This window comes from Megalops cyprinoides, chromosome 10 (genome assembly GCF_013368585.1).
Source record: "Megalops cyprinoides isolate fMegCyp1 chromosome 10, fMegCyp1.pri, whole genome shotgun sequence".
Taxonomy (NCBI): Eukaryota; Metazoa; Chordata; class Actinopteri; order Elopiformes; family Megalopidae; genus Megalops; species Megalops cyprinoides.
Genome location: NC_050592.1, coordinates 31081864 through 31224201, shown reverse-complemented (window position 1 = coordinate 31224201; position 142338 = coordinate 31081864). Strand labels below are relative to the sequence as shown.

At 43.9% G+C, this 142338-nt stretch overlaps 8 protein-coding genes across 11 annotated transcripts in view; 4 read left to right on the top strand and 4 right to left on the bottom strand.

The window, feature by feature from the left end:
- The window catches only part of LOC118784643 (antizyme inhibitor 1-like), an 11777-nt gene extending 11488 nt beyond the window's left edge, over positions 1-289 (bottom strand). The window contains exon 1 of the mRNA XM_036538991.1: positions 1-289. This exon is cut by the window's left edge and continues 9 nt beyond it. The gene's annotated coding sequence lies outside the window, so the exon portion shown is untranslated.
- Positions 290-13206: 12917 nt separating this feature from the next.
- LOC118784640 (V-type proton ATPase subunit C 1-A) lies at positions 13207-27341 on the top strand. Its single transcript, XM_036538982.1, has 13 exons — positions 13207-13364; positions 15819-16002; positions 16456-16523; positions 17903-17988; positions 19320-19414; positions 19544-19635; positions 20628-20726; positions 21214-21282; positions 23990-24082; positions 24478-24571; positions 25245-25342; positions 25746-25872; positions 26652-27341. The coding sequence occupies exons 2-13, from the start codon at positions 15868-15870 to the stop codon at positions 26745-26747; spliced, it is 1152 nt and encodes a 383-aa protein (XP_036394875.1). The 5' UTR covers positions 13207-13364; positions 15819-15867; the 3' UTR covers positions 26748-27341.
- Positions 27342-29833: 2492 nt separating this feature from the next.
- Positions 29834-32906, top strand: LOC118785117 (brain and acute leukemia cytoplasmic protein-like). Its single transcript, XM_036539655.1, has 3 exons — positions 29834-30254; positions 30860-31011; positions 31778-32906. Exons 1-3 carry the CDS (start codon positions 30059-30061, stop codon positions 31883-31885), a joined length of 456 nt encoding a protein of 151 aa, XP_036395548.1. The 5' UTR covers positions 29834-30058; the 3' UTR covers positions 31886-32906.
- Positions 32907-35590: 2684 nt separating this feature from the next.
- Positions 35591-91212, top strand: LOC118784312 (protein spire homolog 1-like). 2 transcript variants are annotated; one of them, XM_036538499.1, is made up of 16 exons: positions 35591-36046; positions 43619-43650; positions 64737-64979; positions 69013-69138; positions 74052-74126; positions 74231-74395; positions 76111-76197; positions 76467-76596; positions 82261-82436; positions 82613-82703; positions 82941-83083; positions 87546-87683; positions 88220-88290; positions 88594-88621; positions 88742-88878; positions 89398-91212. In XM_036538499.1, the coding sequence occupies exons 1-16, from the start codon at positions 35704-35706 to the stop codon at positions 89645-89647; spliced, it is 2235 nt and encodes a 744-aa protein (XP_036394392.1). In that variant the 5' UTR covers positions 35591-35703; the 3' UTR covers positions 89648-91212. The 2 variants fall into 2 exon arrangements, with proteins under 2 accessions (XP_036394392.1, XP_036394391.1); XM_036538498.1 differs by lacking the exons at positions 87546-87683; positions 88220-88290; positions 88594-88621; positions 88742-88878; positions 89398-91212 and adding exons at positions 78620-78661; positions 80563-80610; positions 84297-84770.
- A 91-nt stretch (positions 91213-91303) lies between these two features.
- si:dkey-29h14.10 lies at positions 91304-96865 on the bottom strand. 2 transcript variants are annotated; one of them, XM_036539108.1, is made up of 5 exons: positions 96720-96865; positions 96220-96483; positions 95953-96006; positions 95062-95208; positions 91304-94587 (listed from the first exon to the last, which is right to left on the bottom strand). In XM_036539108.1, the coding sequence occupies exons 1-5, from the start codon at positions 96766-96768 to the stop codon at positions 94397-94399; spliced, it is 705 nt and encodes a 234-aa protein (XP_036395001.1). In that variant the 5' UTR covers positions 96769-96865; the 3' UTR covers positions 91304-94396. The 2 variants fall into 2 exon arrangements, with proteins under 2 accessions (XP_036395001.1, XP_036395002.1); XM_036539109.1 differs by lacking the exon at positions 96720-96865 and having other exon boundaries at positions 96220-96558.
- A 2103-nt stretch (positions 96866-98968) lies between these two features.
- prelid3a (PRELI domain containing 3A) lies at positions 98969-110340 on the top strand. 2 transcript variants are annotated; one of them, XM_036539886.1, is made up of 7 exons: positions 98969-99143; positions 100314-100482; positions 100848-100937; positions 102160-102230; positions 103098-103200; positions 105552-105629; positions 107020-107090. In XM_036539886.1, the coding sequence occupies exons 1-6, from the start codon at positions 99112-99114 to the stop codon at positions 105621-105623; spliced, it is 537 nt and encodes a 178-aa protein (XP_036395779.1). In that variant the 5' UTR covers positions 98969-99111; the 3' UTR covers positions 105624-105629; positions 107020-107090. The 2 variants fall into 2 exon arrangements, with proteins under 2 accessions (XP_036395779.1, XP_036395780.1); XM_036539887.1 differs by lacking the exon at positions 105552-105629 and having other exon boundaries at positions 107020-110340.
- A 1521-nt stretch (positions 110341-111861) lies between these two features.
- fbxo32 (F-box protein 32) lies at positions 111862-119181 on the bottom strand. The gene is made up of 9 exons (XM_036538826.1): positions 118949-119181; positions 117797-117906; positions 117635-117684; positions 117435-117527; positions 115019-115112; positions 114249-114433; positions 113842-114024; positions 113219-113362; positions 111862-112762 (listed from the first exon to the last, which is right to left on the bottom strand). Exons 1-9 carry the CDS (start codon positions 119059-119061, stop codon positions 112673-112675), a joined length of 1062 nt encoding a protein of 353 aa, XP_036394719.1. The 5' UTR covers positions 119062-119181; the 3' UTR covers positions 111862-112672.
- A 7263-nt stretch (positions 119182-126444) lies between these two features.
- On the bottom strand, positions 126445-130540 carry LOC118783944 (kelch-like protein 38). The gene is made up of 4 exons (XM_036537877.1): positions 130131-130540; positions 127309-128659; positions 127113-127218; positions 126445-126945 (listed from the first exon to the last, which is right to left on the bottom strand). The coding sequence occupies exons 2-4, from the start codon at positions 128656-128658 to the stop codon at positions 126656-126658; spliced, it is 1746 nt and encodes a 581-aa protein (XP_036393770.1). The 5' UTR covers position 128659; positions 130131-130540; the 3' UTR covers positions 126445-126655.
- Between the last annotated feature and the right edge of the window lie 11798 nt (positions 130541-142338).

Genomic DNA, 142338 nt, shown 5'->3' with positions numbered 1-142338 from the left:
CGGCCCAATTTTTTGGGATAATCGTCTTCTCTTTTTCGGCGGAATTTTTAAAGAGTGATGGGGGTACTAATAGAAGAAAGAAAAAAGGCGTTATTTGCCATAAGCCTGGAGTTGACGAAGGAGCTGTAAATGGAGTGCCGCTGATCTCTCCTTCAGTGTAAAAGCAACGCGAAAGCGAATGACCAGCCGGGGCAGTATATGCACTGAAGCAATAGCAGATACAGAGACTGTGCGCTGAGGTAACGTTTGCTGGTTAGACTGCTTCAGGAGGTAGGCAACAGAATGGGGCGGGATTTTCCATTTCCAACGCTGTCACTATTTTTTGTACGAATATAACGTTACCTGATACAGTATGTTATTTCAGGGAAAATTAACCGTGTAGTGACTACGCGAGCAGATCATTAACCGCGGACAAAGTGTTTAATTAGCGTGCCTGCAATGTTCCTCCTGTTGGAAAATTAAATGCGATTTCCTCAACACCGGCAGCCTAGGAAGGAGAATAGGAATGATAAATAATTAATTCGCAAGCAACTTAGTTTGTTGGGGTTTTTGTTTGTTTAATAAACAAACAAAATCGAAACAAAATATTAATCGAAAATTATCCGATGAAGTGTACATTTAAAAATAATAATACTTATGTACATGACCTTGATTTTCAAACTGACTCATACTTGACTCATTTTCAAACTTGACTCACAGTCATGATGGCTTTCAAAGGCGTCTATAATAAATAGGTTGCTGTATCCAGAGTTGTGACATAAACCAAAGGATTAAGTAAACATTTCTGATGCAAATAGCAGAATCCACCGTTTCTGTATATTCCAGCTAAAATGCTTGTGTGTCCTTTGAGGTAATTTGATTTTCTCCCCACCATACCCTGCGCATGGAACAAGGCACCAGAGTTGCCCTAAATAATGGGGTCCTACCAACTAAGTAAACAAGTAGTAACAATACCTGAGTTGTAGCTTCAAACCTCTTTTTTGCATGGTAAAGTGTGAAGGAGAGAAGTTGTCCAGCTCTTGTGAGTGCTTTTCTATCAGCTCCAAGAATGATCCTTTTCCTGCATTGCACAGTATTCTAATTCACGTCGGTTGCTCGATAACATATCAAAGGCATTTCCCTCTGCGAGTCTGGAAGCTGCAAGAGTTGATGCTCACAGGTTTATGTGCTCCACTGTTCTCAGCAGAAGATGCAAAGAGTGTTATCCAGGTTCACTTTGAATGTCATCTTTCTCCCACTGTTGGTGAAGCACTTGCCATGCTCAAGCTTGCTTGCAAAGAGTCAAACCTCCTAGTGAAAGACAGCGAGGGATTGGTCTCCTGAATTGGCCAAGATCCAGGGCTTGTGTTCGGATGGTCAGATGTTAACACTTGCCAAGACCAACAGCCGAGCAGCATCTAAGGAGCAACCCTTGAGAAAAACTGCTACCGTAAGAAATGTCTATGATCGGACACATAGCAAAAACAAACAAGCAAAAAACATTTATAAGCAGAGAAAGGGATTCTTACATACATCAACTTTGCTGTCTCTAAAATAATGCACATCATTCTCATTTACCTCTGTGCATGCTTTGCTGGTCACATTACAGCAATATCCTCAACAAAAAGTCAAAGATACCAAAGTTCCAAATCATTCTGAACTGTAGTGGATCTTGCACATGCAGCTCTGTAGAACTTTAACAGCTCCAGCCTCAAGACGGTCCTCCCTGTCTGTCCCTGGGATTTTGAAATCACAATAACACCACTACTGCATGTCAGCCTATTGTTTGTATTTTGTACTGGGAGCTCTGCCTCAATGTTGAGGTGGTTACACACAAATGTTGTATGAAAGAGAGCCTTCACCACCTCTCCTTAGAGACTAAACGTTGATTGTGTGGTTGTTTGTTGATCATTCACATGTGTGTAATTGGCTTGGAGAACCAGCCTATTGGCTAACAAGTCACACCTGAGTAATTGAAAGTAGATTAAATACAGGTGTGGCTGCAGGGCAGGACAAAGGCTTGTTTTGTCTCTGCTTTTGGTTGGTGTAGTCTGGGTTCTTCATCTTTGTTGGGTTTTTACAATATATTATTCTTCCTTTTCACCTTTTTAAAGGAAGCTTCTCTACAGGTTGTCATAAGAAGGGGCCTCAGATTCATACTGAATGCAAAGTACAATTTCAAACAGTTTTTGGTCCCCTTAATACATCATGTGCATCCAAGACTAAAGCTGTAAACATGTAACTGCACAGTTTGCTAAAAATGTAACCTGTATACCTATGGGGAGGGGCAAGGGGGTGGGTGGGTTGACTGTTTTCAAGAGGAGAAGATCCATCTCAATGAACTTTTCAACAGCTTATGGTATTTCCAGCTAATTACTGACTTACAATGATGTATGGGGCTGGCATCATTTTCCACGATTCATATCTTGCAACACTATGCTAAAATTTGTGTTGCCTAAGATGTAATAAGGATATTTCTCCCCATGCAAATGTAATTTTACAATAAATGTATTGGCATGTGAGTGTAGAGAGAATTGCTTCATGGTAACTTGTTTCAGGTTTTCCTTATTTGGACAAAAGTGCCTGATTATTAAATTAGTGGTTTTGTTTTCTGAGCAGTATCAGTAAATGTCTGTAGAGCATCTGTTCCTTTACACATTATTAAAGGTATATGTGTACACACACTGTTTGGTCATTTTTAATGAAATGTACTGAGCCACCCTGATTGAATGTCTCAGAGTTGAGGTTGTCAGTTACAGTTACTGAAATATGATGCAACCAATATAATCTTTTAACTGATGTCAACATTTAAAACAGTGGAATACGTTAGTGTAACGTTTTTTATTTTTTTATTTTTTATTGTGCGCAATTTATCAGTTGATTTGTCTCATTGGCCCAAAGGTGTAAATGCGTTGTGCTTCTTGAAGAGTAATAATAACAATAACAATAATAATAAAATTCATCCTTTTTCATCAGTTTTAGTTCTGTTTCATCTTTCTGATGAAATGTAGTGATTCCCACAATGGCATTATTAAAAATATAGCACTAACAATTCTGATAAATTAATAAATGTAAATGCAGTGTTTTCTGATGCATAACAAACTCATAAGGAGCGCTGTCTTGGACTTTGGCCTTTGATGTTTGACCTGCTCCATCTCATGTCCCAGGATTTGCCTGTTCCAAACAGAATTTGTGGCGAATGTGTGGGCAAAGGCCAAGTGAGCCGTGCGCGAGCGCAAACATTTGTCTGACTTTTTGTTTGTGATTGTTTTTGTTTGAGACAGTACCTAAAAATAAAAAGTGCAGGCCTAATCGCAATGTCAGATGAGCCAAGGGCACAGGCTTGGGAACATGACACAATAGCCTTGTTTGTTTTAATCGCATAAGCGTTGCTTAGTCCATTGTTGTGACTGGTGAGCGAAAGTTTCTCCTTAATACCATACAAAAGCTGTTCCGAGTTTTGTGCCTGTTGGACTCCCCCCCCCACCCGCCGCCCTCAGACACCCCCCACAAACCAGACTATAAATGAAACTGCGCAGAGTCTAATCACACATAGCATCTAAAGTGGTTTCCAGTAAAGAGCGACGTTTCATTGCCATTGTTTAAGATCATAATGGCCACTGCCACTGAGTGTGCTCACTGGCAAGACGTGTGTGCCGCCCACCCTGAGTGAAAACACTCCAACAACTGCATTGTGCACCAGGAATTCTCATCCGCAAACAGGGGCCAGATTACATCAAAACACCGACCCACCCGATGGTTATGGATTATAAACCCAGGACGAACAAGACGCCCACTGATAAGAATATCGCAGTCTCTGGCAGAAGCTGGACAATACAGAAAGCTTGTCCCACCAATCATGCAGTTATACTGTCACTGACAGTGACTGCTTTGCATGGATTTTATTCCAGAAAGCACCCATCTCATATTGTACTGAGAAATATATTGTTCATCCTAGAAATCTATTGCAAATATTATGAAAATGTATTAATACAAGTCAGAAATATATTGCAATATACTGAAATGCAAACAATTTACACATTTTAAATATATTTTTGAGCTGAAATATATTCTTTAAAATATATTCTCTCTCTCTCTCTCCCTCTCTCATATACGATACATGTATATGTATATGTATATATAGTAAACCTTTACTATGAATCAATTAGTGTCTTTGGGAAAACAGCAGTTTGTGCTCTTGGTTAACATATATGCCCATTGAAACATCAAATATAATATTAAAAAACAATGAGTGATATTAGTTTGTGATTAAAGATGGCGTGGTATAATGACCTTTTAACAAAGCAGTGAGCACTGAAATCATGCACCTTGTTGGTATTCACAGGTGACCATAATATTGTTCTTTTCCAGTTCTGTAGCTTTTTTTCAAGGAGTCAGTCAAAGCTTATTACCTAGCATAGCTGTAAATCTGTGGAGAGAGTCCAGTCATAACAATGGAGGGTACAACTATGTGGCACCAATAACCTGGCACCTCCGCAGACTGGGATCCAAAGGTTTTACTTTAGCTGTTTATCAACACCAACAGCCAATACACTAGCAGAATGAACCAATAAACCATGACTAAAGAGGATATTACAGGTCAGAGGAACAGAATTGCCCTCCTTGCTCTTTAATTTTTCCCTTTTTTTGATGATCCTCTGGAACACAAAGTACAAACTGTGACAAGCGAAAGGGAGAGGCTCAGAGGACCTATTGCACAACAACAAGGGGTGCTATCATTCAATCCTAACTACCTTACTTTAATATATATTCTTTTTTCTTTTTGCCTCAAAATATGTATACCGGGTAGACCATTTTGGGGAATAAAAAACTGTGGAATTGTACTCTTGACACTTGAAGTCAGTATCTGGATAAAATTTGAGATAATGCTAAAATGTTAGATGAAGATTGTACTTTCTCCATCTCAGTTTGTGCAGCACGTGCGTGTGTGTGTGTTTGTGCGTGTGTGAGTGCATGTGTATGCGACTGGCCAGCCATCTTAACAATACCGTGCTCTGATATGAAGCAATTAATTTCAAACAATAGGCATTGAAATACTGAAAACTGGAGTTAATCTCAACAAAGCTGGCAGTGTGGAGAGCTGGAACTGTTCTCAGTGTGCAATCAGGCACACAGCCTGCTGTTCTATCCAATAAGAAACAGACTTTTAATCTTTTTGCACAGAAACAGTGCATGTCAGAGCCATATGAAGCATGCATGTTTGCCACTGTGCATGCTACAGTTGTCTGTCTTTCTTTGTGTTCTGTTGACCCCCTGTTCATCTTGCTCTCCCCTGCACCGCAGTGCAGAAGCACTCAGCAATATATACAAGTCAGATGAAACCGCATCCTCTATGTGGTTGCCATGGCGATGCTAGAGATTTTCAGGAGTAGTGCGCTGTGGCACATATGAAAGGGAAAAATTGGTTCAGAGACCTGAAGAAATGGCGCCGTAAATTGCTTCCTTTTGGCGGTAAATAACAGGCTTTGTGCGGTTCTGTCTTTACCACCTTAACAGCCATGACCGCATGCCATTCACTAATCAAACTACTGGGGAGCTGTGGTCACTGAATGTGACCACAGCTCATGGTCAACATATTAATCTATTAGTATTTCAGCGGTGAAACTTTAGCACAGCTCAGAAAATATGATAAGCACAAAATCAAAGCACAATGTGTGCAACTTTGTGCTCTTAGAAAAGATTGTAACAGTGAATGACTCGAAATAACACTGACAATTTTTGAGTGTTTTTTTCTATAGTGCACATTAATTCTGTTTTTCTTATATTCAAGAAGTGTGATCCCTGATTGTAATTTGTATTTTGCATATTATTTACAGAATCAAACTACCAACACCTGAACCTTTGAAATTAGCTTGTTTCAGTTTACTATCAATTCTACTCCTGCTGTGTCTTGATCTAAGAATGTGGTTTACAAAATTTACAAAGAGACAAACCATCCCAAGGCCCCAAGGCTGTTCATATCACTGCAAGTTGAAAATGGACAGATGATAAAAATGACTGATGTTTACATGGGGAAACGGGCCTCGGGCTTCTTTTGAACTGTAGATCACAGTAACTTTCTGTGACACGCACTTGATTGCTAACAAAGCGCATCTTGTACCATTTATGTATTTACTATTTTTGTTTTGCCTTAATTGTGCATGAAAAGCCATCTCTCTGGAGAATGCCATCCTCTCATTGTCAGTATGTCATTCACTCAGTGTGTACTTTGATGATGCGACTTTCACATGATCTGTTGTGATTTATGTCTCTCTTTTTTTTTGGATTGGACAAGTTTATGAGACATCCAGTTCAGCTCACCATTGAATAGAAACTGTGTAGTTTTTTTTTAACCCTTCGCCCCAAAAGCTGAATGAATCAATTGCCCCCTCCCACAACAGTGCAGTGAAGGGCATCTCTTCCCTCCCCCTCTCAGTCTCTCTCTTTCTGTCTCTCCCCTTAGCTACTTCTTCCAACAGATAAGGGACGTGCCCTGCTCACAGCAGTGATCCGCACACGGTTTTCACACTTGAAAGCGAACTGGCTTTGCTTCACTAGATGAGGTAAAAAAAGAGATACAAGTAGCTCTCTGGTCTAAATCCTCTGTTTACCCAGACAGATATGTCACCTCACCCAAAAGATTCTGCCCAGTATGAAGAGATAGAAAACAAGGGCAAAGCACCGCCTGTATACATCAGCCAGATCGCGCTGCATGCTCAGGCTGCATGGAGCCCTGTTCTTTCTGGAGTGTGACGGCTCTGTTTTGTTTTTTGTTTTTTTCAGCTATGACTGCACATGCTCGAGGATCTTTTTCAGTGTTAATCGACTATGTGGGTGAACTTGAGATGACACTAATATGGATGGTGTTCCTATTATGATATGCAAGGACAGTCATTTCTGATTCCGGGTATGCCAGGGCTCACTTGTGAATGAAGAGGGTATGGTACAGTTAGAGACTGATTGTGTGTGTGTGTGTGCGTGTTGCGTTGCAGTGGATGGTCTGCTCTTGCTGCAAGGGGAAAGGGGGGTCAAGCTGGGAGAACTCTCTGGAAGCTACAGTTAAACCATCTATTTCCCTGTGTTTGGTGACTTAAAAGCTATCTTTCGCCATTTGGACATTATCATCGGGTGATCTTGGCATCATTATTTAATGTATTTCTGAATGGAGCTTGTAGTAACCTCAATTAATTTACTTTGCAACTTTTGTTTATTTAATATGAAGTGTTTGAACATGGACCCCAAAGAAAGTGTGTGCCAAATGCACATAAAGACAATTTTTCTAACAAGGGTGATTTACAAATGTTCAGAATGTCTGGCTGTCCTGGGGTTTTATTTTTTTAATATAACTAGCCTGTGTGCCTTTTAAATGTGATTAGCAGAGTTGACAAAGAGAGCCCAGCCAAGGGCAGCTATGTGTTACTGAGTGTAGTAGGCAGGGATAGATGAGCACAGCAAGGCTTCTTTGGCTAGGTCACATAACAAGCAAAATATGATTCTGTTGCGGTGTTTATGCTGGCTGGGATCCAGGTATGCCACAAGGTGGTCTGGTTCTTTTGGTGTTTTTACATTGCATGTGTCAGGCCTACCATGACCAGGCAGGAAATGATCATTGTATTTTTACCAGGGCTGGGGTCTCGGTGAGGGGGATTCTGGGTAGCGGGAATCATGTGGGGCCTTCACTCGTCTGTAACTTGACAAATGACTTTCTTCTTTGTACACGCGCTGTTCCCGGAAAGGCTGATGAACTTCCACCAGCCGGAGTCAATAAATTCTGACAGACGTTTGAGTGACAGGAACATTACCTCAGCCTGCCTCTGAAACAATGGCGCTTATCTCCTCCCTTCTCCTCCTTTATCTGTCCACTTCCACCTCTCCGCTTGTGCTCCACCCAGACCAGCTCTGGATAATAGTTTTTTGCCGCTGCACAATCACTTAACGTGCATTGTTCCGTAGTGGCTTTGACTCATGCATCATTATCGGCAGAGACGCAACCCGCGTTCTGCAGAAATTCATCTCTCTATCCAAACTATCAGTCGCTGAATGCATAGAACCCCTGGTCATATTTTTAGGCCAATTTCCCAGAACATGAGGTACAACTGAGTACGGGCCTGTTGCAAACATGAACCAGAAGACATTTCGTCTCCCAGACACCAAAGCTAATCCACGTGTTAGGGTATATCAAATTGCACATGAATATCTGAACAGTTTTACTGTGTATGCGCATCTTACTGGGAATTGACAACAGGGTCATTAAATTAAAATGCAGTTCACGTCTGTGCAGTCAGCCATGGGGGGTAGACATTCAGCGTGAGCCACGTACAGGTGAATCATTGTGTTCAGGGCAAACGGAACAGTAGGGACTAATCCTCAGCATACACGTGAGCTTCTTGTCATAAGGATCGCAGACTAACAATAAACAGCCAGGCTCATCCACTGCTTACTATATCTGACTGTAAAGCCAAGCATGCCCATAATGACTGACTTTAAGAGGCTGGAATGCTGCTATGCTGGGTATTTTCACAGCGAGTTACTGATTACACAACAAAGTTAGAGTGTCCTGGCAAAACTGGAATCTACAAGCGCCAGCTGACATTGACAACAGGTTTTAACTGGAGGCCACCCAGCACCATCTGATATGTAAGGTCAGGTCCTCTCCCCGGGCCACTTGGAAATGCAACACTTCATTAACATGACTGATTGGCTGATTGGGCTCTGCTGCATGCAAAGTAGCGGCAGGGAAGCTGATAATTGGCTGAGGGAGTGTTGATGGAGGAGAGACCTGTGGAGCTGGAGTGTGTGTTCTGAGAGGTGGCAGCGTTCATTCGGGCACTTGCAGTACACTGGACATTCAGAACACTGTGTGTGATGTTGACATAGAAATGCAGTGGGTGCTGGGATTGCCCTCTGGTGTAGATAGTGTGGAGACACTCAGGCTGAAAAGAACACGCATCATACAGCCCAGGATTGGGAAGCCTTCCCCCCATTTTGAAATACTGGGACAGTTTGTTACATTTTAGACTCTCAAGACAAAGCCTGAGGCCACCCCCTCACACTCCCCTTAAATAGTAACTATTGTAAGTGCATGCTATGAGTAAAGTCCGACTGTAATACTGTCTAAGAGGATGGGGTAGTATTCCTCTGCCCTATAGTATTTGTCTTATTGGTGTGCTTTGCTCCTTGGTCTGTCCCTTTTGGTTATTTTGGGAAGCAGGTAATTTGCAAAGTGTGAAGGGTTTCTGCACAGAAAATGGGTTTTCTGTTCTGTGATTGGTGTTAGCTGCTGTTGGACATAGCTTGGATGAAGGCAAGTCAGACTAGGCATTTTGAGCTCTAAGAGGGCCAAAATTTTATTTAGACCTATTTAATAAAACTGATCAATTTTGCCAGGAATGTGCAGGACTCCAGCTCCCCCCAATCCTAGAACTGTAGCTCACTACAATGGATCATGGTTTAAAGCTAATGAAGTTCACGCACAAGAGGACTTCACTGAGTACCTCCATATAGCTATGCCTAAAATAAATGTTACATCAAAAAATGGCAGCAAACTCATAAATCTCCATTGTAATCTTTCAGCTGAATCTGTCAGCTACATGCAACTAAATGTTTTTCTTTGTTTGTTTTGTCTGTGCCCAGAAATGCTGAGTGTGACCAAAAAGCAAGGGAAACGTTGTATTGCTGAAGATGCGCCTCTAGAATTTTCAACTTGAATTACAGGAAAGTGGCGATCGACATTCAGATTCCATCTGATTATACATAAATGCTTGCCTAAACAATGTCGCTTGCTCCTGACCAACCCCCCCGCCGCATCGCCCAACACCCATCCGCAGCTGAGTGACGGATTTGGGAGCGTGTGCCCAGACTTGCCTCGGCTGCTTGGCCTGGGTCCAGAGGTGGGTAGCCCACCCTGTCGTTTGATCTGTGGGGTCGGCTCCAGCCTGTCCCGCCATTGTATCCTCAAACAATGCGCCCCAGACCTAGTGAACTCTATAAACATACCCCCTTTGTAGGATTTTCCTCGAATTCTGACTGGGAGACACCCACAGTCAGGAAGCAGGACTCCTTTCCAAATTTAGAAGGCCGGTGACTCCCTTAAATCCGCTGCTGACCGGGCAGTCATGGCCTGGGGCAGCCTGGGCACCCCTTCACTGGGGGCAGCGATATTTGGAGTGATAGTCAGGGGCATGGACTTGTTCCCATTTCCCTGTGGGACTATGAGACCTAGAGTTAGTCCAGTGAAACCACCACTATGAAAATGCATTCACAACAGACCTAAAATAAAGCCATGACAAATGTGCCTGAAAAACTCTTTTAATGGTAATGACATGTAAAAGAGAAACACTTGTTTATCCAGAAGCATTGCAGATTAAAAAGGTGCACAAGTGTAGCTGTGTAGGAGAGAACACCTGATTAGCATTAGCCTTATAGTGAATCTGACGGTGCGGTCACATTGTGATTCTTAGGTTTGAAAATGCAGGCTGCTACTGCCACTTATGAAGGAGAAGCACCAGCCAAAACTCAAGCTCATTCTAGAATGTACTTCAAAACTGATTGTGGTTATTGGATATTTTGTGTTGTTTTTGCCTTTAATGTCCTGCACTTTGCGTTTTGAAACTGGAAGGTATCTTTCATGCAAATGTTTGGTAAAAATTAATAATGAAATGTTCTTTATTAAGAAGTAGTCAGATACCTGTTACTGTGATGAAAGACATCAATAATTTGTTCACATATCTGTATCGTTGTGTGCATCAGCTTATTCTTAGACATTAAGCATCTAATATTAAAATTTCAGCTATGAGTCTCTGCCTCCAGAGCAATTATAATGCTTTCTTCAAAAACATTCATTACACGCTCACACACACACATACACCCTATATATACATATATACACTATATGAACTATATGTATTTGGCCACATCTGTTTTTCAGGGTTTGGACTAGGCCCCTTATCTCCAGTGAATCTTAATGCTTCAGCATACCAAAACATTTTGAATGCTATGCTTCCAACTTTGTGGCAACAGTTTGGGGAAGGCCTTTTTCTATTCCAACATGACTGTGCCCCAGTGCACAAAGCAAGGACTATAAAGACATGGTTTGATGAGTTTGGTGTGGAAGAACTTGACTGGCCCACACAGAGCCCTGACCTCAACCCCATCAAGCACCTTTGGGATGAACTGGAATGGAGATTGCGAGCCAGGCCTTCTCGTCCAACATCAGTGCCTGACCTCATAAATGCTCTATAGAATGAATGGGCACAAATTCCCACAGAAACACTCCAAAATCTTGTGGAAAGCCTTCCAAGAAGAATGGAAGCTGTTATAGCTGCAAAAGGGGGACCAACTCCATATTAAAGTATATGTATTTGAATACAATGTCATTACAATGTAATGGTCAGGCGTCCGAATACTTTTGTCCATATAGTGTATATATATGTGAACATACACACAATGTAAATTTTCAAAATGAAAGGAATAGAATGCCAAGAAAGAAAATAAGTCAAAAGAGCTAGTCTGAGCCTGGTTCCTACTTCCTTTGCTTGGAATAAGATTTTCATCCCTGATTAATTGTGTAAAGAGGCCAAACACGTTTTTCCAAATTCAGTGTTTCACTGTCCCATCCAGGAATATGCAGCAGAGTACAGAAAGCCTTTTGTTTCCCACTCATAGTGTAACACAATGCTCTCAACAACTTGTTCTTTTTTGTACATCTACCTTTTCCTTATATTCAAAACACTGTCTAAAATGGAAATGCCTGCAACCTGCGGACAGCATCTGTGCAAAAATGTCCTTATAATCCCTTTGGGTTTTTTCATCTTGCTGGAGTCAAATGTAGCAAATGCATAAAATAAATCCTTTGAGACACAGAACAGACTTCCACATCTCCATTGAAAACCTTCATTTTCTTTGACACTATTTAAAAAAACCCTGCTGACACATTACAGAAGAAACCATCTGATGCAGGTCATGTCTTAATTATTATGAGATACTTACAAACAGCAGTGCTATTAAGTAAATACGTAAAGTGTGCATAATAAAATAAATACTACATTACTCTTTCTGTAATATTAATTATAACGATGTTACTAATCTCAATATATAACTGTTAGGGCAATGTACAAAGCTTCCATTTCACATTTATACACCAGTAAACCTTGATATTTACTGAAGTTCAAAGATACAGCAGCAGTGTCACATCTGAGAATTAAATCTACAGCCTTCAATATGTCTGTACCATATACAAACAAGGTTTGAGCATAACAGGGATTATTTGGATGGTGAGGTATTAGAATTTTTACCTGTGTTTATTCCTTTGCGAAGTAGATGACTATACAGCTACAAAATTGTTGGAACCCATTTTCTTTAGATAATATTGTTTTTTTTTCCTTTTCATTGAGATGGTTTATTATAAAGGACAATATAACATGTAAAAATATAACATATCCATATATCTGTTCACTCACATCAAGATTTCATTTTCTATAGCAACAACATATTTGTAAAGTGAATTCATTTTGTTCACAATTTGTTGGGTTTGGACTGTTTTCATTGAAAGGTCATTAAGATATTGATCAAAACAACCCAACATAACTTATTTAACAAATTTTTAAAAAGTCAGTTTCAATATAAACAGTAAGAAAGTAACAATGTGTGTGGAAAGACATTGTTTAAATAACATTTCACCATACAATTTAGCATTCAGCAGGATTCCAGGCAGTGAAAACGGTAAGAAAACAACAGTTCAACATAAAGGGGATCACATTCAATTTCTGTCTGATTACTTCATTATTATTTCATGTCTTGCATATTTCCATATTTCCAAACTGATTTTTGAACGTGCTACATCTACTAAAGAATATATTTCAACTCAGTGGCCCATCCTAACATCTCTATAGCCCTACTGTATGTAGCAAAAATTCTAATCTGATACATGCATTAGTAGTGGTTGATTTATTAACCTCGAATGACTCCTTTTTCAACATAAACTTTTAATTCGAAAGTAAAAAACAGCATTTTTCCTCCTTTAGCAGAGAGTGATAGAATAACTAGGTTTATAAAAGGTACGGGCATATTGACCTCACACAAAAGCAAATACCTGCCTGAATTTGTACGTCAGATTCAGCACGTTCTCCCAACCGGTAGGGGGCGCTGATAAAAAACTTCGACTCGGCAATGCATACCATCCCCCAACAGTCGAGGCCTCTGCGGAACTAGGTGTGCGCATGAGCACTGTACCTCTCACATATGATCAGCTGACTGCGCGTGAGATGCTGCCTGGCAAGACCGAAGTGACAAAAAATTGATTGGCAGTTATGATTTTTAAACTGTAGGTTGTCACTAATACGCGCATATCGTCCCGTATCGAAGCTCAGCGTTTCGTTTTAACACAGGTAAGGTGGCTGGCTAGGTATTTGCACCTTGTTTTCGGGACATTTCACTTGTCAGTAGGGCCAACTGTCTTGTTATTGCTGTTACTGCGGGAACATGGGGATCAGGCTTGCTGTTTTCAGGCTTGCTTGCTAGCTACATGCCAGGAGAGATCAGTAATACGTGCATTTAAAAGTAATTCAGTTGAATGACGAGTTTACCCACGAAGTCATCTCTGTACCTTATTTTTCATGTTTGAAGTAACGTTGGCCAAGATATTGATGGCTGTTGCTAGCTAGCTAACTGGACAGCTAGCTAGCTTGAAATCAATGATTCTGTATCTTTCATGGTAACTAACTACCTAGCCGTCCAGCCATGTACGGTTTTAATTACGAAAAAATGTCAGTGTCGCGTCGTCGCTGGCAGGATGCTAATCATTGCAACATACGTGAGATACCAATAGATTGTAGATTTATTGACTTAATACGTTAGATTGCCATCTAAAGGTACTGCAGGTATCAAAATCAATTGGCTAGTAGTAGCCAGTTGTAGCAAACAGTTCAACATCTGGATACTATCTTATGACTTGGCGTCACAATATAATTTGGGGAAGTGAAACTAATGGAACCTTGGAGGGATGAATTCCAGAACTACATTCATTCTCAGATTGTCATGACTTAACTTCCTCTCACACAAGTCATTGCAGTCTGAATTGAACGTTGCAACAACAATCCAGTAATTCAGTAGATTTAGAACAAGTATTTCAGAATCTTTCTTGTAGTGACATTAAATTTGCAGAAATGTACAGTGTTACAGATGCATGTGGTAATTTTTGATTGATATAGTTCTGCATTTTGTTTGAAGTTCTGCCACAGCGTAATTAGGAATGGGACCACCTTGTTACATTCTAACACCAGTGGTGCACAAAGAGGCATAAACTGAAGGACCAAACAAAATACATTTGAGTTTTCACTGTTTTTAAGACCATTCTGGGACTAAATTAATGTAATACACAACTGGCTCATTTGTAGTTTGTGATGTAGATTTTAGTTTATTCATAGTTTCATTGCAGCAGAATGAAAAATGGTTGCTCTTCATGTTTAATGAACAACCTTTATTATTTTATGCATCTCCTAGTTTTTAGGACCCCCTTGAAATATATCCTAGAACCCTACTTGCAATTGCTATGATGAGCAGATCCCTCTCAGATAATGGGTATTCAAAGTCCTGGGGGGGCTATCTGGCCTACCATAGTAGTTTTGTTTTCTCTTACTGATAACTGAATTGATCAAAGGATTTTCAGTACATTGTTTCAGCAAGTTTAGTCCAGTTAGCATGTGATTAATTAACAGTGAGTGTTCTCGTATTACCATACAGTGTGTAGGCACTGGACTGTATGTAGATGGTGATGAGATCACTTAAACCTCTCATGATTGATCAAAAGGAAAATGGCTACATGGTGGATGCAGGTCTCATGGACATGAGGTGGTCCTTCCTTTTTTGTGATGTTTGTCTCGTCATGCACACCACACTCATCTGTAATTGCCCCCGGTGTGTCACATGGCCTTGCTTGGACCAAACACAGGACAGTGTGTGCTGTTTGCAGAGAGAAAAGCAACCCAACCATATTTAGAAAGGTAGAAAGTCTGGTGTCCCCACATACTGGTGAGTTTAAGTGGCGTCACAAAAGTTTAATGTTTAATGTTTTTGGGTGATGACATATATGTCACTTTTTCTACTTTGAGAAGATTTAGGTGCCTTTTATCATTTGTAATTGGAGATGCAGTAATGGCTGTTTGCCTCGCACATCAGCGTCAGTTAGAGCACCACCCTGTTGGTCTTCCCTCTCCACACTACCCATTCTCAGTGAAGTCACTGATGTTGCATGGTCCTCTGATTCCTCTGGATCAGGGGCCTGAGCCCACTTCACTTCAGCAGTAATTTGAAAAGTGAACATTACCACGAAAAAATAGTGTCGTGTCGTCGCTGGCAGGATGCTAATCATTGCAACATACGCAAGATACCAATATGGCTTGCTGTCAGTAGATTTATTGACTGAATATGTTAGATTGCCATCTAAAGGTACTGCAGGTATCAACATCAAATGGCTAGTAGTAGCCAGTTGTAGCAGTAATTTGAAAAGTGAACATTACCACATAACTATGACATTACATGTCATAGTTAATGAGTCCCAACATGGCAAAGGCCTCATCGGCCGTGTGTCTGCAGAGCCACAGGCAGGGGTTGGTGCGTGGGTGAGCGGGGGCAGTTTGACAGATCAGCTGAGGGGGCTGGGCTCATTTGTGCAGCACGCGTTTGTGGTTATGAGCGCAGCGCTGCAGACAGATGTGGATGTACAGCGGTGACACACAGACTGTCTTCTTGACCAGTTGTCACAGACTTCAGATGGTGTGAAATTTGTACCATACGGAGCCAAGTGCTGCCCATTTCATGCCGCTGTGTGTCGTGTCTTCCAGTGCCCCCTCTCCGCTCGCTCCTGCCCTTGCCCGCTAACCGCCCGCAGCCATGACTGAGTTTTGGTTGATCTCTGCACCGGGGGAGAAGACCTGCCAGCAGACCTGGGACAAGATGATGGTCGCCACCACCCGCAGCAACAACAACCTCTCCACCAACCACAAGTTCAACATCCCTGACCTCAAGGTGAGCCCCCCACTCGTGGAGGTCACGTGAGCTATTTCCAACTGTCCCCATACTCACTGTCACACAACCAATCAGAGGACACCCTGGGGTCATGTGACCCAGCCACTGCAGTCTCCCCCCCAAAGTCACATGACTCCCCCTCCTATCTCTCCGGATCACGTGACACACACGGCCCTATGCAGGTTAAAATAACCTGCCTAACCACCCCAACACCTTCCCCCTCCCCCTTGGTTGCCACGTGGAGCATCAGCGTCCCCTGGAACCGTTCGTAACGCATGAAGGGGTCACGACAAAGGCGGCGCCGGCCGAGCACGCCGGCCCTGCATGTCACCACCGGCTCATTAGCTCTCAGATGTCGCTAATCAAACACATCTCCCCCCGGGGGTTTGGCCGGCTTAATTACGTGCCTCTGATCAAAGCGTGGCTGCTGTTTCTCTTTTTCTCCCGGCACAGGTGGGAACGTTAGATGTCCTGGTGGGCCTGTCTGATGAGCTGGCCAAACTGGACTCCTTTGTGGAGAGGTAAGCCGTCTGACTGCATGGCTGGATAAATTCCCACAACTTGATAGTCCCTGGATCGTGATGATACTAGTTGAGAGGTTAGAATTGCTGTGCCATTGTTTTGTATGAAATCTGAATACGTTTTTAGGCATCTCTGGCATTTAATTTATCATGAAATTGTTATAGTATTGTTATAGTATAGTTTAGTATAATAGCGCTATAGCAGTGTAGACATACATACTAAACAATGCAATAATACTGTAGTAATATAGTTATAAAAGGTAAAAAAACAAAACAGCATGAAGAGCATTTAGCATATTATGTTAATATTTTATTTTTTACAAAAAAAAGTTAGTTAGAGCTGTATAATCCCACAGTGTTATTGAAGCAGACTCCTGCTTCTTTTGCGCTGGTGGAAGGCAGGCTTTTTTCAGGTCAGCGCGTGTGTTGTTTGGTTTGGAGGACTCCGAATCTCGTGTGCCTTTTCGGGGCTGGGACGGGCCGGTTCTCGGAGCCCCGTCAAGCCGGGCCGCTTTAATCCTTCCCCTTCCCTCGCCGCGGTGAGGAATTTCGGAGAGCGGCGCGGCTCTGCTGCCCACGGGCCGAGGCTGGCAATTTGCAGTTTGGCGACGACCCGTCGGTCCCCCTTCCTCGCGGCCTTCAGACCGGCGGTCGGTATCCTCTCAGAGGCGTAAAGACGCTATTTATAAACGCCAGCGAGCCCGCCAGCCATAAATCACCCATAAAGACCCTCGTCTCCTTTGTGGCGGCGTTCCCCCGGTCACTCGAGAGACGCTTGCCTCAGTATCTCGGCATCCCGTGCGTTCTTTTTTCTCCTCCTCTAACCCGACAGTCTGTTTAAAAACAGACGGGAGGGCGGGCGTGAGCATTTGATCGGGCCCCTCTCTGGACCCTCTGAGCGCGCCCGCTGCAGAATTCCTGCGCTGTGGGTCTGGATGCTGTCGCCAGGGCTTGATGTGGGCTGGGGCAGAGGTGCTTGGTTTGAGGGGGTGGGGCGTTGAGGCGGAGGGGTCCGAACAAACAATCCCGGAGATCAAAGCGCATCTGAGGGAGAGAGAAAGGGCCATTGAGAATGAAAAGAAAACTTTACTCACAGGCCTGATCCCTATGCTCTGTTTAAGAGAGGAATAAATACCAGGTATAAAGTCATTGGTAATTCTATAGTGGCTGCAACTGGCGAGTCTTTCAGTGCTTATTCCTGAGGAATTAATGTCAGAACAACGTAGGCTTAAATGAACATTCAGTTGTGTATGTAAGTAATAAACTGACTGAGCAGAGTTTGTAGTTTAAGGGGCTGTTTGCTTTTGATGGTGGTTAAGGTGGAAAGGTGTCGGGGTTGTCCGGCCACATCATCGTTACTGTCACTGTCCTCTTTACAGCGTGGTGAAGAAGGTGGCCCAGTACATGGCGGACGTGTTGGAGGACACCCGGGACAAAGTGCAGGAGAACCTGCTGGCCAATGGAGGTGAGGCGGGCAACATGTCCAATCGATAGGGCTGTGTATGTCTGTGTGTGTGTGTTTGGGTAGGTGGGTGGTTGGGGGGGAAGCAGAGTAAACCACTGAACCAGAGAGAGTCTGACTCTTGAAGGTTAATTGCAAGGAACCAACAATTGTACATCTGCCGGGGTTTACTGTCAGCATGAAGCTAGAGACTAAAGCAGTGCCATCATCAGACGCACACCGCAATGGGGAAAGTCACACGAACATCAAAGTCCTGCTTCTAAATGAACAGAAACGCCTTTCTGCTGCCCCCTTGGGGAGACCTCCTTTGATGACCATCTTAGACCCACTCTTTGCCACATTCACATGGCATACGTTTTGCGCACTGAAGTTTGTTTTCAGTGAGAGAAGAGTAGAGCGGCTCAGAGGAGATGTTGACTTTTCCGGATCTGCCACGTTGCCGTTTATAGCCAATCAGAGAAAAGTGGGAAAGCTGATTAACTCCCAGGAAATGGATGCCAGACCATTTAATACAATTACTGTCTCTCATTTAACCAGACAGCATTTCTGATTTCCATTCTTTGTCTTCCAACAGTAACAAAACTATTAAACACATATATTGTTACGAAACGTGGAAAAGGGTAGAGGTCATGTTTCTGCATGTGCTAATCTGATCGTTAGAGACATAGGCCTGCTTATCTTGTGACTATTACTTGTGCTGCTATTCATAGCTATTAAGCTTACCCATTTACTCCCCACCCTTGCTGGCATCATCTGTCCTCAACATTTTTGTAATGGGTGATCACTTTTAATGGGTGAATGGAAAAAAAAGTTTTTTATTACTTCAGTTGTATCTTAGCAACCCCAAAATTTGGCTATAGACATGACTGTACACAGGAACCATCTCTCTCTTTTGGCGTCTGTGGCCCTGTAAGCAGCTAGCAGAGGCGCGTGGCTTACTGCCCCTTTCACACGTAATGCTGCCACTCAAGCTTGCTGCCATAGGTTGCGGCAACAGGGTTGGGATTAAGTGCCCCTCGTAGGGTTCATCTGGCTGAAAACAAGCTACTCAATATAAATTGGTGCGTATCTATTAATCATTAAAAATGCACGATACTGCAGTTTTGTTTACAGCATTGGTGAAATGGCGCCCCCGTATGGTTATTTTATTATTATTGCGATGTTGGATAGTTCAATGTGCAGTACGTTTCATTTCCATTTCAGTGGTCAGCCTTTGCTCTGCATGTAGAGCACATGATAAGAACGCCCCAGTGCTCTGATTAAGCTCATGTTTTGCATTGAAGTGGTAAGTGTAGTTTGCCACAAGCTGATGGGCTTCCTGCGTCTTATTGCAGTGGATCTGGTCACCTACATCACAAGGTTCCAGTGGGACATGGCGAAGTATCCAATCAAGCAGTCTCTGAAGAACATCTCTGAAATAATATCCAAGGTGAGGTGTGGCCACTGTTGAGCTCTGCCTGATAAATTTCCATGTCTCGATGTCAGTGCGTATATTTGCGTGTCTCTGCGTGTTAACATGCGCTTGCACTGACTGAGCTGGCTCCTCTTGCCCCTGCAGCAAGTGACGCAGATCGACAATGACCTGAAAGCCCGGGCGTCGGCCTACAACAACCTGAAGGGCAACCTCCAGAACCTGGAGCGGAAGAATGCGTAAGCCTCTGTCTCTTATCTCTGAAACGTAATGGCGTGATCATCATAGTAAAAAGATACGACAACCGCGTGGCTCAGTTGGCCAGGCGTTTGCTCTGAGTGCAGACTAAACCATACAGTCTGGATTTGAGACTGTCCCTGTCATTTCCTCACATTGACCAGGACAGGGGAGAAACAAATTGCTTATGTTCTGCCAGAGATAGGAGTGGGTACATTGGCCAGGGTTTCTACTTCTCACCACTCTCAGGCATGCTAGGATTTGTCAGGCATTTGCAAGTTGCATGGATGACAACATTGGAGTGCCGCATGTTATCCAATGAGCTTCCACGTCACTGTAATGTGCCATGTGACTGGCAGTGCCAAGAACAGCCATTGGCTGCATGTGTAAGTGTATCAAAGGATTGTATTTGTCTCGCCGCAGCACTCCTACATGAGAACAGAGGTCATCACAGTAAGATGGTCCTAAGGTGCAGGTGGTGATTTCAACTCAGGGTTGCCTAAAGGGGAAAAAGCATTAGGAAAAAAATATTAAAATATAACTGAATGTATTTTTCCCATGCATTTTAGCTAATATGAGCCCATTTAACAAATTCTTTTAAGCTTTAGTAGTTTCTCAGTTAATTATGGCAGGCCTCATTGAACTTCTTACTCTTAACACATTTGAATACCTGGCTGGATTACAAATTGAAGGGGCTCATGAATGAATTGGAAAAAACCTCCAAAAACACCTTTACTTGCATCCTGTTAGAACACACTTCTAGCTGCCCATGTTTGGAACAAAGAAATAACAGCAGATATCCGTTAAGTCATGTTGTATACAGGTCATTATTAAATAGCTCAGTCAGATCTAATAATGGGAGAACTCAATGGGGGGAACTAACAGGTATTGTGAAACATCATGTCAAGGGTTGGGAAACTGGCTTATTGTCACCATTTTGCAGACAGTTTCTGTAAAGCAATTGCTGCTGTGTAATACTTTGTTATTCCTTTAGGGGGAGCTTATTGACCAGGAGCCTGGCTGATATTGTGAAGAAAGAAGATTTTGTACTTGACTCAGAGTACCTAGTTACCATGCTGGTGGTTGTACCAAAGTAAGTTTAGTCTTCTTGGAATACGTGTTAAGTTATGTCTTGCAAATCAGGGAAATCCAAATTGACTGAAACCTCAAAGGAGTGTTTCTTTCATATAAAAATGTGGAGAAACCAGGGGTCTTTATTGTCTGCAGGCTCTAGAGATACAGATGCCAGGAACAGGAACCTCCATTACCAACCAAAGGGGTTTGAATCACACCTTCCATTAATGGAAATACCCATCTAACTAAAAATCTTATTTATATTTTACAAGTTTATGGGAAAATGTAAGATTGTGCACCAGCTTGTGGCAATAAAGAGAGTTTTCAAAGACACCAATATCTAAATCTTAAAGATTTATGCCTTTAATTATTTCACTTTAGTTTACTTGTATGATTAGTTTTTTTGTTCCACTTGTGTGTGCATCTTCAGATTTTACAGCCTTTTGTTCTTTGTTTCATGTGTTTGTAATAAATTAAACCATGAAACAAATTTATCTCCATTTCAGGGTGAATTACGCAGACTGGCAGAAGACTTACGAAACTCTTGCAGAAATGGTGGTGCCTCGCTCCACTAAGTAAGTAATAACTAACCGCTTTGTAGATAGTAACTAAACACTGAGTATGTTGTAACTACTAAGGAAGTTAATCCCACATGTCCATGGTTGTGTGCTGTGTCAGCTCCAGCTCCAAGATGGAGGGAAAAGCATTTTTGATTTCTATTCTCTGCTGCCTGCTGTTCGCATCACATGTACCAACAATACCAAAACTATAAAACATACATAATATTATAACATATACTTTCAGCTTCCAGTATCATTCAGAACAGTGAAATTGCTGGCCATGTTCTGTTGCAGACTAAGGACCCACCGTTTCAGACTGAACCTTGGCTTCCGTAACCAAACATGAATTCTCTTTTCCCTTTTGAGTAGCTTACTGTAGGGTATGTTGTAGTTTTACTGTATGGTATGTTGAAGTCGTCAGGTTTGGTATGTTGTACCTTTTCTGTTCTGGTGTTCTCTTACTAAAGGGTATCTTGCATTGCACTTATATATATGTCAGCACTAGTTAACCAGGGGATGCTGCATGTTTGAACATGGTCAGCTGGGTCCTGTCTGTAGGCTTTCATTGACTTTGTACTCACTTTTCGTAAGTCACTCTGAGAGCTTCTGCTAAATGGCTAAATGTTAATGTTGGCGAGCAGTAAATAATACTTACAGAGTACGTTGTTATTGTAGGTAGTGAGGTATAGATCTGAAGAATGTGTATAACTGCTTTTGAATAGAGTGTTGTCAGCTGATTTTTTTATTTGCTGCAGGGTAATGTAAGTGCAGTTTGGATATAAGGTTGATATTATACTGTCAAGGTATCATTTCATATTACAATATCATAGTATAAGGATCCCTGTATTACTTTAAGGACTGGCTACTTAGAGATTTAGTCACTTAGTTTACTTAGCATGTTGTACTATAGACATGTAAGTGATGACATTGTGGGTGTAATTAAACATTTGCGCTGAAGGCATAATTGTTTGTTTCCACTCAGAAAGTGTTGACCATTTCAGTGCAAGCCCAATGGTAGCCATAACGACCTTGTTATGCTCCAAAGACACCTGTTCAGAGACCGGCCCCCAGTCTCTCCAGACAGAAGTCCGGAGGCTTCTTTTTTTCTGTGCGCCTCGGTCAAAATGGCTGACCTGATTTCTGAACCATGCAGTCAGGCAGGAAGAGCTTTTCCTGACGGGAGTCTCCTGAGCAGCCTGTCCGGGCATTGACACCTCCGCCACAGAGAGGCCAGCCTGTGAGATTGGCTGACCCTGGCTCGCGGCCAGCCAATTAACTGTCCCCCCGAGCACCTGCAGACGGGGCACTGGTCTCTGGGGAAGGCGCCTGTCTCTCATTTACGCTATAAAAAGGATTCTCAGCGTGCCATTTGTACCCTTTTTCCGCTGTAGAGATTGAAGTGTGAATCTGAGCTGACACAGTTAGTTCAAGCAGTGAGCGATGGAGTAAAATGGAGTATAGCTTGAGGTAGTCTCAGAACTGGACAGTCCCTCAGGTGTAGCTTACTACATGTCCTCATGCGGGGAGGTTTAAATACCATACACCATTTTATTCAGCTGGATGTTTATAACCTGGGAAAATTGGATTAAAACATCTTGCACCAGGAGTGAAACCAGCAACCTTTGGGTTACAAGTGCTACACCTAGCCACTAAACCACACTGATAAGTTTAATTTTGGCCTTGTTTCTACATGTTTCCCTAAAATGTAAGCAAAGAATCTTCTAGAGTCAGGCTATCATTTGCCATTTTGCTTCAACCCTGTTTCATGTGAGGGCGATCCTAACAGACGCAGCAACCGCGTCCGTGGTGGACAAAGCCCCGCATGTTTATCAGTTTGAAGCAGGAACTGATGGGTGCCTGTCCTTTATTGTGACAAAAATAAACCTAAATTGCGAAGGGACTGAGTCAGAGCCAGGCTGAAGTGCTGACACCCCACTTGCCTAGAGAGACGTGACTTTGGGTTGGCATTTTGAGATGTTCCCGGCACTCAAATGAGCTGAAAAACAGAGCTTCTGGGAAGATGAGAGCCCCCAGCCGGTGTGCTCTCCGCGGGCTCGTTACACCCACCGCTAAGCAGAGATATCGGGCCGTAAATCAGTCATAATTCAAAGCACTAGAGACCGTAATTGTTGACTCACAGAGATTAAAGTTAATTCAAAGTAAACAAGTCAGATAAACAGGCTTCCCAGTCCCTGGTCAGGAACACCCAGCCATGGTCGCCTTTCACGGTTAAGTGAGAAGCCTGTTCCTGCTGCGTTCATGGCACGTGTTCACATTCGTCCAACACGTTTTTGGGAGCAATGTGGTAAAAGAAACCTGGGACAAGGGAAGAAACGGGAAATGATGCAATCAGAAGTGCAGCAGCCTCACTGACGCATCATACAAGTAGAAGGCTATTCTGATCATGTCATCTGGCAGATCACTGCTGGAGACCAACCTCCTTTTACCTTATTCTCTCACTAGATGGTGCTGTTTTTGTGTCTCCATTAAATGCAGGCTGTTGTGGGACTGTTTCTGTGTTTAGCTGTGTTTTTACAACCCATGTAAAAGTGTAGAAGCTAAAAAAATTTAATGCTATATTCTTGCCCATTTTAAACCTAAGTCATGCGGTAATTGAATGTCGCATGTTCTCAGAGCCATGAAATATTTAATCACTTTCTGATGTCTGCAGTTCGATATTTCTGTTTCATGCCTCGTGGATTGTTTTGTGTGTTACCCTCAGCCTGCTGTTCGAGGACCAGGACAGTGGCCTCTTCAGCGTCACCCTCTTCAGGAAGGCCATCGATGACTTCAAGCACAAGGCCAGAGAAAACAAGTAAGAAGCCAGTCTGTGTCCAATACACTCACACCGAAGAGCAAGGTTAGATTCCATTCACTTATTATCCTTGGGACAGAAAATTCATCCCAAAACTTGTGCAAAAGACATGCACAATGCAGGTAACATCATAATAGCAACAGGTGCCTACAAGTGTCAAACAGGAAAACACATATTAATTCTGTGTCATCTACTCTGGGGTTGGCCCTGCAGAAGACATTACGACAGAGGTGATTTTATGTAAAGGCGACAGCAGCTGCACATGTTCATGAGGGGCTTAGCGAGGCTGAACGGTTGGGGTTGGGGTGGGGCTGGGGACAGGTGGACCATTTGGCCCCGCGCTTTCTCCAGTCCTGTCTCTGGAAGCGAACCACTAACCGTTCCCTCCCCCTCAGGTTTACGGTGCGGGACTTTCAGTACAACGAGGAAGAGATGAAAGCCGACAAAGAGGAAATGACACGGCTCTCCACCGACAAGAAGAAGCAGTTTGTACGTGTTGCTCCTCTGTTGTTGGGGGAAAGGAAGTGAAATCACGGGGTTTTAAAATCCAGTCAGAAACTGTGATGAGGCTGCATTTTGTTTGTCTGGAATCAAGATTTGTTTTTAATCATTGTAGTTATAAAATGATGTATGTTTTGTAACAGGGACTACTGGGTGAGTTTTAACCTCTTACAAATAACTGAGAGCATTTCACCCAAATGGAAACTGCTAAGTCATGCATAACAGGCTGCATTGGATATCATTTTTCAATTTTTATTCGCTGCAGTGGGGCAAGAATATTATTCAATAGTGTCAGCAGTCCTTCTCATCTCAAGTATACCCTCTGTGTGGCCAGACAACAGGTCTCAGGGATATGAGACCTCCCTCAGGCTGCTGTCATTGGATATGAAAGAAACATACGGTATTATCAGTAGTCATAAACCACAATGATGTTTTCTTTCAGCAGAGAATTGAATCTGTCTGAATTAAGCTTTGTTTTCCATTGCAGTGCCTAGGAATAGACCAAGCTGTTTTCTGAATGATACGTACCTTTTGTTTTGAACTCTGAGCCATCCTGCTCGCTGTGGCCGTATATCAGCCCATTTTAATGAGTGTTTATCTGCTGGAGACGGCCTCGCTCGCTGTCAGCCCACAATGCTCTGAGCTTGGTTTCTCTCCCCAGGGGCCGCTGGTGCGATGGCTCAAGGTGAACTTCAGCGAGGCCTTCATCGCCTGGATCCACATCAAAGCGCTGCGGGTGTTTGTGGAGTCGGTCTTGAGGTAAAGAACACGCTGTGCTGCAAGCGCTGACTGGAGGGGGGGCTGCCCCCCCACCTACTCTTCTCTTCTTCGTTTGTGGAAAGTGCGCAACATGGTGTATCCACACAGGTCGATGTAATCCGGTGGAAGAGGGTGGGGGTGTTTGAGGTGGGAGGGGAGCAATGCCTCAGCGCGTGGTGGTGATGGGGTAGGAGAGGGCCGAGGCCCTGGTGGTTGTGAGGGTGGTTGATGTAGGAAGGGGCCTAGGCCTCAGTGCAGAGGGGTAGTTGAGGTAGGAGGGGGTAGATGCCTCAGCATGTGGGTGGTAGTTTAGGTAGGAGGGGGCAGAGGTCTCGGCGCGTGAGGAAGGTTGGGGCCGGAGGGGGCCACTGCACCTGAAGCCCCTCCTCTTTCCACCCTGCAGGTACGGGCTGCCCGTCAACTTCCAGGCCATGCTGCTGCAACCCAACAAGAAGAACATGAAGAAGCTGAGAGAGGTTCTGTACGACCTGTACAAGCACCTGGACAGCAGCGCCGCCGCCATCATCGACGTGAGTGCCCGTCCACACCTACGGGAGAGCGGCCAAGCAGCACCACACTCTATGAGAGAAACAAGGGTCTCCCCCAAAAGTGCATATATATTTAATGCACTTTTTATTATATCCTCTTTATTTAGTTAAACTTATTTAATTTGCTCCGCTTCATCAGGGGCCAAAAGCCTTATTAGGCTCAAACCTGTACATACAAGGCCATCTTAGAGCGAGGTCTGTCTGTCTCATTATCCCCTCCACTTAAATGAGTTTGGGGATCAGATGTTCCTGTGGCATAAGATTCAGTGTTGAAAGCTGCACTGTCAGACATATCGTTTAGTCTTAGTTATGCATAAACATTCTTTAGCAGAAGCTTTGTAGCTCGTACAGTAACAGGAAGTTAGTTATATTGGATAAAAACTATGAAGAATTTCCTATGATCTCTCTAAATTCTGATGCTCAGTGTGCCATTTGTGAGGATATTACATAGGTAATCCCAGTCAGAATAATGTTTACTGTGGTAGCCTAGATACTGTATGCATAGCATATGTTAGAGCCCACTCAAACCACTGAATCCTCTATTCACCGTATCTTATTTCCAACAAGAAATCGGCTTGATTTCAATACGAAATTAAGATTGAATTTATGAGAATAATGTCTAGATTATTTTGCCACTTCACATACGGTGAGCAGGCAGCTGGTGCATATTTCAGCTACCTGCCATGACCTTAACATTGCTGGGAGTCCATAGGCAAGTGGGCGGGGTGCAGATATGACGTGTGCCTCAACCCCTTTTTCAGGCATCCATGGACATCCCAGGCCTGAATCTGAGCCAGCAGGAGTACTACCCCTACGTCTACTACAAGATCGACTGCAACCTGCTGGATTTCAAATAGATCCCGACACACACACACACCCCCCAGAGTCTGTCATGGCTGTTTTGTTTCATTGTTGAACGCAAATCAACCCATTTATTTCTAGTCTCTCCTTCCCTTTCCCTCGAAGTGTGGCTGACACCCCTCTCCCCTCTTACTTGCATGCCCATTCCTTGTGGTGAAGACTCATCCTTCTTCCATTTGAACAAAAGGAGAGGGGGGACGGAGGGGACATCTGTGTTTTAGCTATTATTTTGATATATATAAAACACACAACAGTTTACAGGGTGTTTTTTTTTTTCTTATGACAACATAATCAAATTCTATAAATATGCGGTCAGAGAATTGAAAGCTTTATTTATGCTCTCGTTTTATTTAAAAGATGAATTGTGCTTGATCCATTCCACGTTTGTGTAGTGCTGTGCGGTAGCTGTGTTTTAGGACGACCCCTTCAGCAGTGTCCTTTATTCAAGGGGAACCCCCGGGGTCTTTTATTTTCTCCTCCAAGCACATTTGTTACATCCTATCAGTAGTGGTGACCTAAAACCGCAAATGGTGTTACAGAAGAGCAATATGTGTGTCATTTTCATGTCTGTATATTTGGTGTTAAAAAATGTGCAAACACTGTCTATATCATGGATGAATAAATCACATGAATATATTGAAAATGTTGGCTTTTGGGGACTTGTCCTTGTGTTGTCGTGTTGAATGGTATGTGCTGTATAGATTTTTGTGGATGATTTTGCGACTGACGTTAATACATTCAAGCACTGTGTCCCACTGGATCTCGGCTGTTTCTTTTGGAAACGTCCTATTAATGTGAATTCAGAGACCTTGTGCAACTGAAACATGAATCTAACAGCTCCTCAAAAAATATGAACATATGTGCAATTGCTTGCTTTTCCATGCTCTGCAGTTGAACAGTATCTTTGCTGATAAGATTTTTTCGTGGCTCGGCAGCAGGTGGGAAGTCGCAGACCCAGAGATCACTTGCAAGTGTGGCGATGTGCACATAGCATGGCCGTTGCAACATTCTGGTCTTTTCTCTCACTGCGAGTGCCCTTTTCAAGAATAGCATTGTCTGCATTTTCTTTTTGGGGAAATAAGTAACTTACACCATTCAGGACTGACACACCTCCCACCATTAACTATGTTTGTCAATTGCTTCTGGAAATATAGATCAGTTTTCTTTGAGAGTACATTTGGACTTCAAATCTTAAACTGCATAACTCTGAAAAGTATTTTTTTTATTATTATTTTTCTCTGGGGATCTTCATCAGTGACACTGGTGTGTATTCTAAGGTGGTGATCTACTGGATTCTAAACACATTATTGTTATGTATTCATTCAATAGATTCCATAATCCAGGGATACTTACAGGGCAGATCAATGTAGCATCGGGAGACAAAGGTGAAAAGATGACAGAGAATGGTGAATCATTGTTGCCCTGTTCAGGGTGGCTGGCCCAGTGACTCAATCAATTCTAATTAACTGAGAGCGCAGCTGGGATGAAATGGAATGAAAACCAGCAGCTCCTCAGAACCAGGACTGGAAAGCATTGTGGTAGTTCATACCCGTGGGTGGGGTCTCTTGTTTAATACTTACTTCAGGAATTGGGTAAATGTATGAATTAAATAAATTAAATGTTTTGCACACTAAGACTGGAGCCCCAACATTAATATTACACCCTCAGCGCTAAGGAGAGGTTGTTACGTGTTATGTAGATGCATATGAGTTCATCACACAGGGCAAGGATAAGAGCAAGCAGGCCCACTGGCTTTGTGGTAGAGGAGCAGACATTCGGTGAGCAGGATCTCGGAGTGCAGCTACTGTACGTAGAAGAGGCACGAACAACTGCCCTGCGCGCTAGTGGTCAAGGGTTTGAGGCGCATACAGGCTGCGATGGGCAGCAATCGGCGGTAGGTTAGTGAAATGGAGAGTCTGGCACTGTAAACTATAAAGCAGCCATTCGCTGATTTTTAATTTTTACAATTTTATAAAAATCACCGACCAAAAGACCAATACGCAGGGCACAAGTGCCTACTTCACTGTACGAGTTGAATGCAGAATGGGTTCAACCCAGTTTCTGTATATCACCTAACAATGGAGACGGTTCTTTTTTAAGTGTTGACACAACCTCCGGTTCTTTGCCTTTTTGTCGATTAGGCTTAGCCCTATTTATTATTTAATGAATAGTAGTTTATTATTTGATTATTTATATAATTATAATTATACATAACCTGTTTTTATTTAGTTTCATGTTAGTTGCTCACCGTTTGCTCCGACACTCTCAGCTGACTGCTTACTCCCATTACAGAGACAACAGTGACCCCCAGTGCTGTAACCACAGAATGCACTGTTGCGGATTATGTTAAGGCCGTACGGGATATTACGTAATATTTTATAGAAAATGTGTCCCGATCTCAGCAAATGTCGCAATAACATAAAACCATAAAATGCTATTAAATTACTGGTAATATTGTGATATTGTTGTTTATAATTATACTTTATTTATTGCATTTGCTGTTGTTGGTGTATTATTGGTTAATAATAGGTAAAATATGTTAATACTTAAAAGCTATTAAGTGTTACTTTAGTATTAGTTGCTACAAGGCTGCTGTCGGCATCAAACATTATTGTGATACAGGCAGCACCTCGTTATCGATTTCCTGTGTTGGTATAACCCAAAGTTATTTCTCTCTGGGGATTAACTACATGATTTCGGTGTTCCGATCGCCCCCGGAGTGAGAGTACACTGGAGCATGTCACGGAAGCGCTCTAAATATTGAGTAGACTGTTCACTTCCACGAAATAATATTTCGACTTAAACTATAAACGTTAAATCAGGAAATCTAGTGCCAAAATTATTTTTTCTCGGAACAAGTCAAATATGAAATATATGTTTTGTAATTATTTAATTATATACAACATTCCAACTCATCCATTCGTTTTTACCCCCGAGAAAAATGAAAAACAAAATGGATAACTGACTGGTTTTAAAAAACTGATTTTACGAGCGATTATTTTGAGTTCCATACACGTATGACGTAGATGAGCGAGCTACCAGGCTGGTCTCAGCAGGTCTTATACAGAGAGAGAGAGAGAGAGAGAGAGAGAGAGAGGAGGAAGGGTTGTGCATGGTGACACTATAGCATCATCGGAGCAGTACCACGGTGGTGGACACCGACGACGAAAACATACAAGGCAGAAAGCCGTCGTGATGCAAGCGAATTCGGTTTTGAGAAAGACGGGCGCGAGGTGAGGGCTTCAGAAACCCCGTCAACTGCCACAAAGACGAGGAGAGGGGAGGCGGCGAGAAAGGGTTTGTTCCAATGGGCTGCGGTGGAAGCAAAGCTGCCGCGATTGAGCCCCGGTATTATGAGAGCTGGACCAGGGAGACCGAATCGACATGGCTCACGAACACCGACACCGAGACCCCCCAGTTACAGCTGGGCATCATCGGTAACAACACTGGGAGCCTTGACAGTGCTGGTGCTGGCATGAAGGAAAACGCGGCGTCATGCACAGGTTAGTTGTCCTCAAAATTCGGTGTTCGTCGCTTACTGGAGTTTCGGCACTGAAAAACAAGAGCCTGTTGATACTGGAAATTATTTTGTATATGTGGCTTCCTCTCACGTATTATACTTGAACGTACAACTTGTTTGGAGTAACAAGATAATAATAAAATCTAAACATGATAAAAAAAATACCACACTGTATTTGATTACCATTGATTTACGTTTACATTTTCATTTGAGGTCAGTGCCCCCGATACCTAATTCTGTTATAGCTGCTCAACATCATTTTTATTGGATTAGTAATAAAATCTAAGGTTGATCGACATAACCATGCAACTGTATCCGAAAATGCAGCACGGGGGGGGGGGGGGGGGGGCAATAGAAAATTTACGACTACTAAAGATGGACTTAAAAGTGACAAATGGGCTCTTCTCGAGGGAGTATGCCTGTGTTGGGTTGAAGCTAATGACACGGATGATGATGCCATGGCACTGCATGTTTTTGAATCCTGGCAGCGGGCAAGGTGGTGTAGGCGAGGTAAAATCGGCCACGCGCTGTAGCTGGGCGCTGCGTGCACCGTACTGACGCGTGAGTGCTCTTGTCGGGGCTTCGCAGGTAAGACCGAGGCAGGGAGGCAGCCGCAGCTATGCGCAAGCTCCTCTCTCAGGGAGAAGAGGATGGTGAACACGGGGACGCAGTGTGGGAAGCAGCCTCTCTACGCCACCTCCAGCTCCAACAACCAAAGGAGGATTCTGCACCGCGAGGAGGTGAGCCTGGCTGTTGCGTCGGTCCGTCTCCCAGCAGCGCAGGGACTGAATCAGAGCCTGTTCTGTAGTCATAGCAGGACGTAGGACCCAGGCGCCGGCAGCAGCACAGATTTCTCTGTCAGTAGTCACGAGATGCTAGACTCATGCTCTGCGTTGGAAAACAGGGTTCTTGCCCTTTCTGAATCAGAAATTCCACATGTGATGGGTAGTGACAGGGACTTCTTGGCCAGACCAGGAAGGATCACAGTGTGCAGTTTCCCCGTGGAAGCAGCTCAGAATTGAACAGAGTTTATTATCCCTTGTCAGAGCTGCGTGATTCATGTTTGTATCATCTGACTTTCCTGAAGCTTTGGGTTCTACATGACAAGCCACCTGCCATTTGAATTAGGATTTGATTTATTTTAGCGATGGATTAAGAATATTGACCGTTACAATGGGCCCATTACAATCTGTGCCTATTTTCTGTTCTCATTTCTTGATGTGGTGCATGGTATGTTACGGTTTCATACATTTGTATCTCTACTAGCTTGTACCTTGGCTGGCCAACTATTGAAACTTGGTCATGCAGCGCTTCTAATATTATTGATTCCTTGTATGGCTTTTTGCTTTTGTTGTACTCTGCCTCACTTGTAAGCGACCTTGGATAAAGGTGTTTGGCAAATGAAAAAAATGTAAATGTAAATGTGTTAAATTGGGAAGAACGAACAAACAGGTGTGTGGATATTCAGTGCATGAGATTGTTTAACACTCTGTCCTTTAACTCTAGATTAAGCAGGAGCCCAAGAGGATGCCCTCAAAGGATGTGGGCGGGAACATCACCAAGAGCATCCAGCCAATCGGCAGGGGGGAAATGGCACCCAGCTGCATACAGTAGAGAGGGTGTGGTCGTCCGGTGCTGTGAGGCGGTGGCGACACAGCGGGAGGAGACCAGTTTGAAATGACTGTTTTGAGGAGCTGCTGAAGGAGCCCTGCTCGCAGCATTCACCTTGATTGACAGGCCACATGCCACGGCTTCAGTGGTTTGAGATGCCATTTGAATGAGGTGCCCTTGTTGCTCTGGGAATGCGAGGCAACGCGCAAATGCAGGGTAAAATGCCAACTGGAAAATGCTGCTGAATTCACCCTTTACTTATCTGGAAGTGTCCTGTCTGTTCCATAAGCTCATTGTTGAAACCATTTCAGAGTCATCCCCAGACAGCACTATGGAGTGACTGTGTCAGCCTGAACAATATGCTGCGATAGTATGGATGTATAATGAGAGAAGTTTTCTGAGATGCCATAATGAATTTATTACAGTTCACTCAATTATTAGCCTTGGTGCTTAAAATGTGTTGTGCTGTCTATGAGAAAAGGAAACCCAGGGAAAGCATCTGGTTGTACAAACCAGGAATTCCTAAATAAATATGCCTTGTAAGGAACATTTATCTCAATATTTTGGGTATGTCCACCTCAATAGAATGCCATTTCCATGTTCTTACTGACTTTCTTCAGAATTCTTAAAGTTGCTGTCCTGTAGCTCCAGTTCAACACATGTAGTACATGACAATTTGTAGTGCACTACTGACAACAGATTTAAGGTCAACTTGCCCAACTATAATCCTCAATCCCTGGCCATTTAGAGTAAAGTTTTGTTTCTGATCCAGGATAGTTTGCTTAGGTCAAGTGCCAACACTAATTTTTCAGAAAACCAGCCCAAAGCACCCTCTAATGATCTGGAGATTTGAGTTTTATATGTGGTTGACACATTGTAATTGTGATTAGTCCTGTGTAATCTTTAGCTGTTTCATTTGGATTAGTTCATACAGTATACACCTTTGCTGCAATTAAGCATGTAGACATTTAACAAAACATAAGCCTGCCATTCAGCTATTATTTCAAATGATGCAGGTAGAATTCCAAACTATGCCTTAGATGTTCTTTGTATTTTGCATTTTGTGTGTGTGTGTGATATTGATATATCACTGATAGGATATTTTTTCAAGATAATAAGGATGAAGTTATCAACATAGCTAGGTATATTTTTATGGATTGCAATATTTTAAGAATTTCCCACTTGCATTCTTATCTGACCGCTATGAAAAAAGCTCATAACAGTGCCAATTGTCACGCATATCAAAAAGGTTATGTATTAAAACAATTTTCTCCAACTTTTTTTGTCGTCCTTAATTGACACGAGTCGTTCTACCCATGTTAAATTGCATGAGTTCAAAGCCAAGTGTTTTGCGTGCAGGCCATTTTTAATGGTGTTAGTTCAGTTTCTCGGGGACCAAACGGCCCCGCGTTACCCACACTGGAGATTATCCCCCCAGTCTGGGCTGCTCCCTCGTGTGGTGTGGCAGTGTTGGAAATGGAACTCTCTGTTCCTCTCTCCTGCCTTCCAGCCCGTCTGAGCCATGACTCATGCTCAGCTGTGGAACCAAGTTCCTCCTCGGAGGAAAGGCGGCTCGATATCCTTTCATCTGCTGCTAAGCCATGTAGAAAAGATGACATTGGGCAACAGGAAAATGATCAGACTTGTTAAGGCATGAGGGATTTCAGCGGTGGTGGTGGTGGTGGGGGTGTTATTGAATTTCGTGTTGGAACAATCTGACACAGGACAGAAAATCATTGGGAATTTGAATGGGGTTTTCTCACATGTCCGCATGGTTTAGCCTGAGTAAACATGCACCTGGTGCTTTCTGAGTGTTTTCCCCTGGTCATTGTGTTACTATCATGTTCAAACACATATCTGTGAGTGCCATTGTGCCATCCTGTGTTATAGCCTGCTTGCTTACTTTAATCAAAAGGGCCCTTTGAGCTGCTTCAAATATATTTCTATGACATGAACATTACCGGAACATATAGTGTTAGCAGAGTTACATCACTAACAAACTTTACAGTTTACAAAGTAAAGTTTACAAACCAATGTAATGCATTGTTGGCTGAATCCCACATTTGAAAAAAGACAAATATGTCTGGGCAAATTAATGTCTAAAATACTCCTTAGATCATTACAAGCCAAACTCAACGAGGCTGAATTTAGCTGGCTAAGTAACAGGCACCCTATATTTTAGAGGGAAAACATTATAGTGGCTGACTGCGTCCAAGCCTCTGATTACATCTGAATTTACTTACCACGAAAATATACTGAATCTCTCATGATGTAAGTCAATTTCATGCTTAAAACTGATAAAACGGCTCGGACAGAGCCGACTTGCCTTGTGAGTTAATGAATTTATCCAGCAGAGGGCGCAGTAAACCCTGGTGATTCAAACGACCCCCCCCTTAACTGGTAAAGCACCTTTTCCCCAAAGGATTGCTGGTGCAGTTAATGCAGTTAATTACATTCATTTTGCCTGAGTTTATTTAAAAATATCAGATGGAAGGGTAGCTGTTGGCTAATGCTGGCACACATGTAACTGTACTGTGTAAATAAACATGTATTCAGAATTGAATGCAAGAACAACACATGAACAACATTACCACAAGTGAAGAATTCATGGTGAATTTAGCCTACAGCTGAAGTTCACATTTCTGAGCATTCAGCTGGTAAGTGCACTGGGCTGTAAAAATGGCAGATAAATGATATTACACACTGGGAGCTCATGACATCCTTGTTTATAACATGTAGATACCTCTACTATAGTTTTCTTTCTGAAAAGAAATGTTATTGGATTGTTATTGGATTATATCATAAATTATAGAAATGTGTAATTTGTCACTTGAAGTGTTGGACCCATTACCACAGCTGTTAGACTGTATGTCCATCCCCAGCCCTGTTCTCTTACATCCATTGGTCAAATTTGGAAATGTGTCCAAGAGGTAACTGACTGCTCCTTTTTGCAGTTTAATAGCAGATGAAAACCATACAAGAAATGTGTATGTGTATGCTGGTGAACAAATAAGTTTCTCCAGAAAAAACAGCACTGGGTATTCGCATTAAACATATCCTTGCAACTCTTTGATGTCTAATCAAAGATCTATTGTTTCCTGTGCTTAGCGCGAGAAGCGCAAGACACAGTGGAGGGATTCCTAAAAGGGATGCTTAAATACTGAATCAGACGCGTATTGATGTGATCTGCTTGCTTAGTTGACAAGACTTTCTCAACCTTCTATTTACTATATTAGCAACAATGCCCATCCAAAGAGAAACATCCTTTGATCAGTTTTGAGTTGACTATTCATGATTTATCAGTCTATTCAGTATAGGCAACACTCATTGTTCGGGGCTGCTTGAAGAAAAAAATGACGCAGTGTGACGAAAAAAATAGAAGGCAGATACAATTTTAATGTAATTTCTATACAATTTATATACAATTTCTACAACACAGAAAAAGCCAGTCAGAAAGGTCGGTGAAATCAGGTTAAGTTTACACAAAAGCACTAAAAGCGCTGGTCACCGAGCCCATGAGTGAGGTTTTAAATGTCATGACAGATCGCTATTGGTTTGTTTCGCAAAGCAAATTCCTCTGATCGATAGGTGGCTCCTAGAAGAATGCTAAAGTATGACTGGCTTTGAGACCACGCAAACAAATCCGTCATATGACTGAGACGCATAAGAAACCACTGAAAGGCGGGGAAGCAGTCATTCAATGGGATTTCTGTTGGAGACGGAGCACACAGCATCGCTCTCAATGACTTAAAGGTGTCGACTGGACTTATTTTTCCTTACTTCGTGTCAGTGGTCCCTCTCTCGCTGGATATAATGAGAGGATGGCCAAGCGGCGAGAAACGGACGAAAGAGAGCTGATATCCCCGGATCTCCAGCAACACCAAGGCGATGAATCGAATCCTGGGCACATAAACATGGATTGTGATGATGGGGAGGAACTGTCTTTGGAGGAAATTTTAACGTTGTACAGTCAGCCGATCAACGAGGAGCAGGCATGGGCAGTTTGTTACCAGTGCTGCAGGTCTCTGGCGCAGGGGCACCGGAGAAGACATTCCAAATCCGCCGCAGCTCGGGTGGTGGATCATGCGAAAAGGATCGAAGGACCCGGGGATGTAAAGATTCATAAAGACGGAACCATCAGGTTGCAATATCAGGGTAGACCAGGTAAACATGTCCATTGTTTGGTATTTTTTGCACCTTTTCACGGTCTGCTGTGCATGTAGATAATTTCGGTATATGGGTCACAGCTGTGTATTGACAGCGGTGCAAGATGCGTGTAGCAGACGGCCGAACTGCGCTAATGTTCCCGCTTGAGTTCCGAATAATCTTGCATATAGAGGGGGTCAGTATGGTCGCCCGGTAGCTGCGTGGATTGCATCCAGCTACACGTCAGCCCATCTGCTAATTATCGATGCGATTTATTCCGCAGCTTTTGGCATTTCACGTTTTTGGTGCCTTTTTATTTCAATTGGAGAAGGCTAATTGAATTGCTGACTGCATATAACGCATTGCAAGTGGCCATATTTGCTATGTGCAGATCGCAGAAATGTCGTTTGTTTTCAATGACAGAAATGGTAATGCAACGATATACGGGCGCCATAAGATGTTGTGTCTGTCTGAGCCGAACCATCAGAAATAATAATATGAAGAAAAAACATAACACTCCTCTGCAATACGGTCAGAGAACACGCCGTGTGCTGAGAATACAGAGATGACCAACCCTGGAAATTTCTTTCCTTTTTTATCTGTAGATACATTTTCAGTAAAATTACTGGGGTCACTGTGCATTTTATTTGTAATTTCTACTGCTATAAAATTTTACCCATTCTCCCCAGAAAATTAGTGCCGATGACATGTGTTTCTCGTGATACTGTACGTGATTATGATTAAAAAATGTTTTTTCAGAAAGCATCACCCGCTGAATGGGTCTGTGAATTTGGAAATAGTGGTCAGCTGCGCTGTGGGCTTGTTGGTGTAAACAATGGAACCATGTGATTCAATCAATGGTAGCACCTTTGCCGCCGGAACAAAAGGACCCCGGTTTTATACTCACAGGAACGTTATTACTACTTTGGGACTTTAAGTATCCTGTCGCGTTCTTATTGCGCTTTCTTTGAGGACCAGTGGGTAAAAACCCGTGCCAGTAATTTTTCTCATTGTAATTTTAATAACTAATATTATTAATAATTCAATTTGATTACGACCAGTAAGTCTTGCACATAAAAATGACATCACGTGAATTGGATCTAAAATCATTGGGCAAATAACATTAGGTTATTCTGAAACACATTTGTATGTCTGATGAATATAGCCATGAACCTGTGCCATCTAAATATTTAGTCGAGAAATGGTACATATGACAGGAATATTCAGAATCGGGACTTTTATAATAGCTTCTCAAGATAAGAAGGTGGTAGCTTGTATTTATATATAAAGTGTGAAAATGAGAGATGATATATCCAGTTTCAGTGTGTGGTATGCTCTACAGAAGCATTAAGCAGTATGCATGTTCTTATTTACAGGACAGATTTATAAAGTGCTAGGAATACAGTAATTAATCTGCAGTTAAGAGAAACAGAAGTATAAGCTCAAAGGTATCTGTAGCCTGTGTGTGTTTGATAATTCTAAAATGTGTTTGTACATGGTTATGAGGAGGAATTTGGTGTGTGTATGTGCTAATGAGTATGAATATGAGGTGTGAATATGTTGGTATATGGGCAGGAGTGTGTGTGCATGTATGTATACGTTAATTTAACAGCAGATGACCTCTCTCTTTAAAATCTTGATGTAAATATGAAGTTTCAGTTAGGTTTAGTGGGGAAGTCTGCTGGAGCTTTGCCAGGAGTGCAGTGCAAACACCGTGAAGTGTTGACATTATCATTCAGCACGCCTGCTGTGTCACAGTCAAACAGGTGATTTGGCTGGTGGCTGCTGTTGATTGGGTGTGTGTCTGACAGAGTGAAGCAGTCCGCTGGTGGAGAGGCTTCGGTCCTCATCACTTTTCGACTCCCTCAGGGTCCTGTGTCTTTTTTGGGTGGGGTTGCCTGGGAGGGGGGAGACCCTTTCCTCTCTTTCCCTCTGTAACCATGACATTCCCTTTGTTTTCCTCTCACCCCCTGAATTCTCTCTTCATTGTTATTTAATCCTGCTGATTGCAGTCCTGCTAAGGGCTGCTGTCCTGTTTAGGGAAGGGTAGTATCGGTGCGCTCTGGCTCCAGCCGCAGGTCGGGCCGACACCCTTCTCTGACACGCGGATCTGGGCGCGGAGTGAATTGAGGGCTGGGTTTGTGCTGTAGCGTGATAGCAGAATTCTTAGAGGGTGCCATGAATGGCAGTGGCTGCTCGCAGCAGTGAAGGGAAGGGAAGTCACTTTTGTGCGCGCATCCTTTGAACTGCTGGATCTCTGCCTTTTTCATTTATCTCTGCAGGAATGCGAATAATTTGACATTATGCTGCCTCAGAGTCCACAAAAATGCAGCTCTCTTTTTTTGGTACATTTTGCTGCATTTGAATGGCATGTGGCTTATGTATGCGGCATTTGCTTGGCACGCACCCTGAGCCAGGGTTTGGAATTTGGCTCCTACATTTTTGGAACTGTGTTCTGAAACCCATTGATTGGAATTGATTTTGACTGGATGTGAAGGTTAATAATAGAGATTTCCCAGCATTTGCTATGAACCTGTAAACTTCAGGCCTTGAGACCAGTAGTCTAACCTCTGTCCCCAACCCTTCTGAGTACACCTGTGTCCTCATTCTGTGCTTGTAGGGAGGCCGGGATTCAGCATCCATTTCCTCTGATGGTCAACAGCCCGCACCAGGGACTTCACTCATGCACCTGTCTGTGCAACTGTTCAGACCCTCTCACAGACTGAAAGAGAATAGAACTTTATTGCCTTTTCAGGAATTTATCATGCATTTGCCCATGATCACTCAACAAACATTTAAAACATCACATAGAACCAGACAAAATAAAAATACTGGGCAAAGTGATGCTGATGGCCTTTTGCCTGGAGGTTGGCTCTGTTTGCGCTGCCTACAGCTGCACTGCACCAGGAAATGGCGCACTCATTTTGGTCATCGTGGTGGACTGAGACGCGAGATGCAGACTCTTATTAATCCAGCTGCTGGGATCTCAATCCACAAGGTCATTATCAACACAGAAAATCAATGCTAATGCAGTATAGCGCACAGCAGATTTAACCCTCTGCATGGAGATGACCTGCCACCTTCCAGACCACCGGGATGGCCTGAGCTCTCCTCACACCACCAATCATCTCTCTGTGAGGATATCTCTCATTCACTCTGATCAGAAGAAATTAAATTAGCATTCCATTCTGGTACAGAATGTTTCAGTTACTCTTGCTTGGGACTGAACAGATCCAGAATTATATAACAGAGGTTGGACTACATTTAAAAGTGAAACATGTGAATTTCACACAATTAACAGTTACAGTTTCCCTGGGTACTGCACCAAAGGGTGTGACAATACAGGTCATGTGACCCATTGTCTCCTTTTGACATGGGAGTGTACAGATGAATGTGTGGGAGTGGGAACAATGGTGTTCCATGGGCAGGGAGAGTGGTGGTGACACCCTGAACCAGACACAATGTGGCCTGTGGTTGACAAGAAGGTTATCCACACGCCTGTCTTTCTCTAGGCGGGGGTCAGAATATATAGACTAAGTCCTGTGTGGCAGGGGATATTAAAAGCTTCTTTCTTGAAGAAAGCCTAGGGGACAAGACAGGAGATGCCCAAAAAGAAGCAACCACAGAGTTTTGGGAGGTGACAGAAAAACGTGAGAGTGTCCATTGAACAGCCGCCAAAGACCCAGTGCACAGTGTAACCTGACTCAAGTGCACAGTGTAAACGACTCTGTGGCGACGTTTAGCCCTGGAAGAAATTGATTCCTGGTGCTATTTCCAAGAGTGACACACCGGTCAAGGAGAACCGCCCTTGTGGAAACTCTGGCTGTCTAGCATTTTCTGTTGTTTTGAATGTGACTGTGCCTATGGCAGTGGTTTAGAGTGTGGAGGAGACAGCTCTATAATCATAAGAATTAAATCTGGCTGTTTGTTTTTCTACCTCTGAGGACTGTCAGTGAGCATCTCTCAGCTTTCCTTCTCCAGCCCTCTGACGCACACCCTCACAGAATGAAGCTGTAGAATTGTCTGTCAGTGGGAGAGATGGGGAGCCAAGCTGTGCTGGAGGAGGAAAAACAGCTGTGAAGCTGAGTGTGACTGGTGGGAAGTGTGAGCAGTGAAAATAGCTACGCACATCAAAAGGTGGCTTTATGGGACCTGGGAAACAGGCTGCATTTTAATGGCTTTTCTGACGTTACAAAATGAGATTCGATTCCTTCAGCTTTCTCGCCATACGAAAGAGCACTTTCAGGGATGGTTTAGAAACTATTTCCCCCTTCTTCTGCCAATGATAACTTGAACTGGTACTCTGTTCTGGTTATACAAGTATGTGTATATATCTTCCAAATGCCAGGATTACACAGTAGCATGAAGCCTCTGCTACTATTACACTTACGTAATTTGCATAGTTGAGATGCACTGCTTGTTGCTGGTACATGTAATCTGTAAACATCAAAAAATGAGTTTACAGGATCTTATTTGAGACGAAGCGGACATGGTGTGTTGGTAATGCTGTGACAGCATCAGCCGGCTCTCTGACGTTCAGCTCTGAAGACCGACAGAGAGAGGGAGAGAGATAGCATGGCAGGGGTTGCCAGTAAGCTTTCATGAACCCCCAAATTGGTGGAGCTATTGTGTTGTTAGTAACAGATTTATTTCAGCCAATTGCAATGCTTTGCTGCAGAAACAAAGACTCTTGATTGGTTCAGACAAATGAGTGACTGACAGCACATGAGGTTCATGAAGCACGCTCACCAGTGTTGCCTCGTTGCGTTGGTTCAGGGGGGTGGGGGGCTGTTGCTTGCCACAGAGCTGCTGGTTAACAAGTGTAACCTGAGGTTATTTATCCTGGCAGTGGATAAATATTGATACAAAGACAAAGTTTGTGGAATGTAAGTTCATGTTAAATGCAGCCGATGGGCCCTGGAAGGGCGGCACTGTGTGTTTGCTTGTGAGGAATTGGGGGCAGTCATGCGAGCATCATTTGAATGCATTGTTTTGTGTTGACGGTGTTGCGATACAATCGAGCATGTGTATGGAGTGGGGCATCATGCCGTCTGCTGTTGAGTCATTTGATGAAGCGTCATTAAATGTGGATTCTGCAGTGATGACGGGTCTTTGGGGGGGGGGACTGTCGTCAGTGGAGTTTTTGATATAACAAATGCTCTTTTATACAGTCAGTGGAGATTTATTGACAGAACATGAGTAATTGGTAAAAGGAGGTGGAAATATTTTGAATGCCCCGTCTGATAGTGACCCAGTGTTTAAATTTTATTTTACTGAGGTCATGGGGATATTGTACAAAGGTAATAAACTGTCAAGACCTTTTTGGCTTGTTAGGACTCCAGATGGAGAATCATCATTGAAAACCTTGCTTAACAGGCCTCACTAAAGCCTGGAGTGTGCTTGCTCACAGTTGACCTTCTGACTCTGCTGTAGTGTCATCTGAGTTGGCTAAGCGTATCTATGACAACTGCAGGCACTGCTGGCGGGGTGACTGTGGGAATGCCAGGGACTAAATGCCCATTGTTTTCCTTTTTTTCCCTGTCTCGAAAGGCCAGAGGTACCATGGGAAAATGCACCTGGTGCATGGCGCAGAAGTTGTGTGTAGTCTGTTGTTTGGAGCTATGGCAAAGTGAGGCTGGTGCATTCTGGGAATGTTTGACAGTCAGAGTATGCCTCTATACACTAGGTGCAATAAGGTTAAATTAACATATTAGGATGTGAGAATAGAAATTGATAAAGTAATAGATCTAACGTCGTAATAAACGATTTTATATGCTGTATTTCAATAGATGGGCCAGAGCATTGACTGTTCTGAGGTAATCTAACAGCTTGTTCCAACTCCAGTATAAAACAGGCTCTAATAATGGAAGGGATGTGTGCATAGCAGAATGACATGCATTTCTCCATCATTATCAGTTTAGAAAAAAGACCTAAGCTGTTATAACAGCCAGGTGTTGTCAGTGATGTAGCCATGGATACAATTGGCCAGACATCTAAAGTAACATTTCTAGTTCAGATCAATACCATTTCCATTGGGTCAATCCAAGAAATCAACTGTAATTCAATTCTTAAATTGAAAATCACCTCATCATTTTCTGTGATAAAAATTTCTGTTCATTCCGTGAACTGACTGAATTGAAATGGAATCGATGCCATCTCTAGATGTAGTTTTATTCAGCTAACGAGGAATTTCATCCATAAACATGATGCTATGGTTACATGTACTCGCTTATACGAGTATTTAATCCCTTTAGAAATGGGCAATCCAGGTTGATGGAATCTGGTTTTCATCATGGTTACATGTGGGAAAGTCCTTTTCTGAAAGAAAAATGGTGCCCTAACCATCTACTGCAGGTGTAATGCTGGCTGCAGCAGCCCTCCTTAACAATGCAAATTGCAAATTAGAGAGCTGTCTTGTTTATAGCTGTGAAGCACAGCAGGTATGATTGCAGTGATTACTTGTTGAATGTTAGCTTTGAAATGCTGTCGGATTCATATTTGGCTGTTAATTGGTCGGTGAATAAGCCATGAATATGGTATTTTTGGAGGAAGAGGTTATTATATGGGAGGAAATATGCTGCTGGCAACATCAGGCTGAAAATTGGAAATTTGGCAGCGGGGAAAGGAGTGGAGCGCCAAGCCAGTGTGACTCCATTTAGAAAAAGGCCTGCATTATGTCAGTGTGGAGCTTGCTCATCACTAGATGTGTTGTCCGGCATGGCACACGGCTAGTAAGCCAGGTGACGTCAGCACTAAATAATGTGAGGCTGTGCTGCCTTAACTAATTGCCTTTTATAACATTTCAATGTGAATAAACACAGATTCTATAGTCGCTGATCCAGCCGAGTTTTCCTTGTTTTTGTACTGAAACTTCATTTTGAGGCAGAAAGGCTTCTGGGATATACTTGAATGTGCTGGCGGTCACCCTCCTGAGTCTTTAGTGTCTTTAGACCAATAAGGTGATACAGTATGGTGTTTTTCTGCCAAATTAAAACACTTGAGGAAAGAGCGTGACATTTGCCAAAAGATTTTGTGCTTGGATTTTCAATGCTACGCTTTGACAGTATTTGACAGCCTGCAGCGCGGGGCAACTCATCCCCAGTCCTGGTGAGCTGCAGTCCATCAGGTTTTCAGGCTCTCTCTGTGCCACTCTCATTTTCAGAGCTGAGGAAGGAATGTGAATCGTTTCAAACACGATAAAAGGGTTAGTTCAGTAAGCGTCTGGCTGGAGAAAAAGCCTGCATGAAACAGCGGGCGCCCAGGACCTGTGTCGGGTACTCCTGCAACAGCACATTCACCTGTCAGTGTGAGATGACTGCATGTCAGCATTGCATAATTTGCATTATGTGACACTTTTCATGGGAACGAAAGGCCCTGTTTTATCAACATAGCATCAGTCACTATCGCAGCAACAAGAAGCACGTCACATTTGCAAAAGCACGGCTTAGGTCCAAAGAACCTGACAAGTTAGGCCACTTAAAATGCGTGCTCTTGTGTGCTTTCTATGTGATAGGAAATCATATTTGTACATAATGTGTGTTCCATTTACTACATGGAATTCTAATCATATTCTTTTTTTTGTCCCTGCAGATAAATATGGCTCGCCCTGTTCATCGTCAGAGGTAGGTGACATTTCTCTGAGGTATTCTAGGACACCTAGCTCCTAGACAGCAACACCCTGTGCAACAGAGGGAAAAACATTTCATGTTTATGCAGTTTCTACAGGTGGAACAATGAGTCTGTAGGTAGGCTCTCAAAGGTATTTTAACCCATGTGTGCACGTAGTTAAAGACTGGTATTTTTATTAGGCTGGTAGATGGAGGCCTGTGTTAATTACAGCAGAATTTTGAGCAGGTGTGGAGACACGCTGAGGGATGGTTTTTGCTGAGTCTGGCTTTGCTGTGAGCCATGACAGAAGTGGAAATATTTGCCTGGGGCTTTGGGTGTGTTTGTGACGCCGTGTTTCATAAGAAACTGCTGGCAGGACACCCTGGTTGTGTTTTTTTTTTTTTTTTCAACTCCCTTCTCAGAAACCATTAGCAACCTTTCACACCATGTAGGCATGGTTACCAAACTGACGCCTGGAGTTGGCACACAGATGCAAGCCTCTTGCTGGAGGCTGCTGTCACTCTGGGCTCTACATGGAACTCCACAGACAGGGTGGAGTGGGGGAAAAGGCCATCTTGTGTTAATGCAAAAAATAAGCTCCCAATGTTGTTCAGTCCAGACTCCAGACAAAACAGAAACATCTATCAAGTTCATGGTGATTTCCTGTCTTTAAAGTGATCAATTTAAGTATTATAATTTTGAGTGGAAACACTTTTAACCTGGTTTTTACCACAGCAGCTGTCTGTGTGGATTCCTTAGGATCATTAAGGCCAAGGGACCCCGGCAGGCACGAAAATGTCACTCTGCAGGATTTCCCATTTGAAGTTGACCTAGGTGGCCCCCAAAGCCCTAATTAGGCGAGCAGTAATTCCCCCCCAGAGAAAGCCTCATTCTACCCACCCTCTCATTCACCCTCAGTAGCCAGTCAGCACAGGTTATTCATGTTGTGTCTGTTTGTGTCCTGCAAAGTAGGAAATGATACCTTGGTCCAAGGGGGACCAGTGGCTCATTAACAGTTTACAGTTAACAGCCTGTTTGGTTTGTGTGAATACACTGGACCAGGATGCATCTGAAGGCATTATTTAACTTGCATGTTGGATGCAGGCAGGGGGTTTATGTCTGTGAAATTGGGTTGATGATTGATGAATGCAACGACAGGGTTTTTAGCCAATGTCTCTTTTCATACGGTATCGAGCTGGCCAGATTTCTCCCAGACTTTTACAGGTTTAAATGAGGAGCGTGTTATTGCTGAATCTGCAGTTCACACCCTTGCAGGGTCTGCCATGCACTTGGTGTTAAATCACTTTTATATTTATTTTTGATTCAGCTGATTTGCACTTAGTGGGATGTATCCAGGGTTCTCACTGCACTCAGGAGCACTTCAGCGCTGTCAGGTTAACTGGCTGTTATGTGTGTGAAAGGCGTTCTTCATTGAAATGGTTTTGTGGGATCTTTGGAGCAGCATGAAGGCTGATGACTGCGGTGGCAACAGTAGATAGAGAGTGGGAGACAAACACATGCACATCAACAGGCATGCACACACACACACGCACAGTGCACAGTGAGCCTCATTCAGAAAGAGAGAGTTGCAGACCGCATATTTAAGTCCCCATAAGCAGCTTTTCCCCAGAGATGAGTTCTCGCCGCTGTTTGTGATGGAGCTGACAGCGGGAATAAGAGGGAAGTCGGTCAAGGTGCACGGAGCTCCAGTCCAGGGGGGCCACTGCTTCTGGCTCTTCTGAGCATGCCCAGTAGGGGCTCTGACTAAGGAGGCATGTTTGGTTGTAATAATACAGGAATCTGAGGGCTGTCTGTGCACAGGTTAACTTGCTCATGGGTGCATGATTGGTTTATGCTGTGTGAACAGGAAAAAAGGAGCATGGGCCCTATGTAGGGGGGAAAATGGTTGACAAGCTTCGAATTGTCTCATGATAGACAAGGCCTTGTCTGCTGTTGACCAGACATTCTGGTTTCACTTACAATTTTGCCATTCAGAGATTGTAATCACAGCGGCCTCAGCCGTATCTGGCCTCTCACACGCGACATTCAGTTGGGCCGCGTTGCTGCAGGGAATGTTTGGTTGCTGTGTACGCTCCGCGCGGTAGCTGCTGTTCTGTGCCATCCGTGAACTTTGTTTACTCTTTATCATGCTTGCTGCTTGTAATCTGTGTACTCATGTGATCGCTCTCTCTCTCTTTCTCACTCTCTCTCCCTCCCCATTTGCTTAGCTTCCCGTTCCACCCATCCCCCCACCCTCACACCCCTCGCCCTCCTGCCAAACATCCAGGAACGCCTCTCAGTCTTTATTGTATTACCTCTGCTGTTTTGTCGCATTTGCCTTGATTGGTTCTCTCCCCTCTCCCTGACACAATTAAACCCCTCCTGTGCTGACACTAAACACGAGCCCTTCTGGCATAATTCACTCCAGCACAGAAATTTGACCCACTTTCCCCAAGGCCCGGTTAATGCTGGCCAGTGGCGAAACGATCTGTAAATAGAAAGTTTGTCAAATGCATCTGATGTGGTTCCCCCTCCCCCCACCCACACCTGAATGATCACCGCATATTTACCTCCTTACGTGCCTGAAGCTTAGACACCATAGGGCTGGGCTAGCACTGAAGGGGCATAACCTGGAAATATGTGATTGGGCCTGTGATTGACTGTCCCTTGGACACAAGCTGCATTGCATGCTGGTCTTCCAGCACCACGAGTCCTTCAGCCTGGTTCTACCCTCTGTACATGCCTTTAATGTACTGGACTGTTCACTGTTCAACTCCCCCCAAGCACACACACACACACACAGCTGAATGGAAAGGAGGATTAACCCAGAGTTTGCTTGTAGTAGAATTAAGGTGGGATCAGTGCATCCTACTGGGGGGATTTCCTGGCAGCCAGATCTTAACTTATCTCCTCCATCAAAGCCTTGGAGAGAATGGCAGATGAACGATCAAGCACGCCTCTTAAGCTAACATCGATTTTGCAAGAAGGGTCTTCTTTTGATCCAGGAATAATTGGAAAATGAAGAGACTCTTACACTGTAATCTAATAAGCTTTCCCTTTAAAATGTATTTATGATGCTCTCCAGCTTCGGGATACAGGGACTTTGTTGCGTCATCGTATCCATCACTCATCAAATTTTCTGATTAAGAAGGCGAATTTCTGCATCTCCTTGAGAATACATCGGGTGTCTCCTCTTGGGCCTCAGTAGTGGAAGAACTTGGAGAATGCAGTTTGGGAGTTCCTGGTCCATTTCACTCATTTAAAGGGGAAGGGATTCTGCTCTCCATTCATGTAGAACATTGCAGTTAAGTGGTCATGGTCGCTTGTGTGCACAGCGGGAATGCTCCTCCTGGTCATCCAGAGAGACAACCGCAGTCCATTGCTTTGACAGATAGGAGGGGATAGCCAGTGCTGAGGGTACAGATTAGGGACCAAGGCTGGTCAGGATACTCTGTTCATAAGAGGTGCATGCTTTGTCTTCTCCCAGGGACACCAGTTAATTGGAGAAAAATGAACACCTGGCACAATGGAGGGTGGATTGAGGGAGATAATTGTACATGCTAGGGGGGAAGAGATGAATCTGTCAAACTCTTGGTGCTCTTCATTAAGGATTCCATACCCTCAGCTGATATTTATATATTTGCACGGAACACTCTACAATATGGGCACATGTATGTATGTAACTTTTTTTCTAGTATAGCATCAACAACATTTTTTTCCATATGTTCACACTAAGGTCAGGTGTATTATACAGTTGACATGACATTTGACATTTGCTGCCAAAAAAGAGGACAGCTGTCAGTCCTGGTCCAGCCGCCCCACCATCAAGAGTTCTGGCGATGTTCTTCTGAATTTCTTCCCAGAAAAAGTGTCTTGAAACGGGAACAGCGGCTGTTTGTTCCCACTGAGATTGTAGAGAATCCTCGTGCTCCAGGCCCTCGAGGCCTGCTGTACGGTCAGGTCATGCGAATAAATGGTGAGATTTTTGGCCTCACGTTAATTGTGCCCTTTCTTTCACCTGTGGCTCATGCTGTAGGAAACAGGGATGACTTTGGCGTGACGTGACCTGGCCTGGTGTTTGGCCTCTCCAGTTTTCTTTACATTTGGCATATATGTTTGTAATATGGAGATTAGAACACAGTCAAATTTTCTAATTCATACCATAAATTATTTTTGAGAAAAGGGTAATTCAAGTAGTCTTTTTTTTCATTTTTGTTCCAACCCAGGCATCCTTTGAAAAGTAATCTTTTTTTATCTATTCAAGATTCTGTCAGTCTTGGTCTGCTCTTTGAATAGCTCCTGCTATTTTGCGGGCTAGTTAGTTATCAAAGCTGTAGAACTGTGATTATCATAAAAAATGGCTATCATAGTTAGCTGACTAGCAAGCACACTGTAAATTCTACATTTCCACCATTTACATTTCCATGTAACAGTAAGAAGAACGTTGCCTTTAATACACAAAGTTTATTTACAATGGGAAATAAACTCCTTATTAGCTACTTTGTCTCCTCTTCTGTATCATCTCCTCCATTTTGCACAGACCTTGTTCACAGTTCACACGGACAGTTTATGGTATAAACGGGAAGTCCTCAGTAACCTAATGACCGATTGGTTATCTGATCCCTCAAGACTTCTGTGGTGCGGGTGCAATGATGGGGGCTGGAGAGACTGATTCTCATTATTAGATTTGGGTCCCAAAAAATATTCCCCTGAGTGATGTTTGTGAAGTTGGTGCCAGTAGGATGATCAAGAAACCACTACTTTTGTGTGCTTGGTGCAACCAATCAAACTCTCCTGCTGAGATGTATTCTGCTGATCATATTGTTTCTGGGAACCTCAGATCATTACTACAAGCTGGCACTGATGCATGAATATGAAATAACACTGTAGTGGTCATTTTTCAGAGATGTGTCAGAGGTACATTTCATAGCTCTGCTGAAATGACCAATGAGGAGAGAGATGTGAGTGCTCAGATTTGAAATGGCAGGCTCAACCACAGGCACTCCCACAGACAGGCAAGAACCCAAAACTGCAAGTATAAAGACCGCACCCTGGCAGATTCTGTTTCAGAGAGATCCCCATGGGAAAAGAGATACTCTGACTTGGGGAGGAGGGGGTTGCAGGGGGATGCAGGGACCGGTCATCCGTCAGGTCGATACTTCCTCAACAGCACTGCTCGCCCTGGCCCCTGTCAGTACTAGTCAGGGGGGTGGGGTGGGACTTGGCAGCTCTTTGAGGTGGAGGTGGGGCCCAGTCTTCAGACTGTGTTTTTCTGTTGACCCCTCTGGCATTACAGGACCTTTCCAGTCTCGTGATGCTGCTGCTCCTCTGATGGATTAGGCTCAATTCGCGGTTCTGGCCCTTTCTGTTAATGCTTAACTATTCAATGGGAGATGATGTTGAGAACTGAGCTTTGAAGTTCTCATTCAGGTTAACCTCTTACTAGCAGATGGACATATGAAGTGTGAAGCCTATGGACTGACACACCAAATCAAGAGCCAAGCTGTTCTTTCTTAATCTTTCTTAATTTTTTTAGAAATGTTTTCTTTTAAAGTGGCAGGGAATACGCAAGTATATGTTAGTTCAGCAGGAAATCCCACTGATAAGTAATGATGTTATATATCTACATAAATTTTCATCTTTCACATTCTCATTTTCACTCAGCCCATGAGTAAAAACTTTAATAGTTACATTGTCTTCCTGCTGTGAAAGGTCTTTGTGGTGTGTTTCCCCACCTCAGTACTCACTGTGCCTGAATAGAAGCGGATGGGTTGTTTAATTCATACACTTTTCCGCCAAATGAGCAGTGTATAGACGTGGCAAGGGTTCTGGTACACCCTGAGGTACACCTCACAGTATGCCACTGATTATATAGCATGACACATTAGGCTGGGCAAGGGAAGGTTGATATATTGGTTTAGCCTGAAAACACCTTAAGGGAAGGGTGTTTGTGATTCTATGCCAAAGAAATTGGCATAGAATTTGATTTGGTGTTAGTGATGGTTTATGGTCTGGACTAGACTTTGAAGGACGGTTATCGATTTGGGCTGAGTGACTGTGTGTGTGTGTGTGTGCGTGTGTGCGCGTGTGTGTGTGTGTGTGTGCGCGCACGCACATGTGTGTGTCTGAGAGGCTCAGTGTGTGTGAACATTAAGCGTATAGGAGCCAGAGTCATGTGACTCTTGGGCCACGGAGCGAGAACTGTAGCCTCTCCTGTGGTCTCCATATTCTTTTCATCTTTTCCAGCTCTACTATGGGCCCACCTCACTTTAAGGACTTTTTGTGCCGAAATTCTTATTCACTTAAGAAACCTATTTATAACGTGACCTGATCTCATATGCTTTTTCCTCTTAGTTAAGTGGAGAGTATGTCCGCTTAACTGATTTAACTTCTTAACTTTTACTTTTTCCCACCAACATCAACAAGCATTGATCATTGCTTTTAAACGCAGTCTAATAATAATAAAGTCAATTAACTAATGAGAGTTTAAAGTAATTAGGTCCTTTACGGTGTCTGCAGTTGTATGTTCATTAGATTACCTCTGCAAGTGCTTCTTCAGTTCTGTGGAGGAGGATGGGGGTCAGAATTATTGTTTTGGGTTGAAGTCGACCTTGTAGAGGGGTCACGTTTTACGTCTCTGTCAGAAAACTTCAAAAGGCTGAGGGGCAGCCGAGTGAAACAAAGCTCGCTTTGTTTGGGAAAGCACCCCTGTGAGGTTGTCTGTTTTGATCGAGTCTAGTTTCATAGAACATCACTGCGGTGAAGACCCTCCCCTAACCTTTCTTGGCAGGTTTTTTTTCCCCCACTTCTTTCTGAGGGACCACTCGATCATGCGTGTCGCCACGGGAGACCGTGTTGTGAGAGACAGAGTGGCATGCCTGGTCCACGGGTGCACAGAGTGATCGATTTCCTAAAAGATTTGTCATCGTCAGCATCATGGCTGCCACGTTTGCGCTGTGTAAAATGAGATGAATGAGATAAGCGTGATAAACAGAGTATACTTTCATCCACAGTGTCCTCTAAGCAAAGTATGCTAACACAGGAGGCATGCATTGAACACTGAACAGCACCTGGTCCAGCAAATGGGAGTACGGTATGTTTAAATATTACTACGTAATTACATTTATGACATCAGTAAAGGAAATGTAATTTCAAGCAGAGAAGGTCCCACCGCCATCACAAATTCCAATCGCTGCAGACTGGCTCTTAGAATATTATTTTTGTGTGTGCTTTATTTAGTCATAAAAACCCCATTGAGACTGACTTCTGTTTTTCACAGGAGACCTGACATAGACACAGTTACAATGACAGTATCACAATAGTAAGACACATAAACAGGCCATAAAACAAGCCGTAGCTATATACACTGGGTAAACAAGGATAAAACAGAGGTGCACTCCTCAGGTGTAGTGTAGTGAATTAAGCCTTTAAACTCAGAGAATGTTATTGACATGAGTAATTGAAGTTGCTCATGCGTCACAGTGACCTGAGCTACACCATGTCCTTCTCCGTTTGGGTCAGCGTTCGGCATTCTCTACGGGTTGGGAACAGCGAATATCATGTCTTCGTGACTTTTGGAGCTCTGCCTGTGGGCTGTTCCTGTACCCTGCAGGGAGGAGCCAGTGATTAAGCGAAATTCATAATTGTCCTTAGAAGCCAGCACATGACTGCAGGTTCACTTTTGTTTTTTTGTGAGGTTATTTATGGCATTGTGGGGCTTTATGAAAATCATTGAAGCATTCATTTCAACCTTCAACCTTATTCTTCACTGAATTTGTCATTCTTGATCCATCTTTTTTCTGATTTTTGAAGTGTCTTCCTCAGCTTGCACTGAGGGCTCCTCTCCTGCCCTAGGGCTTTGCCGTGTGCAGGTGTCAGTCAGAGATAGCGTCTGTGACGTGCCTATCTGAGAGGCGTATGCTAATTGCTCCAGTGTTTGCTTTTGCTCGGCGCGGCAGTTTGCGTCACGTTCCGCTCTGCTTGTGTTGCCGTGCCGCCCTGTGCTGACGGTCTTGGGTGACTCGTTTCCAGCGCTCCGTGGAAGAGTGGCGCATGTGCAGCGCTGAGGTGTGGATGGAGCAGGTGGAGCCATATGAAGCAGGTGGAAGTATCTGACACTCCTTTTTCTGTGTGGCTTTTGGCCTCTGTGTTCCACAACACTTCACCATCATAGCTTTTCATGGTTAACCACCCATACAGCGTTTTCCCTTAGTTTCATTGGTTGTTTACTTGTCAGACACCCTTATCCAGAGTGACTTGGAGCTTGGTTTTGCACATTACCCATTTGTATAGTTATTTTATTCTGTATATGTTTTATTGAAGCAATTTAGGTTCAGCGCTGTATTCAAGGATAAAATGGCCCCCTGTGAAAACAGCTGTATACCCTAGAACAAAGCCTATAGCCTTATGCTGAATAGCTTTGATGCTTAAGTTGCCCAGTTGGTCGGATTGCTCCGGTCATCATACTGAGCATCATACAGAGCCGCACAGTGTCGTTTGACAGCAGGGCCAGTCGTCTTTCGGCGGTGTTATTGCAGGACACAGGTTTGGGGGGTGGCCGTAGCAGTAGCACTGGTTATGTGTTATACAACTGCAACAAACCGTGGAAGTCTCCGGGGCACGGCAGAGCTTTGGCATGTGTTTTTCAGGGCACAGTCACCCTGGTCTCCCTGTGGTGCTCAGACAACTGACCTGGAGGAAAGGCTTCTAGGGAGTCAGAGTGGTCATCTGCAGGGCTGCCATATGGCCTCTTGAATCTACACACTCCTGGGCTCAGATGACACTCTTCTCCTATGGCGAGAAAAACATGTAGTGGTGCAGTGAAAACAGATCCAGTGTTTGGCTGAAGCATTTATAATTTGGCCTTGTGCATGCTTGTTGGCTTGGAGTGTGCTTGGCACATCTGCCAAAATGTTCTCCAGTGTGGCACATGTTCAGATACTGAAATGAAATTTAACAGAGCTTTCAAATTAAATTTCAGGTTCCATTTACATATTCTTGGTAAATGACGCTTGCAAAGTACACCACTGGTAAACTCCCAGAGTGCTTCACTCAACATTCTGAGTGTGATTCTGACTCTGGCTCTGACTGAGAGTGTGGGAGCTTTCAGCTCTCACTGATCCAGCCCAGGAGAGCACACTGAATAAAGTCTTAAACTGTGGTCAGTCACCCCAGCTCCTGAGGCCTCAGTGCAGCATTCGCCAATGAAGCTGAGGCAGAGCCACTTCCAGCGCTAACTCCGAGTGAAACCCGAGGGTTAATGCATCTTCATTAATGCATACGTAGTGCAGTCAATATTCATTCGTCAGTTAACAACACTCTGCTAATTACCCAGTTTTCTTAGGCCCTGGAGTGCATCCCTATGTATGTGTTCGTATACTGTAATTTGTTTCTATTTTAGGGTATACCGCTATTTCAGTTCACTCAGCTCTTTCCAGGGACAGTGACAGATGTCCTGGCTGTGCATCACTGAATGTACAGGTTGCGTCTCCCACCACATCCCAGATCTTTGCCTCTTTGCATCCTTTCAGTCCGTCACTCTGTACCAGCGTTTCCCAAACCCCTCCTGGAGGACCCCTTGTCCTGCATGTTTTAGATCTCTCCTTGCTCCAACACAGCTGATTCAAATGGTCAACTTGTTATGAACTCCTGAAGCTGCTTAATAACAAACTGATCATTTAAATCAGCTGTTTTGGAGCAGGGAGAGATCTAAAACATGAAGGACAAGGGGTCCTCCAGGAGAGGTTTGGGAAACGCTGCTCTATACCGTGTCAATTGCACTGTTTTAACCACACTTCACTTTCTGCAAGCAGTAATCACCTCCGGGGTAATAGAATGCTACAGACCACTGGGGATTGCCCTTCCATCCTGTGTATGAGTGTTTAGTAAATAATTGATGTAGACCAGTCAGTCTACTCTTGTTGATAGAAGAAAGATTTGATTGGAGGAAGATTTAAGTCACCCTGACTGACTCCCATCAGCATCCAATCAAAGCAGACAGAAAGACTCTACTGTATGACCGATTGTCTAGAACCATATAACAAAGGTGGTTTAGTTTATCTCACAGGTGGCCAAACATCCAAAGATGTGATGGTGTTAGCAGTTGTTCGCACCCTTAGGACGAGCTATACATCCTTATTATTCCAGGTTATGGCACAATACTTTTGAAAGCGTGACCAGTGTTCATTTTCTGAATTCCTAAATTCACCTGTCCAATTTTACATGGTGCTGGACATTAGGTTCCCTCTGCTGGGATGAACTCACCCAGTGAGTGGACAAAAAGAGGATGACATCACCATGCCCCCACAGCCGCCTGGGAAATGGCAGCAGCTCCTAATTTGCTTTTGATGCTGAGTGCCGGTGATGAGCATTGCATTTTGCTTTCCCCAGCTTCATGCTTGGGGCTGAATAGACACGGAGGACCTGGCTGTTCTTTGCGGAGTTATCATGGCTGACATGATCCTGGGATTGGGAGTAAGGTGCACAGGGTTACTCGGTTTGGGAATATTTTCCCGTTTGTCTTGAACAGCAGCCCACTGTTGTGATTTATAACCTGTTTTAAACGTGGGGGTGTGTGTGCGCATGTGTGCATGTTTGAATGATTGAGTGAGTGTATGTGTGTGCTTGAGTGTATGTGTGCCTATGTGCATGTGCATTTGTGTTTTATTTGTGCTTGTATGTGCATGTTTGTGTACGTGTCCAAGCGAGATTATTTCAGCAGGCAGACAGCTCTGTTTGCTTCCTATGAATTTATCTGAGGAGAAGGAAGAGCTGACCTGGCTCTACAGTCAGAGCAGCAAATGTGTCAGAAAACAGCCGAGGCAGCAGATCTGTGTACCGCACCCAGCCACCGTGGAGCTGCCTGTTGTATTTTGATGGAGTGGTGTTTTGAATTACCTTCACCATTCATGTTTGCCTGAAAATGGTGTTTTGAAATGCCTCTGTTGATGCTGCTAAGCAAGCTAACCCCCTTCTAGCTGCAAAGAGACTTACAAGCAAGCAGTGGACAAACATCGCAACTGATGCAATTCTGTAAGTTCTATACAGAAATAACAGTGAAATCCTTTAATGCGTTATAAGCCTGTGTTTACTAATTTTAAAGATCCTGCTTTTGGCTGAACTTTTTTTATTCGCTGTGACCTCACTGTGTTGCTGTGATCTCCCGGTCAGGGTCATCCTTCTCCTTGTATGCCTTACATGGTTGTCAGAAATGTCTGGCTCCAGTGTGAGTTGGCAGTGTGCCATTTTAGGTGGTTAGACAGCCATGCTTGTGTCTGTGAGGTTGCCAGTTTGAATCCAAGGATTGACACTGATGTACCCTTCTACATTGCATTACATTACATTATTGGCTTTTAGCAGATGCTCTTATCCAGAGCAACTGACATAGGTTACTTTTTTTACGTTAGGTAATTTTTTACGTTACCCATTTGTACAGCTGGATATTTACTGAGGCAATTCTGGGTTTAGAAACTAGCCCAAGGGTACAACAGCAGTACCCCAGCTGGGAATCCAATCGGCAACCTTTTGGTTACGTGTCCTGTTCCTTGCCACTATGCTACACTGCTGTCCCTTCTACCATTGTAACCTGAATTGCTTTTGTAAATACCAAGCTCAAAATATGGATTTTAAACATAACCTGCAATGCAAGTTGTCTTGGTTAAGAGCATCTGTCCAGCAAATAACTGATGTATTTTAACAGTAACCTAGAACATGGTGCAGTATATCTCCAAAGCTGAGGTCATTAGAGAGAATTATTTTCCTGTAAAGTGTGAGTCATTTCCTACTGGATATATAGACCTGCTGTCCTGAACAAGAGGGCGCAGGGAGTGAAAGCCCTGTGTAAATATTGCCTCATGTTTAACAGCAGGTCTTGAGTGCTGTGATCAGTATGACTATGAATAGGCTGTTGGGAGTGGTGTTTTGGGAGGTTTCTTCAAAGCCCTGCCAGAGACTGCTAAATCGCTGACTAACAAGGAGGAGACTGTTACCACGCCACTGACCAAGACTTGTGCCACATGCAACTCCAGCATGAATTCATAGTTTCCCAGGCCACCAAACAAGTCTGGCTTCTCTGGGTGCAGACTAGTATACTCAGAGGGAATCTGTATTTTACCTTATTATTCTACAAGTGTGTAAGTGGGGCTTGAAATTAACTGAAAATGCCAGTGTCTGTTTGTCCAGCCAGACACTTTCCCTGGGCGTCATTTTCTCATGGCACAAACTATGGAATTTATCGCCTCACGGTGGCATGCTGGGAAGGATGGCAGAATGACACTGAATAGGGGAGGATGTTTTTCCACTGGTTTACTGTTATCCTTTAAGGTTAATTTGCTTTACGTTTAACATGTTCTTAGTGGGTGTCTCCGTAGTGTTTAGCAAAAGTATTACCCCAGGGTTTTAATACTATACATACTACAGATTTGTTTCTGAGTGACTGGGGGAGCAAGTTTAGAGTATAGTGCTATGCTTTTGTCTTTCCTTTTAGAAGTTTGAGGTAGTTCAAAGTATTTGGTTTGTATCATGGGAATTGCATTGGTCGACTTTTCTCAAGGTCTTTAATACATCCCATAGTTCATTTTTATGGTCAAACACATGGTAATAATGAACTTTAACTTTATCAGATAGCATAGACCATGTACGCTGCAACATGCTGTCTGACCTACATCCCCGTCATCTGCCCTATAGAGTTTGCCTTGTCCCTGTACAGAATGAATGAGTCTCTCCATGTCAGTGGGTTATGTAAAAAGTCATTGTTTCATAGATTCCTCTCAACAGCAGGCAAATACTGAGAAGCATACAGGAGTAAGCTGAGAGAAGCAGGATTCACCCGGAGGAATGGAGCCACATGATCGCACGTAGATGGGTGCCTGTCCTTTGTGTTGTGTGGCGTGAGCGCAGAGGCCAGCGGGCATAAGGGATGGAGGGGGAAAAGAACACACATTGCGTGTTTCTCTGCGCATGAAGGAGCAGCCACTGCATTGCAGTGGGGGCCTTTTGTTACAAGGAAGAGAGGTCTCTGCCAGAGGCAGGAAGGTAATGTGACAAATATTGTATATTATGACCAGATAGGAGGCCACTGTGTTCCTTGAACTGTCTGTACTTCCTGGTGTAGGAGGTTCTGGTGGTAACAGTTGATTCTGGAGGTCTCTGCTATGTTACTTGCAAGTGTTCTGTTTTAGACCAGGCCCCTTAAAGAACTGTCATAATGATCCAGCCAATCGGAACACTTACAGCTTCCACAACAGCAAAGATGGAACTTTCAGTGTGAAGCACAAAGAGCTGGCTATCTGTTCACTACACAAAAAAAAATCTGTTGTGATGTTGAAGTGAAAGAATATGGTGTGAGTAGCCCAGAGGTGATGTCATTATCACCTTCTGTGACCTCCTCTGTCCCCGTCTCGATAGAGGATGGTTATAGCTCGTCCCGGATGTGTCCTGACGTGACAGACAGATATCAGGTGACTCGGGACGAACAGGGTGGTTGTGCGTTTCCTCTGAAGGGAAAGCTCACCCCTGAAGTGCATTCTGGCAGTGGAAGCAGGGGAGCTTCAGTGCAATGGAAAGACTCCAAGGTCAGCATCATACTGTAATTACTGTAACGATCCTTTGGATTTGTTCTTACCTTACTCCACAGCCATTTCCCTGGCACTGCTTGCCAGTTTTTTTTTACGACTGCTGAACCTGCAGCTGTTGGGGAATCAGGAAGGTTTAGCAGAATGTGTTCCCTTAAGGGCATCGGTGTGGAGTTGTGGTTAGTAGGACAGTGCTGTTTTGTTCTATAACCATCACAAAGGATAGGGCGGTTTATTAGAGGGGACTGCTGTACAATACCCTTACGAGTTTCAGTGAGTATTTTTGTGAGCTTCCCCTAAAATTCCTTAAATTGTTGCAAGTTTCCTGGATGTCACCCTTGGGTGGGGTCTTGTAATGGAAAGCACCGGTTATCAGGGGAAAGCTATGTGCTACCTACAGGAATGACAAAGACACAGACAGTGTGTATAAGCATGATTGCTGTGACTTTGGCTCATTTTCAGCCTGGCACCCCCCCCCCCCCCCCCCCCCAATCACAAGTGTGGGACTGATATGGTGATATTTAATTGGAGCGAAGTTATGTTCTCATCTGCTGCCTCTGCTGGGGAGGGCAGAGCGTGTATGTATTAACCCTTTATAGACCTGCTGATGGACTCCCCAGCCAGTACCCTGCCACAGCAATGCTGTACAGCTAAATCATAACTGTGCTGTCGGAACGAGCCTCCTTCACGCAGCTTCTCCTGGTCTGCAGGGTGATGCGTCGCTGGTTGCGTCGTGCAGTAGAGCAGCTGGAGTGTGAAAGTGTCAGCTTGCTATATTCAGGCATAGCTGCGTGTGGTGGAGTTCTGACTAGTGCTGCTCAAGGTGTATGTGGGTGTGTGCCTTTGAGAGACTTTGCAGCCTCTACGCTGAGTAGCAGATCAAGCTGTAATTCTTGACTTTTCATGTTTGGCATTCATTTTAGCATAGATTAGCCTACATTTAGCACAGGCCAAAATGAAGTTGTGTGTTGCAAGCTCTGTCTACTTGTATTCCTGCTCTGATTAAAATTCATTCTTTGCTCCAAGTTCCAAACAAAGATTATGGAGGAGAATTTTGACGCAATCCCTGTGCTGTTAACCAAACCTAGACAAACAGGTCCAGTCCACAACCATAAAAATCCCACTGACCACTTCCTTTCTGCATCTGCTGTTCAAAGCGTCTCTCCTCCACCCCATCTCTCCCTTTCCTTCCGCTATTTACAATGTCCGCGAGGGGGGATCAACAACCTCGGCCCACGTCCAGTTGTGATCCCTTCATCGGACTCCAAGCCAAATACGGCTATAACCACATCAAACGCAACCTTCCCGCTTTGATTGTATGGAAAATCAAATCTACTGAAATGCAGCATGTCCTTTGATGCATTCCATGTCGCGGTCCAGAGACAATGCATGGGATCGAATGGCGAAACTGAGGGTTGGCGAGGGTGCCGTGCCTCACCTGCTCTCCATGCGGGCTGTGAAGTCTCGAACGCGATCGACATCGGCCTCCATGAACAGCAGCAGGCAGAGAGAGGGCTGGTGAGGCTGTAGCTCTCTGGGGTCAGGGGGAATCAAGGTCTCAGACAATGCCCTGAAACACAGCGACTGTAATGACCCTGTTGTCGTTGTAACGGGATCTGCCCGCCGTGTAATGGGATCCGGGTGGGGACAGACGAAGAAGGGGGTCCCGCGCCCCTGTGGTGGAGGTCTCCGGGTTCCCAGGCATCATGCGTCCGGCAAAGACAGATCTGATCATGTGACTCCTCTCCACAGCCACTGATGTGTCGGTCAGGTGATGTCCGCCCTTCTGTCTTATCTGGGAAAAGGAGCTCCAATCTCTCTCCGGGCGTTTGTATTCACCATTCATCCTTCCAGAGTCATCTCTAGTGCAATTCTCAGCTTCTCTTTGTCTTAGACTTGGCAGGAAGCAGGGACTCTCAACATTCATCTACAGGCCACATTAGAAGCCAGTTTCAATTCAATACAGTTACTTTATTTCTGTCCCATTATCTACATTGTCTACATTGATCAAAAAATTGATCATCTCTGTCATTTGATGATAGAAAGGACTGTCTAGGTTGGGTTGGCCAGCTGGGTTGACCCTCCATTAGATGAGAGTGACCATGTGTCTGTTACATCACAACTAGGCAGTGTGGCTAGGTACAGACAGGGAGAGGTGGATAATATTAAATAATTTATAAATCACTTCAGAATTATTTTTGTTGTCTAGAAGACTAATATCTGGAGGGCACAAACTGTTGGTAAGTGATTTTAAATCCTGCTGTGTATGCTGTGCTGAATCTGTAGTGAAGTATGTGTCTAATGACAATTCTACATGGAGTAAAAATGGATTTGGATTTAAACCAAGTGTGAAATATTTCTGTTATAGAAATAATCATTGTTAATAATAATAAGAATATTGTGGGTAGGTGTCACAAAATATGACTTGACGAAGGTCACAACTAAGTTAGGATCAGAGGAAGTAATTTCTGTGGGTTTTTTATTCCTGTAAGATCATAACTATTGGGAGACCGCTGCTTTGGATTAAGGTTCATTCAATTTAATGTTCAAGTTCATGAGTTCCAGTACAGAAGTTAGGAATGGGTGCTGTAGTGCTCTCCAGATATGTGCGTGTTTCTCTGGGAATGAATTAATCTCTTCACAGAAACATGTTCCTACAGGAAATGAATCAGCTGTTTGCTCAGAGCCCCAAGCATGTTTCACCAACAGCTAAGATCAGTGCTCTCTTGAATCTGATGTTGCCTAGATCGCAGGCTTTTTCAGTGGTTACAGCATTGTTTTTTTTTATCCAAAAGGTGTTGACATCAGAAGGTGTTGACATCACCAGCAGTGATGGGGATGCTTTAGGGCTGGGGTTTCTTAGAAAACCCAGAGGGGTGTACTGCAGAATGGAACATTCATTTCGCTCCCGTTTTGCCTTCACCATACCGACTGATTAATCTTCTCCAGACACTTCAGTGCATTCTGAGTGTTCTTCTTCAGGCAGCCAACTGAAACAACTTTGAGACTTACGGTAGCAGAAATGGCTTGCGTTTTTAAATTTGTTTGTTTGTTGTGCCTTTCAGAAGGGCACATGCCAACCTTAAGGTTGGTGCTTTGGAAAAAAAGCACATCAGGAAAAGGAAATATCGGAAAAGGTGGAAAGGAAAGGACCTTGTGAAGCAATAAGCCAGGGGAAAATACCTTTATAGTTTCCTCATTGTGGGACTGGCCCATTGCCATGTTGAAGGCAATATTGAGGAGCCCAGTCTGACTGGGTGCTTGACCCTGGGTTCTTCTCGAGCGCATTTTTTTCTTGTTGTTGTTGATTTTTGTGGTTATTGGATGACTGTAAATAAGTTTCTGCTGTGTACTCCCAATGTGAACATGAATTTTAACATTCTTATCACAGGTCATTTCAGGAGAGTCGTGTTTGCAGTGTGGCTCATGAATGTCAATATGAATAGACTCCGGGGTGGCGGGAGTATGTGTTTGTTAGGACACTTATCACAGATGTTCAACACCAGCTTCAATGATCTGAAGTTATCATGCTACAATAGCTCAGCAGTATTGTCTGTAGTAGTATGGTAGCTGTATCTCTCTCTTTCTCTCTCTCTCACACATACAAACTGTTCTTCCACCACACTCCTCTCATTAAATACTTGAAGGGCATTTAACTCTCTCTAATTGTTCCACGTCATTGGCATGAAAGTCAGCTTTGTATGGAGTAACGAAGGCCTCATTACGCTCTGCTACATGTCTGCCTCCCTTCACTGACATGTAAACACAACATCTTTGCTCCAACTCAATTGGTGCAGATACACTGCATGTTTTTCCCTGGCTCAGTTTTAAGGCCAAGAATATCCAGAGGCTGAGGCTGCTTTGAAGGGGCACCTTCCTTCTGGAATTTCTGACATTCTGGATTCCGCCTCCCCAGCCAGAACGCTGTTGGAGCTGTCTAGGTCATTTACCTCACAGAGGTCCTTCATGGGGAGCTGAGTGTGGCATTATTGATGGTTTCCTGGTGAAAGTGATTTGAGAAAGCAGGAGGCCGCTCCGCATTGTCCTCCTCCTTCGTCCCTCTTCAGATGTTTCTCCTCGGACACTCCCCTTCCTCCAGCTCCAGCTCGAGCCTCCTGTTTGGACACTCCCTTTCACAATGAAGGAGCCTGACTAATTCATTACAGTAGAAGAACACCCATTCCAAACCAGGATTGGGGGGGGGACAATGTGATAGGCCAAAATGCCATTGATACCACCTTACCTTACCTAATCACCATTTAGACTCACAGGGTTGAATAGACATGATATAAGGGAATGACTGTCATATCAAGTAAACTCACTTAACTGGAAGCTTCTCTCCTAATAGCAGGAAGCTGGGTTGCAGTTCAGAAAAGGACATCTGTTTCCTGGTGTTGGGGAGAAGATGCCAAAACAGGCTAAATAACCAAGGGAGTGGATATTATGATACTTAGACAGATAAGATTGGAGTCTTTTAATGCCATTGGACTAGTATCAGTGTCTTTTAGTGTCCTACTTTGTCCTTTCAAACCTGGTTTAAAAAGAATGTTCTTACACTTTCACAGAATTTCTCATTGTTGTTTGCCCCTGTGGGTTTACCAAAGGTGTTTAGAGGGGGATAGCCCTGATACAAGCCTGCCATTTGTAAAACGCTAATCAGGAGTCTTATTGAGTTTGCATTCCACAGATACAAAGTTACATAATGAGCACTGTCCAGGAAGTATATATGATTGTGTGTGTGTGTGTGTGTGTGTGTGTGTGTGTGTGTGTGTGTGTGTGTATGTGTGCGTGTGTGTGTATTAGGGTGTGTGTTTGTGCTTCTGTATGTGTCTGTGAGGCTGTGTGTATATCTGTATGTGTCTCTGAAGGGAGTGCATTTCAGCACCAGTGAAAGTGTATATATTTGTGTGTGTGCGCACATGCATTTATGTGTGCACCTGTGTGTGTGTTTGGTGCTTCTTTTCCACTGTGCAGAAACATAAATCACGTTTACTCTGTGGCTTGTCATATTTCTCACTCAGTATTGCTCAGTATCTGCATGCATTGGCAGTATCTGCAAAACGCCTTTAGAAGCTGCCAGAAGCTCTCACGGGAAAGGCAACGGGATGGTTTTATTTTGATAGATGAAAGCAGATGGAGTTCTGCAGTGCTCCTCATGCCAGTGAAACAGGAGACTGCCTTTTTCCCCAAATTAACTCCACGGTCTACCGAAGGCCCTAATTAATTTATGCAACCCCCCTCCTCCTTCCCCCCAATCTGCTCAAGTGTGTAAACAGCAAAGTAAATCTTAGGTCCCCTCCTATGAAGTTACAGTGCGAGGCTGATGCTTCCTACATTTCCAAAAATCTTTTTATGTTAGGAAACCGAATCAAAGGGAGCGCTACTTAGCCTTTTGATGAGAGCGGAGGAAAAAAGTTTGAAAAGCAAAGGCAGCCAAGACAAAAAATGTTAAAAATAGTGTGTCTCAGGACTTCAGCGTCTTCACCAGAGCACTTGATTTTGTGTGATTAAGATAAAAAGCCTTTTCTAAATCTGGCATGGTAAGAAAACAACTACCACCAATGCATTTCAGAGCAGCTTCCTCTTCATTAGGGTGTAGTTCGCAATACACGACAGACAGCATTTACAGAATACTCAACAACTGACTTAACTGACCACAGGTAAAGTTAGGCAACAGATTCAACTCAGAAACAAAAACATGTGCAAGTTCCGTTGCCTGTGTATGTTATTGTGTTCATCATTAGTCATCATGTAGCGTTTGTACAACTCAGACTTACTTCGTACTTAATATTTGTACTTAGTTAGGGCTTAAACAATTGATCACCCTCCCAATGACTCTTCTTTGTGTTGTGACGCTTTGGTCAGTTCAGGTGGCTCGAATCATGTTGCCAGTCTGTCTTCAGACTTTGGTTGTCAGTTTGCCATTTGTTCTTATTTTGACTGTTACTGGAGTCATGTTCCATTTAATAAGTGTAATTTTTCAGCTTGGCATGGAGAAGTGCCAAGCACAGTTATGGCTTGTGAGAGAATTATCCTCTCACACTGCTTCCCTTTGTGACCAAGTTGAGTGACAAGGAATAGAAAATGTTCTCTGACTCTAGGTTCTGGACTGAGACTGGTTTGGACCTGCTAGCCCTCTCCTCCTAGCTGTTGGGCCACTTTTCATTAAACAGGAAATATAATACTGTGTAGGAAATGCTGAAATTCTTCAAAGGAGGAAAAATTTTCCCTGTCTTTGAGGAAGGCTTGACTTCTTTTTGAATTTTAACATGGCTTCATGCCTCCATTACGCAAGAAAGAAACAATTTGTTCTTCATGTTTCACTTGCATCAGAACCTGCACAGTATACAGCTGTAGCAAATGCACGGACTGTTTAGTGAAAATGTGTGAATTAAGAGATGGAGATACTTCCCACTTTTCTTGGGATCCTTATGCAACAATCACTATTTATAGCCTAGGAGGAGATTGGAAGTAATCTTGTTAGGAATGATGTCGTTTGTGGCTGCAGTTGTGTTGGATGTCTGGGATTTTTTTCCTCAGTGGCTAACTTGTTGCAAAGCAGACTGAGGAGAATCTGCACCCGTACTTCAGAATCTGAAAATCTGTGAAAATGTTTGATCGGGAAGACAATTTAGAGGCCTTTTAATTTGATATAATTGACATTGATATGGAAAGTGTGGGCTTGACGTTACTACATTACACACTACAGTAGCTCTTCCTAATCAAAAAGGCAAAATGCTATCATCCGACCCTCAATGCTGAGATTTTATACTCTCCTGACAGGGCTTTTTGTTGCGAATGCAGGAAAATCTATCTCCATCACTCTGTGGGTATAGAAGACTGTGTTATAGTTGGCCATGTTTCAGGAAACAATGCCTACTCCCATCTAGCACGAAGTTTCCCCTAACTGGGCTAAGGTTGTTCTGATCTTATTGCTTTATGACTAATGGAAAATCTTTAGTCCTTAGCATTCCCTATCCAGTGATTCAGACACACCTGGGCTATCTGGATCAGGCCTTAACTATGTGACTGTGCCAGACCTATGACTTAAAGCAAACAGGGCAAATGCAGTTAGAGGGAGAACACCATGGAACGGAAATATCACCACAGCCTTGTCATATATACCACACCTCTCGGATCAGAGCTCTGTCATCTAATGCACATCTAAGACAGCTCCGGCAGTGCTTCTTAATCTTTATCAGGAAGTGTTGTGCTTGCATGCTTAGTAGTCACCCTGGTTTCCTAATTACTTTTAAAGTAATTGCCTTTTGGTGCTGCAGGAATCTGTAGGCATCTATTGCCCATTAGCTTCCCAGGTTTGTCATAAAAACCGGGAGATGACAGTATGTGAGCAGATGTATGGTCTTTAAAATAGCAGCCAGCCAAAAACAGCTGTCCTCTGCAGCTGGTGGGCAGGCTGCAGCATTTGGCAGCGATGGTGTGCCCAAATGCGTGCAGGTGGCCCGTGTGAAGCTGCAGAAACCGGATTCATGCAGTGACACATGTCTTGTGTTCCCCTCCTCCCTCAGGTGATCGAGTCCCTGGGCATCATGATCTACAAGGCACTGGACTATGGGCTGAAGGAGAATGAGGAGAGGGAGCTGAGCCCGCCCCTGGAGCAGCTCATTGACCTCATGACCAACATGGCCGAGTCTGAGAGAGACGCCTGCCCTGATGAGGGCTACGAGGCCACCGAGGAGGAGGACGAGGATGAGGGCGAGGAAGGCCCCGACGGCATCTGCAGCGTCCGCGGCTACAGGGACATCCTCAAGGTAGGCTGCACAGCTTCCTGGCTCTGGGTCTGAGGGACCACCTCTGTAATGACACAGATATTCTATGCACTGGCCAGATATTCAGCTCTTTGGATTGCAGAGTTCTGTCTCTGCCAGTGTTAAAACAATAAGCCATTCTGATGTGTTGGCCTGTTCTGAAAGGTCATGACCACTAAGACCCAACACCCATAGCTGGCAGAGCAATGCAGAAGGCACTGGAACCTCCTAAATGAAGAAGTATGGAGGATGGAGTGCAGGAGCTAAATATCTGATCTTAATGTAGAATATCTGTGGTGAAGACTTCTGTTTCTTTAGACATTAATTCTCCTCATCATGTTTTGTACGTGGAACATAGTCTCGCCACTGCTTGGCTGCCTCTGTTGTATTTGAGGCAAACAGATACTGTTGCTGTGTGAAATCAAAGCGCAGTAAATAATGAGGCCAATGCAGTGAGATGAATGTATTCTTTGGACTGAACCATGCAACACGTGTAGCCAATGTGGTCAAGGAGCTGTTTAGGCTTGATCGATTACATCAGTTGCATAATATAAATGGCCATGACATCAATGATGTTCACACGGTCCAGACGGAGAACGCGGTCGATCACATGGCCCTATGGTCACATGCAGCACTCCCCTGAGCTGGATACCCCTGTTGAATGAACACGGCGGTGTTGTTCAACCTACTGGGAGCAGCCGTGGAGTTTCCCGCATGTGGGATGGCCATGACAGGAGCCTTCACTCAGACGCATGTCTGACTTTCTGCCGAGGTCTGACTTTCTGGCCTGGCCTGGCCAATCATGTGTCTCTGACACAAGATCAGTGAACTCGCTGTCTTGGGTTGGCAATTTTCTATGCTGTTGACCATGTCAGTGTTGTTAATTTGCTCAGCTGACACTGTTTGGTTGCCAGGGTATCGGCATTATTAACAGTGTTACATGGTTTATTGGTTAGCTCCTGGTTTAGTCTTGCTCTTTATTTTGCTGGACATTTGCTGGATATAGTGGAGGCTAAATATTGTAGCCTCAAGGGAACTACAGCTGTATCACACCCGGAGTTTGGACCTACATCCCTCACTTGTTTTACCTCGGCCATAGTCGTTGGGAGCAAGTTCAATTTGGTTCCATGGCCAGGGTTTAGCCCTGCCAGACTCTCACACTGTTGGCGTTTAACTCAAGCTGTCTCAAGTGGATCGTCTGAGAAGGTCAAGTGGCAATCCTCTTACCAGCCATGACACCTGTTATGTTTACTGATTGCAGTAAAAGTGGCCGCAGTTTTGTAATGAAAGAAGTGTACACCTTTAAGATGGCTTTGTTTATTAGAGTTATTAGAGTCCACTGCACCATACGTGCACGTGATTGATTCAGTTCTGAGTACCCTTTAAACTCTTTTCTAATCATACACCATTCTCTTTGTCTTTGTAAATAAGTCATAGAAGATATGCCTAAAGAAATATACTGAAATAGACAGACATGATAAAAACTATAAGGTGATGATAATTATTGTATAAAGTAAGGGATGGTGAATTCTCATGCTCACACGTCGTCTGCTGTGAGTGTCATGCAGTGAGGCGCAGTGCGAGTTGCTTGTTGGTGCGTATGCAGAGCCGTTGTTGACTGTGATAATCTGCCTTTTGCGGTTAATCAGCTGACTCTGCCTGGTGCCTTTCTGCAGCTCCACGCTCACCTCCCAGCCATCACAACGGCGCATGCAAAAGCTGAACACCATTACAGAACTGATTTTTTTATCTGCTCAATATAAGCTTTAGAACAGAAGCCTTTTCCTTCCTGTTCTCAAAGTATTTCTTGGCACTCCTGATGACTGACCATGTGGTCAAAATGGGCATTGATGGGTGTGCCCTGTGAGTGCATTCCCTAGTGTGCTTGTTGTGGGACCCCTCCCTCCAAGGGGTCATAAGATTCAGCATGTGAGTAGGAAGTTTGCTCTACAGTCATGTTCTCTTTACAAACGGGTATGCAAGCTGAACTGGGCTTCAGTGAGGTGAAAGGTCCTTTTATAGTGATGGGCTGTGATAGCTGCTGTATAGTGCAGGTACAGAATTAATGACGCCTGTGTGTGTGTGTGTGTGTGTGTGTGCGCGCGTGTGTGTGTGTGTGTGCGCGCGTGCGCACGTGTGCTCATTGCAGTGACAGTACTTTCCCTTAATGTCTGGAACAATTGCTTACTTGATGAGGACATGCACATGTTGTGCTGTTACAATTAGATAACTGCATTCCTCTGCCAGAGGTCAACACTGAAGATAGTCAGGGCAGGAGTTAGAAATGGGAGCAAGTGAAAGCATTGTGCCAGAGACTTGGTGCCCAGGCAGTTGTGCTGTGCCAGTTATGCACATGCCTGTTGGGCTAAAGATTATCACCACTGAAGTGAAATGCTGCCAACCATGGAGACTACGATGCCCTGAACAGTGCCTCAGCACTGCTTGCTTATTTGATGGAGCTGCTCCTCGTTACCTAGAGGGTGAAAGCACAGATCTGGGTTTGTCTTTCAGTGTCAGAATGCTGTAGGTTTTTGCTTTTTGGTTTTGTCAGTTTCTTATTAAGTTGAATATTGTGGTTCCTCACAGTAGGAGGAGAATTTGGTGAGGACTTGTTTTAAAAGACTTGGTGGTTAGTTTTTTGGGACACTGGCTGAAAATGTCTCCCAGCTCCTAGATATGTACATATTTTCCTGGCCTGAAAAAAAAAAACTCACCAGGGTGACCCTGCCAGAATGAGCCATACCATCCTGCAAGTTTGCAAGGATTTCCCCTGGGAAAGATGGCTCTGACAGAGATTCACTGCAAATGTGACGCATTCATTAATAAGCTCCATTGGGAGAAAACACACTTGGTTAACGAAGACCAGCTGCTTGGCATGCTGGGAGAATTCCCCACTATTGAAGGCCCGGACCAGTGCATTCGTCTCCTGTCTCCTGATGGTGCTGAAACCTGCAGGGTGAGCTTTTTCATGCCTCGGTGATGTTTTACCTTGCATCTGTTATCAAGCTGTCCCTTAAGGGCAGATGAAAGTTGAGTAACTGTTTTATTGTGCTTGGAGGTAATTGGACCGCAGGGGAGGCTACAAGCATGGGAGGCAAGTGAACTCTGGACCCAGGCAACCACCCAACTGACTGGTCCTGGTTTATCCACTGTCCTCCTCTTTCATCCTCCCTCATTTTGGGATAGACACACTAAACACTCTCTCTCCTCTCTCTGCGTAGTAAATCAGGATGATTATGTGGCTACTAAGGGGAAAATCTGGCTACCAGGTGAATGCCAGAGCAAGCAGAGGAAGTACAGAGGAGAAAATATTAGAGGGTGGAGGGGGAATCCAGACTCAAACATTTCTGCCTCACTATCACATTTCCTTCTAAATGCTTGAAAACATCACGCCTTCTTTTTATAACACGACATGCAGTCCAGCGGCTGAAATTCCCCTGGGGAAGGCCGAGAGAAAATGGCATGCTAAAATGCAGTTCGACCAGCTTGTGTAACAGAAGGTGGGGGGCTGCATCTGGCAATGCAGTGGGTGGGATGGGCCCACCTGCTGTTTATCCACTGGACCAGGATGAAACTGGAACCTGATCTATTCTCGTGGACAACCGTGCGTGGCTCTGGTTATCAGTGAAAATCGACTTACCATATTGATCACTGGTAAAGGGTAGCTATGATGAAGATAGCTGTCAAAACCATAGATCAATTTTTTAACAAAACAAGTTAACAGAGATGTGGAGAGTGGTAGCAAGCATGCTATGTAAAACCAAATAACACAAAATGAATGACAAAGTGTATGTTAAATGACATTTAATGTTAAAAATGTGTTTTTCAGTAACCCGGATAAAGCCAGCGATTTTTGTTTTGTTTCAATATTGTGATGATCCTGAATTAGTCTTTATCTTGCTGTAACCAGAACCTCATTGATGGAGAAAATGGTATATCTGCATTTGAATATATATAAATAGATTCTATATGTTTGCAGTCTGTTAATTGCATGTGTGTTTAACTCTGCTCTCTCCCTCTGACTCTCATTGGCCAGCTCTGCACCTCCCATCTCCCCAGCCCCTCTGATGCGCCCAATCACTACCAGGCTGTGTGTCGTGCCCTCTACGCTGAGACCAAGGAGCTCCGCACCTTCCTGGAGAAGATCAAGAGTGCCAAAGAGGTGAGTGTCTGTGGCCCTCCTCACAGGGCTGCTCTGTCCACTGTCCTGGACGGTCAGCTCCAGCAAAGCCTCTGGGTCTCTGCACCAATGACATTCCCAGCACCAGGGGAGGGAAAATGAGAAGCTGCAAATGGGATGCTTGTTTGATCACTTGAATTGGGTAGTTAGGCATCTGGCTGCAGTGAAAAACCTGCAGACTGTTTTAGTCCAGGACCTGGGAGGAGTAGCCTTACTCTGTTGCAGGCACACACTGTTCCAGCAAGCTTACGTGAGCACAGACAGCATCTGTGAGTGAAATATTCATGCAATAAAGTTGTACCCTAAATGCTAGTGGATGTTTGTGGTACGTAACAGCAGATGGGCAATGTTTTCATCTGAGGCCTTACTCAGATGCAGTTGAAAATGTCTGTTTGCTGTTCTACACCATAAATGTTCATGTGTTTTTGGGCAACTTGATTGTGCAGCTGATATTATTTCCCTCATAGTACCTGTTTGCAGTGCACCCGTGGATAATTTGAATGAACACATGTCTTTTGCTTGCACAGTGTCCACACAGTTTCCCAGGTTGTAATAGCACTCTCTGATCATTGACCCTTTCTGGAGCCATTCCCTGATGACCTCAGGGCACAGCTGAGAGGACCACATGCAGGGGGGTCGGGGAGTGATGTTACTCAGGGAGATTGGGCACAGTGATGACCCTACACGCTGCTGGCATAGCGGTTAGCTCATAGCGGCATCCCAGCAGGCAGAAGAGCTGTTCGGTGAAGTCGATTGCTGCCCGCTCCTGCTGACCTCGGGCTGGGAGAATGAGGCTGATGGATTCTGTTTGATGTGCAGAGCCCAGTAAAGCCAAAGGAAAAAAATGTCTGAAACACCAGAGGGAGGAGCAAGGCTGCAGCTCCATCCCATAATCCAGAGACCTCCGTTTTGCATTCTAGAAATACAGTACGTGCCTCACCCACTGTTGGGGAAAAAAAACGTGAATAGCCTGGAGAGGAAAAATGGCTTGCTTCTATCAATTACACAGCAGCTTAATGACTGCACATGCTGTACACAACATAATAAAAACAAAGAAAATGAAAATAAAATTACTGTTGTGTAACAGGTCGCATTGTTTGTTTGTACGTTTCCATCTGCAGCAGGGTTTAAGTGGCACACACAGCAGCTTGAGTCTCACAGTGATAACTGCCAGTTCTTACTCTGACAGACTGAGGCTTTCAAGCTGAGGTTTGCCGTGTTGTGCAGCCATTCAGAATCAGTCGAAATGATTAGCAAGTGCTATTTGTGTGGGAGGGCACGGTTGGTGAAATCGAGAGAACCCCTTCAGATCTATGGTTGTTTAACCTTGCTGCTCTAGCTGTTGATCAGAGTAAGTGGAGCATGAGAGACAGGAAGGAAGGAAGCCAACGTGACGGTCAGGGCATGACTTTGGCATGAATCTGCCTGTCGATGATTCACTCCTGAGGTACAGTCTTTATCCTTACACCTGTTGTTATGGCCTCTGGGCCTCTGAACCTGCCTCTTACTCTCTGTGCCGGGTTAATCCCCACTGTGGTGGTTAACCTGTCTGCACCCAGCCAGGATTAACAGAGCGTCCCTGTCTCTACACTCCCACCGGCACGTCTACAGCAGGGCCGCCTTCTCCCACACTCAACTTCCATGATGAGCGGTCAGATTGACTGGGGTTTGTCTGGTCTTTGTTTAGTCTTGGCATGGAGTCTGGAATTGCAGACCATTAAGCCTTTCATTAGCATGAAACGCACTTTGATTAAAACCTTGGTCCAGAAGGTGAAGCAAACAAAATTTCTGCTGAGACAGTATACCTTTAATCAATACAGCCTTGGAAAACACAGTAAAGTGCAAATGAAAAATGAAAAATGTTTCAAATAAATTCAAGTACAGCATATTATATGGTGCACAAAGACTGGGTTCTGACCCTCCATAGAATTAAGCCCCTGCCCTGGCATCATTCCCATGGATCAGTACCGATTCACAGGACTCCTACACACAATGTTCTCCCGTCCTCCTTGATGCCTTGGACAGAGCAGGGGGTTTGTAAGGTTAGGTTAGGCTTTGTAATTCCTGTTTAGAGAGGTGAGTAGATCCTTAGTAGATCCTAAAAAGCAAGGATATTGCATGTAAAAGGAGGGCACTGGGCTCCCTGGGTTCAGGGTTACAAAAGTGCACTTCTTCAATCAACGGTCTCCTCTGTGTGACAGGGTTGGGTTTGCCAAAAGGATAGGTCCTGGATAGGTGCTACTTTACAGTATAGGCAATGTGTTCCAGTTCTTTCATTGATGAAGCCTTCTCCTATATAACCTGCTGACCTTTAAATAGCATGCTGCAGTACTGTATAATCCCAATAGTCATTCTGTCTAATCCCACACCTGATTAAGGTTTAATGAGGAATTTAGTGAAGTTTTGTCCAACTGAACACCCCTAGAAGCCAGAACCCCATGCCTACCCCACCCCTCCAGCCTGATTTTCTCACAAGAAGTTCTCTTAAAGTCTAAAGGATTATAGAATGTGTGAGTAATTTTCAAATATGTTTGCCATCTTTGCTCCCAATTTTCTGGAGGAAGTCTTATTTGTTTACAGGATTTTTTTAAATGAAGATAAGTAAGTGAAAAATCTTTTACTAGAGGAAAATTGGAGCTATGCAAGTTTACTGACAAGGAAAAAAATGGCACGGAAAAATCAGTCTTGGACAATCTTCAAGAAAATCTTAATGAGAAATGAGAAAATGAAAAATGAGAGAAGAGAGATGAGGGATAAGAAAAACATGTTTTTTTTGCAGTGTACACTGAACTACCACTTGTGTGTGTGTAATGGCTGTTCTCCTCCAGCGGGGAGAGTTAGCCTGGTGGATTGTGGGATGTAAATGGCTCCGTGACCCACTCTGTTCTCACAGGGAGCGTAGTACTGTGCCAGGGGGAAAAACACTACAATGGAGTGAAACACTCTTCTCACTGAAAGAGGTCTACTGTAGGAAACCGTTACGTACATACTGGTGAATCACATTAGCAGCTTCTGCGTCTTTCGCCAGCAGGAAAAGATTGTCTTTCATGACAGAAGTAACATTGTTTTTGCTCTGTTGGCCGTTGTGCATGTACCACAGTCAAAGTTACTGTTGTATGCTAAATATTTTCTTTAGCAACAAAATATTATAACAGGCTAAGATGTGATTATTGCTCACAACAACAGCCAAAACCAGGACAAGGGTTTTCTGCCCCCACAGTATTACCTAGTGACCCAAAGGCTGGGAGACTTCTTTGAAATGTAAATATTTGCTCTTGTTGGGATTTGAGACAGTCCTGAGCAAACAAATGCTAATTGAGCAATGAGAGGCAGTGGAATATGTAATTAACAAGATCTTCTAGCCAGGGTGTTTTTCACTTTCGTGTTTTCATCTAATGTCCGATGACATAGATCTAAGGAAAAGTTACTGCTGTTGCTGTTATTATCATTATATTATTATTATAACTATTGTTGGCACTATTAACAGCAGTATCAGTTGTAGGTTTAGGAATTATCAAGATACTGAACAAAGTACAGTCATGTGTAATGTGTTTGTACATTTTGTACCTATGATGTTTTGCATATAAAGATTGATACACACACTGGACAACACAATAGTACTTTGCCTAGAGTATGAGCTGCTCTAATTGGACACAGAAAGAAACAGAATGAATGAAGCAGACATTACCCTGATACTTATATTTGACATTAGAATTATCCTCACCATTACCACTATATTTAGGCTTACCGTTAGAATTACCCTTACCATTAGCACTTGCATAACCATTACTAATAACATTAGCATTACCCTTACTCTGCCATTACCATTAGCATCAACAGCAAGACTGCACCAGCACTTCATTGACTTCATTGCAGCCGTGAGGTGGATACATGATATATAGTGGATATGTAATGAAGATGAAATGGCCCTAGGCAAACTGACTTGAATGATGAGACCTTCTTGAATCTCCAGCGAGCTATGCCTGCAATAAGAACTGTTTGATCACCCTGTCAAAGTGCGGAAAGCCAAGGATTTTTTTTCCAGGCTGAGGATGCAGAGTAGCCCCAGATCCTGTGTTCAGAAAGAATTGCCCTACCTGAACTCTTAAATTGGAGTGGGAGAAATGAGACCAGCCCACTGCTATATCCCGGTGCAGGATTTTTCTGTTAAGCACTGATCCTAGATCAGCATCTACTGCTTTACTCATTATGGTTGGGGTTAGGATCATGGGTGTATAAGCTAATCCTGGATCATTTCTTTGAAGCCAAAAGTAAAATGTGCTATATCTGTCAAACTATGGCTAGGCTTATGGAGTGTTGTTGGGGGGGGTTTAAAGGTAAGTTCATGACCTCATGCCTCGAAGGGTGAGAGGGCCCAGACCTCGCTAAAGGCCAGCTAAGCTCCTGCTGTTCACTGCCCCTTCAGCAGTCTTTTCAGGAAACACTTTATGTATCAGCCTGGTGAGGTCAGAAGTTGTGAAGCATTTCAAATGTTTTCCTTTGTCAACTCTCTCCAATGTTGTCAATCATGCAAAAAATTAAATGCGGTACAGCCAGAACTCCAAGGTCTATACTTTGCTGTGCATTTCTCTGTTCAATATCATGTCTTGTATGTCTTGTGTGTCAATGTCTCCTTGGTGGTGGAATGGGACTTAGCCATCTCTCAGGCTGTAAAAGGTGTCATTAGCTGGCCATTGATTTGTCATTGACTGGTGTGGCTCTGACAGGCAGGGTCCATTGGTTGCTGTAGCCTGCCATGTTTAAAACTGGGGTCGATCGATAAACTTGAAAAATGACGGATGGCCAAAACAACACTTACCCTTGAGCTAGTGGTGCCATGGAGGTTCACAGTGATCGGCTTCCTCACGTCTAACTCCTCCCTCTCTGATTGGCAGAATCTGCGGCGGATGGAATCCGAGAGGTCGGAGGAGCCGGCCAGGGACCTGAACGAGCTGCAGAACGCTGATTGGGTAAGAGCACAATCCCTTTGACGCAGCAGGGGTAGAGGTGGCACATTTGTGATTCGTTGCTGGAGTGCTCTGTCTGTTTCCCTCACGCGGTCTGTTACTCCCAGGCTCGGTTCTGGGTCCAGGTGATGAGGGATCTCAGAAACGGGGTGAAGCTGAAGAAGGTCCAGGAGCGCCAGTACAACCCCTTGCCCATCGAGTACCAGCTCACACCCTATGAGATGCTCATGGACGACATCCGCTCCAAGCGCTACACACTGCGCAAGGTCATGGTGAGTGCAGGGCAGCGCCAGGGTTCTAATCCCATAATCCCACGCTCCCACGCCACGCTACTGTTGCACCTTTCCACAAAGGAAAATATTATCTGAGGGGCGGAACATAAAACCGCCTTACCCACAGCCACAGAAATGCAGCGGTGACATAACAAGAAATCACCAACAAGGCAACATCTTCAAAAAGTACGTGTAATTGCTTTCAGAATTCTCTGTGGTAGGGGAGCTTTGGAGTTCCTTCCAGAAGATACTAGCTGTGGATAATTTGTCCCTCTGAGGCCTGCCAAGTGCGTCTTGTTTCTGTGTCTTGTTTCTATAATACCCTGGATACATGATATATAGCGGATAATCAAGATGAAATGGCCCTAGGCAAACTGACTTCAATGATGAGACCTTCTTGAATCTCCAGCAAGCTATGCCTGCAATAAGAACTGTTTGATCACTCTGTCAAAGTGTGGAAAGCCAAGGATATTTTTTTCCAGGCTGAGGATGCTGAGTAGCCCCAGATCCTGAACTCTTAAATTGGAGTGGGAGAAATGAGACCAGCCAAGTGCGTCTTGTTTCTGTGTCTTTGGAAGTGATCAAATATCCTCAATTCTTGTTATTGCTGATGGGGTCATCCTGAGAAGATGGTGTGAGGCACACCAAGCTTCTGTCTGAAATGTGCTTTTTATTCAGCAATCGAATGTACCTCCTAAATATATATCAAACATTGATCAAATGTTAAAAAACTGATGCCAGTGTCTGTACTCTGTGGTATATGCCAGCACATAGATGTACTGTACTTTTTTCAAGAGAGGAGTATTCTGGAACATCTTGATTATAAACTGCAGAATGTGTTTTTTTTGATATTATAGATAGGTAGTACGCACCTTCATGATCAGATCGAGCCTGCATTCTTGGCTGCGTTCTGTGTCTTATGGTTTTGATGCCCTCATCCCTTTGCATGTTGACACTCATTCTTTCAAAGGGCGTAGCTGCTGTAATCGGCAGCAATAATCTCTCTTAATGAATGCCCAGAGCAAAAATAGACTGCAAACAAAACAAAGCAAAGTATTTCAGAGGCGATGTGTGATTGCTAATGAAAGAAACATTATCGGGCTGACGTCCAACTCGAACCGTGACCCACGCGGTGACCCCGTAACCCTCACAGAGGCATAGGAGTGCTTTGTGTCTAGAATAGAGAGATCCTGCAGCTGGACATTGAAGACCTTTTCATTGCGTGCTGGTGTCTTTTTTTTGTGTGTTCTTTGTGCAGATTTCAGATCAGATTTCCTCCTTGCTGACATTCCCATGGCAGGCATGAGGGTTTCACATGAGATTAAGCAACGCCTGATACTGGGAACTCATTACAGCAGCAGGAATGAGGGGCTGTAGAGCATACTCTTGCTGTCCCCTGTTTCCCAGTCGGTTACGTGTGCGTATTTCCTGAGACACACCCATGCTTGCGGTGTGTGAGTTGTCCTTCCTACCTGCTGGTCCAGCCCTGTAATCAGCAGGAACTGGATTAACTAGAACACACTCCCTCCCTCTGCCAGCTGCTGGGTGTGGCCTGCTCTTTGGAGCAGAATGTGGGAGATTAGTCACTAGTGATGTGGGGTGAGGAGGTGAAATGGGCCCATGGGGAAATGGGGTCCATGCCCCCACCCTTCCTCACCCCTGTGTTGGTGTTGTGATCACTTTAAGGAGTGTCTATGTTGTGTGTGTCTGTTCAGGTGAATGGAGATATCCCACCCAGGTTGAAGAAGAGCGCCCACGAGGTTATCCTGGACTTCATCAGGTCTCGGCCGCCCCTCAACCCTGTGAGTCCATGGGCCCCGCCTGCCTAAACTCATTTAATGTGGGATAGGAGAATAGGGGTGATGAATGCCTGCCTCCCCTCCCCATCCTGTCAGTCCCCCAGCACCTCCTGACAGATTAACTCTGCTCAGTAATGAGGGACTCACCATTGGTGGTAGCAGCTTTGACCTTTCAGTAGTATCCCTGCTGGTGTGGACCTACTCAGGGGGTGGAGCCTTTTGAGGCCTGTTGCCGTGCTCTGGAGCTGTTCGTCACGCGTTCCTCCATTCAGGTTGCTGCTCGAAAGCTGAAGCCCCACCCCCAGCGGCCGCGGAGCCTGCATGAGCGAATCCTGGAGGAGATCAAGGCAGAGAGGAAGCTGAGACCCGTGTCCCCTGATGAGATTCGCAGGAGCAGACTTGGTGAGGGGCAGTGCCATGTGCTGCAATCAAGCTATACACTGACCTACGTACTCGTACAAAACACACACCTACCCACCTACCCACCGACCCAAATACAGTATATACACACATACTTCCATATACATGCACACTTACTTACATATACACACAGACATACACATACATATACATATCTACATGTCATATCTACAGCACTCATATATGCAGAGCTACAAACATACACATCAACATACATCAGTAAATGCACAGCTGTAATAGATAGACGGACAACAGGTGCATGTGCTCATAAACATGTGCATGCACAACCAATCATAAACACACATGCATACACAGAAATGGAAAACCATAAACGCACAAAGGCAGACATGTGCCTACACACACATACACTCATGCACATACCTGTGAGGGATTGTGGTTAGGATTACAGTTTCTGTTGTCCTTTTAAATTGTCGGGGGCCTCCCTTTGTACACACAGGTCTAACCAGCGCTGAGCATCTGCCCTTAAAGCAAAGCAAACAATATTCCACATGTGTGTCTGTCATTGTTTTTATATCTTAACTGTATTTTGGGAGGTCCCGTGATGGTGTTCTGTGCTCCTAGATTCTTCTCAGCTATGCATACATTAAATGCTGTCTGTTGTGTGTTGTAATCGAGGTCATGGTTAATCAGAAATGTAGTGTTGAAATTCAGTTGCATTTGTCTTGTTTTTTTTTGAAGAAAAAAAAGCTGGTTTATTTACATTTCAGTTGACCAGACCCTCGCTTACAACTTATATATAACTTATATATGATAATGCACTAGAGGTTTATGGGTAATGCCATTAGAGGAGGCAGAATGGAGAGAATGTGGAAATGGCTGTGTCACATGGGGTGTCTAGATCTCTGCGGATCTCTGACCTTCTGCCATTCTCCTCCGCTTGTGTGCTTCACTGCGTTGTGCTGCCTTGATCTTAATTTTCTGACACACTGCTGTGTATCTGGACTGAGTCCAGATATGTACCCAGCTCTGCTTTCTTTCTTTTTCTTATTTTTTATCTTGGGTCTTATGATTTTTTTTTCTGCTGCCACATTCTTTATTTTACATTTACTTTAACATCTACATTTAGTCATTTAGCAAGGACTCACAAAAGTGATTTTTTGCATTATTTTTGCCATAAAGATCACAAATATCTGAAACGATCATAAAAGCCTATGGCTACTGTGTACCGTAATGGTTAAGCAGGCCACAGGAGGACTGAATGCTATGTTAAATTGGACAAGGACTGCTGGATCAAAGGTTTAATTTTCATGATGGGTCCCTTTTCAGTGTTCGCCACGTTTTCCCAAAGCCCAGTTTCCCCATGATCCTGCTGTTTTTAGCTCCACAAAGTGGCAGGAATGTAATATGCATAATCAGCATGAGGCTTCTGAAGAGGTTTTCAGCTGGTTTACGCCTGTGCTCAATGCCATTCAGTCGAAGGAGACAGCGCCTTAAAAATGTTTTCTTTTTTTACCCCAGCTGAGAAAGACAGACAGGCCTCAAAGAAATGGCAAATGTGCTGTCAATTAATTTGAAGCCTGACAATGTGAATTTCTTTATCTTTCTTACTTCAGCCCTCTGGGTAGCTACTGAGTGAGACCAAAGTCTGAGTTCCTATTGATATTTTCACAGGGGTTTTATGGTTCAGAATTTTAAACATCACAGGCTGTTAATAAAATTCATAAACACTAATATTTTTACTTTCAATAATTACACTTAGAAAATATAGTGAGGGAACGCTATCTTAATTAAATATCCTTGGATAGACACAAACTCCCCAAACGAATTAAGCTAAAAAGTCCTAAGGGGTCTTTCTGAAATCTCTGGAGGATTTTACAGTAGGTGAGGGAATTTCTTGGATCATGTTGGAATTACAAATCTGACAGGACATTAAAAAACAACCAGTTTTTTTGCCTCTTTTTGGTTTTCATTGACTTGTTTTCATTTGTTTCTCCTCTGTCCTTAAATTTCTGCTCCTTTAACATTCCAACTGTTTTTCTTGCAGTAATTCGACCGCTTAGCATGTCTTACAGTTTTGACTTGTCAGGTAAAGACTTCTCTGGCTACCTGACCCTGTCTTTTCCACTTCCTGTGATGGTTGCATCAGCCTCCATGCTACATGCTTCTCATTTCACGCTTTCGCTGCTCCGAGTTCGGCTCGGCCACAGCGGCCTCCACACCTGGCTGTGACGTGACATCAGACACTGGTGAGGGAATGGGTCAAGTGCAAGGGGGGGCGGAGGCCTCAGAGGTCAAATCTACACCGACAATCACATGACTGTGTGACACTGTCAGAAACTTCAGCTGCAGACCGTCTGCAGCTCTTGCACTGGATATAGCAGTAAGGCTGAGGAGGGCCAGAGTATCATTTAGCTGATTTACCGGGCACTGAGGATGGTTCCCTGAAAAATATCCATCTTTGTTTTTAAACATTCTGCTTTAATTAAATTAAATTCTAAACCCTCTAATAAAGTTGTAAGGAAGATGAGGATGAAAATGAAACTCAGGGAAATAGGAAGCATTTAACAGGATGGACCAAGTGCATACCAAGTAAATGACTCCTTGAAGGCAGGTTTAAAAATGCACATTGGCACATCCATTCACATACTCCCCCCAGGTTGTTGCTTGTTCTTAGTGCAGACCCCGTTTCATCAGATCCAATCCTATCTGATATTTTCCACATCAGAATAGATTAAAGTAAATGCTATTCTTCTGAAACAACAATGACAAATTGTAAGTCCTGCATTTCATAGCCATTGGAAGTGAGGTAACATAGAAAGTACAAACCAATGCAGAAAAGGTTCTGTCTTTCTCAGTATGTGTGGCTATAGAGCTGTATAAAAAGCAGTCCTTTCCAAGACACACTTGCAGGCGTTTAGAGTCCTTTAAAGTCATCATTTGAGTAGATTTTGGCTCTGATATTGCTGCTGAAGTTTACACGAGAGATAACTGGTGTGGCGTAAGTGGTGCCAGCACCGGACCTAGAAAATGATCTTCGTCACACAAAGGCGTCTTTCAGCCCGAGGAGTGAGTTTGCAAAATTTGATCAGGAGAGTGAATGGGGGTAGTAGCTAAACACAGGCTGTTAGCTTGTCAGTAGCACTTCCATGCAGCAGGAAGGGGATGCTTTACAGTCAAAGATAATGAAATTTGGGTTTCTAGACAGTGTATCTATGATTTTAGCTCCCATTACAGGTCAGCGGGCCTACGTTAAGAGCTTGGGCATCAGTGGAGTGGGGGAAGTCCCTTGCATTTGCACTAATTTCGGCTCCAACACACAACACGGTCACACTGCAAAAAGGCAAGTCATAGAGTAAGACACAAACAAGACTGAGACCGCTGTTACTTATTAACTCCCATACCCATCGTCACTAATCATAGCATACTGAATTCAGTCTTTAGGTAGCAGTGCTGTGTAAGTACAAACTGGTGTACTTGCATATAACGAATGTAATTTTCGTTAATGTTAATTATCCAAAGTGCCTTGATTGACTCTCATCGAAAACAGGGATATCAGGGTCCATTATCGCTGATGTTAGGAGAGGCTTGGATGACCTCATTACATGCTCTGCAGGGGGCATTCAGGAAGCCAGTGCACTTGACCCCGCCCTCTCTGGCACCCGTGTCTGAAGAGCTCCCATCACACCACTGGCTCACGGGTGGCATCTGTGACGTGTCTGTGAAGTGCGTGCCGCTCCCACCATGTGGCATACACCTGGAAACGCTCTCTCATCCCACACACACGTGTGTGTGTGTGCGCATGCATGCGTGTGCTCACTCATCCACTCACCGGATGTCCCATACTAACTGAGCGCAGGCGTGGGGCTGGGCGTCCTCGCCCTGGGGGTGGTGATTATGACAGACTGTGTGGGGTTGGGGGGGGCTGTTGGGGGGGCAGTTGTTGTCTGTGATCGTTCGGATGGTATTCAAAGAGGTGTTCCCTTTTAGGCGCCGGCAAAAGCTTCAGTACCCCTCAAGTTTTGTTGTGTGGTCCAGGTAAGGTAACCGCACCCAGCCACTCTGCATGAGGCTTTTGTACGAGTCTGCCAGTGTTTTCAAGATGCAGTATATGTATGCTTTGTCCGTCTGTCTGTCTGCTAAGACGTTTGCCTGCCTGGCTCTGCTTGCGTGTGTGAGAGCGTACTAGAGAATTTGTAGATTTAAAAGGGTCCAGACGTATTCCAACACTGTTGATTGTCTACTATTAAATGATTGTGTATTAACTGCTAAGAGCTATGAAATTGAGTGTAACTGTAAGGACACTTTCCCCTTAAAGGGGTTTTGCCAGCTCTCATGTGTAGTGGTGCCGATTTAGCCGTGAGCCTGTTTATTCCAGCTCATCCTGATGTGCCAAAATGTCTGCCCCACTCTGTCCCAAACTGCTCCTTTAGAGGAAGAGTCCCTGGTGGACCCAGATTGTTAACACTTTGTGGGCAGCAGAGGGTGCTGGAGCAGACAGATCCGTTGTAGGGTTGTGCAGGATGTATTAGTGTCTGCTGTACGATAGGTCTGAAGTTCACCCAGCATATGCATCCGTGTGTGTGCTCTATGTGCCTGACGGGGGGAGGAGTGCTTTTGCGAGTGGATGAGCTGCCGTTCTCTGTGTCAGCCAGCAGTGCGTGTCTCCTCTCCCCCACCATCTCCAGCCTCTCGCACAGGAGCTCACCCCACACTCTTTCCTGTGGAAAGCTCCGGAAAGATGATATTAATCACGGTCATGTGTCCTTTCAGCTGTTGCCGATAAGCAGGGGAATTTGTGCTATTCTCTAAAAAACAGGCGGGGCCTAAATCTAGAAATGTGCACACCGAAGAATGATAAATCACTGTAATTGGCTTGTTGCAGAAAATGGAAAATACACACAGCTTTTTAAAAGCATGCATGGGTAATCATATCAGTTGAGCTCTGCCTGGTCGAGTAATCAATTACCAGTGTAGGCAGCTTGTGATCAAGCTCCGCAGTGTCTGATGTTTGCAGCAAGTCGTTAAGCTGGAACGAAAGATCTCTTTTCTCCAGATTGACGAATCCTGTGTCGTAGCTAGGTGCTTGTTTAGTGGACGGGATTTAGAGTGAGGGGTAAAGCTGTTATGTAACAAACAGGTCTTGAGAAGATTGATATCTAAATGATTAAAAAAAGACTAGCCATCTCCAGGTAGCCTGTGAAACCACAGCTGTAATTGTGTCCATCATATCTGCTTGTAATGTAATGTAATCTGCATTAATCTGTAAACAGTCTGCTTCTGATTGAGCCCCAGGGAAGAAAATGCGCTCTTTATAAGGAATATTATTCGTTTGGTTGCTCTGCTTCATTCCAGACATTAATAACAAATATCCACCTCTAAATTAAAACTAAAGACACAACACTCCAGTGGGGAGTTCTGAATTATGCAGACAGTTTCAGTATATTCAATACATCTTTTTTCATTGTGCTACAAGGCAACAATTAAAATTGGGGCATTATGAGGGATAAACAGATATGTAAATGACAGAGAAGCTCTCAATGCTTTGAGTATGGAACCCCCCACTGTAGAGTCGCATTTTTTAGAGGTGGATTTGAGTTGTGCTTCAGACTCCCTGCTCCTCCCAGCAGAGATGCTGCAGCTCCAGCTTCAGGATTTCACCATTTTTTGCCATGGTTTTCTATGCAGATGCATCTACTCCTGAAACTCAGAGGAACCTGTCCATGAGCGCGCTGGCACTGTCCAATGGGACGTCGCCAGCTTTGAGCCAGCGGAATGCTGGGGGCGGGGCTCAGGCCCTGTCCCAGAGGAAGAAGCTCCTGAAGGCACCCACGCTAGCTGAACTGGACAGCTCCGACTCGGATGTAAGTGCAGCCGAGCTGGCTATAATGCAGGGAGGTGCATCATGTGTGATTGGTACAATGGCTTCAGTTTGTATAGAGTACCTTTTGTATCCACTAACTTTATATGTTATTTGGCTTCCACCGGTGGTACATTTTAAGACAATCGGATTGGGGGTAATCGTGTGACTGTGTTTCAGGATGAGACTACGCGCAAGTCGAACAGTAGCTCCAGCGTCTCCACCTCGGTGGTGGACGACACGTCTCCAGAGTCTGCAAAGGGCAAGAAGAGTAAGTCTCCTCCCCCATAATGCTCCAGGGAGACCCATGTTCCAGCAGGCACTGTGCTGTGTGATAGTATAATATAGTCTGTTGTGTGACTGTTAATTTTGTTTTCAGTGCTATGAGATAGTAACTCATGTTCTTCATGTTGTGTGGAAGTCACTTGTGCCCTCTGTGTTTTGATACTTGTGTTTTCTCTTCATCCTGTGACACTCTCCAATGTCCTCTCTGCCCCCACCTCCCCAGCTCCACCCATGTTCCTGCCCATTTCCTCCACCCCCCAGCCCGAGAGACGCCAGACTGCCCAGAGGAGACACTCAATCGAGAAGGAGACCCCCACCAACGTGCGGCAGTTCATCCCCCCGACCCGACAGAGCTCCAAGTCTCTGGTGAGTGATGGACAGCTAGAGGGAGCAGCATCCAAACTTTTGTCCTCCAATCGGAGATGAGCAAAACGGGGAATCTTCAGCGGGAGTGGATTGCACTCTACATTCAGTGTTTCTCAACAAACAGTGATGTTTTAGAGCTGAGTTTAAAAAGGCTGCCATAAGAAAAGCACCATTTCCCCAGATGTGAACACTTTCGACTTTAACCTCATCTTCACTGTATCAGCAGATGACATATTTGATCTGTAATTAAAGTTTTAAACTTCTAGAAAAAGATAAGTAAAATGAACACCAGGAAGAGTGTTTTGCTGGACATACTTCTCCATGTAAATGGCCCTTTTTATAAATGCTTGGTATGTCTAACCAAACACAGTCCCTGGGTTTCAGCTTGTTGTAAAACAACCCTGGCTGTCTTTTAAAGAATGGCATCACTTCTGAACAGAACAGAAAACAGCCTTGCTAATTTCAGACCAACCAGTCACGATGCTGTACTTACCAGCAAGGCTAAGTGTCCCTGAAAATAGGGCAAGAGCACTTCAAATGGCACGCAAGCGGCATTCAAGCACCAGAGCTGGAGTCTGCATTCAGGGTGCTCAGGGTGTGTTAGCAGATGAGCAGGCCCAATGCCCCTACTCTGCCTTGTATGGTGCATTTTCTCTGTCACCTTTATGTAACAAAACCAAAATGACAGTTTGCCTTCCCTGTGGACTGTTCATCGCTCCCCTCCACCCTGTCCTTCCCCACTGAGGGTGCTGTCAGGTCACTGGAGTTGTTGTTCTCGATGAATGTCTTGTGTGTTGGCGCAGCTGAGGAAGCGGAGAGGCCAAGGAGTAATTTAATCAGATGGTCACCCCCGTGTCCCATGGTGGGGGGGACGGGACGGCGGGCATGACGTAACCGTATCTCGGTGACACTGATCTCAGCTCCCCCCCCCTCGACCCCCCCCTTCCCCCACCCCCATGCCCTGCCCCTGCTATCCTGGCTCCTCCTTACCCCTTCCATGGCCCACCCTGATACTTCCTGCTCCTCACACTGCCCCTCCTTCACCCATATTTCCACCCTTTCCCCTCTAATAAACCTTCACATGCTCCACCCCCAAACTTCCTGCTTCCCCCACCTCCAACCTTTTCCCCTCCCATCAACCCTTATATGCTCCTCCTCAAACCCTCCTGCCACCCTCACCCCTCCCACTCCTGTCTGTGTGTCTGTCACTCAGGTGGGGAGGATAACCCGTTTGTTTCCGTGGATACCCCTCCGCCCCACTCTCTCCGCCCTCCGTGTTTTGCAGGGCCCCCACTCTTTGGAGATGTCCGCACTGGGCGTAGTGTGGGCCCTGTCCTCTCTCTGCGAGAGCATGTACAACAACGTGCGGAAGCCCCCAAAGGTTTGCCTCTCCCCGCCACCAGGGGGCGTAGAAGTCCATTGCTCTTAATGCTTCCTGCTTTCTGGAAAGACCCGACGCCCAAGCTGGTGTTACTGTGGCAATGCAAGCTCGCCAGCTTAGGCGGCGCGATTCGTCTGTTGATCATTGTGCTTTACCTGTCGAAGAAAATAACCCCTGCCTTAGAGCACCAATCATATCTTAGGATTCAGCTTTGCTCTGCGTAGTAAGAGTTGTAGTTACTGAAACTAGCAAACACTGATACCCTGTTCTATGGAGCACAGCACCCCAAGGTCCTGATTCAGGTCTTGCTGCTGAATATGGCAAAAGGATGTTGTTACTGTGCTCCATAGCTAAGTTGACTGTTAGCATCTGTATTGCTGTATACAAAAGTCTGGTGCTTGCTGTGAATCCTAATGTGGTCCTAACATAGGTGCTCTGTTTTCAGCCTCTGGAATGCAGGAGCACTGATTTGTCTGAAAATTGCTACTTTATGTAGTTTCATATACAAATGGTGTGAATGGTCTCCAATTACCCACGATGCACCAGAGCAGCCCATCTGCTTGACCAGCGGGTCACATGGAAGAGATCCAGCTTCAGTCCATTAGCACCACGTAAAACTGTAATGACTGGCACGTAGAGCCGTGGGTCCTCTCCCCACAGAGGAGAAAGGGACCCTTTGTAAAGAAGAAAAGGTTGGCCTTTGTACTCGGCTGAACCTTTTATGAAATCCAGCAGGAAAGAGAGTCCAGTGTGTGGGGGGGGGTTGTGAGGGGGCGGCAGGGAGGCTGTCTGGTCTGGCCTGCTGCTGCAGCTTGTTCTCTCCTCCTGTCTTTTCCCTCGATTCGGGGAAGGAGACACACCGACAATTGGGTCACACAGTCAATGCTGGGCAGCTCTGGAAGGGTTTTAGCTGTGGAACCAGGGGACTGCGAATCCCCACTGCCACTGTGAATCCCCAGTGTTGCTGTCACTGTGTTTCTGCCATATGAATTATACCAGCTTCCTACCTCCCCGTCTTACCTTCCTGGCTGAGAATGCTCTTATTCCAGAAAGAAAATAGGTGTATATGATTAAATTTCCCCTAGCCGCTTCACTCAAATAGCTAATTGTAAGATTTAAGGGTACCGGTGGCTGTTTACCTCACAATTAGCAGCCTTCTAATTAGAATGTGAAAGACAAAAATCAATATGTTTTTGAAAGGGAACATCAGAGAATGCATTTACTTGCACGGACCAAACCAAACCAAACCAATCGCTCATAAAAGGCTGGTTTATCAATTTCTTTCTTCAGGATTTGTATTCTTATATAACCGGGTGCCCATGAAATACTTACTTTGCCTGTGTACTGTTAGCTCTAATGCATTTTCCACGGGTCCTGTTTTGGGTCTCTTTTTGGGGTGCGATGAGTTCCCTTGTAGCTGGAGTTGAGAAAGAGAGGCCTTTAGACACAGCTGACAGGGTGTTGGGGTGTAAGTGTAGCTCATCAGTGTCCTTTCTCCAATGATCAGGTTGACGTGGACAGCAGCCCCCAGCCGGTAGGTCCTGTACAGTCCCACCATTACATGGGTACTAACAGCGGTGCTGACTCCCCCTTCTCCGTGCGACACTGGGGCCACCCCACAGCCTAACAGTGGGCGTCTGGTGAACAAAGTTGCCAATATGGATCTTAATTGATACTCCCTGTCTGAGCTAGTCCACCCAGGACCTGGAGGGCTGCTGCATCTGCAGACCGCCTCTCCAGCCAGGCAGTTATCCAAATTATTCAAACAATATCCTGATTGAACCAATTTAGCGGCCTTCTCTAATTTATGAGAGCTGGATAACCAGCTAAGGATGTGGCCCACCAGGAGCAGCTTAAAATGTTTTATTAAATTCAAGGCTGACAGTCAATTGATTATGCATAGCGATCTGAAATTGGATTCAGTCCTGCACTGTTGAAGTGGTACAGAGTATTGGCAACTATGTCATTAGACGATCAACTGGGTGTGAGTGGGTGCTGTAAACATCATGGTTTCAGTTTTTCTTTTGTTGTGTTCCAAATGGGAATTCACTTCTCTTGACGCTTGCTCGACTGAGTTCTTGGGTATAGGTTCAGTTTTTTTTCGAAGGCAAAACTAACGGACTGCTTCTTCAGAATCAGATTTGGGCATCTGACCGTTACATGCTTTTCTGCTTTGGTTTTGCAACACACGCTGCGTCTCTACCCCTTCAGAACAGGCAGGGCACTGGGGCTGAAAGCGAGGCACGGTTCAGCTTTTGCTGCATGTAATCGTTCCTGACAGAGGACGGGGAGGGGAGGAGAGCTCTGAATAACAGCTGTGTTTTTCGCCGTGGATCAACTTTTGAACGGGACACATAACTGGAACGGACCCTCTCAATTTTGTGTGTTTACGAGTTCCGAAATGGCAGCCTCGTGCCCAAAGTTTGAAGCCCTACCAAAATGAGGCCTGTTACTGCATGATTTACACAGCTTGTACCCTTGTCACAGGAAATCTTATGAAATCAAAATCACTTAAGATTTTCTATATAAAACCTGTGTTTGTTCAGGAGAGAGTTAAAGTTTCTGCTGACCACAACCCATTTAAGCAGTCTACCCTTTTGTGCAAAGCAGGACCAAGGTCACTTGGACTGCTGGCAATTCCACATAATATCATACTAACTACTGTGTTTACTTCATAAATTGCACCCTTATTATTTTATGTGTTGTGGAGGGATATCATTGGCTACAACACTGAGCATGCTTGGTAGATGGGTATGGAGAGCATGGCCACAGATATTCTATATATTGACCAGACAGTCAGCTGTAACATTGGAAATTTAGTTTCATTGCTGAGCCTGCAAGTGTTCTGATCTGCTTGCTCACTGTGCGCATTCTTTAGGGGGCATGGCCTAAAACATATGATAGAACAGTACAGGAACATAGATGGCACCATAACCTCCTGTTTCCAAGAGGAATCCCTCAGACAAAGGGGAGCAGAGGACAAGCTAAATTCAGGAGCCAAATATCTGGTCATAATGTAGAATGTCTTCGGAGTGGCGTCTTGTGGAGGTTGGCGTGGGTGACAGGGTCTGTGTGTTGCAGGAGGAGTTCTGCTACCCGGTGGAGTGCCTGGCACTGACGGTGGAGGAGGTGATGCACATCAGGCAGGTGCTGGTCAAAGCCGAGCTGGAGAAGTTCCAGCAGTACAAAGATGTATACAATGCACTGAAGAAGGGAAAGGTAAGACGGGGGCTACACCCAAATCTGAACAAATCAGGGGGTTTAAAAGTGTATTTTATGGTTTGGTGCCTTCCTCATCTCTGTAGTACTGCTCCTAGTATGACAGTGTGACATTAGCTTGCCTGTAACCAGCCAAATAAACAGGTGAATGAATACATTTAAGGGCTTCTGTCCTGAACAGTGAGCCAGACTTAAGAAAAATGAACACCATATCTTCATTGACCTTAAAAGATTTGAGCGGACAAGGTGTAAAGTGGTGATATGAAAATTTAGGATTATGGCTTTTACTGAATTTAGAGGCTTCGGTTTTGAGGGAAATGGACTAATTAATGAGAAACACCATAGCAGCAAAAAAAAAGTTTTTAAGTTACCATGTTTGGTATGAAGATGTCACCTCAGTGAACTTAATCCTGCTGATGAGTGCAGTGCTATCGTCCAGACTGTGCAGGTCATGTTGGCAGTATGCATTAGCTGCTGAATGAGATGCCCCCACACTGAGCCACTTTTAAACACCCCTGTGGCCCTCTCCCCCACAGCTGTGCTTCTGCTGTCGGGCAAAGAGGTTCTCCTTCTTCACCTGGTCCTACACCTGCCAGTTCTGCAAAAGGTAAACCGCCAGCCTGTCCCCACCCACCACAGGACAGGGTCCCAGCAGCACAGGGTCCATGTAAGACTGAGGGCGATGATCTTATTGTTGTGGTTATTAAGTTAACTTGTTTTTAATAAGTTAATCAAAACAACAAGTGGGGGTATGAAAGCAGGTGTAGTACTGACTTCACTTGTGTTGCGTTTGATGTGATGGCACCTTTGTTTTTTCAGTGAGTCTCTTTTAAAAATAAAAATGGGAATGAATAAAGACCCTGTCATAACTGACATTATTCCTTCCTCTCTTGTCTCTCCTCTGCGGCAGGCCTGTCTGCTCACAGTGTTGCAAAAAGGTAAGTCTGTCCAGCTGGGTGGCGGGGGGGAGGAGTGTTGGCTGCTGGGTGCAAGTCAGGTCTCAGAGCGTAGTTCCAGCTGCTCCGTGTCTGGGTGCTGAAACTGTGCTCTATTCGCAGATGCGGCTGCCCTCCAAACCCTACGCCAACCTGCCCATCTACTCCCTGGGCTCCAGCGCCCTGCCAAAGGAGGAGGCCCGGCAAGAAAAGCCCTCAACCAGCCACCACCGGCACAGCCTGCAGCGCACCGTCTCCAGGTACTGCATCCCCCCCGTCCGCCCCCCACACCCCGTCCAAAAAAACCTCTGGGGTGCCTGTGTATGAGCTGGGTTTGTTCTAGCTGAACTCCTGATTGATTACCTTTAATGAGCCATTAAGTAAATTCCGATCTCATTTCGATTTGTTCTGTATCTTTTAAAAACCCTTTGTGACAGGAACATGTAGCAATAGGGTTTATTTTGCAACAAAAAATTAAAATCTCCTCAATTAAAATTAATTAATCGCTCATTAAATTTTTATGGCGTAAAAATGTATTAATTAAAGAAGCAAGTATGCCTGATGGCTAATTTGTTAAAGGGGTGCAGAGTGCATAAAATCAGTTGAAAGAATGCATTTACTTTGGAAGGGTTGGGAGATGCAGCAGTGGAAGAGCTCTGGTCTGAGCTTTAGTTGCAGGTGCCCCCCTGTGTCAGTGTATCTGTTAATGTCTGGGAAACTCAGAGACATGGTGCTCAGAGCTAACCTGGAGCCCGTGCTGTCTCTGTCCTGCCCCCCAGGCTGTCCAGGCATGGGGACAGGTCACGTGATGAGGGGGAGCTCCCCAGGGAGCTGACGGAGGACTGGAGCAGCATGGAGGTGTGCGTGGACTGCAAGAAGTTCATCTCCGAGATCATCTCCTCCAGCAAGCGCAGCCTGTCGCTGGCCACCAAGCGCGCGCGCTTAAAACGCAAGACCCAGTCCTTCTACATGTCCTCCCCGAAAGCTTCCGAGTACCGCCCCTCTGAGAGAACTATCAATGAGGTGTAGACCGGTGCCTTCTGTGACCCCCTACCCCCCACCACCCCCCACCTGGAGAAGACCACTACGGACGGTGCGCGATGAGCGGTCTGGGTCTGGTGAGGAGGTGTGATTCAGTCAATGTCTCTGTCATCGTTTATTTCGGTCTGTTTGGTGATGTCACTGAGGGCCTCTGGTTTGAAATATTCAGCCACCTGTGGCTAAAAGAGGACAAAAAAAGAAGAAAAAAACCTGATTTTTCATTATTGTTGTGGTTGTTTTTTTGTTCTTATGTTCTTGTCGTTACTGTGTACCAGTTCTTCCTTGACAAAAGAATGGTCAACTTCAGTTCTGGAACTGCTGTACTGCACATGGTAGAATTCCCAATAACCCCCTCTCCCTTCCCCCTTCTGACAGAAGAGACTCTGAATTCTGAAGTGTACAGTTTGAGGCAGAGTGAACCCTCAGCATGGTATAGCCTTTGCTCTCTGCACCCCCCCCCCCCCCCCCCCAAAAAAAATGTTATGGACCAGCTCTTTTTTGGAACCCCCCCAGGGGAAATTGCACTTGGTTGCCCAACAACAGGAAGAGGAATAAGCACAATCCCACCATTAGCCATGAAATGACGAAGCAGTTGCAGGTTGTATAGAATTTTATTTTTATCAATCAGACAAAAAAACAGCACTGAGAGTTCACAGTGTTCACAGCCTAAAACATTTGGTACATAGTTTAATGGTACATGGTAACTAATGGTGGGTGAGTTCCTTGGAGTCAAAGTAGTGGCTCTGTGTATCTTGTATTAGGAGATCTGTAATGATCTTAAGTGTTTTCTACAAGTTAAAATTTTATATGGTGAATTGATTAGTGATCAATGAGCGTATGCATAGTATTTAAAGGCTCAGCTCAGACGCGAGATATGAAAAATGAGAATGTTTCCTTTCATTTTGGTCCTAGGATCTTCAGGATGTTTTTGGTCATGGCCTGATCAGGGTTTTGTGGCCATTTTTGTCATGCTTTAGAAGGCTCTCAGTAATTGCTGCATCATTTGAACCACTTATACATTCCACAGCTTTCAAGGAAGCTGTAATGTGTTTACATTTATCAAACTTAACATTATTTGTGTATTTTTAATTACTTTGTATTAACATAGATTTTTTGTTTTTTGAGACAAACAACATCAAGGCTCCTCCAATCTAGCTCACCTTTCCACTTCTGTTAGACATGTCCTAGAAGTTTCAAATATATATAGTGTAGCATAGGTAGATTGGGTCAGGATGGAGTCAGTGAAAAGCACAGTGTACAGAGACTGTGAACAAAAGGGTTAAATAATTGCCTGTAAATCGTAAGGCTAAATATACCTTTTCAAGTCTTATTTCCTGTTTTTTTTATTGTTTTTTTAAGGTGGCCGGGGGGGATTTTATAGCATACTTTGGTCATTTCCTCACTGAAAGGTTTTCCTGGTGCCAAAAAGGGTTACTCTGTCTGAATGGGGTTAAGTTGAGGCCCAATGTAATTTTTACCCTGCTGTAAATATCTTGTGATGAAATGTACTATGAACCAAAAGCTGCCGTCTGATTGGGTCCTCTGTGCTCCCAGCAGGCCAATGAGGACAAAGCTTTGTAGGATATGTTTGTGTATATGCTGTATATCCAAATTGTACTTTCCCATGGTTCTGAGCTACTGAACTGTAAAAGATTCTTTGTAGAATTATTATTTGTATTAATATTATTATTACCATGTAGAAATATTATTCATAAGATATTTTTAATGTAATGCTAACCTTGATTCTTGGTAAGACTATCACTGGAATAGAACATTTGCTGGGTCTTTGTCCTGCTTGTTTTTTTTTTTAAAGTTTGTTCTGTTACTGGTGTGACGACTTTATGTTGCACAACAAAACCATACCCTGTCATCCTTCAGAGCTGAACTTATCTCAGTACGAACATATTATTTTTTATTTATTTAAATTACTTTGGTAAAAACATTTGTACAAAGTAAAAGCTGCTTTTAAGTTTTCCGGCTGTCTGAGGCTTTCAGGTTCCTTTTTGTGGTACACTTCATTTCCCTCTCTGAAGGATGGCTAGCTACGGTTTCGGGATATGAACGTGCCGCTGGTTTTGGTGGAAGTGCAATAAAAGGAAAACGTTCCCCTTCCCCATTTTAAACCCTGTTAAATATCATATGCAATAGTCATTCAGAGCACCCCCCCCCCCCCAATCACCCTCCACATGAACCTGTGAAATACAGCTGAATTCTCTGTTTTTCCTCTGGGGAAAAGGCAGCAGTGCTTCCGTAATGCTTCAGCCCTAGAAGATGATGCTGTCCAATTGATTTGTCAGGACCCTTGTGGCATAAGGGTAATGCTACAACTTTTTTTGAAGTTGCTGGTTGAGGTTGCTGAAATCAAAATTCTTCAGAAATTACCTATATTTAGGCTCACAGAACGTTAACCGTTTTTCAAGAGCATTTGTGTCCATATATTTTCTTCAGACCTCCCTCCAAGTGTTAAGGATGAGAGGGTAAGGTTTCATTAAAGCCCACAGTAGGCGGAGCTATCATGCTATGGAGCAATCACAAGGTTCTCCCTGTGGAGAACAAAAAATCTTGACTGGTTCAGACAAGTCAGTGCTTGACAGCATGTGGTAGTTCCTCCTATCATAGGGTGCATGAAGCCTCACTGTCCCATTACGAACAATCCTTACATACTGCACATTAGTACCAATTCCCTTTAACGTTGCTTATCAGGTGTGCGTCGCCTCTGACAACCCATTCGATGACAGCCATGCTGGAAAATGAGATAATGTATGCGTAAGGGACAGTCAGGTAATGAGCACTGCTGCTCTCTGTAGTTCCTGCGTACTTATCTCAGTCAAGCACAGGGTTGTCACCATACATATTGAATGTCAACAGGGCTGAACCAGGCAAGCCTGAAGTACAGCTGATAAGCAAAGCTTAATTCCCATCAGATGGTTCTGTGAGCTTTGCTTTTCCACTCAACTGAAGCCATATCAAAAACCTGTTTTGCATATGATGTTTAATGCCTCCACCCACAGCTTTTTTTTCCACCCCAACCCCTTTACAGATGCTTTTCAGGCCTTTACAGGAAGTACGGATCAGTCAAATGCTGTACAGCCCAACCAATGACATTGAACCTGAGTTTAATGGCTGCCCTCGTGATCTTGATGTGCATGTGTGTAAAACAGAAGTACGACACGGGGGGTGGCGGGGAAGGAGTTAGGGGGGTGACCCAGGCCAGCCACTTGGGGTTGGGCTGCTGCTTCTGCTCGTATTACCTGTGTTTCCGAGTGTTTGCTCCCCCCTCCGAAAAGACGCTGCCAGAGCTGTAAAACTCTTCACAAATGAAATCATTTTGCCTTAAAGACACTGCCTTTCAGTTTCCTGATATGGGTAAATTACATCATGCCTGAGCCACTGTGCTAGCGGATGGCAGTGCTTTGTAAATGCAGCTGTTTTTTGCCTTTCTAAACAATCCCCTAAAAAGCCTTGTTTAGACAGTGGTGATTAATCAGCCACTGATTCCCTTTTCCAAATGAATGAGTTTGTGATTTGAATACAGGAAGCCTTAAGAAACACTTCTTAGTTGGTATAAATTGGGATCGAATGAGATTTTAAAGTGGTGGCGTGGACAGTAAACTGCAAAACAGCACAGCAACACATTGTCTCATTTCAACTGGCTTTAAAGTGTGGCAAAACTCAAATGTCTGCTAATACAACCTAGTAAGGACCACACTTGTTTTCCAGCTGTGTTACATATTCCCAATTGGAGATGGCCTCTAGAATGCAGAACATGAATTGAACATTGCCTGCATTTCAAAGCATGGTTCAGTTGTATTCACATCACAAAATAAAGAAAAAAAAGGATCAAATGACACAACCGATCCCCCTGACTGTCCCCCCAAACCCCCCACTGTCACTGCAATGTGCATGTCCCACTCTGTTGGTTGTACCTTCCATCTTTTCGTTTTTTTTTTTAAACAGTAATAAAATGATCAAATCTATACTAATGCAAGACCTTGGAAATGCCTCTTGGATCTCTGGTCTTTCACCGTCATCATCATCTTTGTGTCACTTTACAATTGTTAGGCCAATCTCCAAGGTTATTACATCACTGGGAAAAGATTGCAAGTTTAATGATGTAACATTGGACGCTCAGAGCCAGTATTACCTGGGTTGTATGTCTGTGGTCACTAAGCAGTTCGGGGGAAAACGCACACACAAAAATGAGCATGTGGCACATATTTAAAACATTTTCAAATGATACAAATACAATACATACATTAACAGCAGAACACATTGCATAATATACACAAAATTCATATTATCATTTAATGTACAACAACAATAAATACTGTGCTTGAATGATTCATTTTCCCTTCTTACATGAATATCTAGTCAGTGCTGTGCAAATCTGTAATGCCCTCCAAATGAGTCCACGTTATCCAGGAAGAGAAGTGTCCACAGAGGAATTGTAACTGCATTGTAGTTCCAGACCAGTTCACACCAGCGCAGGTTTTAGGTATTGGCAGAGTAACCCTGTCTCCTGGATCAGTCTTGACTGGAGCCCCGCATTTCCTCCAAAACCGTTGTGTCCGTGTGCCAGGCAGGGCCAGGTCAGCGTCACTCTCCGTGTGGAGCTCAGGTGAGCACAGACAGTTGACACTGCGTGTGGAAGCAACAACCACAACCTTTCTCCTCCCCAAGGTACCCCTGCTCTCCTGTGCAGGGTGCATGTCCACTGCCTTCCGATGAATGGCTCTCTTACTCCTCCAGCCCGGCGAGTTCCTGCTCTTCCTCATCCACTGCCTCTCCTGCTTCCTGCACCGTCTGTGCATTGTGATCCCCGATGATGACATACTTCAGCTGTGAGCTGTTGACCTGGATGCTCTGTGGTGCAGGAGAGGGCTGCAGTGACCCTTGGTGGCCACATTTGCAATTGCACCTCTCTGCCTCTGTTCACAAAATGGCAAGAGGAAAAGGGCAGAAATTTAATGTTAGTTGTGACCAATAATAACCTAATAACTATGGCGACCTGCCATTGCAGCACTGCACGTCATCATATTGACCAGGTTGGTGAGAAAAGTAATTCGACATACAGTCAATGTTGATACCAATAAGTCAAAGTTGTAGCGTAACATAATTGTGATTGGCCCGGTGCAAATATTTTTTCTTGCCCCTTCCCCGCCTCGCCCCAAACATAAGCGCATGCTTGTGCGCACACACACACACACACACACGAAACCACTCCAGACAATTGCAAATCAGACAATTGCTATATCACCATGGAGAGGCTCACCATACAATAGTAAAGGAGCAAAAAAATTCCTTCCTACATGGACCCCTGACAGCCACCGGTTCCACCGTCGATATTTACGCCAGTGGTCAAAGCTAAGACTACAAAAAAAAAAAAACTGGCATGCTCTTACCGCGCCTCACATGGTCAGAAGCCTGGGATGAGAGCAGGTCATATTGATCTGTAACTATGTGTTGCCCGTTGTGGCTCCCGATGATGCAGTGATTGAGGGTAGAGTCACGAATATTGATGATGTAAGTAGGGACTCCCTCCATCCTGTCTGCAAAGGCACAGGAGAAGCACTGAATTGTTTTGCCTTCTGCAGAGGATGTGGTGATGAGACTGGAACTTCCCAATGCCAAACAAACAATGGTGAATGCAGCATATGTTTGCTGAGAGTTTGAGTGATGTCATCCTCACTGCGTGGTGACCATGAACCCCAACACCAAAGTCTGGGCCCGGTAAACATTCATCATTAACTTTGACTGAACTCATAAATGCCAGAGTTAATGCAACATTGATGTTGCTAACCAATGAAGCCATCAACAAAAACAAAAATCAATGATAAAACTAACACTTGTGTTTGCCTAGGAGTCAAATTAAGGACAAATTTAAAGACCCAAGTCTGGGGCAAGCAAACTTTTCTGGTCAAAGAAGATGCTCAGTATTTGTCCATACATTTTTGTTTTCGTTACTCAAGCGTGTTACCAGAACATAGTCTCTCACTACCACCTGTGTTCTCCTAAAAACACAATGAAATGTTACTCACATTCTTTACAAAATACTCTTACTGTGGTGTTTAATAATGTATTTTGTTTGGCATCTGCAGTGAGGTTACTTACTGCTCGTTTACATTAAGAAAAGTTGGTTTTAACTGGGGGTTGCTAAGTTGCGTGTCGGAAATAGTGATAATAGTAACAAAATAAAATATTAAAAATATTAAAATGTTATAATATTAAAAATATTAAAATAGTAATAATCAAACATTCGTCAGTGTTAAGGTGCATATTACACCGGAACTCACCTGTCAGTACAGCACTACACAATGGCTGGAGGGTTTCGACAGCGGACGCCTTTGCTGAAAAATGTAGAGAGGACTTTTTAAGACAAATTACAACATGTATGTAGATACAGGTACATAAGTCTAACCGATAAAGAACTATTTAAATTACAGGCACATAAATCTAAACAATAAAGGACTATTTAAAAGGATTAAAATTCTGATTAAAATTTAAATGAACATTTTTCAGTATTTGTGTTCAAAGCTAAGCGCAAGAAAAGCAGGGCTTACCTGGGGAGCCCGTAATTTTTTCGAAGAGCACAGGGTCGCAGCTTTCCAGAAGCTTGTAAAACATCTGGCAGGCAGTCCGACCTTTCCGAATTACCGTCTGCATGAGGTGACAGGCTTTCTCCATGTCCGTAAGCTGCGATCTGATCATCTGACTCTCGTAAACGCTGACCGTTCTCTTGCTGGACAGGGAGTTCAAAATTGTCTCCACCAGGCTGGACGGCATGCACGCACTCAGTGCGAACAGATGATTCCGCAAACTTCTTTCTTTTGAGCGAAGATATGGTGAGAGAATGAGGTAGAATACATTTTGGAAGTGTATATTATACAGTAGTACTTATTACAAATACAGAAGCAAGTTAATCAAATGTCTGTACGTATTTTATCATGTGGCACACACATATATCCACTAGACATTTGTCCACCACAGAGGTGGCTCAGCTAGCTACAGTCGATATCTTTTTGGCTGCGAGAGTCTAAACTGAAGAGAAATTATCGCTCACCGTGGAAAAGCTCCGCGTTGCAACTACGTTGTAAGATTTCTGAGCTCATTGCCCCCGCTCTTCCCGTTTTTGAAACTATACGACTATCTACATTTCACATTCGAATAGGACACAACTAACCGCACCTTAACTTTTCAAGATATAGGCTATTGTTGCTTCGGGGAAATCCCCAAACAGTGCATGCGCACACATGCTTTTCCCTGTAGTGAATTTCCTGGTCGGGCGGCATGCGACTGCAAGGGCAAGTGAAACGGAAACGAATTCGCTGCACTATAGTGCGTGTTCCGCAAAATGTAAAGTCGCCTGTGGTTGATGACGGGGGGTGGGTTGTCATCTAGAAGCAGCAGAGTGCCTGATGCAATGCGAATCATAATTACATCTTTTCGACGACCAAAAACCCACTTATGGAGTGTTCCAGAAACTGCTGCAATGCTGTTTATTGGGAGATGACGGGAATTACATACTGAAGAACATTGATAACTGTGTCGGTGGATGTTTAAACTAAACATGTATTGAGTCATTTCAAGTTTTCTGCTGAAATGAAACCATTAGCCAAAACCAAACAAGAAGAAGCCTCTTTGCTTTGGCATGTGAGAGTATAGGGTCAATGGAATGCAAATCACGCAGTCAGTATTTCCCATTGGCCAAGGCCCTAGGCCATCAAGCATTCATGCACGTTTTAAATTAAAAGGACTAAAAGGAGGTCGCAAATCTTGCTCTCTCCAACAATCCAGTTGATGATGACAACTGAGGATTGTTTGATCCACTAAAGAACAGCATGTAGCCTCAACCCTCAATTTCATGTCATTAAATTTGATACCTCTACATTTCACTTGATGCCCCCCCCCCCAACACACACACACACACACACACACACACACACACACACATACACATACACATCCCTACCTGTCTCTACAACATGTTCTGTTCCACATAGCTGTGCTGTGGGCTGACACTTCCTCTCCACAGACCATGGTAAACGTAATTTCAAAACAGTACGCAACAGGCTGTAGGTGAAATCCCTTAATCGCAGGGAATTTACACCCTGAGTTTGGTCAGGATGGCAAATGCTAGGGCAAGCAGTGAGAATGTAAACAGTAGCACAGGAGGTTTGGCAGTGAGCAGTCTGTTAGTGAGATATATCATGACAGCAATGTCTAACTTTCTAGCAAATAACTTTTTTTAACAGTTCTAGCAAGCTATACACACATATTTGTGCTTGTTACTCAGATAAAATACATCATAGATAAAGACCCCAGTGCCTCAGAGATCCCAGAGGCCTTTTGCCTTTCTGTATCTGTAGACTGTCCACCATCTTTTCAATTTCAGTAAATCTAAAGTTTTACTTGATTGGCTGGACTGGCACGAGCACTGCTTTGAGATTTGGTGTATTTTCAAATTTGTGCATGCCTTAGGTCTGCTTACTTCATGCCTTTCCACTTTGCAGGGCACAGAACTGCTGCCATAATGATATGATTCTGCACCTTGGTCAACCTGGTTTTAAGGCACACCCAGCTCTGGTGACTGTACAGTAGTATACTGGTATTCTGCATGGATCACTGACATAATCAGATTATGCCACTTTCAAATGAGTTTCAAATCAATTAAAAAATGACTTTAGTTGAGGTTAGCCACTGTTCTTTCCACACTTTTGATGATCTGCAAAGCTTACCTTTAACATGAGTGAGTTCTTTACAACAATGGTGATATTTCTTTGTTGTAGGTGCAAGCTGAAACCCTACAGCTACATGCTGAAATGTACTCTGGATTGAGATGAGACATCAGTCCACAGAAAACAAGATGTTCAATTAATATTTCATATTTTATTTTCAATTAAGCTTAAGAGGGGGAACAAAGCACTGCGCAAATATTCTGCATGCATTTAGGACCGTGACTATAGCTTCAACTAGTTACAACAGATCTTATCTACAAATGTTACCTGAGATTTATTGTGTATGAAAAATTCAAACTAACAATGGCGGGTTTCAGTGTCATGGTAGGTAGAATGCTGAGATGATGCTAGTTAAGCACATTTCAAATGCAGATTACATTATGACTAAAAAGTTAACGTCGTACTGGCTGCACGTCGGCACCTGAATTCTTCGGCCCCAGTAACAGCACTGAAACCGATGTAGAAGGGAGAAAGGCTGCACAGTATCGCGGTGAGTCCGTGCAGAATTGATCCGCGTGAATGCCTTTGTGGAATGCGTCAAAAGGCCTGCGCTGTTTCTCTATTGGCCGCTGTCATTGTTTTAGGGCGGGTGCAACACATTAGAATGAGTGACGCTATTCTCTGTAGAAAATGTACCGGTCACGAAGATAATTTTGGGGGAACCGGGGGAATCGGGGTTTCTCGGGAAAGCAGAGGTGAGGGCCATCGAGCGAGGAAATGAAGATCTGGAGCACGGAACACATATTCAGGTAGGCTGCAATGTCAAGTTTACATTTTAGCAAAGTAGCCATCTAGCCAGCTACATAGCTATGCATTTAATGTAACTGACACGTAAGGAATATTTCAATGAATAATAAGTTATTGGAATGAGAGAAGCAACATATTAATGTGTGTATCCTCGTGCATTCTATATATTTAACACGCTTGTACGACTATAGTTGTCGGTTTTAGATTTTAAGTGTGCATGGTTTGCGTACAGCGTTTGATTTGCGTGGGCCTACTTGTAGATTATAATCCAAAACTGCACGGATAAATCCTTATCCATCGTATTTCTACTGGTCTCTCACGCCAGCTAGGTCTATGCATCACACGCAATTCATTTGGATTTCCCAAGTTATTTTACTTCTGGCTGGGAAAGCCTAGAGCAGTGTAGCATGCATGCAGACTACCGTTACGGTGCCGCATGCAGCAACTGAAACAATGGAATTTACTCAGGAATGCCTACATCGTCCCTTGGCCAGCGTCGTGGATCCGTATCATACAAGTCAAACTACGTGGATATTTAACTGACTAGTTAGTTACTGCCCAATAATTAAAGATAAGAGATTGGTTAGTAATTTAATTTAATTGATCCAGCCTGTTTTCAGTAATAAACAGAAATACAGTATACCTTTTAAAAAGGCTATAGATCTAATGTCATCGCCCGCCCAGCGTGAACTGCGTTATTGAAGATTTACCCCATATTGTTCTTAGTTCACCACGGCTTTAACAGCATTGGATCAGAAACGATCATTTTATTCATAAAAAGCTGTTAAAATTGCAACACAGTAGGCTAAATCTAAATACAAGATGAAATTCGAAGTTGCAAATTGATTGTATCTGTCGCGGTTAGTTTTTCATGCTAAAAACCAAACAACACTGTAACACTTAGCTTTCCAATGCATCCATCATCACCAAGCATGATGAAATGCCAACAGAGCGGTTTCACTTCATCGGTGTCACTCAAACGGTGAGGAGGCGGACGCTGTACGGGGCGAAAAAAGGAAGAAGATATCACAAACTACGGGATTTTGTGCCGGCTGTTCGGGAATTCCTCTTCGAAGCTGCCTGTGGTAAAGACGTTGCATTATGTGCGTGGGGCTGCGATAAGCTAATGCTGTGGACTCGCTCCGCTCTGCTTTGCTGTGTTGCATGCGCAGCTACCCCTGGGAGACGGTCATCAAAGCCGCCATGAGGAAGTACCCCAATCCCATGAACCCTAGTGTGGTTGGAGTGGACGTGCTGGACAGGAACATGGACACAGATGGACGTCTCCACAGCCACCGGCTACTCAGCACCGAGTGGGGTCTGCCGGGCATCGTCCGAGCGGTCAGTTCCTAGGTGGTCCTCCCTACAAACGCTGCAGTCACATGACCTCTGAAGTGGTTTTCTGTCGCCTCTATGGCTTTCATAAGCGATACAGCTGTTGGTAGCACAGAGAATCGTGGCTACTGGCCTATGCTTATGATGAGCAGTTTGTCACTGCAGCTGCTGAACACCAGCTCAACATTTTGTCAAAATAGACTGTCCCATCCCTAACATATGAATCACATAACAATCACTGTTTATAATAATGATTAATCATGAAAATGACACTAATACAGATTTGAACAACACAAAGTTAACTCTACAGAGGCAGAGGGTGTGTGAAAACTGACGGTTAGCTGGTTTGGTGTGTTCTTGTCCCTGTTTAGATTTTGGGAACCAACAGGACCCTTACCTATGTCAAGGAACACTCCATAGTGGACCCGGAGAAGAAGGAAATGGAGCTCTGTTCAACAAATGTGACTTGAGTTTCTCATTCATTTTGATCCAACAAAACGACACATGCAGTTAATGAACTCAGAGGGGCCATGAATTGTGATTGCTTATCTCCTAGGCATAATTTTTACATCACAGGAGCTGGCTGTACACGTGGAATTGACTGTTACGGTGTTTTCACATGTGGTTTGTTTGGAGGGGATTTTCTGGTACTGTTTGTTTTGTTGATTACCAAAGTGTGATTTGTTTAGTCAGGTGTGAAAGGTTTTATCAAACTTGAGTGTGCACCCAGGTCCTCTTCAAATGACCTGGTGGTGGTTTGCCCCAAAATTTTGGTGGTTTGACAGCAGATGTCTCTGTTTACAGGAAGTGAGTCGGTGATATTTGTCATGTTTGTCATTACTGCTCCTGCATAAGAATAGGCCAGTTGTGGTTTCGGTGCAGTTTGTATTACATTCTGACGCAAAATATGATCTCACATTGGTGACCACTTCCTGAGGCACAAGTTGACTGAGCATCTGATGGAATGGGTGTTTATTGAGAGCCCCATTTCTCCAAAATCCGCTGTGATGCATCCTTTCCAAAAGCAGTGTGTTCACTGCGCGCAGTTGCGATAGACGCACATATAGCTCATTTCCTTCAGAATCCATTTAGAAGGATAACCATGTGTCCACTGCTATTATACGGCCCACTGTTTTTGTGTCCAGCGGTCATTGAAAATGTGCGTTCACATCTTTACGTGGATATGTTAAGGGCCCAGGTGCACTTGAAAATCGAAATGTGAACCGACATGAATTGTCAAATCATTTCAGATGAACTCAGATTCTGGCTTCAGCAAGCCTACCAGGGGTAAGAATGACTTTACGGGAGGCTACCACTAAAAACAGAGCATGTGTTTTTTAAATAGATAAAAGTGAATTAATTTTTCAATATATCTCAGTCAGTGTGCTCATTTATGTAATTAGACTGAAATGATTCCAAATAAATTACGTTAATTTGATGATAATGCCAGTATTTCATACAGATGCATGATGTGGTGGATGTAGCACAGGAGACAAATATTGGAACTCAAGTTGGTCTCTTTGGCATCTCAGTCAATGCATTCTGTTTACAAAATTGTCACGTTTGAGAGGTCTGCTGGATTACATTAGCTGTACCCAGCTCCTACAGCTGGAGAGACCACGAGTGGGAATGAAGGCAGAATGAGACCAAGACTGAGAGATGTGTGTGTCTGTCTCTCTGCAGATCACTCTGACTAATTTAGTGTCGGTTGATGAGCGTCTGATATACAGGCCCCACCCAGAGAACCCCGAAGTGTAAGTAAAGGATCCCTGTTTTTATACACATGCTCTTCTTCATTCCCTCTCCCTTTTTGCTCAAATAAGGTTAAGGGGGATCTTCACGTCACCCCCACTCAAAAAATTACTCATTTAATTTAACATCCTCTCCTTTGAAACCAGTGTTGTTGAAATTGGTACTGATTTCTCTCTTTTTACTCTTTTACTTTACTTGCTAGTCAGGAACCAAAACACGTCCTCAGAATGCTTGTGTGTGGGCACCAGTCCAAAGTTGGTGCAGAGCTGATCCACTCAGCTTTTGTCTGCATTGGGGGATAGCAGACACAGGTTTTTAGATCGACACGGCAGTTTAGTCAGCTCACAGCCTGCACATATCCACAAATCCTTATACTCACTGGATGGAGTGAGGCGAGACAAGCTGAGATGAGCCATTTGGATGAAGGAAAGATATCACACGTTTATGTTCAGGTGACAGACAAGTTACGGTTGTGCTTTGGTTGTAGAATACCAGTCTTGCTTCAGGACATGAAGGAAGAGAATAAGAATAAGAATGACAGCCATCTTCAAGCTTTGAGAACAATGTATCAATGAACCATTTCTCAGTGGAGAACTCCTTTTATCCAATGAAGTTTACCTTGGTTGATTCCAGATGTATCATCACATTGATAACATACTGCAAAATAAGTAATACATAGAAAACACACTGTGTAAGGGAATAAGTGATAATGTACTGAAAATATGTGTCCAGTGCACTCCAGAGCCATGACCTCATCACCAGCTTTGGTAGTTTTTTTGGTAGGTTTTGCTGTGTGCACACAGTTTAGCGTGCTTGCTCGAGTCAGGTATGTGTCACAGTGCTGTAATCCCTGTGACTCTTCCCCACAGCACTGTTCTGACACAGGAGGCCATCATCACGGTGAAGGGTGTCAGTCTGAGCAGCTACCTGGAGGGGCTGATGGCTCTCACCATGTCTGCCAATGCCAGAAAGGTACAGTCCAGCACAATCCTGTACAGTGTGATTCAATATGGTCCAGTACATTTAGAGTACAGTAAAGTTCAGTACAGTATGATCCAGTACTGTAAAATAGTCAAGTCCAGCACAGTACAGTATGGTCCAGTACAGTAGAGTATAATAAAGTACAGTACAGTATGTTCCAATACAATCCGGTACAGTAGAGTACAGTAACGTCCAGCAGTACAGTACAACATGGTTCAGTCCAGCAGTCTTGTACAGTACAGGACAGTATAATACAGTACAGTATGGTTATGTAGTGTAGAGTACAGTAAAGTCCAGTACAGTATAGCACAGTATGGTATTGTCCAGGATGGAACAGTCCCTCAGTGCATTATTATGGTTATCTAGTTTATATCCCCTGCACAGATACACTATATGGACAAAAGTTTTTGGCCACACCTGTTTTTCAGGGTTTGGGCTAGGCCCCTTATCTCCAGTGAAGGGCAATCTTAATGCTTCAGCATACCAAGACATTTTGGACAATGCTATGCTTCCAACTTTGTGGCAACAGTTTGAGGAAAGCCCTTTTCTATTCCAACATGACTGTGCCCCAGTGCACAAAGCAAGGACTACAAAGACATGGTTTGATGAGTTTGGTGTGGAAGAACTTGACTGGCCCACACAGAGCCCTGACCTCAACCCCATCGAGCACCTTTGGGATGAACTGGAACGGAGGTTGCGAGCCAGGCCTTCTCGTCCAACATCAGTGCCTGACCTCATAAATGCTCTACAGCAGTGTTTCTCAATCCTGCTCCTGGAGGCCCACTGTCCTGCATATCTATCCCTACTCCAAACACACCTGATTAGTGTGATTAACATGCTCTTGATTAAATCAGGTGTGCTCAGCTAATCAAAAGTGCCACTGATGAGTTCAGTCAGGTAGGTAGAGCAGGGAAAGATGGAAAACGTGCAGGACAGTGGGCCTCTAGGAGCAGGATTGAGAAACCCTGCTCTATAGAATGAATGGGCACAAATTCCCACAGAAACACTCCAAAATCTTGTGGAAAGCCTTCCAAGAAGAGTGGAGGCTGTTATAGCTGCAAAAGGCGGACCAACTCCATATTAAAGTATATGTATTTGAATATAATGTCATTACAGTCCCTGTTGGTGTAATGGTCGGGCGTCCGAATACTTTTGCCCATATAGTGTACTTACATAGCTGAGGGGGATTGTAATACTACCTATAATAATCTGTAACAATCTGTAAATGTTGTTAGTATAAATCAGTTTTCCATGTGTAGTAGAGGAACCAAACTGGCCAGGTGTGATGTGGGAGGGTGTGTTTATGTTAAAGACTGGGGTATTTTGGGGAAGAAAGAGGAGTGACTACTTACAAACTACGAACTGTGTGTTTGAATTGTGAATCATGTTAAATGTGAAGAATTATATGGCTTTGAAAAATGATATAGTCTTTACAGTATTTATAAAATAACGTATTGTCTCTTGGCCCCATTAGTGCTGTTGTGTTTTTTTGGTCAGAAGTGGAAACCTAATAGAGGGAAGACTTACAGACCTAAACACAGCCTTGCCCAGGGTCTTGTGGTCTAGAAAATTAGGATCGCATTAAAGTAGAGATTTGTGTAGTTGAAATTCAGAAACATGGGGTAGTTTAATTGTGACATACTCCCTGACCTTCAAATCACACACAACATTTTTACTTATTGTAGGAAGGCTTTTAATTCTGCCTCAAACCTGAGAATCTCAATTTTATTAGATATTGTTTTGTTTAAGCAAATTGCTTGATCAAATGGATTTTTTTGTCAAGATTCTCAAATGGCAAGTAATTCTGCTTTCAGTTTAAACTACAGCCTGTAGTGGCTATGCCAGAGATGATAGGAGGAGGGGTGTTGTAATCTGCCTTCATTTAAACCGTGATCCACTTTTCTGTAAGGGTACTACATCTACCAGTACCGAAAGTGGAAAAAGAAGGTCGAGAGGAAGAAAAACAAATGAGTCACAGTTAAAGGAGGAAGTTCATGATAGTATGGTGATCATAGGCAGTTCCCTCAATGACAAAATCAGAAAACTGCCAAAAGTGAGAAATATGTGGAAGATAGAATGGAAAACCTTTTTTTGCGGTATTTTCATGCGCTATTTTAAGAAGTGCTTACTATTTCTAAAAGGGAAGTGTCTTCCCTTGTTTTTAGGGAAAACGAATTTCTACGACAAAATAGATGGAACCACGGCAACAGGAAACCGCGCATCCGAGTCACCTCAGCTGACCGGCTGCTTATCACAACATTATAAAACCCTGTCCTCACAGAAGCCTAGAGTGCGATTTCTATAAACCCCTTGGTGTGTTGCTCCTTTGTGTGTTGCTGTAGGGCTGGGATGCTATTGAGTGGATCATACAGAACTCTGAAAGGGAGAACGTTCCCTTGTGCGACCTATACTAACCCGTGGTAACTACAGTTCTCTTTTCTGCCATAGCTGGGCTAGTGCTTGCATGTTACAGTATAGTACAGTAGTTTCAGGGCTGGCAATATGGCAACATGGTTTTGATTTCCTCACTCACTGCTGCTGTCATGGAAGTTTTGGAAGTTTTGGTGGTTTAGGCCTTTCTTAGTGCGTGATAAAAGGCTTGAAAACCTTGGGAAATCCTCTGTAGCATGTATGAACCTTCTGGATTTTTACCATGGAAATTCTGTGTTTTTTGAAAGTTATTCAAGTCATGATTGAATAACTATACAACCAATAAGTTTGTATTTTGATTACAGGTCAAAGTTGGTCGAGATTGCATAGCATGGGTAATAAGGTGCCAACAAAGGTAGTAAGAGCAGTAATGCGTCTTTGATTATGCTTATACACCAGCAGTCAAAAATAATTACTCCCCACATATAGAAATTGAACCTATGCTGAGTGGTGCAAACAGGTTTTGCACAGCCAAACTGTAGGGACCTGCTGGGAGTGCGGGACTGCTGTGGTGACAGAGAATGGAATGCTCTGCAGCAGAGAAAGCCTCCAGGCAGCTGATGTGAGAATCCGTCATTACGGCAAATGGCATCAGCAAGGTGTTAATGCTTTATTGAGTGTCTGGTGTTGTGTATGGCATCGTAGTGTTTTTTTTTACGTGATCGAGCTTTCAGGTGAGTGATTTGTTTTGACTGCTTGTGTATTGGGTCACCGTCTTTTAGGGTATAGATGACTAAGAACTCTCTTGCCATATTGCCTCTTGCTTATGTAGCATGCTGTTTATGGTCCAAGATATTTATGTTGCTCACTGTCATTGCCAAAGCGTTTTTTTTTTCATTGTTTTGGTCTCCATTTTGATTATACCGCTGTAACGCGTCTTGCATATAGGTCTTGTGATTAATGACCATAACATTCCCCTCAAAGTGTTTGATGTGTTTGAATTTGATGTGGTGTTCATCACGTGCTAGATTGTACATTCCATAATGTGCTACGGTCGCCGTGTCTGGTATGCTGTCTCCATTCGATGTTCGTCTGTGGACTGTGTGGATTCTGTCGCTGTCAACATTCGGTCAGCGTTAGGCTCACTGGAGTCGAACATCTGTATGAGGGTGACACCTGATCAAACCTTTCCCCTCTTGTGATGTAGTTCCACTCCCTGAGTCCCCTCTCATGCAGCCCCAAAGGTTTTGAGTGCTTTAGGCTTGCCTGCCAATGCCCTTACTGAAACTCCAGTCATGAAAATAAGTGTATGCTTCTTGTGGATGCAGCGGAAATGTCCTGATCCCTGTGTGTGTCTTGGCACTGTTGCCCCTTGCTGTTTCCTGGCTATGCCTGGCTACGCTATGGTCATCACAGTGATCCTCCCCCCCATGGCTGCAGGTCCGCCAGACCGCAACGTGGATCATCGGGAACCTCGGCTCTCATATCACAGCAACGACCTCCTGACCGACAGTGAAGGGCCACGGAGCTCCCGCGGCAACCGGCTACACTGAGCTGGCCCTGCCCAGGAGGGGCGTGGCTACGCAGTCTGCACATTAACCACTGGGTGGCAGCATCAGCATCAGCATCAGTGAACCATCCACTGGCATTCATTACGGTTCAGCCTCCGCAGCCTGGAGGGTGTATGTCCCACCTGAGGCTGGGATTTGTGAGCCCACAGACAGTAGGCAGGCCTCTAATTAGAAAGCTGTGTTGATGAGTTTGTGAATCTGTTCTCGTTTTTGCAAAACTCTACAGGGTCACAGACACAGGACCCCAAATTCAGTCTAACTGCAGTGCATGTCGCCCCTAACTTGGAGGAGGGAATTCAAGAAAAGGGTTTCTTTTTCCAATGCTTGTACAACACCATGAACTTGGTAAAAGAAATGAACAAAAAGTGAATTAAAACATGGTAACGCACAAATGGACAAAGTGCTTTGCGGTTAGATTGACTCTGGGCTCTGATGTTGCCAACAGCTTCAGAATGACTCGGTAAATGGGATTCTGGTACAAAGGCAGTTAATTTGTCTCTAGGCATTCTAACCAGGGCACATTTCAGAAAATAATAGCTTTAGACAATGATATAATTTAGGTGATATTATTTACCAGTAGTGTGGAATATGTGAGATGTAAAGTCTCTGAAAAGAATGTTATGTGAATATTAGTGGAGAGTAATGAAAATGTTTTACATTTGTGGCAAGTGTAGTTAGTGCTGCTGAAGCTGATTGGTTTTACCGATAATCAAGGAATTGAAGTTATTCTGTTAAAACTGCCTCCACTCAATGTCCTGCAATGCACATGTTATCAATGAATTTATCCTAAACACACAGATTAAAATAGGGGTACAAACTCTTCATACCCCCTGAAAGTAGCCACCTCTTCTGAAATGGCTTCTCTTCAGGAGCTGACCTTTTCCTTTTGCTTAAAAACTGATCTTTCTGCTATGTTAACTACAACATTTTTGCACAGAATTGAAGTGGGCATGCATGCAAGTATAGTGTGGGGGGTATTGAAATTGTATTGAAATTGCTGAAATGATTCATTTGCAGTGGAGAAATGCAGTCTTTTGCACCTGGCAATAGAGATCGTCGGTTTCTTTGTAGATAGAACACCTCTGTTGTTTATGTTATGTTATGTTTATGCTGAATTGATCTAACATGCTTCTGAAATGAAATTCAGCATAATGTCTTTGTTTAAACTGTAAAATACTTTTATGTGGCATGTAAAATGCCGTTGTGAACATAGACGCACTGAATTTTTGTGGCATTGGAAGAAGCTGTGTAATGTATGGTCTAGTTTGGTGACAGCTTGGGTGAGTTAAATTGTATGTGCTTGCTTAAATGTAGAAAGCTTTTCTGTCTGTGTCAATGGAGAGGATTTGCGTAGTGCAGTGGTGATACAGTATAAAAGTGACAAAGTGAACAGGGTAGGACAGTATATTTAGTTGTTTCCTTTTTGCATGCAAATCACTACAGATGGGGAATTCTGTAAAATACTGTCTCTCATGCATTGTCAGTCCTGCAGTCCTGCAGTAGTGGTTATTTTTTGGTTTGACCATTGAGGCAGTGGTCAGTATGCAGTCGTCCACAGCAAGACAGGCAACCTCAGCTTCGGCCCCTGCATTACCATGGTGCTTCAACCAAAGCTTCCCTCCCAGGCGGGGTTCTTTCAGGCAGGCTAAGGGTTCATTCAGCACTCAACTGTCTGACTGGGAGCTGGGGGTACAGTCTCAAATTCTGCAATGGAAATGCTAGCTATTTCTGGTAGAAAAACTAACAACCAAACACTGAATGTTTCCTCTGACAAGCAGAATGGTACATCATTATACCTTAATGCTGCAGTTATATTTTATACATGTATTGGGGCTTTAAAATTAGTGAAACTGATTGCAAAGTAGCAATTTTTTATGTAAAGCAATTATCGATATAGGCTTCCATACCATTTGCAGGCAAGGCAGAGGCAAATACTAGAGCATCAAGTTGCATTGCTAAAATAATTCTTCTACTGCCATTTAGCCTGGTTGTGACTAACCAGTTAGGCACAAAACTTCAAACCCAGGTTGCAGTTGGTCCAAACTGATTGTAGTGTTTCACATAGAGAAGGGTGAAATGTTCTTAGTTTCAGTGTAGGGTGTTATTTCAATTTTCAATTTTGTTTCCTCTGTGGAATTGAAAATCAGAAATGTTAGCCAACTGTTTAAATCACTCCCACCCCAGTGCTGATAGCACATTTACATAGCACATTTACATTTCTGTTTACCAGGTAGCTTACTGTTGGTTTAATGGATTTAGGGGCAGTAACCCCTAACTTTTATAGTGCCCTGATTTGTGACAGTAACGCACAGTCAATCAAAGCAGGTGGCAGGCTGCAGTGCCCAATATGAAGGAAGATGTGAGCCGTGCATTACCTGTCAGACCTCAGCCAATGAAGTCAGCATGACTGTTCTCTGGTCAGACCTGAACCAACAATTCCAGCATAGGAGATCTCTCTGTTCGTTCATTATATTTCATGGATACACTGTATGTAAAAAACACCTAGGATATTTCTACAAAGGCAAACCAAAGTGAAGTGTTTGGTTGGATGTACCAAGCATTAATATATCATCGCTATAAGAGCCATTGGCTTGGAATGTACTTGGTGCATTCAACTAATCAATTCCCGTGGGGTTTATTTCAAGTTTCTATCATATATCCCTGTGAAATGACAATCTTGGCTCCCTAGTGGTTCATTCGGGCAAGGTGTATCGTTCACTTTACCATGACCAGCAGCAGTGGTGGAGCACAGCATGAAGGGAGGGTGAGGGTTAAGTCGAACAGGGTCCCTGCGTCACACTGCTCAGCACCTCAGTTGGGTGCCTGCAAGTTAATCAAATGATGTGAGTGGAGATGGCACCTATCCTTCATTTGGTGTCAGCTCTGTTGTGGTGCACTGTGGGACTTGTAGTGCAAAAAAATTGTTGGAGGGAAATTGTTGTATCCATCTCACTTAATGCACAATTGGCGATTTTGAGAGTAGGTTGAAAAAAGTGAAAAAGGATTAAAAGAAAGATAGTTGAAAGGTAAATTGCTGGTCATTTTGTCTTTCAGAGGGCAGCAGTAGGTACTAGGTGTGGGAAATACCTGTAGTTTTTATACCTGGATAGAGCTGCAATACCAGGTTTTCCATGCACATCAGTGACCCCAGTTTGACCGGTCTAATGCCTGCTTCACCAACCTCTTCAATTGTTTGTTGACTGCTTTTATTTATTGAATGAATTATAATATTTCGTCATACACTGTTAGTAAACCAAATGTGAATTCACTTGGTTGAAAAATTGGTGTTAATGCAAATTTTTCTTTGTGATACTGTCCAAGCAAAGACATAAATATATTTGTAAAGGTTATAAGAGTTAATTTATTAATTTAACTAAACCATTTTGCAATGCCTGAGAAAAAATAAATGCATTTTACTTGGTTGTGTGTTGGTTCCTCTCTGTTTAACAAGACGAAGGAAAACATGTGCAATGCAATGTCACACTTGTTTTGAGCTATATTAAGCCTGCCTTGCAGAAACTGCTATTCATGTCACTTGGCAGGGGTTTGGGTGAACCGATAACCAATTTTTACCAGAAGGGGGCAGAGTGGAGCTGTAGTCATTAATCTTAAGGTGTCGGGAGAGGCTCTGTTGTTGCTTTGGGTCCTGATCCCTTTAGTTATTTATTTATTTGCTTAAGCTTACAAAATTAAAAATGTGTTTTCTAAACTGATCTGAAATCTCATCAGGTATCAAGATATTAGAAGACTGTCTAATTTTGCGGGGCAGTGTGAAGTAACATTACTGAACTGTGGTAGGAACATGTAACTAAGGATCAAAAGGCTATTGGTTCATATACCAAGTGTGCCATGATAAAGTACTTCATCTTATGTGCTATAAAATATGTATGTACTGTGGAAAAAAAGCCAGATGTTACTCTGTATGCTGTCCATTGTGCGTATTAGCAAGAATGTGCAGTTAATGTATTGATGCAACCCATAGTTCAGTGGTAATTGCAGCAAATGAAATGCACACTTGAAGATTCATTATTCAAAAATATTTAAGTCCACAACAAGTGGTGAATGCAGGGCATAAGGGGGGGGGGCAGTCAGAGACATCACAATACAGCAGGGTGATTGGTTCTTTATTCATCCAATGAAACACCATGACACCGTAGCACAGCACCTCACTTACAGCATTTCATTCGTACTGCTATGGCGTTTTGGAGCAAAGGCCCAAATAAGGACAACACAGCTGCTACTGAAGTGATAGGCTGGCTGCTTTCCTGGCCACCGATCTCAGACAACAAAATATATAACAAAATGAAAAAAAATCATATTTTAGAAATACATATTGCCTCATGCAGGTGCCCAAAACAAACAGGACTGAACCATTTTACCAAACAGAGAAAGACTTGTTATTGGAGAAGTTCCAGTTTCTGAACACTTCCCCTTTCCAAGTTCTCTTCCCAAGCTGAGCCTAAAGCATTCTGTTTCAGGCTTGCAGTTTACTTCTGATTGGCAAAATGACTATGAAATCATTACATGCGTGTTTAACCCACGGCACTTCAGGTTACTCCATACTTTGATAATGTCTTTGGTTACATTACAATAAAATATCGCAGTGCAGCTACCAGCAGAAAAAAATAACAAATTTACATGAGAATCTTTGAAATAAAAATGAGAACATTATCAAATGTATAAAAGTGAAAAATGTAAATGTACTTAAAAAAAGTATCATATACGATAGCAGTCATTTTAGTGACAACACATATTCCTCCAATACTTTTATCGTACACGTTCTGAGCCATGTCTCTCAACAGTCCAGAGAATGAGCTTCTGTTACCCAGGTCAAAGCTAGAAGACATTCATGTAGAGTCAGAGAGCATTCTTGAAAAACAATTGCAAAAATAACATCTCAGAAGTCCCACTACCCCATATTTGACCACCTTTACTTAAAAAACCATGCAAAAAAACATTTATAACGGACACTTGCCGTTTTCCGCCTTTTTCTACTTTCCAAAATATATATATTCAAGTCTATCTCATGGTTTTCTTTGCCTACTTTGTCCTATCTTAAAAAAGAAAAAAACTTCCCGTCTTGAAACTGAAAAAAACAAACATTTTCAGTCCAGTATTTTTCAACACAGTTGGCTAACTTACAAAGTCTCACAATACCTACACTCTGTGTAATTGTAGTAACAAAACAGGAGGAAGCAGTTTTTTGTTTTGTTTTTTTGCGGCTGAATATTCAATAAGTGTGAAAAATTTAAACGATGCTGGCTACTGCCTTCTTGACAGAGTTCCAGAATGTCTCCAGTTTTGATACCCACAATCACACATAACTTTATTTTGTACTTCTTTGTACCATCTGCGTCACTTTATTATTTTCAGCCCAGCACACCAAGTTTCCCAGTACCCAAAATTACACCCCCCACCCCTGCCATATACACGTGGTTCAGTCCCCCCTCCCACCCATCTCAAGACATCCAGGAATCCATTGCACTATCAACACTATGTACAAGGCCGTGACTCGGCATCCCTCAGTATTTGAAGAGGTTGATGAAGCCCTGTGGAGAGACCGGCATGCAGCAGCTCTCTGTGTTGTTGGCTGTGCAGGGGTGGTTTGTGTCCTGCAAGAAGGAGAGAGAGCAAATTTTAACTTCTAACTTGAACTTCTGCCCGAGAACATAAGGCCCATTTGGCTTTGAGTTTGAACTTCAGTTCGCACAATGTTTGTTTGAAAGTTGATGAGGTTTCAAGAAATTTAAATTGCATTTGCAACATGAGTTGCCCTGGCTAAAAAGGGTGACAGAACTACTTTGTAAAAAAGCCACGTTTTGCCGACTTAGAAACTAATTTCAAGATCATCTCAACAAGCTCTGGATCAGATGAAGTTGAACCACCAGGTTGCTTTGCATGGCTATAAACTAAGAACAACAAAGCTGAATGCCCAGCATTGCTCCCAGACTCCAGCTGCTACTGGGTTAAGAGTTCAAGTCTCAGAGGCTGAGGACATGAGTCATGGAATGCCAGCACAAAGTGGGCGGTCCCCTGGCTCAGCTGACCAGATGAGTGACAGCTCTCACCTTCCAGAAGAGGATGTGGCAGTGTGTGCAGAACTGCAGGGTGTCGCTGTACTGCTCCTTGCGAGGGTAGCACCGGCACAGCTTGAAGTACATTTTCTTCCACTCCAGGTGCCCGTTGTCCGACACAATCAGGCGCTTGCGGATCTGCAAGGTGGGAAACGCACTCATGAGAATGTGTCATGTTGCCAATCGCTGATTAGAAAGTTCCATTATTCTTAGTCTCTACAACTCTACCTGTTGAAATAAAGATTGTGCACAGGAAATAAGGTGTTGTCTTGTTTTGATTACTGAAAAAGTATGCTGTTGGCATCTGCCACTGATGGAATTTCAAGCAGCTGAATAAGGGCTGTGTTTAAACAAATTCATAACAGACTTTCAATGCAGCAAGGAGTGTGTGTCTGAGTGTATAAGTGTGTTGGAGCGTGTGTGTGTCTGTGTGTGTGTCTGTGTGTGTGTGTGTGTGTGTGTGTGTGTGTGTGTGTGTGTGTGCGCGCGTGCGTATAAGTGCTTGTGTGTGTTTGTGGTCTCAGAATGGTGCAGCTCTGTGCTTGTTTTGAGACTGTGTGTGTGTGTGTACCTGTGTTTTTAAAGGATCTAATTGTAAGGTAAGTGGTGCTCTGTACCTGTCTCTCTGTGAAGTGGTACTGGCACAGCTTCTTCCATAGCAGACGGTCCTCTGTGAGGACATTGAGGTCCGGACACACTTGGCCCAGGCTGACCAGGTCACGCCCGTCCGACAGGCGCTGCATGATGTTCATCTGTAGGCACGGGGGCAGGTCGGTCAGCGTCATCCCCTTTGTCGTCGGCTGTGGATGCAAAGAGACACATTGTCATTCTTCACCTTGCCTTCTCAGACTGCAACCCAGAAAGGAATCCCTGGTGCCACCTTTCCCTCCTGCCATGGTACACACCTAGGCTGCATTCACTCATGGGTTCATGGGAGATGAAGTCCACAACCTATTAAACATGCCCTGGCACCTTAGACTCTGGACTTCATTTCCCATGAGCCTCCTCTCCCTTCCTCACTCACCCTGTTGATCTGGATGTTGTCGAGCTGCTGCTGCCACTGCAGGATGTTCTCCATACGGTACACCCAGATGTTAATGTTGCCCACCAGCACGGACTTGCCCATGTCCTGTACCAGGCTGCAGAGGGACACGTACAATGTCTGCAGGAGCTCCTTAATGGGCCGCACGTTCTGCTGGTTCTCCAGAACTGCATGGGGGCAGAGAACACAAGGCACCTTAGACGTACGGCAAAGACTGAATGTGACAGGATGTACTCTATACATCAAAACACGCCTTAAACCTGGCCCAATCACAATACAGCCTGATTCTCCTACTTCAAACTTGATTACCTTGCTTTTCATTCCAGGTGTACGTGTATTCAAACCAAAGCCAAAAAAAGGAATTGACTAATGCCTGAAATACTTGGAAAAGGCAGTTGGGCTTTAAAAGGGCTTTTCATATTTCACTGTAGTACAGAAGCGGCAAGTAGATTAAGTGGAAGTGAACGGTGCAAAACACAGTGTGCTTGCTGACAGGACAAATACGCTCCTCAGGCATGACCTACTAGAAGGCTCTAAAACATTCCCCAGACAGCCTACCTTTTTGTTTATCTGAGGGAACATTTGGTTTACAGTATAACGCAGAGTCCCATTTGCTCTGTCATTCTTTCCATGCAGAGCAATTAGAAAATCCCCCACCTACCAGCCCTAAAGGTGGTCAGGGACAGTTGGGTGTTCATTGGGTGAAATCATTTCAACATCTCCGGCCTCTCTTGCTCCCTCTCTTGACCCACCTTTCTGCACCACTTTTTCCAGAATGTTCATGTAGTTCTTCTGCGCCACTCCGCTCAGCGACGGCAGTTGGGATTTGGCAATCAGCTCCAGCAGCTAGGGGGAGAAGACATAAATATGGAGCCCGTCAGACTCCAAGACTCTCTGTTCCCCCCATCGCTTACGTCTTGTTATGTTTCCCTCTCGGCGGGGTTTATTTTGAAACAAAAGCTCACAGAAAATAAATACCAGTGTCTGGCTTGGTTCAGAGGGAGACGGCTTTCGGGCTCATCCTCCCCTTCTCTCTTGATAAGCAGAGAGTGGTGCTGTGGTTCACCCAAGATAATGTCATCCGTGCATGTATCCATAGCTATCAATGTTCCTTCAGGCCTCTTCCATGACTTCCATCTTAGTGTGCATTCTTGATTAGGGCACTATGGTAGTTGGCCTATGCAGTAGAGAGTTCCAATTTCTCCAGCAATCTTAGAATAAACTCAATGTATATATATTGGTTACAGACAAGATTACCCTGAACTGGTCCATGTAAAGACCAAGAAAATAGATGCCCGTGTGCTTCTAGTGTCAGGTACAGCAAGTTGTATGTTGTGCACCTGAGTGCCAGGATACATTGTGCATCAAGACCCTTGTTTCATAGAATGAGGGCATTCAGACATGTTTCCCCTACCTTCACATGGACATTGCATGAATAACACAAAATATTATTTGTAAGGAGCTTTGGGGGCAGTTGTGTAAAGTACTGCCCCTGGAAACTATCGCCCCCTGGCGCAAGAACCTAAGCAGGACACTGCCAGGAACAGAGCCCTGGAGGGGACTTTGTTCCCCCTCTGTGTTCTGAGGCAGGCGTGGCATGCCGGGCATGTGACTGCCCCCCTCTCCCCGCTCTGACATCATGGAGAAACACAGCCTGCTCAACCCCCTGGACTCGGAGCATGTGACCAATGTCAGCACCCCGGCAAAACAGGCCCCCCCCCCCGGCCTCCAGTGAAGTGCCTCTCTCTTTATTTATCTGTGCCCAGGACAGTGCGTCTCTGCTTTCAGCCTCCACTTAGCGACAGAGCTCTGACTTGGCTGGTTCTCCTCAGTTTTCCACTGCTGCGCCAGGCTCCCGCGGCCCTCTCATTATCTTTATGGGGCCGGTTAATGCCGGGCCCAGGCATTCTTCCCCTGAACATCTCGCATCTGATGGCTGCTTTTTTTTCTGCCCTTGTTAAAATGTGATCCCTGTAACCGAGAGCACAGAGCAAACTGCAGCGGTGCTGTTAATGCAGCTTCGGCCTGGCAGGCCGTGGGAGGGGTAACATTTGGTGTTCATTTGATACGGCCGTCTCGCGGCAGCGCTCTCGAGCGCCCCTTGTGATCGGATGATTAAGACGGAAAGCTCGGGCATTAAAGCCATCCCCCCCGCCCCCTCATTCTGGATGCTCCAGAGCGCGTGGCTGTGTTTTCTGGAAGCCGGCTGGTGACGGCGACCTTGTCGACGACACTTCGCGCCAAGGCGGATTACGTGTCGCCCTCCCCTTGGGAACCTCACTTGGGGTCAAGTCAAGTTCCTCTTAGCGAGGTGAGGGGTCACTCCACACAGAGCCAAGACCCCAAAAAAAAAAACACAGTGGGCTGTTTACAGGCTGCTGTCTTTAAAGATGATGTGGCTTAGGCAATCCTTTCACAGACCGAGCATCCTCAGGACACATGCGTCTCCTGAAACACAAAACGCTGTTGGCTTTGATGATGGTGGTGGTGATGATGACCTGATCTGTGTCTGGAAAGCCCCGGTCTGGGGGGTTTGGGGGGGGGGGGTAGTAGCGGGATTGTGAGTCACAAGCTGTGCTCTCGTCTCCCGGCCCAGCTGTCACCCTGTGACGCTGCCTGACGGTGAACCCTCTCAACGGCAGGCTCGCGTTTATCCCCGCTCGGCCACCGCGACCTTTCCCGAACGCCGCGCGTGCTCCGACACCACCCTGTCTGTGTGTGTTGTCCGTCACGTGGACGCAGTGAGAACTTTGCCGTGGCCGGCAGCATTGTGTACGGGTTCCGTTCACACGTCGCCGCCGTGACTGCCGCCGCCTGGCATGCGGTGCGCCGAACGCCGAAACCGCACATCCTTTTCTTTTTGTTTCTGAGCGTCGGTGCAAAACTGCTCTGGCAAAACAAGGGCCTTGCCCATGTTTCCCATCCATTCTGTATGTCTGCTGACGAGGCGGCGAACAGCAGCTGCCTCTCTGCTCCCATGAAAAAATGTGGCAGGAGGAACACCGCCTAAAGGGCCTCTCGTCTGGAGCGAGGTGATAAGACGCCCAGGCGCATCAGCGGCTGAAAGTTTAACCCTTGGCTGCCAGGGTTGCTCCTCTATGATAGGCTTCCCTTTTTTCTTTTTGGCGTGTGAAATGTCAGTGTGGGCATCGCAGTGTGACGACTCACCCTCACAACGTAGTTGAATCGCCTGGAATCCATGATGGCACTGGAGAAGTCCAGCCTGTTGAACGCCTCGCCCAACGTGCAGTAACCATGGCGCTGAGGGGGAAGGGGGGGGGAGATATTAGTATCAAATCATGTTTACTTTCAGAGAGTAGGGAGTATTTTTTGTTCACTCAGTATGAAAACTAGGGAAAGAACAGTACCTCCTTAGTGCTTGCTTTGTGAACATATATCCATTTGTCTTTGTGGAAATCTGCAGGGGGCAGAAAATTAGAACATTTGAGGGATTTCTAGTCTACATCCACTGTGTACAGATACTTTGAACTACCCCTCACCACCAAATCTCAGCCAAAGTAAAAACTTACAAGGAATTTTAGTGTTATTGTTCAGTAGGTCCTTTTTGCGCTTCTTTGCAGCCACGTCGTAACCCATGGAGAGCAACAGATTTTCCTTGAACTCCTCATCTTTGCAGTAGCTGGAAGAGACCATAATTTGCATTAGTTATATATCTGAGTAAAACAGACTAGACTACAGATTATTACAAGTTTAATATGACACAGTTCTATTACAGTGAACTTTTGTTAGTTACAACTGTAAAGTACACAGTCATGTTCAGTTTAGGCTGATTTCAGTTTATTCTCTCTGATCTTATTTTATGTCACTCGCAGGTCAGGGACTTGAAATATTGACTTGAAATATTTCTTCACAGATCAACAGTGATAGTCTTGGCATACTGCAGTGGCTTAAGCATGGGTTAAGGGGATGTTTCAAAAAAAAAAAACAAACCTCTGAGCTGCGAGCTACAGCGCAGAGAGACACGGTCCCTAACTTCAGTCTTACGCAATGCTACCCAAGGCGTAAGGACAGGCAGTGTGTTCTCCCCCTCTTCCTCCTCCAAACACACGCACCTCTAATCTGCGTAGCTAGTCTCCTCTTTGGATACAATTGTTTTGGAAGCTATACAGTACCCAACAGATGTCTATTAATCCTATCAGTGCTCATGCTATTTTTAGCAAGATGATTAACAACAAGCAAAACACTGCCTAAGCCCGCAACACACAATACCCCCGCTATTTACTGCTGTATTGTAACCTGAAACTCAGCTGGCACGGGGAACGCATATGACTGTGAACCATCACTGGCATTTATTTTTGCTTATTGACCTTGGTTTCAGACCGCGGATGAAAAAAAAAAAAACAAACAACAGCCAAATACCCAGAGCTGCAAAAGACGGATTGAGCAGTTAAAAGAAGGCAGTATTAATAATAAACATACTCACAGAAAACGTACAACGTAGATCTTTACACTTAAAAACTGCATTTAATTGGAGGGTTTTTTTTCCCAGAGTGTTGCGGTAGGAAAAACACACAAGACGTTGAGGAACGCATATAATCAGGTGGCTACATAGGTGGCTAGACTTGAAAGACTTCATCCGTCTGCTTTTGCTAACTGTCCAATGGGTTACATTAGCTAACTGACAAGTAAAAGCCATAATCCGACAAAATATGCCCACTAACCTCTTCATTTCGGTGGCATTGTTATTTTTGTCGTCTGTAAACTTTTTCCAGCCGTCTTCAGTTTTAACCCAACTCTGCCCAGGCGACCTCCAGTCCTGTCCAAGAAATGGCATCTTCGAATATTTCGCTGAACGAAACGGCTACAAATAAAAATAGTGTACAGTGCAAATGCCTTTATTTTGTTGTGCTTTATTTTCTCTTCCTGGTCAGCGTTTGATGACTTTTCTGATGCGTTGTGTGCGCATCTGCACTTATATCCGCGAGCGAAGTTACCGGAAATGTTTTCAGACCCGCCCCTTTTGGAAACTCTCCTTCAACACGTGGCTTTGTTTATCATCTTGCCCTGCGTTGCAAAACTTCGCTAGAAACGTTATCGCTTGCAGTGTTAAGCAAGTAGTCACCTAACCCCTCAACATAAGGTAACTGTCGTCGACCGTCATTTTCATGTGAATCAATGTAAAGAAAGCCTCTTGAGAATTAACGACATCATTAAAATAAAAAATATAGAAAAACGGATCCTTTTTTCCCCAACTTCTCTTTCTCTTAGGCCCCAGTTCTCAGAATTCCAGTGCCTCACTCTGTCCAAGAAGTTAAAAATAAAGTCTTGGCTCTTTCTTGGGATTTTGCTGACAGGCAAGATAACATTAGAATTCTCCAAAGCTTTATTTCAGACAGAAGTTTTTGGGCATCTTTTTCTACGAATGCATTTCCTTCTCACCTCTACACACAATTTTCCAGTTTAAAATAGAACCAAAACTTGGGAAATTATATATATATATATATATATATATATATATATATATATATATATATATATATATATATATATATGCACACTATGAACCACTATGCATGAGATATGCTGTGTCTTTGTGGAGTGTGTGTGATAGGGATTGGGAGTTTTGTTGAATTTCTGTATTACCAGGGCACTTATATATTCCTTTTAATCTTAGATTCCATTGAATCAAATAGTTGTTTACATGTTTCTATTGGAAGGAGGGAAGTCAAAGGGCACTTGTAGCTGGTTACGCTGAGTGTCGCTTCCTTTGTGTAATGTTGTTGGATGATCCATTATGAGATAAACTCCGCTTGACCCACTTGTTTCTCCAGTCAATGAAGAAGGAAGAGGAAAGAGGACAGAGTCCGTGTTTGTGTCAGGGTCCGGTCCCATCCCTCTCCGCGGTTTTTCCTCAAGCCTTTCCCCAAGCCTACATACTATGGCCAGATTCAGAATCTCAGATAATGCTCAGGTAATCCTGGGAAAGACTGAAACACATGCCGTTTGGGGCGCATCTGTTCAGTGCAAATGAGCAGGGGGTAGAAGGAAGAGAAGAAGCAGCATAATATGAATACCCTCCCCCAGCAGTGCTGCTGTTTAGCCGCAGAGATACCCACTGTGCTCAGCTGTCTAAACCCACCCTTATTTCATTGCCTCATTGTTGATGGGTAACTTTTGTTACACATAACATGCTGGTGAATGACCTTCATTTTAATTCCCAAAACTGCTTCTACTATGTTGTTGATGGGGGACACATCAAGGCTGAAAGCTCAATGGAATATGCTTGGCCTAAAAAGTTTTAAGTTTTCAAAACTTAACAATTTTTAGCAGCTTTTTATTGTATTTACACACGTCTTTAGGGGAAAGGGAAAAGGAGAGTACAACTGTACAATGTGGTTTAAGTCTCTGAATCCTGTGTGTTTTTGTGAGTTCACATCCTTTGCAAGTGTTTGAAGCTGATATCTCCCCAGGAGGGACACCGAAGAAACCCTTCAGCCCTCCTTTGAAAACTGGGGCCTACTGTAAAGGTAAATTGATAATTTGGGGTTTATACAACAGTGCAAATAAGCCTATGAAAACACAAGAAGCAAGGATACACGGTTCTGCAGTCTCCCTCGTCAGCCTCAGGGTTCCAAGCTGCCAGGATTGCTTGTGGAATGACCGGATTGGCCGGAGCTGCCTTCTGTCATGACCCTGCACACCCCCAGTGCAGAGTAACCAAAGCTCTTTAGCAGGTGCCTCTCCCCTGCAGGGATGTCCAGTCGACCGTCCTGTGTAGAACAAAAGGTCAAAAGGCACAGCTTTCTGAGCACTGGCAGGGAAGAAATAAAAACACGGCAAGATGACGCTTCAGCACCAAGGGGGGAAATAAGCCTCAAAGCATCGGCTGACTGAAATGCCCATCGTGATAAGATTGCCTGTTCTCACAGCACACACTAAACATTTTGCGTGTATTGAACATGTGTATGGATGGCACTGTGCAGGACAGGGTGCCCTGGGCTCTTTACTCTGGACGTTGTGATTTGTGTCATATCAGAGCTTGTACTGCTTACACAACAGCAATGTGCTGTAGACATAACAGGATATGTTTCACTCTTTAAATCATTCTGTCCAATAAATTTCAGTCAGATTAATAATAAATACATTCCAGGAATGCCTTTTAAAATCCATGTAGCATGTTTTTTGACTGCTCTAGAGACTTGCCTTAGATTAATTGCACTGTATCAGTATACTTTGATGTTTCATCTTAGCTTTTGATGGGGAAAGAAATTAAGTTTGTGTTGGCACTCCTTCAGGTATGATGCTTTGAGCTGCTGAAAATGGATTGAGCTGCTCTCCTCAAACCATGTCAGTGGAATTCTGATATGCTCAAAAGTTACAATTCGATACTGTGGAGCATCTAGCCTCAGGCAAGGAACTGATTCCCAAAGGGCATTCTGAAGGATTTTTCCTCTTAGGCTCTCGCTGAAAGAATCAGTGACAGCAGTCCCAGCAAGCAGTAGGTGAGTGCGTGGGAAATTGATGAAGTAATGACCCCGGTCTCAGTGCCGTTGAGGAAAAGCAAATTCAGGACCTGGGCAGAGTTCCAAAGCAAATGATGTCACATCGACCCGATTTAGCCTCAGCAGACGAAAAAAAAATGTTGTCAAAAGGACACGAATCTCATAATTTATTATGTTTATGGTCCTTATCGTTCTGGCTGATAGGCTGTGACTACATCACAAAAGTGCCAGCAACACCGGCCATGTCCGTTTGAATAGCATGTGACATTTGTTCAGCCTCTCCCAAAATACGTTTTCCCAAACTATGCTCGGTGTTTGGCACACAGTGCTCTATGCCTGTTATCTGGGGGTTTCCTAGATACGTACGGAACGCCTCTGACCTGGTAATGGAAAAATGGGATGAGAAGGAAAAGATGAATGATATGCTGAAATAGGGTTATGCCAGAAGTTAAAACAATTACTAACAATTAAGGCCCAAAAATGCTGCGTTGCACTTGTGTGCAGGCATGGCCATCAGCTTTCTCCTGGGCTGTTTTTGTTGTTTCAATGGTCGTAGACGACAGCTGACAGAACACTCCGTCGGACCCACCTGCCGCTGTACGTCTCCTCGATTTCATCATCTTCCCCCGGCTGCCCGGAGACGGTTCGGTTCGCGCCCTCTGCCACCACACTGTGAGGCCGTGCGGCAGCCCACGAGGCTACAGCCACATGATTCGCGTGGTGTAATGTTCCCCCCCTTGTTTGTTTCCCAAAATAAACCCGGAGAGATATACACCTATAGTTTCCTTTCTGACCTCTACACCCTCACCTTCCACTTGCCGTGTTTTGCGGAGATGAAAACAACCCTTTGCACAGGCCGTCCTGGACTCCAAGGAAACGTAATATTGTCATAGGGCGGAGTCTTAAGGTCGACACTTTGGGTCGCACTTTCTTTTTCTCAGATGAACTCGGTGGGGGCGGGGGGGTGTATTGAAACATTGAACATGGAGATCGTGTGCTTTGACATTGTGCCAAAATGTCTGGAATTTTCCACTGTTAGCAATTCGATAGGTCGCTGTAAATGACGCTCTTTGCAGAACGAGGAACCAAAGAAATTTAATTCCCCTTTGGACTCATCAATGATCGGCACGCATAATTATTTTATCATTGCACTGTTTGGGTCATGAGGTAAGGATTTTAAGTAAACAGCATACTTCCTTTCCACAGTGTAATGAGTGTTATTGTATGCCCTTACAGAAAAAGTCAACAATCATGCCAAACCAAACAAACTGTTATGTATTCCAGGCACTGGAGTAGTCCCCTTAACCGCTATTAAAAGGTTTACTCATTGTAAATGTCACATTTTAAGGAATTTTTCTTTCTGAAATTCACAGCCTTTTTGCCTTTTTATGAGTAAATAATAACACAAACCTATACACCCCTTAGTCTTCAGGAGTTTTATAAATAAAATGTGCAAAATATTGTTTGCAATTCAGAACTAAACGTATTCACTAACACTGTCCTCTGGATTACAGGACAGGGTAGTTTACACCATGGTTACACATACCTGAAAAAGCATCTGTGTAGACATGAGGTCATAGAGGAAATTGTCTACATTGTAATTATGGCTACTTCCTGAGCTTTTTTTGTGCTAGAATTTTTTTATTGCATTGCCAGTTTTTTTTTCTTGTCTTGTGTGTCCTCATCAACAGGGTTCAATCAAGGGACTTTTTTTGAAGGTAAAAATTTTTACCTTCAATTTTAATTTTGTGTTAACTTCGTTCAAATTTCAACACCAATAGCAATGAGTAAGAAATGTAATTCCCCAGGGAAATAAAAACCTTTAATGAAATAAGTCTTAGGCCCAGCCTTAGTTTACATAAACTACAGCACGCATTAACCATTAACTACTGTAACTAAGTGATTAAACAGTTGATCAACTAATTTGGTAGTTTTTACACTAGTAATAGCAAACTTGTGATGTCATGTAAGTCTGAAAGAAAGGACCACATGTTCAGATGTATCACTCTTGCAGTCAAATCCAAAGTCTGTTGCCCTCAGATTGAAACTTGACCTTAATGTGCTTGTTTTGTCAAGGGTACTGTACATATTCATTACTGTCCCCCAAGGAAAAACTCTTAACTAGGCCTCATTTTTCCTGACCCTCTTCACTGCAGTCTGTGGAGACTAATAAGGGGCAATTATGTGAAATACTAGTTCAATTAGAAAATGTTCATATCAGTAGCACGAACAATAAATGGTCATGTGCTCAATTGTGTTCACCGCTAAGCTAAGTGTCAAGTGACACTTCATTCGGCTAAGTGTCCGTAATTAATTACATGCCAACGTCCTTTACAGAGTTTAAATAACATTGAAGATTCCAGAAGGCTTAGATGACGTATGGCAGCTCGGTGCGTAAACTTTTCGCTGTGCTACACACACACACACACACACACACACACACACACACACACACACACACACACACACACACACACACACACACACACAGAGTATCGTCTGCTCTACGTTTGCTGTTTTTATTGAACAGATACCTCTGTGACCCTTGACTGTACGGCACAGAAGAGAAGTATTACTCGCCTGTCAAATCTCATTTTTAACACTCTGTTGAAAGCAGAGGTGTCAGACTGCTGTAAATGGTTTATGTCACTTGCTGCAAAACCATGTGGACCAAAAGCACTGCCCCCTCATCCCCCTTTCTCCCCAGTACATTTGAAATAAATTCGGTGCCTCCGTAACCTTCTGTCCTGTAAATATCGCTGCATATACTGCTTATTCGTTCTCTTTTCCTTTCTCATGCTCTCCCATTGACACCAGTGGAAAACAAACACGAATTTACATGGATTATTTCTATTATTTTACCACTGATACTAAGATTTAGAAATATGTGTGATCAGATTTGAATTGCTCCAACTATGTGCTCCAGCAATATGTTGTGGCAGCAGGACGAAGCTTGTTATAACATTGCATGTTATGACTTTGGCTTAGTTGTCTACCTTGTTGCCTCCCTGGAAACTGCATTAATATTGATTTACGGAACAACAATAATTTAACATGGTTGTAATTTTTCTCACAGCCCAACATGAAACCTTGCTGGTTATAACCTTATCATTTGAAACAAGTTGTGTTTAAATGTGTGGAGCTCGCCGAGGTTTGGGGGAATTTTCTGGAATGGCATTTGGGACACTTGAGTTGCCTGTGCTGGGCAGCGGATTCATGTTCTCTCTCGAAGTTCCCCCTTGCATGTCTGGGCACGTTGCTCACACTGAAGCATCGGAGTGTCAAAGCGCTCTGTCACAGAGACGCATGACTGAGCTGGATGACTGTGACACATGAGACACCGGCCACCAGCCAGTCGCGTTGGCGTTGTGTCTGATGTCATTTGATTGCTGCAGAAAGCAGTGTGGTTGCACATTGGGTGTGTGTATTAATACAGAAAACAATGCATGTAATGTTTAACTGTGTAGTCTTGAACATTCACAAACAGTTCATCTATCTATTTATCTGTCTGCCTGGCTGTCTATAAAAATCTGGCTATTTGCTAAATAAAGCCTATTCTTGTTGGTGTACAAGACCAAACAATGACAACAAAACACAGTTTTTCTACGTTTTTCATTTATTTGTATGTATAAATACAACTTTTTATCAAACAATTACAAAAGAAACAGAAACAGTAAAAAGACAAAAGGTAAATAAACAGTGTAAGCATACAGTATATGTATATTGTAAAAACTTTTTTTAGTGGGAAAAAGCAACTGGGTCATATGGGGTGCTGAGGAGAAACAGACCAGCCCTGATATGTGACCCACACTCTGGTTCCCATGACAACAATGCAAAGCAACGGCCTTACTTTGATCCGATATAAGAGTGATGATGTCCTTTGTGTGTTTCCAGCTGTGCGTTTCTCTTCAGCTGTCTAAACGTTCCATTTGGAACCTCTATAAATACATAGGAACCTTGACTAAAATAAGCGTATGCTATATAGTTCTATAATGTCACTGACTGTATTGTGTTGAATTGTTGTTCGCTAGAAACACGCAATGAGGGTAAACATGAAAGCTGCTCAATGACAAGTAAAAAAATTAACTAACAAAAATGGATTCATACTTGGTTTAGTGTAAATACCACCCGTTCATCATGATTTCATGGCCATCTAACATTTCACAAAAGAGGAGGTTTGCTGATCTTAAAATGGGAGAACATTACTTTGTATCTGTACAGCATTTTCACAGACTGAAGCAGACCTTATTTGGCAGTGAAGTCAGGATCTTAAATAATATTCGGTTGCAGAAATGAGAGGCAATGAAATGAAACTATCACATTAACAGTTTTTTCTTGTTCATGACCATTTTGGTGGGGTTTAAATTTCATTGCATTTATTGTCGTTAAAAATGCACTCACGAGCATGTGAAATATCATAAGAGCCTGACTGGAATGTCAACAAATAAAGAATCGCTGAAAGTGCTCAGATATGATACCCTGTTTTTTTTTTTTTTTTTTTTTTTACGGTCAGAACTGCAACACAAGCTAAATCACTTAGAGTGTTTGACAGTTTTTCTTGTGGTTTTTTTTTCAGTTTTTCTCTATACATTAAGTCTGCAATAACATGATGGAGGTGACAGGCCTTAGCTTTTAAGACCACTTTCTCCCCCCAGAGATCTAGCTATCTGTCAGTTAAATGCTTGTATCAGATGTACCTGAAGTGCTGGTATGTAAATCTGTGTGTTCAGTGTTCAGTGCACTTCTAGGACTCATGTAACACCTTGACTTCACATTTAAAGTCTTTTCTGACTTAAGACACATGGCAGATGCTGCTATACGGTCAAGTGCATTTCTTTGAACGTGTCCACGGTGTAGGAGTGACCAGCCAATCGAATGGCTTCCACTGGCTCCTGTGACCTGATGCCGTGGGAGAGGGTCACACCATCAGGGTGGGTACGGTTTCTTAGAGACGCAGAAAAGGGGGAGAGAGCCGTGGTCAAAGAGCTTGTACGGCAGCGTCCCTTTGGAGGTCCACACATCTGTCTTTGGGTCGTAGCAGTCGAAGCTGTCCGAGTCCTCAATGATGTCATGGCCATTGATGTAGCGTCCACCCGTCACATAGAGCTTGTTGTCGATCACTGTGGCGGCATGGTGCATTCTCCTCTCCTTCATGTTCTCGCACTTTACAAACTTGTTGGCTTTGATGTCGTAGGCAATCATTCTTCTCGTGTAGCCTGCAAAAAAAGAGCAGAGCAAATGAGCATTACCGCCCTCTAGCAGCGCCAGAAAATGAATATCTGCACAGGTTCAGTCTCAGTTTATGCTTGAGCTGGTGTTTGAATCTTGCATGTTACGTGGCCTGGTTTCCAGAGCGTGGCTTATTTATACGCTCACGGCATACCTCCTATGATATAGATTTTGTCCTCAATGACAACAGCGGGTGCACACACATTCTTCACAGTCCTGGTCTCCAGCTTGGACCACAGATTCCGAGCGATGTGATACACCTGGGGATCAAAGAGGAGTAAACTGAGCAGTGACCTGTCAAGAATCCACCATGGCCTCTGCCTGCCTCATGCGCCTGAGACGCCCCCTACCTGTATCATCCTGACAGGATTCTGCATGGCATCCTCCCCCCCGAATACGTAGATCCTCTGGTCACTGGCAGCCACGGCTGGGTGGAGCACGGCAGTGGGCATGGGGGCCATGGGCTCCCACAGGTTGAACATGCTGTTGTACCGCTCCACTGAAGCGGAGATCCGCTTGTCGGGCCCGATGCCGCCTAGGACGAAGATGAAGTGCAGGAAGGAGACGCTCTGGTGAGCATAGCGGGGCGTGAGCATAGGCTCCGCCGTGCGCCACTGGTTTGTCTTGAGGGAGAGTGTGTAGACGGTGGTGCTCACCACACTCTCCCCGGCCCCCATGGTGAGGCCCCCCAGCACGTAGAGGATGCTGTGGATGCAGACGTAGGCGGCCCGGTAGAGCCGGATGGGCAGCTTGGCCAGCCACTGCCAGCGCTGGGTCCGCTCGTCGTACAACAGGGCCTCACGCGAAGTCTGCTCGCTGTTCTTGCGGCCGCCCACCACCACCAGCGTCTCACGGCAGGTGTAGCGGCGTGGCGTCGCCCACAGGGGGCCCAGTTCCCCAGGACAGCGGGCGCTGACAGAGAACATGAGCCGGCGCACAGACTCGATGATCTCGGTGCAGAGCGTGGAGGACTGGATGAGCGGGTCATTGGCGATGAACTGGAATAGGTAGGTGGGGTGGATGTAGCGGAGGCGCACCCGCTTGAAGAGGTCGTGGATGGCGCCGCGCCGGGAAAAGGGGTTGTGGTGGATCCAGGCCAGGAGGGTCTCGAAGACCTGCTCTTCCTCGGCGCACAGCCGGTCATCTTCCAGGTAGCACATGAGCTCGGGCAGGGAGAGCTCGCGGAAGTCCTCGGAGGCGGCCACGTCAGAGAAGCTCCGCACGGCCATCTCCCGGGCCTTCTCCCGCAGGCTGGAGCAGTGCAGGATCTCGGAGAGACGGATCATGCTCAGGCAGTTGTCTGGGCTCAGCTGGCCCTGCAGGAAGGCCGAGCAGGCCTCAAAAAGCCTGGGGTACTGCAGCATGGAGGCGGCCTGCATGAGGGGCAGCACTAGCTCCATGGTGATGGTGATTGCCCCCGTGTAGACGTAGTCCACGATGCCACCAAGGATGTCAGAGGTGATCCCCTTCAGGTCTATCCTGGCCTGGTGCCGCTCCCTGAAGTTGTTACAGAACATGGCCCTGAAGTAGGGGCTGCTGGACACCAGCACGTTCCTGTGGCAGGGGATCTCCTGGCCGTCGGAGCAGAGGAGCACGTCCGTGAGGATGCCCTCATGCCGCAGGGCGTTCAGCTGCAGCAGAAGGTTGGACGACAGCTCCTTGTCCCTGTACTGATAGACCTCCAGCATCGGCCTGTCCATTCTGTGGGGGGGGACAGAAAACGCATTGGCCGTTCGTCTGTCCTATACAGTACATTAATAGTTAACATCGCAGGCTTAAATCCCCCGTTTTCTGTTCCGGTCACATTCTTAATCTGAAACTGATCTCCTGATTTCCATTCCAGATTTTCACTTCTCCTTGGTTTTGACGTTGGCTCAAAGAGCACTGGCCTCAACTGAAACCAAACTCATTTGGCCCTTGTCTTATTACACCACAGAAGCAGTGAGTGGTTAAACCTTTTGCCCACTGAAATCAAATTTGTACTGCTGTTTTGCAAGATAATCCTTGATGTAGAATTCCTGACACACTGATTTCTGTTCCGTGCGCAACAATGCATGTGTAATGGGTCTCTGACTTCTAACCAAAGGAAAAGTTATCAAAGTGGTTATATCATGGTCTGGCTGTCTCTCTGGACCCCAACAGTCTGTCAGTTTGTCCTTGAGAGTTTTAGCGTTTGGACAGAAGCATTTTATAGGGCTATTACCAACACACTGGCTCAGTACCATCTAATCCCCCTAGAGACTGCCACTCATTTAATTCCAGGGTGGATCACAACAAAGCCGCCTTTACAGTTATTTTTGCAACATAATTATCATTAACTGCCATTACTTAATATACACTGCTTAATGGCTGGTGGTACTTCCCAGACCTATAATAGTCATTTTAACACTCCCAGTGACATTCACAAAGTGTGAGAGACATTTACTTTGACAGGTAGATTTCTGTCTTCCCAAAGTAACCAGTAAAAGACTAAAAGTGTAGAGCTGTTGATTAAAATACAATTGAATAGATATTTAGATTTGGAGAAAAAAAAAAAGCAGAAAAATAATATATAAAATATTATGTGTGGTAAGTACACAAAATTACTTGCTGAGCAACAAAAAATAAATCTGACATTTAGTTGCAGAGGGGACGGTAAGCTGAGAGGAAACCTAAAAGGTCGACACCGTGACACTTGTGATCGGGAACAACTGCAATAAAGAGAGAGGCGCAGTTTATCACAGCAGACTTCTGCGACTTTCTTTTAATAGCATGACTGTGTACAACTGCAGCGTACAGATCAACACATTTCAATCTAACATGCACATATAGCATAACTTATATATTTATGACGGTGTTGTCAAAAACAGCAAATGCTACAAGGAAAGTGCTGATGCCAGAAATAACTTTGAACAGCCAGCCCTGCAGTCCTCCGTTCTGCTGTGCTTCAGCTCAGATATATCCTTTATTATGGAGGCAAATCACATATGCCAGCCCCTTGTCTCCTGTCCATACTGTATGCATCAGTGGATGTTGTTAGCGGGAGCTATGTGGATACCACCCGTCACCACGGCCAAAGCTATAAAGCACGAAGAACAGACGTTTATTGTTTTTATTTATACATCTCAGCCAGATGTGCGTTTAGTGCCTGTCAGAACTCACTCAGCACTCGCCGCTGGGAGGGACTCCTTACCTTAGCTTGGTCTTGTTGTAACATCCAAGGTCTCCTTGTGCTCTGATTCCAGTTGGGGCAGGTTCAGCCAAAAACCCAGAAACTTGGCATTTTCTGCTTTTCTCTCTCTCTCTTTCTGTAGTTCACCACTAGTAACAAGAAGTGGAAGTGTTTACAGAGGAAGGTGCTGTGATGTTTGTTGTTAAGGTTTTGGAGCTTGCCATGAGGCCACTGTGGTGCATTCCAGCACTAAAAATAGACTGTCCACAAGCTAGTGTCCGACGGTTCCACACGTGACCCCCCGCCCCGTCCCTTGTTTTTCTGCCACATGAGAGCGCCTCTCCTCGCACGGTGCGTCCAGGCTGTCCCATGCTCTCGTGTGTTTACTGAGGCGTAAACAGACGGTCTGGCTAAACCCTGGAGTTATTCGAGGAACTGGCCCGGAGCTTGGAAACGGAGCAGTCCTCCAAAGTGGCTTGTGTTACCAGTGAATGCTGTAAATATAGCCAATGATGATGGCCGGGTTGAGCATGAGGGACAGCTGGACCCACATGCTTGGTTGCCTACACGGCCTACCTGTGTTGCAGAGGTGAGCTGGGAGGTGCATTGTGGGGCGCCAGGTGAAGTTACGTGTGGCACGCAGCCCCATCAGTGAGGTGCTGAGTAAAGGGTCAGGGATGACAGTCTTTCAAAGGCATGTTGTACATTCCTCTGGTTTCTGTCTGGCATTGCTGGAGAAAGTATCAACCTCAAGTGACAACAGATCTGCCAGCTGTCATAGAAAAGGATCGCTATGGCCTGATACAGAGGATAACAAAGTCTTCATGGTAAATTTCTTGGAATGATATGATGCACTTCCAGAGTTTATCAAGTAAATATTTAGGATACACATGCTCACCAAGATGATTTACTTTTTTGCAGTGTTTGCATAATGCATGCATTTTGCAGTCTTATTTTAATCATATTTACTCTTGTTTTAGATTATATTTCTGAAGATTAAAAATGACTTTACATGTTCAGCACCAGTGTTGTCTGGTTGATTTTATGTTTATTAAAATTTTTCCCTAAAATGTCTTTATTTAGCAATGTGAGTCAAGTTTGCAAATGCATGATTAAAAAACTGATACAATTCAACGATTCAACACTGGAGAAAACATTGTAAAGTCAGCTCCTTTAAAACTGCATACCTGCCATCACCATGTTTCCGTGTGACATTTCATTTGTTATTTTTTGATGAGAGTACATAAGATAGCCCAAATCAAATTAAGTAGAAGATGGCAAATTGATAAGACTGTTCCTTATTCACTAAGCAATGGAATTATTGTTAAACCAATAATCTTAGCCTATTGCTTCCAATAAACCTCATAAGTAAGGTATAAATAATTAAATAGCTCCATCTAGTGTTTGTTCTCAATCTCATCAAAAGCTGTGTTTGTAGTCCTTCTGATAGTCCTGTTGATTCCTCATCCTCTTTTCTTCTCCTATCTGATTTTCTGTAAGAGCTCCTCAGCAAAAGTTCTGAAACTTGGCAAATACCTTCAGCTACTGTGGGGTTCTGTTTCTTGTGCTGATTGTGTTGATACCTAAAATATTTTTTAGGATATTTATGATTTTACATCCAAAAGTTCCATGGATAGAATATTCAGAATCTGAATTCTGACATGTGCAGCTGACATCAACAATGGGCCTGCTACAGCAGCCACAGATACAGATCATCTCTTGCGAAAAGCAAGTATTTACTAGTTCTAGTTTGTCATCAGACCTTCCTTTCTAGTTATTATATTGTTTTTATTCATAAAGGTGGTGATAAAAGAGGGAGTGCTCAGACATGGAAATGACCAAAAAACACATATTTTTTCTTTGAAAACATCATACTAATGTCAGTGTTCTCTTGGGCGCTATTGTTCTCCATTGTATTCAAATAATAGCCAATAGCTCAGCTTTCGAATCACAAAAGCTTTATTACAAGATGTGAAGAACAATGTAATATAAATTCAAATTCCATTCAAGCCAATACTAGGGAGACCATTGTTTTTAATGAGTAGGTCAATTCTGATGCTTCATTTTCTGTGTACACTTAGCATTATCATATCAACTATTTTAGCTGTAGCACATTTGTACAAGTTGTCTGTATTTTTTTCTGACAGAACCAAAGAAATAGAATGCTTGGTGAGAGGGTTTATCATCCTCAAAATACTAGATAAGCTATTTAGTTCTGATTTACGTATATTTGACCCAATTCTACATTTTACTTCTGCATTTTACTATTGAAACATACAAGGGGCAGACAAAATAATGGAAACACCAAATGAAAAAAGACTCATATTTTGGAGTAACTAAATTGCAATTAAAAATAATCTGCCCATGGGTTTCATGTTAATACCAATGCTAAGTACCAATGTTACTGCTGTAAGAGATGTTTTCAAATAGGTGCCCCAATTGCAGGTACAACAGTCACAGAAACACCAAAATTATAGAATGTGTCAAAGGAAACAGTGCAGACTATCATGAAGGCATATGCCAAACAAAGAAAAACTGCATCGCAAAGAGGAACAGTGGGCACAGGTCAAAGCTCAATAGGGATAGAAGGACATTTAACGTTTATAGTTGCTAAAAATGAGGAAACAAGGGCCTCAAAAATGACCACAGAACTAGTCACAACAAAAAATGTATGTCATGAGCTACATAAACCTGATTTTTATGGTAGGACTGCTGTTCAGAAGCTGCTTGTAACCAAAATCAATGGGCAATAACACATAACCTGGTGTAATGAGCACACAACCTGGACTTCTGAACAGTTTAAGAGATATGAGTAATATGGTTTGATATCTTTAATGCTTTGTTCAACATCTGGGTGGGTTTTTGTCTGAAGAAAGCCAAAAGAAGACTTCAACCCACATTGCCAGTTCCCAACGGTTAAACATGGTGGTGGATCTGTTATGGTATGTGCAGCCATCTTGAGGAGTCAACTCTGCATGGTACAATTATGACCACCAATTATAAAGGCAAAGGGAGGCCCAATAGTTGATTAATATTCATTGAATATTGTTTGGAGTATCTGCCATTTTGTTGTATGTGTTGATAGCTAGCTCTGGAGTCTGAAAATGTGTGTTAACGTATCAGTCAAAATAGTTTTTCTGCTGTAGCCTATGGCAGCCAGTAGGTGTGTATGTTTTTTAGTGTTCTCTGCATTCATTTGCATATATTGTGCGTGTGTTTCCTGTATGTGTTTTTAAACATTTCACCTGAAGACTCAGTTTTGTGCACATAGATTATTTAATCACATTTTTACATCTGAGGAGATCCTTGAAGAGATACAAAATCTTTTTTTTTTTTTTGGTTTTATATGTTTAAGAGTGGATTTCTCAACGTATGATACAATTTGCACCAACTTGTCAACTTGCAGGACAGAGATACCCATTTTTGACAATGGTAAATTTAGGAACCAGATGGTTCTTTTAAATGCAGTGTGTGCAGAAGATGATGCTGCTTAACAGATCACTGAAAATGAAGCAGTGCACAAATTTGATTGGATTGTAATTGCAATGTCTTGATAACCTCTTAATCAAAGAATTGAATCAAGAGAGTCCCTGCAGTGCTCTATGAACATCATTGATAATGACTGATTTGATAGCAGCAGTACTAAATTTGTGAATTAAATTTAGAGGACCCAGGCCTATTAAGACACAAATTAAACACAGATCGACAGCATTCACAAGGCTGTTGGGAGAAAACTGAGTTTGTGTGAGAACACCTAGTCCACAACACCTCTCCAGTGCAGTTATATCAATCTAAATCTGACTGACATCTGGAATATTGGGAGGTTGACCCATGTCCTCACTAAAAATTTATACCCAGAGATAAAATGTAAAGTCTGACACCTCTACAGTCTCAAATAACAAGGATTTTATCTTTCCATTGACCAGGGGAGAATTCTCAGAGTTTTACTTTCCACTCATGTGTCTCTGAGTCTGTGGAAACTCAGAGTGAAAACGTGATAGCCAGGTTCTGCTTGCCAGGATTCAGAATGGGCCGTGATTCCACAACAACCCAGTGCTGTTTCACAGCACCCAGCTGTCAGTCTGCCTATTCTAAAGGAAGTAGGTGTACCTGCCAGCTGCTGAAGAATCTGAACTTCAGAATCTGGCAGATTTTTCTGTGCAAGGGCAGTGAATCACTGCTTGAGGCTGCACTGGAGACCAGTCAGCAGCCAGACACAAACCAGACATCTTTTTTGTTTTCTAAAGAGAACTTGCATGCTAATATAGAAACAATTCATTTGTGTCTGAGTTTGTTTTATAGACTGGCCCAGAAGTTTCATAAGGCCACACACAGAGCTGATGGAAAACATCTGACCCCAGTTAGTTACAGCCTTGTATCCAAAGTCTGAAACACCATAATGGTTTGTGAATGACACCTGTATGTGTCTTGTATATGCATATTATATATACCAGATTTACAGTCCTCTCAATAGTCCAATGTTTCATAGAAGGTTTTGTCAGTTCTTTGATGCCTGCCATGTATGCCTTGTCACAGCTGTTTCATTGGCCCAATAATTTAATTCCAAAATAAGAAATGCCAGAAAGTTCCTGGGTCACAATTAAATGCAAATTCACACTAAGTATATGCACAGATCACTGTATGTCCTACTGCACTGAAATCATGGAGTTAGGTCCCAAGGCTGGTTATTCAGGGGACAGGGTCTCCTAGAGCACAATGTCCCCTTTAGTGATTCAGGGCATTGGTTAAATGCATGATCCAGACTGCCTCCTACTGGCACAACAACACCACTTTCAACAGCAACCTGGTTTTCCCAAGAGGCCTCTAATCCAAACACCAGTTAAGCCAACTTCGACTTAGTTTTAGCCATCAAAAGAGTGAAAGCCACAGGGTGATATGGCTCCTGGCCTATTGTACTGTGTGTTTCTGGTCATTAGAGAGCTCATTAAGCAGAAGCGCTTTGTGCATGGTGGAGTAGACCTTTCCCTCACACATTTTGTTCTGCAGACGGTTATGCCACCACAGTGAACTCTACCAGTGAGGGGACACCCCTGTGGCTCAATAGATGTGAACTGAAGTACTGAATAGCTTTGTTATTTATCAGGCATAAGAGGACAGTTTGTTTCTTCAGGCTGTGCACATGGCAGATTTTGGGCGCCAGAGTTTTTCCATGTCAATGAATGCTTTGTTTCATACCAGACGGGAAATAAATGACCATCTTCTCCAGTCAAATACACCATTCACTTTAATGCATTTACAAATACAGAGTGATACATGCAGAAATCAGTGTAGCCTTAAAAATGCAGTAGACTGCTGCTGCTGCAACTTCTCAGATATCACAGCCAGTTTCTCACCCTGCAAAGCGTTTATTGCAGGGTGGTGCCATGGAGAATGAAAAGCATCAAAGGAAATAGCTGTTGAGAAAAGGCCTCTTATTCCCTTCCCATAGCATCATGAAGATCTAGTCTGTGCTCTAATCACTGTTGCTGGCTCTTAAGTGCTGCCCCCCCTCCCAGAGGCAGAGCTATACTGTAGTCTCTTGTCATGTGAGCTAGTGCTTGGTTGCCTTGTGGGAAACACGGAGAAGGATAACAACCACACACAGCAATATGCCTGCTTCAGTGGCATCCCGCCCAGTTGCCTCATTGGACAGACTTTGCTGTGGGCACGTATCTCTCTATCTCTCTCTCTCTCTGGAATCAGACGGGGACCCCTTATCAAACCTGCTGGTCTGGGAGTGTGCCCCAGCATGAAGGTGACACATACGCCCCTGTGTCTCCCTGCCAACGCAGCAGTCAGCCCTCTCCAGACCTTATCTCTCTTGTACTTGGAGAGTGGTATTATCATTGCAGGTGGAGGGTGTGGAGAGTGGTGTCAAGGGGGGTGGGTATGAGGGCGTACACAGGGGCAGAAGGCTGGGGAAGGCTGTTGGGAGGAGTTGCTGTGCTGTCAGCTTGTCTGTCTCAGACCCCATGATGAAGTACAGATGGCAGAAATACCTCAATCTAACCTGAAATGCAACCATTTGAAGTGCAGCTGCTCTGGCCTGGTAGTTCAGACTCCAGGCTTTGAACAGTAAGTCTGAAGATAGCGCATAGCTGTTCTCCCTCTCAGTAACTACACCTGACGTGCTTCAGTAAGTATCAAGCTACATCAGTGGATAAAATGTCAGCCATGTAAGTCATACTGGTTACAACAGGTTTCCATTGTACATGCTCTGAAAGAAAGAAGGGAAAACCCTAATGTCTTCCAAAAAGATACAAATTACCAAGAGGAGGAGCAAACAAAATGCTATAACCAGGACCAAGGGGGTTTACTTACAATCCCCTTGAAAACTTTCCTTATAATGAGATGGGTGAAGCTTCTAACTTTTCAAGGGCAAACTATGCTAATATGATGGACCAAGACACAAAAATTGTATTCCATAATGAATATAGGCTCATCTTCCATCGCATTAATGGCCCGTCCACACTTTCTGTTGTCCTGACATTCAAATGTTTCATTAATGTTTTTTTCCCCATTATGCTGCCCTGTTTTTGAAATCACCAATTAGGCGTTGCAGCAACCTTGGCACTCACGCAGGAGCACTGAAGTGAAACGAATGCAATTCTCAGATTCGCTCGCACAGAGCCAATGGCTATTTTTCACAATTCCGCAGCCACACAGTGCCCCACAGTGAAGTGGGCATTCATTGTAGGACAGACGCTTCTCCACTGATGTCATCCGAGCAACTGGCTGACCTACCCACCCCTGTCCCTGGAGGGATGAAACCAGTTTGCTCCATTGCTGTGAGCTCCCAGCCATTACTGGCAGATGACATGGGTGGTGTTGAACCAAAGCCATAGGGCTCAGCTTGCACTAAAGACGAGCACCTTGCTGACTGAGCAGTTGCGGAGCTCCCAAACTTCCTATTTGACAGGTGTAATGCACCAAACTACCCCATATCAGGACATTCCTCTCCATAACAGAAGCAGAAAAACTGGTCTGGACTTCCATCAATGCCTTCTAGCAGCTGGTCAGGGCTCTATGGATTGCTCACTGTGAGTTGTGTCTATTCTCCACTTGGCGATTGTTTTACCTGCAGTGTACTGTGGGACTTTTTGTGCAAAAAAATAGCTATTGGCAAAAGAGTGGGCAAATATATCAGAGAACTGTACTCATTGTGCCCCAGAGGTAGTTTCCATATATGCCTGTGGTTCCTTGTAATTGGTAACTTGCGACCACCTGACTACGTCGAATATATGAGAGCTCACATCCAAAGTCAATGCATAGTTCTCACAGACATTTAGTGTATTGGGGACGGACATTAAATGCATCCCTTTTAAACTGAATTCAGTTTTCAGCATAGCCCAACTGATGGGTGAAATGGGTACTCCAATTTAAAAGAAATCTTTCAGCTCGTTTACTTGTTTGCTTTATACCCATCAGATGACACCGCCGATGAAGGCAGGGAAAATTACCTCAGAGCCCTGGCGGATATTTAGCCCCAACTGACTCGGCAATAATGAGAACAGAGCGACCACTGTGTAACCGCTCTGGCATTAAACGTGACCTAAACACTAATCTTTAAAGTGCTCCAGACCCTAATTTCCTGTTTCAGTATCTATTATCTCAGCCCTCCAACCAGAAATACACATCAGCTGGCAGAGCCTTGTTGGGATTAGGGCAGCAAGGGTGTATATATTTTCCTGCATTAGTGTTAACCCACCCTGGGGATCGTGTTTTTGTGTTGCCGTTAATTATCCCTCTGCAAGCATGCACTTCAGTAAAAAAAGGCGCCGAAGGGACCTCGCTTTCACTGATAAATGTCTCTTATCTTTACTTATTTGAAATAAATGAAATTCATACCCAAGGGCGAATGGTTGTCCTCTGTCAACTCTTAACTCTGTTACTGTTTACAAATCCACGCTTGGTGGTTTCCATCCTCTTTGACAAGATGCCTTCCTCCTGGTCCTGTCAGAGAAGTGGGGCGAACTATGCACATTTGCTCAATAGAGCTCATACACTGCCCTCCAATGCCTTTGGGAAGACACATTGATACCCTGGTATCTTTGTGTGGGCAGTGATATAAAGTTGATTCCTTTTAGGATATTTCTTTACTGTGTGGCTGATTTACTGTTAGACTTTAGCCTTGAATACATACTCTGATTTCAAATATTCAGGAGGAGTCTGAATCCAACACCCAAACCATTGTCCTGCAAAGGTCCAGGGAACAGAACTTCTAATCAGCTCTCAACAGCTTTTGGATGTTATGATTGTGGAAACAGTTAAACAAATAGAGAAACAGAGAAACGGGTAAATAAACTTATTCTGTAGCATGACCTCTGGAGTAATTTACAGTTATGTGCTCAGAGCTATAATAATAAAAATAATAATGACTTACATTTATACAACACTTTTCAGCCTTTTGAGGCACATTACAAACAGCTTTACTTTGCACCCCCTAATGGCTGCAATTGGTATTATTCTTCATCTAAAGCAGCACTGGCCGTCTCCCTTCCTCAATTAATATTCATTATTCTGACACTAAAACTCTTTCAAAAATATCTTGTTTTGAATATTACATAAAATGGTATTTCTGTGTCTATCAAGGAGAGTGACAGAGGATATATGTTATTAACTATTTTATCTATTGATGTATTGCTTTACAAAAAGGCCAACAGATACACTGCACAAGTATTGTGTGGTGAATTTAGTAAGCTACACCTGTATTTTGTTTGGGCTGTAACAATGTGGTGTCAGTGCTCAAGAAAACACAGCAGTTTTACTTCCAGAATTCACTTGCACATCCCTCAGGTCCCGACTTAAGAACAAATGACTTTTACATGAAGATTAAGGCCAGTTGTTTGCATTGTGCTCCAACATGTTTGAGGAAAGTGAAGGGGTGGTTTCTGATATGTGTTGTGAAAGGTCACCAGCCACTCCACTCCCTATAAATGGTTTTTAGATTCTTGGTGTACAGAGCATTTCAGTGGTATGAATCCACCTCATCATCATTACCATTGGGTCTCCCCTTTCTAGTGCTTCCTCTGGAAGGGTTCACCATGAACAGGAGGCCAGAGAGATTCTTTCAAAACACCTCCCTTGTAAAACCTCTCATGTCTATTGAAGATAAAGATAGTGTGAAGGAAAAGTTCATTTATAAAAAAGTTGCGTAGAAACCATCCTACATTTGATCTAAGATCATTTCTGAAATGTGCGTACGTGTGATTCAGAGAAAATGAATGTACGGACAAAAAAACGTGCGTACGCCACTCTCCCAGATGTGAAATCTATAAATCACAAATCTTGAAATTGTGCGCAGCTGAATGGTTTTAGATCTCCGGCTCGTAAACGCCCCCTAATTAATTTCATTAGCATATAAAGGAGCTTGAATCAAAACCTAAATCCTCTACTTGATAATGTCTAGCGGCAAGAAAAAAAACCAGCTACGTGGCCTGGCAGTAGCCCAGGCTGTGAATGAGGTGAGGGGGGGGGGGGGGGGGGGCAGCATAGGTCCCTGAACCACGTAAAGACAAAGTGGTCTGATTTAAAACTGATTTCAAAAAAGCACATTGCACGCCATAGGGCCAGTGTGCAGGCCACGCCAGGTGGAAGTGGCACCCCAAACCTCACCCCAGAGGACGACAGGATAGCTCCTATCATTGGAGAGAGTGCTGTTGTTGGCATCTATGTGGAAGGTGACACGGATCTTTTGACTGATGCAGCTTCAGAAGGTACGCTGGCATGTGGTTATAACCAAGTAAGGTCTACTATAAATAATGAAACTTGCAATGTTGTTGTAATTGTCCAATTTTATTAATGCAGATGAAGAACCAATCCAGCAGAAAACAGGCCCTGGTAGACCCGTCTCCCAAACGGCAGCAGCAGCAAGAGTGAACGCTCCAGCACAGGAGGAATCTCCCCGGCCCTCACCAGCGTCCACTTCAGGCTAGTCAGGGGAGGGTCCTATCTGAGGTCGTCCTACAGTCACAAAGACATCTTATTCAGTCAGTTGGTGAAATAGTTGCCGAACTTAGGCAGGTGCAACAGACTCTGGTTCAGATGAACCAGACTCTGTCAGCTCTTGTAGACCGTATGAGTAGACGTGTGTGTGAATAAAATATTTTGGAAAAAAGTGAATTTATAGTTTGATTTTTATCCAATAAAATTCTTACCTGTTGGAATAACATGTGAATCAACTGCCGTCTTCTCATGAGCGCAGTGGCATGTGTATTCCAGTCAGCGGGTAGTGGAGGGGGATCTTCTACATCCATGCGCATTTCATCTTCTTGCATTCCAAGTCCATGGCTCACAGAGATATTGTGAAGGACACAACAGGCTAAGATAATTTGGCACAGCTTGTTGGGCTCATACAGCAGTTTCCCTCCTGATATATCCAGACACCGCCACCTTCCTTTTAACATCCTCATAGTGCGCTCCACTACTGACCATGCGTGGGCATGAGCTGCGTTAAACTGGGCTTCTTTGGCTGTCTGTGGGTGTGCTATGGGGATGAGAAGCCATAGCTTCAGAGGATAACCTCTGTCACCTGACTGTGTAGAGATAATTATTTTATGCACATTAAAAAAGCAAAAAAGCAGCAAAGTACAAGAGAAAAGTGATTTACCTAGAAGCCAACAGTCTCCGCCTGCTCCAGCCTCTAGATTCCCTACACTGCAATTACGCACAATGAAGGACCCATGCTTCGACCCTGGCCATCTTGCAATGGCGGTTAGAATTGCCATACAGGCATTGCAAATGAGTTGCACATTAATTGAGTGGTAATTCTTCCTGTTACATATACATACTCATTTGCATGGGGTGCCCGTATGGCAACGTGAGTGCAAGCTATTACACCTACGACGTTGGGGAATCCTGTTGTGCACACAAAATCCTCTTTCACATTCTGCAGCTCCTCAGCAATGTAAGGAAACTTTATGTACTGGGGGGACAAATGAATGCTGCCTCAGCTGGCATAATTCTACTAACCGATGGCTGCGATATGCCTGACTGGTCACCAATTTCTCTTTGGAATGTTTCTGTAGCCAGAAACCCAAGGACGGATAACAATTGCACCTCAACGGGTATGGCCTGGTTGCAGTTGGTGTGTCTCTGTAAATTTAGACCCAACTGGGCACAAAGCTCTAATAGCGTAGCTCTCAGCAAATGGTACCTGCTTATCAGCCATTTGTCATCATGCGCAAAGACTTCTGCCCAATCTGTAAAAATTCGTTCCCTTCTTATTGTGCGGTTGGTGATATCTTCGAGAAGTGCCAATGCTGCCATTCTTCCTCTTGCAAACCACTGCATTATTGGACATTTTATAGCCTATAGATTGACTGAAATGTTTTACGTGTGTGGAACCATAATATGTATATTAAATAAATTTCCTTCAAGGATGCATCAATTATGGTAATAGGGGTAGTTTTGGAAAACCAATGTGGGTTTTTGTTTTGTTTTCCACAAGTAGCCTATCTTATGTTGTATTAATTTATTAATAACTTTATTGTGCAAACCATTACGTATAGCCTAAGCAATGTGTTCAATCTGGCAATACAACTACAACAGCATCTACTACTACTAATTAGAGATGTACAGAGACGTCATTATCTGTATCTGTTCAACCAACAAAATTATCTCTCTGTATCTGTATTCGGACAGTAGACCAGAAGTGGGTGTTGTTTGTACCGGTTTGTAACTCAGGCAAATGCATTTTTCGTCATTTTTTTTTCAATATTTCGACTTTTTTTCAATGGAGGAAATTAACACATACAGCTAAAATTACAGGTTCTAAGCTTAATTTTGATGTATAAATTGCGGGGGTTTGAAGCCACACCAGGCTTTTGTATCGCAAGCTCCCTCACATGACGCCTCCTCCTCCTTGATGCGAAAGTTTCCCTGAGTGATAGCCGGGAACAGTCAGCTCTCAGCCTGCTGCCTGCTTTGCCCTGACTCGGTGGGGGCGACTACAGAATATAGCAATCACTTTTCAATAATGTGTAGTAAATTAAATGACTAGTGAAATCAAAGTCCTATGTTGCAAACAGAATGGGCATTTTTATGTTGTGGTCATCCACAATGATATGAATCGATCTGAAGAAACATAATGGCTGATGCACAGACATGGCAATCATGGCTTTTTTTCTGAATAATAACGAGCCAACTTCGGGTGGAAGAAATATCTGTTTCCATTGCGTTATTTGTGCTTTCCCGAATAACGTATTCGGATTCGGGTACATCCCTACTA

Coding starts and splice junctions, on each gene's coding strand:
- LOC118784640 (XM_036538982.1), top strand. CDS start 15,868: ATGACTGAGTTTTGGTTGATCTCTGCACCGGGGGAGAAGACCTGCCAG. Junction 19,415..19,543: donor TCTCTGAAATAATATCCAAG/GTGAGGTGTGGC, acceptor TTGCCCCTGCAG/CAAGTGACGCAGATCGACAA. Junction 21,283..23,989: donor GTGGTGCCTCGCTCCACTAA/GTAAGTAATAAC, acceptor TGTTACCCTCAG/CCTGCTGTTCGAGGACCAGG.
- LOC118785117 (XM_036539655.1), top strand. CDS start 30,059: ATGGGCTGCGGTGGAAGCAAAGCTGCCGCGATTGAGCCCCGGTATTAT. Junction 30,255..30,859: donor AAACGCGGCGTCATGCACAG/GTTAGTTGTCCT, acceptor GGGGCTTCGCAG/GTAAGACCGAGGCAGGGAGG. Junction 31,012..31,777: donor GGATTCTGCACCGCGAGGAG/GTGAGCCTGGCT, acceptor CTTTAACTCTAG/ATTAAGCAGGAGCCCAAGAG.
- LOC118784312 (XM_036538499.1), top strand. CDS start 35,704: ATGGCCAAGCGGCGAGAAACGGACGAAAGAGAGCTGATATCCCCGGAT. Junction 36,047..43,618: donor GCAATATCAGGGTAGACCAG/GTAAACATGTCC, acceptor TTGTCCCTGCAG/ATAAATATGGCTCGCCCTGT. Junction 88,622..88,741: donor GCTCACAGTGTTGCAAAAAG/GTAAGTCTGTCC, acceptor CTCTATTCGCAG/ATGCGGCTGCCCTCCAAACC.
- si:dkey-29h14.10 (XM_036539108.1), bottom strand. CDS start 96,768: ATGAGCTCAGAAATCTTACAACGTAGTTGCAACGCGGAGCTTTTCCAC. Junction 96,484..96,719: donor CAACGCGGAGCTTTTCCACG/GTGAGCGATAAT, acceptor TTCGCTCAAAAG/AAAGAAGTTTGCGGAATCAT. Junction 94,588..95,061: donor TTCTGACCATGTGAGGCGCG/GTAAGAGCATGC, acceptor TTTTGTGAACAG/AGGCAGAGAGGTGCAATTGC.
- prelid3a (XM_036539886.1), top strand. CDS start 99,112: ATGAAGATCTGGAGCACGGAACACATATTCAG. Junction 102,231..103,097: donor CACCCAGAGAACCCCGAAGT/GTAAGTAAAGGA, acceptor TCTTCCCCACAG/CACTGTTCTGACACAGGAGG. Junction 103,201..105,551: donor TGTCTGCCAATGCCAGAAAG/GTACAGTCCAGC, acceptor GTGTTGCTGTAG/GGCTGGGATGCTATTGAGTG.
- fbxo32 (XM_036538826.1), bottom strand. CDS start 119,061: ATGCCATTTCTTGGACAGGACTGGAGGTCGCCTGGGCAGAGTTGGGTT. Junction 114,025..114,248: donor ACAACATCCAGATCAACAGG/GTGAGTGAGGAA, acceptor TTGCATCCACAG/CCGACGACAAAGGGGATGAC. Junction 112,763..113,218: donor GCCACATCCTCTTCTGGAAG/GTGAGAGCTGTC, acceptor TCCTTCTTGCAG/GACACAAACCACCCCTGCAC.
- LOC118783944 (XM_036537877.1), bottom strand. CDS start 128,658: ATGGACAGGCCGATGCTGGAGGTCTATCAGTACAGGGACAAGGAGCTG. Junction 127,219..127,308: donor ATCCTGTCAGGATGATACAG/GTAGGGGGCGTC, acceptor TTTGATCCCCAG/GTGTATCACATCGCTCGGAA. Junction 126,946..127,112: donor CAAAATCTATATCATAGGAG/GTATGCCGTGAG, acceptor CTTTTTTTGCAG/GCTACACGAGAAGAATGATT.